Source organism: Amblyomma mixtum, chromosome 7 (assembly GCF_055824585.1).
Source record: "Amblyomma mixtum isolate Tamu chromosome 7, ASM5582458v1, whole genome shotgun sequence".
NCBI lineage: Eukaryota > Metazoa > Arthropoda > Arachnida > Ixodida > Ixodidae > Amblyomma > Amblyomma mixtum.
The window spans coordinates 102,215,609-102,359,787 of NC_143018.1; the positions used below are offsets into that span (position 1 = coordinate 102,215,609).

Below are 144,179 nucleotides of genomic sequence, written 5' to 3' on the forward strand. Positions count from 1 at the left end.
TTATCAGCCAGTCGTGAAGTTCACTGTGAAATCCAGAGTAATCTGCGCAGGACTTACGAAGGCTGCTGGCGGATGTATACTAGCTGTTTGCCCGCACACAGCCGCCCTGGCTTTGTCAGAGTGCTGCATGGGAAGCCAATATGGCGGTTGCCCGCAATTCCTCTTCATGCAGCCCCCGCCTTTCATGCACAAATTGCATGTTTTGGCACTGCGAAGCTCACGCTTAGCCCTTTTCTTTTCCTAGCCCTTTCAACGAAACCGTGCATGTGTTGACTATCGCACTTATGCGCACGCTGACCACCCCCCCCCCCGTTCCCCTACAAAATATCTGCTGGCGTACAACAGTCAATCTGCAGACCAAGCACCAAATCCGCCGCACAGATCGCTCTGAATACAGGCTGGTATGTCCGGTTTGAGCTCCGTACCGGACTAGTCTGACCGGTTCATACCGGACCGGTATGAACCGGTATGCGTTATTCCGTTTGCTTGTAGATACAGAAGAGAGACACGAGATTGGCTGGGAGCGCCAACACGTCATGTCCGGCGCTTTGCCGCGTTTGTCAAGAAAACTTGTGAATGTTGGGGATTTTTATTACAAGTTATGTTTCTTACATGATAAAAATATTTTCTTAGCAGTAGATGTTGCAACACAGCCCTCGTTGTCATGACAACAGTGATACGCCGCCGCGGGCGTCTGCTTGCAAATGGCGCCGCTCGGTTGCTTCCATCCATGGAGAAAGGAATGCTTTCAACCTTGTACACCTCGGTCTTTTTACGTCGCAAGCTCGGCAGACAAACGGTAAATGGAGTTCCATTCAATGCACACGTTCTGTGTGCTGTGTCCAGTGGCCTTGAAGAGTGTCTTGAAGTGTCTTGAGTGAAGAGAGCCATGCACAGCAAGGAATAGGGGCGCTGTCATAGGTTTAGCTGGATACGTTCGGCCGCACAGCTATTGTACGGCAGGCGCAGAAAAAGAAGATGCGATTGGGAGTGGCAGCTACTGCTAAAGAAAAAAAATCGTGCCTCGTCCCTCTTCAGCACTATGCAGAGTCTCGCTACTGCCCAATGTGTTGTTTGTGCTGCACATAAAGGACAATGATCACAGGTGTGCCCTTCAAAACGCTCTGCACATACACGACAATGATGACAGGTGTGCCCTTCAAAACGCGGCGTGGCGGCGTCCTCTTAGCGCGGTAGCGCCCAGAATAGGAAGAAAAATAAACCAAAAGCAGAAAAGTAAAAACAGGAGAGAACAAAACCAAAAGCAGAAAAGTAAAAACAGGAGAGAATATTGCAGGTTTGTGCAATCAACATTTAAACGAGTCCATTGCTGCCGTCCTTGACATTGATATATCTTAGAAAAAGACAGTAGAGTAGGTTCATTACTCTACTTTTACTTTTTTTTACTTTTTGTACTTTTTTTCTATTTTTTACTTATTTTTTTTTCTTTTAACCTTGGCGAGTGTATGTTTTCTTCGACAAATAACTGTTCATTACTGTCATATCATCCTACCTCACTGACTTCAGGCAGTATTTGAAATGCGCGTATTAACTTGTGTAAAACAGCTGCAGTAATATAGAACACTGAGATGAGGGGATGCATGATAATTCAAATAAAGTGCTTTTATGACTTGCCATGAGTTTGCGTAATATTTTGATCTGCACTGAAGCACTCTCTTCCATGAGTGCTTCAAACACGGCATTAGAAAATGACCCAACAAGCAATTGTTAGGTAACAGCTTACAAATCAGTAACGTCTTCTCACCTACCAATAATGGTTGGAAAGAATCGAGGCTTAAAAGGCCACCTGATGCAGTCATTATAGACTCCTGTAACCGACAGATTATGCTACCCAAAATGGACAATAAGTAAATCGCTCATGCCATTTTTTAGTTCTGGCACATGAAGCACATTGGACTGACCAACTGGACAGTTTTTTTTATGACTAGGATGCTCCCCTTGCATGCATTGTTGCCCAAAGAATTTTTTTAGTAAGTCTGATTGTGTTATTTTATCCAGCTGCTTTATTGCAACCCAAAATGGACAATAAGTAAATCGCTCATGCCATTTTTTAGTTCTGGCACATGAAGCACATTGGACTGACCAACTGGACAGTTTTTTTTATGACTAGGATGCTCCCCTTGCATGCATTGTTGCCCAAAGAATTTTTTTAGTAAGTCTGATTGTGTTATTTTATCCAGCTGCTTTATTGCAAGGCCTTATTATTATTTATTTATTAGGGCCTTATAAATTATTGCAAGGCCCTATTTGCAAGCACCTAAACATCGCAAGCACCTAAACCCGTCCGTGCTACAACCCCCGATTTCCTTTCAGCACCTTATCTTCAGACTCAAACCATACTACCTGCTTATAGCACACTGTTTCAACATATGCCAGTCCTGATAGCATTTGGGTATTTTTATTAGGTACTGTGCCCACGGGCTGATTTATAAGTCACTCTTGGAGGGGGCGGTCCCACTTGAACCATATCTGCGTTTCTCTTAAAGAAAAATGGGGTACAGCATTGTTTTCGAATCTGAAATTTCTTGCGGGGAGGGGGACTGCATAAATTCGCCCCAGCTCTGCATTTTCTTTGTATGTGTGCCACGCAGGAAGGGGATACAGACCAAGATGTTACTCGGCACCTTTGAAAGCCTTGGGAGTGCTCCACGGCAAAGTTAGAAGAGTTGCTCAGCAACCCATGCATTCCAGCACTACTGTAGAATTGAAAGAGCATTTATTCTGTCCAAAACTGCGAACCCATATTGTAGTGACGGAATCACTCTTGAAAGGTATATGTTTTCCACTTGATCTTGGCTGGAAAAGAAAGAACAGTGAGCTATAGTCAACAATCATCTACACCTTTGGATAATGCTTAACCAGAGTTCATCATGTAAGCTTTAGTACACCTTTAGTACTCCTTCGAAATGAATGTTTTGCTAATGAGGAACACCTATCCTGCAGCCAAAAGGACATGTCTATATGTTGCACTTGTGTGCACTGTTGCGGTGCCTGTTCAACTGCTCTTTTCAAATTCCCTGACTTTTGCATGTTTTCCCCACTGAAATTTCAGCTAAAATTCCCCGACCAATGAAAAGAATGAAAAACACAGTCACCTGTAAGATCATGGACAGTATTTTAATCCAGAAAGAAGAAAAAAAATAATTACCGGAACTGCAAACGCTGCAACGAAAAAGGATTTGGTCGCCCCTTTTGAGAAAGCGTTTCTTTTTTTCCCTGAATGAAGTCCAGCTTTAGGCAGCAATTTATGATGCGATCATAGCTTCTAAACCAGCCCTTTAGTATGGATGGCTAAAACCTTTCCTTCCAAGCAACTGTTGATTGCATGAAGTGTGTGCAAACCTTTTTTTTTAACAGTGGCTTCGTATAGAATCAAATGTTCTCGAATAGTTCAAATATTGAAACATAGTTTAAATCAAAAGACAAATGCATTTCAACATAGTGATGATAGAAACGAACCTTACACAAAAATATTTCACATCAAGGATTTCACAAGCAAGAATTCTAGAATGCAAGTGAGCTGAAGTAACCTAGCTATACGATATAAGCCCCATATCCGACTGCTAGCTTGATGTGTCTTCTTGCAGGGCTAAGAAGGTTGGAAAAGCTAAAGGCTGAAGCAGCAGGAACAAGCAAGAGGAGACAGATAGCTCTTAGATAGGGATCCTAGACAGCTAGGATGGCTATTTGCACTTGCGCTGTAGTCTGTAGTCTGCCATTTTCATGTGACCATGCATATATTTTAGACATAATTTATCTACAAGTAGGAGCCCATGTGTATTAGCGGACCATTTTTAGTTTTGCGTTATATGTAATCTGATTCCTGTGTACAGACAGCTCTCTTCTACAATAAAGTTCTAAAGCTGCGTGTCAGTGCTAGTCCTGTGTTGCCTTCTGTTTATATATTTGTCATTTTTTCATGCCATTTGCTTATCACAAGCTCTTCTGGACAAAAAAAATACCTCGCAGATGATATCATAGTCAGCCAGTACTTTATTAGAGTGACTAAGTAAGAGGCAAGGCATGGGAAAATGCAGGCAAATTTACCTAAGTGTCAGTGGAATGATAAGGTGAAGAAATTTTCTGGGACAGCCTGTTCATGGAAAGTGCAAGACAATGGTAACTGGTGATCACTGGAAAAAAGTTTTCCGTGCAATATAATTAAACACTCCTGCTCAACATCCCCAAATTGAAAGCCACATAAATTTTGCCACAAAAGTGCTTCACAGGAATTTCCCACACAAATTTTAGCTGCATACCTGATTTTCCCTCGTCCAGAAATGAATCTTAGAAATGCTAAGTTATGAATCCTCACAGAATTTTGCAAGTTATTTTTGTGCAAAGGAAAGCATTGACAGCATGCAGTGTGTGAAAGTAGCATGCAGGTTCGAATAGACATGATTAAAGTTCAGTGTCCTCTGGTATCTGAAACAATGTTCCACGTATGTTTTGAACTGTCAGATTCAAGACACCTGGTTAAGAAGTAAAGTAAGAAACAATCACTCTGTGGCATTAAGTTCACTAATGGTATGCATATGCTTCATTTGTGAGTATCCATTTCAAAATGCAGTATGCTTTCCGAGTTCAGTACACCTACTTTTCTGAAATTTTATCAAATATTACCACTGCAGGCACAAAACTAGCAGACACAAGACGTAACATCGCTTGGGCACAACTACTCGTCTTTCCGACGAAGCACCTCCATATTGTATGAAGGTGGATGTTACTATAGTCGGATACAATTCAAGAACGGAACTGCTTTTCCCTGTCAAAGGACCCCCTTCCAGACGATGGTGTTGTCTTATTCTCATGGCCCCATGCCACAACAGAGAGAGGGATCTATCCCCGACCATAGTGGGAAGGAATAATCCCCTTTCATCTACCGCCCCCTGCTTCGTGACACTAGCAGGGTCATGAGGATCAGCCAATGCAACTAGCTGTAAGAGGGATCGTTTGACAGGGAAAAGCCGCTGCATTCTTATGTCCGACTACATGCAGGTACATTTACGTGGGGCCAATAAATTCAATTTTAACATATCAGTCTGCAAAGTTGTGCATGCGATCTTCCCAACCCACACACATTTTTGTTTTTGCAGCTATGCTCATCTGGGCTATGAAATTGAACGAACCGGTGTGGACAGTGGTAGTCGTCGGTCTGGCGCACCCATATCCCACATGCGGCCGCGACAAAAAAAAAAATAGGCACTTGAGACATCTTTCAAAATTTCAGTCATTTTCCGGCCGCTGCAACAAGATGGCCGTATAACCTAGTAGGGTGGCTTCACCATACAGCATTAGTGTCGCGTGAAGAAGGCATACGCCAAGCCGAAGCTGAGTTTTTATTTTCACAACAAAATAGTTGTTAGGAAGTTGACGAAAAGACAATAACATACCTGACTAAGCGGCAACTTCCTATAACGCCACACAGAGCACGGCAAGAAAGATGCCACACAATATATATACAGGTTTATTGTCATACATGTCAATATCCTCCCTACCCACGCACTTATTTCTAGCTACGCTCAGACCTGCTATCCCATTTCGTTGTATTGCGCTACATTTTGCATAGCACAACCAGGAAGGTTAAGCCGTGCACCCGAGTGACCACACTGCCGAAGCCAGCGTGCATCCAAAACCAGCTTACGATGCATACATAGGCATATGGCACAATATATATAAAATAAATTAACCCACCTTAGTACTATGCTGCTGTATTGCGCACTTTACATAATCTTTGGATCAGGCCAGTTGTTCTCAGATGAAAACTCATCTCGGCGTGCTGAGCGACCGTGCTGCCTGCAGGCTGGGTTGGGCTCTCGATACTATCTCCTTGTGGCCTCTCGCGAAAGAAAAGGAGCGCGCATAGACTGGAACTCCACTTACCGTTTGTGACAGCGAGCGTGCGAAGTAAAAATGCCAATTACAAGGAAGGAAGCAGCCGAGCGGTGCTCGACAGCTCCACGCACAGCGGCGCCATTTGCAAGCAGGCGCTCGCGGCACGCGCGGTGTGTCCTGCTGTTGTCATGACAACGAGGGCTGTGTTGCAACATCTACTGCTAAGAAAATATTTTTATCATGTAAGAAACATAACTTGTAAAAACAATCCGCAACATTCACAAATTTTCTTGACAAACGCGGCAAAGCGCCGGACATGACGTGTTGGCACTCCCAGCCAATCCTGTGTCCCTCTTCTGTATCTACAAGCAAACGGAATAACGCAACCGGTATAGCCATCAAACCGGACGGGTCTCGCCGGTATGAGAGTGATACCGGACCAGTATGAAACCGATATGTTCCGGTAAAATCCGGTTTGCCGCGATACCGGATTTTTCAATAGGGTAATATACGGAAGAATGAGGTCCCAGTTCGTGTGGCTCGAACCAACGTACAGTGGTGAGCAGCCTTGTCTAGAGCGCTCGGGCGGTGCACTTCCTTGCAAACAAATCCAGATTTTGTGGCAGCCTCTAGGGTCCAGCTGCAACGCTTGCACGGAAGTAGCGCCAGATAGCCTCGTAAACAAAGCAGGCACGAAAACTTTGCCCTGTAATGAGGGGCTGCTCTCTAATTTCGATTTTTGTTACCAATTCCGCACTGCTCAAGCGCTCTAGACAAGGCTGCTCACCACTGTACATAGCCAGCATGTCCCCCAGAGTTCGGTTAAAGCGTTCAGTGAGGCCGTTTGTGTGAGGGTGGTAAGCGGTGCATGTCCGATGGATGACGCTGCACTCACGGAGAAGAGCTTTGATGACGTCAGATAGGAAGACGCGGCCCCTGTCGCTGAGTTCACGAGGGGCACCGTGCCGAAGGATGAATCGACGCAGAAGAAAGGATGCCACATCCTGTGCCGTGGCAGCAGAGAGCGCGGCGGTTTCAGCATACCTAGTGAGGTGATCGACGGCAACAATGACCCATCGTTTGCCAGAAGCTGTACACGGGAGGGGCCCGTATAAATCGATGCCAGCGCGGTCGAAAGGGCGAGGCGGACAAGACAGCGGCTGCAACTCGCCAGCAATACGGTTGGTGGGTTTCTTGTGGCGTTGGCACTCGAGACAGGAGCGTACGTATTTCAAAACGAAATTGTCATGCCACGCCAGTAGTAGCGGAGGCGGAGGCGCGTGTAAGTCTTGAGAAGGCCCGGGTGACCGCATTGCAAGTCAGCGTGAAAACATGGAGATATATGACCTGAGGTGGCGAGGTATGAAGAGGAGCCATTTTCGTCCATCAGAATGATAATTCCGGCGATCAAGCAGGTTATCTCTGATCTCAAAATGTGAAGCTTGACGGCGCAGGGCGCGGGATGCCACAACCGCCGATGGGTCGGAGAGAAAGTCGAGAAAAGCACCAATCCAGGGATCCTTGCGCTGCTGAGAAGGCAGGTCACTGATGGTGGGAGACGGAACAGGGGCGTCAATTTCTGAGGCATGTCAAGACGTGTTTCAGGCGACAAAGATGCGTTTCAAAGTCGGGCGAAAAGATAACTATATCGTCCAGGTAGCACAAGCATGTCTTCTACTTGAGACCACGCAAAAGGGTATCCATCATTCGCTCGAAAGTAGCAGGAGTGTTACACAGGCCAAAAGGCATGACGTTAAACTCGTAGAGGCCGTCAGGGCTCACAAACGCGGGTTTGGAACGATATGCAGCTGCCATTGGGACTTGCCAATAACCAGAGCGCAAATCAAAGGAAGAAAAGAGCTCCGCGCCTTGGAGACAGTCCAGAGCGTCATCAATACGGGACAAAGGGTAGACGTCTTTGCGTGTGATCTTATTAATGCGGTGGTAATCGACGCAAAATCGAACGGAGCCATCCTTCTCCTTGACGAGGACAACCGGTGAGGCCCAGGGGCTGGTGGAAGGCTGAATAACGCCGCTGTGATGCATGGTGTCTACCTGTTCTTCAATAACTCGTCGTTCAGCGGCGGAAACACGATATGGGCGCTGGCTCAGAGGAGCATGGGCGCCGGTGTGAATGCGGTGCTCCACAGTCGTTGTGCGTCCCAAAACACGTTGTTGGCAATCGAAGGAAGATCGAAACTCCTCAAGAAGCGCAAGAAGCTGGGTTCGCTGAGTTGGCGGAAGACTGGCGTCAATAGAGCGAAGAAATAGATCGGTCGACAACGTGGCGGGCGCAGGAGTAGGTGAGCTGAGGGCGTCCATGGCGACCGGCGGTGATTCTGCGGCAGCATTGGGGTGGTTGAAAACATAATCAAAGAGCTACACGGTTCCGACACACTCCCTGCGGCACAATGCGACGGGGCTGGAAAACGGGTTTAAGACCCACAGTGCGGTGAGGCCGGCAGATAAAGTGAGCAGGGCATAAGCAAGAGGCAGACAATGGCGGCGTAGAAAAGTAGGAGACGGCGTGAAGATGACGCTGGCATCGCGAACGCAGTCACAGTAGAGATGCACAATCACGGAAGAGCACGCAGGAATATCGGTACTGTCGGCGACAAAAGCTTTGGCAGAAACAGGGGCACCACAAATTTCAGTCTCTTGCACGGGATTCGGCAACGTAGAGAGCTCGACTTGAGCACGAGCACAGTCGATGACCGCGTCGTGGAGCGATAGGAAGTCCCACCCCAAGATGATCGGATGCGAACAGGACGGCAGAACAATGAACTCGACCAAATATAAAAAGTCTTCTATGACTACTCGAGCAGTACACGCTGCTAACGGCTGGTTGAGGTGCGCACTTGCAGTTCGTAACGACAGGCTAGAAAGGGGCGTCTTACATTCCTCAAAGAGCGGCAAAGCGCTGCATCCATGACAGAAACCGCAGCACCGGTGTCGACAAGCGCCATCACAGATACGCCCTCTATAAAAACTTCAATTAAATTAGCAGCAGACAAACGAGGCCTTTCAAATTTCGACAACTGCGCATTTCTCGCCTCAGGAACTGCGGCACCTAGTTTTCCTTTTGAGTGGTCGAGGGACGCCGTCGCATCGGAGAGATGGAGCGCCGACGTGCAGAAGGCGAACGGCGTCCAGAGACCTACCTATGCTCCGCCTCCTGGTCTTTTTCGAGAGCCTGCTGCTTTGATTCCTCCGCCTGGTCATCTGCAAACCTCCTGGGCGTGCTTTGTGCTGGGCGTGCTTTGTGCTGCGTTTCGTCTGCTTCATTTCTCTGACCCGTCACTCTTTGCCGCATCTCTTATCCAAGACGTTCTGATTGTGTAATATGTATCACTGCCGTTCATGTATCTTTCGCGCCATTTTTCTTTCTTTCTCTACATTCCAAAGTGCTGCGAAAGAAAGTGCTTGCTCTGCCTGAGTAAGGAAAGCTTTTCGAGGAACGTTCTCGAATCCTTTGTCAATCACTCACTTCTAGTCAATAAAAAAAAGGTGAAAACACACCAAGTGCCAGTTGTTAGATTGCACTGGAGAAATTTTATTGATCTAAAAAATCCATATGACGTGATTAATGGCTCTTAACGGAGGGCAAACTTTCAAACCTACCACGTAAGCTTGGCTTGCGTGTTCGTGTCAGGCTCCCTAAGGAGCCTAAGCCAGGCCTTCCGGGAGGGAGAATCATATGGGGCTATAAGGAACAATGTACCCCCAAAATACTTTCTACAGGCTTCCTCCGCGGGAGGCCTGGCTTAGCCTTCTTAGGGAGCCAGACACGAACACGCAAGCTTGACTTGCGTGTTCTTGCGAGGTAGAAGTGAGGTAGAAAGTCTTTTGGAACTGGATTTTCCTTACAGTCCTATAGGATGTGTTTATCTGTTGGTGCGTTACCACAATGTAAGCAGTTGGGATCGATAAGTTGTGTGGTAATTTTAGACAGAAAAATGGGGGTCATGCCTGTCCCAATTTGGGCTCTACGTGGGCTTCTGGCCTGTTGCCTGGGAAGGTCCGGGTGAGGTGCTGGGTAAAGTTTCCGCGCCTAAAGGAGTTGATTGGTCATTTCCCGGTAAGTGAAAGTTTCGTTTATGTGGGACCGCGAGACGCTCCCCGATCGCTTCCGGTTTGCTAGAAATCGAGCATATCGGTTCACGTTGCCCTTTCCCGCATGTCCCTTCTGTGTAGGGACCCAAATAACTTCTACGCGGCTTATTCTTTGGCTCTATTTGATTAGTCCGGTGGCTGAAGAGCACATCAGGGCTTTGTTATAATTTAGAGTCTTAAAGTCGCTAATTATTGCACCTAGGCCATCGTCCCCAAGAGCCAAGGCAATGGCTACTTTTCGGTTTCTGTCTTCTGAAGTTACTGTCACTACGGCAAAGAACTCGGGTTGGTCTTCTTCCATTTTCACCATGGTGGTGGAGTATTGGTCTTCCTTTGCTCTGGCAGCGTTGACATAGACTGCAGCTGGCTCCATGTTCTATTGTTCTTATATTATCTGAGCACGTTTCGCTCTCCCAGCTGCATGCCTTTCCACTGCCATGTTTTTGCGGAGAAGTAGGATTTTGATATGCTGTTTGACTGCGATCGACAGCATCTCCCTGCAGCTGGAGCCGTACACCGGCTCTATCCCTAGCCTGTGTAGTACCCTACGGCCTGCAGTGGAAGCTGTGAGCCTCAATATTTGTACTTCCTTTCGCGCCATCAGCTATTCCAGTGTATTGTATATGACTAGTTCGAGTAGGTTTTAGTTTTGGTGTATATGGGAAGCCCTTAACTGCTTTGTAGGCCGTTGGAATGGTCGCATTAATCGATTCTACTCATCTTGCCTTGAGGTTGCAGTAGGTTACAGAGTATATATTGCGGCTGATCATGAAGGCAAGCCCCATGCGGCAGTTATCTTGCTCCTTCATACCAGTCTGTTAGCTGCTCTTCTCATCAGTCCTAGTACTTGTTTAATTGTTGCCTGAATGGCCTTGAGGGTATCTTGACCTGCCCCATCTTTGTGGATGGTAAAGCCAAGGATCTTGAGGCTATCCACTTCGACGACATCGTTTCTAGCCAGTTTGATTTTTAAGAGTTTCCTCGCATGAATGGTTTTGCAATGATCGCATACAGCGCATGATGGGATCTCCACTGCAAGCACTTTGGATTTTGTTGGGGAGCATTTTAGCCCGATGCCGGTGGCATATGAGCTGACTGTGTCTGCAGCCTTCTGTAGCGCCTCTTTTGCCTGTTTCGTGGTCTCCATATTGGTCCAAATAGCAATATCACCGGCATACAGCGCGTGTTTGAGGTGTGGGTTTTTTTGCAGGAGCTTCGGGAGGCATCGCATGGCTACGTTAAAGAGGAACGGGGTGAGGACTGCCCTATGTGGTGTGTCATTCGAAGCCATTTGAATCACTGATCATTTATCTCCCAAAATTGAATTGAGGCTTCCCTGTTACAAAGGGAGTTTCTGATGTAATTATATGTCCTGGCCCCTACGTTAATCTCGGAGACACCCTTAAGAATCGATTTATGGGATACGTTATCGAAAGCCCTACACAGATATAAGCTGAGGATTGGAGGCAGTCGTTTATCCCTTATTGTTCGAGAAAAGACGTCGTTTTAAATTACCCAGAGTATGTCCTGAGTCGGGAGGCGAGGCCTGCGGCTAATTTGGTTACTAAAGAAGAATTTTTCCCTCTCGGTATAAGCGTTGAATTTGTTGAGAACAACGTGCTCCAGGACCTTGCCTAGGCTGGAAGTTAGCGAGATAGGCCCAAGATGTTGAAGATGAAATGAAATGAAATGAAATCTTTATTTGCCATCAAATACAGATGGGGGGTTGTGGAAAAAGATCTAGCTTCTTGCCCGCTGCGGGAATGAATATGACCTTAACATGCTTCCAGGAGTCTGGGATAGAACCGTTGTTGCAATACTAATTGAAGTATTTAGTAATTGCTGCGATTGACGATTCATCCAGGTTGCGGAGGGTCTTAATAGTGATCCCGTCTTCTGCCGCCGCCGAGGCGGTTTTGATGGTACTTAGCACAAGCCGGGCCTCCTGTTCTGTGATTTCCCCGTCTAGGTGTGGGTTATGCGCTCCAAGATAGTCCTCAGAAGGGAAAGCGCTTTCCTCTGTGGTAATGTATGTGCATTGGGGCTCTTGTAGAAGCTTGTCATTGCTGCCAAGGTAATCTTGTGCTATGCGGAGCAGATTTTTCTGCGCCGCTGATTTGGTACTATTTGGGTCTATAAGGTGTCTGAATAAATGCCAGATGTTTTTGCTTCCTAACTGCCTATTCATGAGGTCGCATGTGTTATTCCATTGTTCTCGGCTCAATTGGGCTGAGTGTTTTTCTATTTCGCGGTTAATTTTTGCAAGTTCTAATTGCCTGTTGTGCTTCTCTTTAAGCCATCCCTTAAGGAGACCTTAGTGCGCTGCACAGAGGTGTAAGAGGTGGGAGTCCGGCTTAGGCTTGCCCTCCTACCCCACCTCCTCCATAGCGTGGTTTGAGTTCGCGCATAGCTGCTTGGACCACTCCTCAATATTCGTAATTTCGCTAACTTTTTTCTTGTTAACTTAGATGCTCGGCATTATATTCCTTCTATCCCATAGATGGAGCGAGGAATCTGTGAATACATGACAGAGGAACACATTAAAGCAGCGTTAGGCATCCTGATTGGCTCAGATTGCCATAGTATTTAAAGTGCTGAAAATTACTTGCCAGATGAAGTATACCTGCCACTTTCTTTTGGCCTCCGGTAAAGACACGGTCGTATATTGTTATTTCCGCCAGTTATATGTTCGCTCATTCATACAGCCATTCACTTTTCCTGTCTTGTTTCCGTTATAATTTCTCAGCGCAGTTTTTCCAAGTTTAAAAATACGACAAGCACAATGTTTGGTGAGTCTTTATTAGAAGCTCCCCATTCAACACGCATATGTGACGCCTATTGAAAGTTTCTTTCTGATCAGAAATCCTTGAACCTTAATTTACGCAACTGAAACTGTTATATCCGCCTTCAATGGCCTAAACGAATACAGAACCTGGGATAACTCTTGAGCGCCGTTTGTAACAACTGGGAGCGGATATATGTCGAAGAATATGCGAGCGAGCGGCGACATGGTGAGTGCACTGCAGTTCTGCGACTGCCCAACATTAAATTTTCACGTATTTATATGGCCACTTTTCATGACGTGTTGGCATAGAGCGTTTCGGGTTTTGCTGCTGAGAATTTTGCGTTCCGGCTAGCTTCTGAACAAGTTATAAGGAGTAGTTTTTAATTTTCTACAATTCATCAAAATTTTAAAACCACGCCGATAACAGGGAGATTTCAAACGGCGCCTGCTTCGTTCTTCACGATGTGTGGTGATCCAGTCCCACACCCGTCTAAAAAAGTTAGGTTTGTGCGTTGAACGCAGAAAGTTTGAGAGTTTTATTGCGAAATAATGGCTCTCGTCAGGGGTGCAAGGTAGTCATTTATGAACGCTGCTAAACACGGTAAAAGGTTCAAAGCAGTTCACTGATCATATATGCGTCAGTGGTATAATATTGGCGACTTGTCATCAGATACCAGGTACGCAATGTTGTGCTAAATATCTACATCATGATTTCCTCACCGTAAAATTAACCTGGATAAGAAACACGAGCTAGGCACTCGTGCGTGAAGTTCTCATCGGATTGCGGCCATTCGGTTAAGTTGCTTCACTCGAAGACGCTGCGTGAAGACGATCTCGGGCAGCGTCATGAGGTCACACAAGTTGGCGCTCCTGTTCTTGACTTCATATGTCAGCACCTGCGATGAAGAGGTGGGGTATTGCTCTTTAGAGCAATCATTGGCCAATCTCCAAAAGCCACTGTAAGGGCGAGCTTTGTAGACATAGTCCTCCCTGAAGAAAGACGGAATCCTTGTGTATTGGCAAAACAGTTAACTTTTCCGGGGGTGCGCATTTACAGCGTTCCAGCCCTAATTACCGCCGCCATCTCGTGCCGTATCCAAAAAAAGAAAGAAATTAGTAATCCCGAGAACTAATTACAGAATGGAAAAATTGTCTTTCAAGCATCCTACATTGTTAAATCATTATTATAAGACTAATACCGACTTGCATAAAATGTTCAAACATGAAATACGACATCTTTACTCCTAAAGCTCTCTGTCATATGCTTGTCATATCGGTGAACTGTATATTTGTACGATAACTGCTGTCTGCATATAAATTGAATGGATTTTGTTTTTACATGTTTATATAAATACTACTATACTTGTGTGTTTCAACATGATGTTGTGAAGAAATGTATGCCTGGGTTTTTTTCTTCATTCGTGCTGTTCCCATGTGTAGAGAGGCTGCTGGAATATGTGAAGCTGCCGTTTCTCGAGCAGCCTCTGCCCTCAGGCACCTACATCATTCTGATGGAAATAAAAGAATAATATTTTGAATACATTTATTATTACATAAGCACGGGAATCACCTTAGAGTGGTAGATGTAGAATTTTCCGCTCTTGTCGGACTCGTTGTCCCGTGCCACACATTGGTGGTACCAGTACCGGGTCCTGTGTTCCAGTAGCCGCAATTCCCTCTGCATGCGCTGAGCACCGAAGGCCTGCGCCCGTTGCTCAAAACGCTTGGCGAAATGATCATACAGACGGGTGTCGACAGCGTTTAGCTTGCGAAGCTCAGACGACAGCCCTGCGTCAGGCGGACGCTGGAAGACAGTCTGCGAGCATGTTGTTGAGAAATTTGGCTGCACCAAGCTTTATTTATTATTTAGTCAATCGTCTGTATCAGTAACCGTTGAATGAAGGTACAGCAGCGATGTGAAATTCATGCACAATGATTACATGTCTCCGAACGACTGAATAATTGCCATCACATTATCACAAAGAAGTCCTTAGACATTTTTCAAATTCTTCTACACGTCTCTCCTCCCACAGCACTATTTAAAATGTCTTTATATATTTCATTATTATGAAAAATTGAGTATACCGGCTCAGAGCCTCACAATATATTGAATCACACTGCTGATCGTTGTGCATGAACGATACTACCGGACAACTGCTATGCACGGTGGTTTCGCATTTAATGTTCAATATTACAATTAAAAAAATTATATTAGCAATTTCGCTCAACTTTATCACTTATACGAGGTCTGTTAAAAAAGTATCCGACCTTATTTTTTTTTTCGAACACCTGATGAATATAAAACAAGCGCGCTTGCATCAGCTGACCTTGAATCTTTGTGCGCATGCACGAATTTTTTTCCGCCTGCCGATAGCGTCAGTCGCTGGGACGCAGCGTTTGAGTGAGGCAGTGCACAGTGCTCTCGTCGGTTTTTTATTGCAAGCAAAATGGCGGAGTGACAGGAGAAGCGCTACTGGATCATATTTTGCGAGAAACTGGGCGACAACCAAGTGGAAACCATTCGGGATATCCAGACGGCTTTTGGTGACGATGCTATGTGTAGCAGACCGATTAATCAGTGGCACAATTGGTTTAAAGAGTTCCGCACATCGGTGGAGAGTGAGGCACACTCCGGTCGGCCATCAACATGCCGAAGTGACTAGGCCATTGCAGAAGTGAACGCTGTGGTGATGCGGGACTGCTGTGTGACTATCCGAGAAGTTGCGGAAGAGGTGGACATCAGCACTTTTTCTGCACATTCCCATATCACCGAAGATTTGGCCATGAAGAGAGTTGCGGCGAAATTCGTGCCGAAGCTGCTCACGGTGGACAAAAGCAGCTTCGTGCTGAAGTCTCACAGGACATGTTAGATACCACAAACAGTGACCCTGACTTCGTCAACACCGTAATCACTGGTGACGAGTTGGGTGTACGAGTACGACATAGAAACCAAATCCCAGTCGTCACACTGAAAGCATTCCACCTCACTAAGACCAAAGAAGGCCTGCCAAATGCGCAGCAGCATTAAAGTGATGCTGACTGCTTCCTTTGACTTCCGCTGTGTTGCACACCCCGAGTACGCACCCCACAGGGTCAAACAATTACCAAAGAGTACTATAGGGATGTCCTCCGTCGCCTACGTGATGCTCTGTGGCGCAAGAGACCAGAGTTGAGGTCAATAGGAAATTGGCGCATCCATCAATACAATGCTCCTGCACATTCCTCGCACTTGATTCAGACTTTTTTGGCGAAAAACCAGACTCCTGTAGTTCAACAGGCTCCTAACTCTCCTGATATGACCCCCTGCAACTTCTGGCTGTTTCCCAAAATCAAGAGGCCATTGAAAGGAACGCGATTCGAGACAAGAGAGGACATTATGGCTGCAACGACAGCAGAGCTAAATTCCATTCCGAAAAGGGCCTTTTCGGAATACTTCCAACAATGGCAGCACCGCTGGGAGATGTATGTGGAGCCCCAAGGAGACTACTTTGAAGGTTATTAGGTTTCCAACACGCCAGTTATGCCAGTTTTTTTTCTTTGGCCAAATGTCGGATACTTTTCTAGCAGACCTCGTATATCACACAGCGAACAATTTATGCAGTGAAGTATTTCCATAAGATAAAGAGAAAAATATGGCGTAGAGGCAGTACATTCTTACTGCGGTTCACCATGGTGTAGCTAACGCTCAAGAGTAAATGCGTGTTTTTCGTGTTTATGTTTCTTCTAGGTCACCCCTCCGAAGAAGCAACAAGAATTCGCTGTAATAATGTACTTTCAAAAAATGTTTAGGAGCCAGTACACCTTGCTTTGTTTTCAAGAATATACCGCGCAACAAGACGGAGGTGTAGGATTAATAGACCCCATAACACTCATTCCAGCTGACCATTTCATTCCGAGGAGTAGGAATATGTACGCCATAAAAAAGTCGGCCGTGAACCACTCGCATTGTTCATGCCACTTTTTCTACCTGTAGGAGGTAGTTATATGACATCACGGAGGCCATTTTGGCTTCCAATGCCAAGCTTCAGCGGTGCTGGCTGGAGGAGGGGGGATAAGCCAATTATACACGAGCGGTAGCCTTTCGCTATGCTCCGAGGACGCCAAAATGGTGACCACTGTTTCTTGATTGCATACACCCTATATATTGCTACTCCAAGGCATAAAAGGACGATTTGCAATCAGTGGCGTGGAGCCTTTATATCCTATACCCATGTCTCGTTCTTTTTTTTTTCCTTTTAAAAGTGGATATTAGTTACCAGCAAGATATATGAGTCGCTCGTGCTACATTCCGTACAGTACTGACACGTTTCTCAGAGCTTTGCTAGTAAAAGTCTCGGCAGTCTATCTCGTTTTCTTTGGCAACGAGAAAAACGGTAGTGTGTTACAGCTGCGTTTCTGAGAAATAGTAACTTTTCATATTATTGGATGTTGGGAGCCCCTTCACTTCTTTATATTCTGCTACCGTGTAGAATTTAAAAACGAAGTTTGCTATGGTCTCCGTCGCGAGTGGCCTGCGTGGTAGCTGTTGAAAATCGACACCTTAACGTTCGTGTAATGCGGTCGAACCCTAAAAGCCAAAAGATACCTACATGTCAGGCGGTGTTCGAGCACCATTACGGTCTGACAGCTATATGCACGTTGTGGAACAGAAACTCAATCGTTAACCCGTCATCCAAGAGAAAAGTTAAAGTAGCAAATGGTTACGTGGAACACCTTCAGCCGAGCATGCGCATTACGGTAATAGAAATCATCATTAAAGTGGCTATGGAACACCTTTCAAGGAGAGCACATCGACTCGCTCAATAACCGCATTGTGTTGTAATGGACACGTGAGCAAAATAATATACTTCTAACGCGACAGAGAACTCGCCATCACGCGTGAAAATTGCCGAGCCCTTTCTGGCGACTTTTTCGTGCTCGACCGCTCCCGTGTTGCTCACACCTGCGTATACAAATTGAGACAACGCTATTGGTTTGATTCTTTCAGACTTTAGGCTGCTACCATGGCTGCTGCCAGAAAGCCAGAAACTTTAAGCGCGGAAAAGTGAAATAAAGAAAGGAAAAGACGCTAAGACGCTCATATTCAAATTTTGACTGCAGATAACTCAGTTCATACAAAACGAATTAAAAATATTCTGTTAGGAAAAATTACTGTTCGCACTTTGTTAGAGTCCCTTTAAGTATTTTTTTCAGTGAAAGCTGGATTAACTGCAACTGTGCAACATCACTATTCAGAAGGTGTACAATAATGGACTCACCCTTCGCCCATTAATTTTAAACAAGACCACATCATCCATTTCCCAACACAGAAGGTCTCGAAGGAGCACCAGAGATTCGTTTAAGCGCTCGACAACCATGACGAGGTCAAACATGGCGTCCATTCTCTCGAGGAAAGAATCTACGGCCCAGGAGTTGTTTTCCTGCGTGAGGTCAAAGCCGAGATTGAAGGCCATCTGGTTGAAACCTCGGTGGCCCCGACTGGGGCCTGGAAAGAAGGTCCGTAGAGGATGGTTCCGCGAAATGTGTCCCACGGCGCTCGGCAGGTGCTCGAGCTTGATGCCAAACTTTTTCTGTTGGAGAGAAACGCAAATATAGATTGAAAACCAAATGTTCAGCCCACTGCCCCTTCTCCCTCTTTTAAGAAAAACTAGGAACAAAACTAAGACTAAAACATCAATAATGTGGATGTGCTTAGAAGTGTGAATTGTCACGAGTGAGTGTGAGACGCCCCGTCAAGGAAGGAAACGTAGAAACTATGGCAATCAGCGGACGAAGCTGGCGTAGCCATTGGGAAGGAGCGAAGCGGGCGGTGCAAAGTGCGCGCGTCTGCGCGGAAGCAATAATTGCTTACAAGAAGAGAGAAGAAAACCTGACAGCGTGGGCACGCAGCTCCGAGGACCGCAATTTCGTGTGAACCTATGGCTATGAAGTTACATGGGCGCCAAGCACCCGCCGGGCGAGGAGGACGGTATGCAATGGCGTCCCATCTGTGTGGCCGCTCTGAGGGGGGACAAAGGGAATCGAGTTTTGACGTCGTTGGTTGAAACAACCACTGCGGCTGCTCTCTCAGGCCGACGCATCCCGGCAACGTACTGGACCGTCGAGACGCTCCTTCGACCACGCTCCGCAGGCCCCGGCAATGTCTCCTCTAGCGACAGTCCTCACCATCATCCACCTTAAGTACTGATTGAACTGCTTTCATTGTACTGTGCGATGTCAGTGCACGCTAAAGAACACCAGGTGGTAGAAATTTCCGGAGCTCTCCACTACGGCGTCCCTCATAGCCTGAGACACCTTGGGACGTTAAAGCCCTATAAACCAAAACTATTCTTCATACGATTTCCACATGGACTCAAAATACTCTAACTAGAGCTACTTGGCTTTATTCTTAACACCACCTTGGTGTTGGAACCCTGCCTTATTTTTGCATGCTTAGCGCTGTGACGTATATCTTTTTTATCGTTGTAGGTGTTGATTTATTTCAGTAAACATTGTTTTGGGAGTCGTACACATCTCTGGTTTTTTGACCCACGTCCTAGACAGCTAGTGATAGAAATTGCGTAAGGAACTTTGTGCACGCAAATTTTGTATATCAGAAAGATGAACCGTAAACTTGGTGAATTCACAGTGGCATAGAAATCTGGGCACACAGGACAAGCAAAGAGTACGTGTTTACGCGGCACGAAAGGGAAAAACAAAGTGCTTACAAATGACCGGCTTCCGCACCTGTGCGACCCCTTTCTTGTCGCTTCTGCAGCAGTCGCTCTAGTGCACCAGATGTTTAGCCCATTATTGTAGACCATACGAAGGGGCCCTGACTCTTATTAGGCAGAAATTGCTCTCCATAGGCCCACTGAAACTGATTTTGCTGGAAGTGAAGGCGATCGGAGCCCCAGGGAGAATTATTACTGCTTTTGACCCAGAGGTTCAAAGCCGACATGCGCCCAGTTGTAGGAATCACACTGATACCACAGGGGCTACCGGCTCCGGCCCGACAAGGGCACCCAATTCCTAGCCTACCTTGTGTTACACTAGTGTTCAAGTTCTTAAATAAGAACGAACGCTGGTACCCTTTGTCTGCCTAGACGCCTCTAAGATCTGTAAACATGAAGAAGGCTCTTTTATTCCAGCTGCGACATTCTTGTTGCCGAGTTCACTTCATATTTTATGGTTTTTAAGTTTCTTTCCAGGGAACAGTAACTTTCCACGGTCGTTCGCTTGTATTTCATTTTCGCCTGCCGTTCTAATTTCTAACTCTGTGAGTGCTGTCAAGTGAGTGCGGGAGTGCTGTAAACCAGGGGCGAAAGTGTGAATGTGAAAGTCGCGCATAAATTCCTCTTCTCGGTATAGAATTGAATGTTACCGACCGGGCAGGAATATCACATGTAACTTCATCAGAGAATTAAAATGTAGTCTGCGAGGAGGATCCTGGCTGCTTGCGGTGACAGCTGCCGATGGCCGCCGTTGGACTTGTTCCCTCGCGTTTTCAGCTTGCACCGCCAAACTTGGCACGTGCTCTACGTAAGTTCTTCAAAAAGGTGTGAGCTGGTTAGTACAAAATAGTCATATATTATAGTAAGGTAGGGATGTACAAAGCTCAGAGCACAAGCATAGAAAGCGCGATACCCGCAAGGGCTTGAAACACGCTATGGCTTCTCAGATCACTGTTGTACACGTGTTTTTTCTGGCGTTACTGAAAGCTAAAGCATTAACTTCTAGAGTCAAACAAAGTGCAAAGCTATAGAGCCAACTCTACCTATCGGGGACCAAATGGGCGCCAGAAGGAAATTGAGGTATGAAATGCGGCAGGGTGGCTGAGGCAGTACTTACATCGTAAGAGTAGTACGAATACATTGACTCGAACAGTGCAGCCGGCTCGCGTATGATGGTCACGAAAATCGGATCGGGCCGCAGCACGGCTCGCATTTCTGCCTCCTGGAAACGGGTGTGGTGGGCCAAGAAATCGAACGGCGGCTTTCCTACGGAGGCCATGGTCCGAACAAAGGGCCGCGGGTACCCCATAAGGTGACCCCGCGAAGGCAGTGCGAACGAGAGGTTGTGCACATCACCAAAACGCATCAGCAGGTTCTGCACTGAGGAACTGGCGCACTTGTGCATTTTCAGGAAGCATATGCTGCGGTTCGTGGCGGAACACGGCGGACGTTGAATGGACGCAGTGGGTTTTGGCCGCAACCTGCGTATACAAGGCAATTATTTCCCTGACTTGTGTGCCAGCGGCATCCTCTCGTAATGACAAAAGCTTTATAAAGCTAGTTTCCACCATCCTGAGCTCCTCATGGAGACTGAATTCCTGGAATTATCTGGTTTATTCATTCTTCTTAATGTTGCACGGTTCCCGATTAAGTTCTGTTCTCTTTTGAAAGAATACAATGGACATTGAGCTCTGCTGTGCTTTAATTCACTGATTTTATCATAAGTGCTAGTTTACTGTGCTGTTTAACAACATGCTGTTGTGCATTGAGCTGTCTAACAAAACGCATTTTTCTCCTGTAAGAAGGTGAGGCCGACTCAGCGCAGCAGCCGCGAGTCGTCCTCACCTTCTTCTTACAATATTTTCAAACTTTGTATTTCTTGTAGTTGAATAAATTATTTATTATAAGAATTCTTAGCGCAGCCGTTAGTCGGAAGATCCTTCTTTGGGACGTACATTTGCACCTTAGAATTGATGCTGTGCGGTGTCAGGAATTGCAAACTCCTCTCAAAAAATGTTCACCTAAAATTTTTGCCGGTAGATTCATACATGTCCAACTTTCTCGGCCAAAAATACTGAAATTTCTAAAATTTTAAGACACCGTTATAAAAATATTGAAGGTAATGGTACGTTATTCAAATATGTACCAAAATCTTCCTTTTAAAGTGTTTCCATCGATCGCATTGAACGGTTATGAGTGCGATGGAAAACCGATAGGAAACGCTTTTGACAATACCAAGAACATGAATAGCAAAAATACAACACTGCCGTCTGGTGATCTGCAGATATATTGATTGTTGTAGAGAAATATTACGTTATGTGAAAAATTGCGTTCATATAATGAGTTTCCAGCTCAAAAATGCTTTTGTCCAAAGTTTCTGGGTATGATTATCTGCGCACAACTGGCAGTCAAAAGAGGAACTGCTGGGAAGCAAAGTGATTGCTTAAATTGTCCCTCGACAACTGCGTCACCCCTGTTTTGAAGTCAGGTGTACGCGCCTGTACGCACAGCGATCCCTCTTATGCATGTTAAGCGCTATCGTATGCTACCCATAATTTCCTGTATACATGCGCACACATGTGCACTCACATAGACAGTCATAAACGTCAGCTCGAACCGACAGACACGGATTCAAGGTAGAAGTGAGGATGATGTTCTTGCCAGACTAGCGTAGCACACAGTGCTGTCGCACGCATTCACTTTAAAAGTCTTTTCTCTTAGGAAGCCTGAACGGTGAAAAATGGCTTGTCAGGGATGCTTTGCAACCTTTTACTTTTTGTCATGCTGGCTGTGCGAATACGTGAGCGGCATAAACAGTGTAATCTCTTCTAATGGCCTCACCCGTGTAGTGGCCGCAAACACTGTATTGGACTAGATAATTGACAAAAATATGCAATACTTTTTTTTAATTCGTGTATGGGCCGCACCTGCACAACTCTGACCTGAAAATTAAAAAATAGTGCGGCCCTGGCACGACCTCATACGGTAAGGCCAAGATTAACGTCAAATTAAAAAAAAGTGTTCCATTTCAAGCATCCCATAGCCAGCGGACAATGTCTGTCAGGTGGCCATGGACAATAAAGATGGCCAATTAAGCCAATAGCTGATAGCCTTCCAGAAGGCACCTCGTTCATGCCATCACCCTAACCAGAAAAAATAAACTCTTTACAATATATTGATAGTACACATATTGTGCATTAGTAGATAATCAAAATATTGCACACCATGTGCCTGAACATTTCATCACTCCATGGGAGGTATAAACGAAAGGGACAATCCTGAGCGAGAAATTGAGAATATCGCAAGTGTGCCAAGTATTGCATCTCCGCAGGGCAATTTTCGAGTTGCGACCTCTCCTGTGTGATGCGCTTCATTTACGCCACATGGGGTCTCAACCGTCCATTGCACCAGAAGACACAAAACATGCATTTTGGAGGTGCACCTGAAGGCGATGTCCAAAACTCCAATGAAGAGTAGGGTGGCACCCAGTAGCAGGCACGTGACGAACAGTGCGGCCAAGCCGGTGGGATGGCGTTTGCGAGAAGCACTGGACGACCGGAACAAAACCTGCGCAAGCACTAAGGCTGAAGATTTCACTAGTCTTGAGAGACGCGGTCAATGCTTCCCACAAACCAGACTTCTCCTAATAATATGCCCCCCCCCCCCCGATTCTAAAAAATCCTGCAAAATAAATGCAAAAAAATTGTCGCTGTGCTTGCTCTTCTTTCCGCCGATAACCATGTGTAACCTCTATGAGCGTGTATTCATAGTGCAGCATTTGCGCCAACATCGCTACGACCTTTTACACAAGGTCCTACCCAAGCTTCTTGTGTATTCCGAATGGTGTATCGCCGTTACTCGACTACCGTACTCTTCGCCATCCTCTCCTTACAATGTGGATATGGCTTAGTGTACAGGAGCTTGCATCACACGGCCTACCCCTACCACATGCACTATCTTCCCGGCCTCCCAAATAGATATTCGAACACTACTGCGCTGCAACATTCTGCCCATGCTTTGCGGGGAATTAGGATTTGCGCTTGGTTTCACTGCCTGCGCCTTGGAGTGTATCTGCAGCGTCCTGGATGCATCTGGATAGCAGGCGACAAGCTTCGAAGCTAGCCACCCCAGGGCACCTTAAACCAGTGCAGTGCTGTCCCCTGGCCATGCCTTCCGTCCAGGATGGAGGCGGCTCAATAAAGGAGACATCTCCATTTTTAGAACTATTGGGAGAAGAGGCATAGCATTCTCTCTCTGCACAATTCACCATCAACATCGTACATTAGACAGCTCCATCGAATTCAACTCATCATCCTGCTCACAACAGCTGGGGTGGTTTTCCTCAAATATCAAACTTCGTTTGCGTGTTAGAACTGGATTAAACCATACACCGATTGCATCCATTACCTCTAGAATCCTTCTACCACTGTCAATAGTGCGACACTGATGTATGTGTTGCTGGAAATGACACCGTTTATTCAATGACCTCTGACTTCCGACCGGCACAAACGAAGCAGGCTCATTACTGATCTCTACGAAAAGTGGCTGTAAGTCCTGATATCCATGAATGCCGAACCATAGCTCTCAGTGCCCTTTCTTTCGAGAGTCTTGCGGTGATTTCTAACGGGACTGATGTCCTAAAGATGATTAAAAAGATTTTCGACATAATGCGACCCGCAGAACCTTCTAAGAGATAAATTTTGTTTTCGGTAAACAACTACCAAAGCTAAAAGCGCTAAAACATTGGCGACTAACTCTAAATTCGCAGGCTGTGCAATGCACACTCACAAACACGGGAGGACTGGGAGACCTCACTAAGCTCCATGGACCGTGCAAGACAAGAGATCGTCGCCAGCCACGCTGCCAGCGTCATGGTCCTTTTAGGCATGAACGTTTGAGTGTGGTGGGGCCGTGCGGGGCCCCAGGGGTCTGGGACGCCCGATTCACTCTGCGCATTAAAGTTGCTCGCTCTCACACCACTTCTCCACGAACGCTGCACGCAAGGCAATGATCGGCTTTTGATCACTATCCTGTGCTTGCTTAACTCCTGGGCGATATTTCCATAAAGAAAAGGTGCAGGAAACCCCTTATACGGTCATCAAACGCTGGTTAAGGAATCCCTGGTGCACGATATTAACAAGCAGCACTTGGCTATGGCGTGCAACTTCAATGCTCTGTTGAGTTGGCAAGTACAATTTTGCTTCATTAAATGCAAACGTGCAGCACACTTTACCTGCTAGATTAGAACTTCCTTGGTTATGGATATTTTAGATGACGTCCATATCGTACACTGAACCCTTGTTACCCATTGTAAAAAAGTAATATAGGTGCACTTACTCAAGATGAATTTGTGAGCGGGTGCGAACATTTGTCCACCACGTTTATAGAAATAAAAGACACGTGGAAGAGAGCAGGTTAAGTTTTCATCTAACAATGAAGTGTTCATTAAGCAATACCAAAAGTTAGGTGCGTTGGTGTACGTTTATGGTAAAAAATAGCGCAAGGCGAACACGAGGGACTGACTGGACTATGCAGACAAGTGCTAACTCGTAAATGATGTTTATTACTGAATGCGCGCAGTTTATACAAGACACATTGAAAAATGTAAAACAAGCAGGCTCTCCTCACTAGCCGTCGTCGAAGGACGAAAAGCACTACAAGCAGCATGTGCCACTCACCGCTTAGGGAAGGAGGAAATTAGTATAAATATATCTTGATCGGTAACAGTGTGAGGCAGAGAGAAAGAAATTAAATTTACAATCCGCCATTTGCATAAGCTGTAGGCCTCCATGATTTCTCGGACTAGCTGGTCGCTGTGTAAAAAAAGGGCATTTGTTCTAGAAAATACAGATGTGCCGTTATTTTTTTTCTTCGACTTTTTCTTTGCATGAGCGGCAACCCTCAGGAACATTACCATAGTGGTTTTAGGGAATTTCGTCGTTAAAATAGCCTCACATTAAGGCAGCGCCCCGTGTGCATTATACCAGGTGGTTTTGGGCAGATTTCAGGTAATTTTCAAAACCAGGATTTTTGAGGTAATGATAGTATAGTATAGTATTACATAGTATTGCCAGGGTTGGCGGACACCAGGAAAACCAGTTAATTATCGTAACTAGCAAGCTGGTTAACTAATTTCTACTCCTTCCAATCTCCAATCTCAGTACTCCTTCCAGTGGGTACCGTTGAGAACTTCAATGCATTATGATCTGTTTGCTTATATGCAGCTATTGGGATGTTCGCTCTGCGCCCTGTAAATCGGAAATGTAAAAAAGTATTGAGAATTTTTTTAAAACAAAATCGTGGCAAGTTATTTAAAGTCAATATCTCGGCAAAGCGAAAAGGACGCTCTTCAGGTCTTTAAGACATGCTTGAGGAACCTCTCAAGGGGTCCATTTCATCACTGAAGTTTTAAAGAAAGCTTTTTTTTGGGGGGGACTAATGCAGCAGGCAATACTTCCACCTTTAAGTACACTTTTACCACTTGAACTAGCCACTTTAGGAGCGAAAGAGAAGGCTTTTTAAGCTGGAGCTATTAACGAAATGTTCACTAGTTGCCTGGCCCAAAGTTATGCGTTGTTATCCTTCAGCGCTTTTTGTTGTTATATTACTTTCGAAGTGCAAATGTGACACAGGAATGAACATTTTTTTTTTAAAGCAGGACTGTTTTCGAGAGGTAGCGTGCTGCGACATGGCCATCATTAAGTAGGAGCCCTTAAAATTTATAGCCAGCAAAATCAAACTTTTCGCCTACATAATCTTCGCGCATTTTTTGCTTTGATAAGATAATGGCCCCGGTTACTTCGAGCACCAAGGCATGTGCATTAATACAGGCCTCAAACCTCTACGCGAATTGCTAACTGCATATAGAACAAAGCTGGCAGTGGAACTCCACAGAAACGTGGGACCTCACTCAATATCTGACATGGGCTACGATATCAAAGAATCATAAGCTGTGTGGTTCCTAGGAATGTAATGCCTTGAACTCACCCGCATTGTTATCTTCCGGATATTGTTCGGGCTTTGTACTCCTTTTGATTGCTGATAGTATGAGAAATGGCCTGAAATCCAATCGAAATATATGACTGTACCTCCTCTGCTCTAACCACTCTGCAAATGCCGCGGCCTGGAAAGAGCAGACTGGTTGTGATAATCTAGAGAAGAAGCACCGGATGTATTGCACTAAGTGGAGCTTGCGCAGAGCGGTCGTCTAGCTTTGGAACAGCCATGGGTTGTCACTGTGTTAAGGTCTCAAGAGTGGGGCGCCTTTACAGCGGCACAGTTGCGCCTAGGTGCTGTATGCGCGGTGAACATTCGCAGCTTTAAAAGTTACGGCACACAGCCACACGCAAATGCGTACGCCGTGGAGAAAATTCGGTCAGGGCTTAAACAACCTGAGCTGTGCCGGTTGCTCAGTACACAATTTGCTTATGCTCAGCACTTCCCTCCATATTACTCATAAAAACCATCCGTTACTATTTCACTTCACAACGCAGTTGCATCGTCGGTATAAGCTCCCGTTTCTTGCATGGCCGGGAATTAGGGTAAAGTTGAAGGATGCAACAACCTTTTCTATGGCGCGCGCTCTTTTCTCCTGCTACAAAACTCCAGCTAAGAACTACGCATGCCGCCGCTGTATATTATGCTTAAAAACCCTTCGGTTTACGACAGAATTTGCCCTTTGGAGTCCACGGTTTTCACAAAATCGACACCGCCCAGCGGCCACACGGTAACCTACTCCAAGAAGTACGCGTTCGCGCGAAGACGCCTCATTTTCCTCTTTGAGGCATGCGAGAGATTTGGTGTAGAATATAATTTTGCAGGCCTGCTATATGGCTATTTAAACTAAGTGAAGACCGAAGAGCAGCTAGTCGCCTAGTAACACGGGCAGTCTAACTGCAGTTATCCTTAACCTTGGCTTCCAAACTTCACTGCAGTTATCTCGAATCAAGGTTCGCTGTGGTCACATGGCGCGCCACAGTTGTGAGTTACAATGAAACAAACGAAGTGACGCGGTGATTCGGAGCGAAGCGACTGTGGCTAATACACGACTAACGAGCTCATTCAAAGTGAGATGAGTATAGTGCTTTGCTGTCTTTATGATTTGAGACATTACTACCCCATGCGATATGGTCGTATGGCTCTTTGTCATCCGGGGAGGGGGACGCAGATATATAACGGTTTCATTTCAATCTAATTTTGTTTAACATCGTTTCACATTTCTAATGCCCCACATCCTTACTGCCGCTGGCGGCAGCTGGACAGGCGGATGAATGCCAATAATCGAACAGCATCACATGAAAGGAATTGCATCATCGCGGCATTAGTTTACTACGTGCTTTCCTCTACTCCATGCGAGGAAAGAAATCACTACGTGCGTTTATCGCTCTCAGAGGATAGCCCGCGGTAAAAAAGGGCTCGGTGTCCTCAAGTTCCAAAACCTGCTCACAGAAGTAGAAGTCTAACTTCGTCTTTAAAGTATCACAAGGCTAATAAAATCTTAGCTCAAAAAACGTGAAGGGGTGCTGCTTTATAAATTAAAATCATGCCAAAGTTACACGAAAACTTCTACCTTCTTTCGTACGAAGCACCTTCGAAATTTAACCATCACTTCACCTTCTTTACCTGTACTACGCTTTTCGTTTTTTCATTCTTCATGTGTGTTAGTCTTCATTTTCGAAGCCACTGGTTTTTTTTCTTTACAAATTGAGCCTACGCAGCCTGCCACTTTGCTATCACATCACTCGTATTCAAGGAGAAGCCAGCCGTTTTTTCCTTATCTCACATTTATTCCTACACACCCTAGAAACAAATCTGTATGGCAGACGTGCGTTCGCCACTGTCGACAAATAAGCACTTATTTACAATGAAACTTTGCAACAAACGCTACCCTATCCGCGCTCGACCCTCAAGGAGTCCTGTTTGCATCAGGTTTTTGGATATGTTCAGGAGTCTCCTCTAGGTCATGGTATATGTCAATACTTGTTTGACAGACGTACAGGTGTTGCTTCAGGAGTACCTCAGGGTTCGGTGCTGGGTCCACTGCTTTTCTTAATATATATTAATGACATCGTGTCGAACATAACATCAACAATACGATTATTTGCAGATGACTGTGTAATTTACCGAGTAATATCTAGCCCTCGCGACATCGTTGCTCTCCAGACTGATCTTGATGAGCTAACTAATTGGTGCGGCAGGTGGCAAATGGTAATTAACGCCGATAAAACTAAACACCTCAAGTTTACTTCCGTTGCCAACATGAGCCCTAATGCCTATTCAGTTAATAATACTACCATTGAAACTGCAGCGTCGGTAAAATACCTCGGTGTAAATTTTAACTCTAATTTATCCTGGAGCACTCATATTGAACAAATCACTAACAAAGCCTTAAAAAAACTTGGTCTTCTTAAACGCCGACTGCACCAAGCCAACCAGGACACAAAACTACACGCATTCAACATGCTGATCAGGCCTGCGATAGAATACGCGTCGGTGATCTGGAACCCTCATCACGTCTATCTCATTAACATGTTGGAATCTATTCAAAACAAAGCTGCTCGTTTCATCCTTTCCCGTTACTCTCGGTATCAAAGTGTAACAGCACTGAAACTATCGCTCCATCTCTCGCCTCTGGTCATGCGCAGAAAATTCAGCCGTTTATCCTTTTTCCATACTATCTACCACAGCAACACACCATTTCCAAGCTCTCATCTTCTCCCGGCACCGCACACATCGGCTCGTGTAGATCACAAGCAGAAGATTAAACCTATTTTCGCTCGGACAGAACGATACAAATACTCACCATTGGTCTTGTCTATCGAAGAGTGGAATTCGCTTCCTTCTAGCATTGCGACTATCGCTGAAACATCCTCATTTCAAACAGCTCTTTGGTCCTATTTAGAAAATTCTAACATATGTTGATGTGCGTTCTTTTTTTTGTTTCTTGTTTTTTTTCTTGGTTGCTCTAGTGTGTGTGTGTGCTGGCCGTAACGTTCCGCAAAATGTTAGATGCTGTGTTTAGTAACTTTCGAAGCCGGGATTTTTCTTGATTTTTTGCGCGGTTTGCTACATGTGAATTTTTTTCAAATACCTCATATTAGCCTTTTTTTTTGTTCCTCTTATTAACTTGTACCTGCCTTCTTAACTTGTTTACTTCTGTTTTCAGCCGTTTGTATTCTGTGTTTTATATCTGTTGTTTTCTTTGATGAATCCCCCCCTATGTAATGCCCGCATTGGGCCTTTAGGGTATTGAAATAAATAAATAAAATATGTATATAAAACATTTAAGCGCTGGAGACTGTGATTACTTGTGAACTATCAAGCCGGGCTGTATTCTGTAATGATCTATTCCATCTCCCATTTCATTTTGCCGTGACGTCAATGTGATCAAAGCAGCACCAGGCAGGCAAGAAACCGCTGATCACCGAAAGACGGTGTGGTCACTGCAATACCGCTAGCCAAGATCGTCTGCCGCTTCCAGTCCAGCTGACTCACACGGACCGTAGTGCAGTAATTTGTGGGACAAGCGACGCCCAGTTTCTTTGCTGAGGCGTGTTAAACGAGTGGTCGTTCTCCGCCATTCGCGGGTGTAGGCACCGGTCGGCCAATGAGACATGCCCTCAAGATGCCTTTATGAAAGCAGGTGGCTTCATGGGCACCATTCTCTCACGACCAGCGTGACGTCAGCTCACGCGCTCTACGGCAATGAGACCAGTGAGCAGTGTGGAAGATGGTCTTAACCGCGATACCTTTGTATGGTATCGCGGTTAAGACTTAGTATGGTGCTTTAAAGTACGCAGTCGCTTGCTTTCGCCACATCAAGGAAGCCGGCCTCTGTAAATACCCTTAAGAGTCGGAGATACGGTTATGACTTTTGCGAACTCAAACCGACTGAGGCCTGTTTTGTGCTTTCATAGCTATACAAAATCTAGACAATGAAGTTTTGAGGCTATTGGTCTCTTAGAGCCGAATTTGAAGTGATCACGTCCACGTTCCAAGAATTTTTCCACATAGCATCCGATGGAGGACTTTAAGGAGCGAAGTTTGTCGTCTTTCTGTCGGGGGTCAACACCTGCTCAACGCCTTCTACTTTGCATGGTGTTGAACACTTCTCCATCATCCTCACTTTGATGGACATTACCAGTAATTTGTGACTATTGCTTCTAGATTTCTTGGCAGCTACCACACGGTGCATGGCTTTGAATATTAGAAAATGGTACTTTCACATCACCCCTGGCGTATTTAAGTGGCTGCCATTAAGCGCTATAGGCCGCTATGGTTAGCGGCGCTGGCTGCGCGGTGTTTCGAATTATTAGTAATGTTAAGATTCATCCACAATTAGAGAGACGCTTTGCCCAGCATTTTGATGCTTATACGTTCGGAGACAGTTAATGTGGCAGGCTTCTTAGGCTGTGTGCAGTGAGTTAGACGCGAAGACAGCGTGCTTAATAAAAAGCACATTGCAGGAGGCGGCCAAAGCTCTATTCCCCACTTTCCATGCGGAAAGGTATATGAAAATTCCTCAGCCAAATTCGCACGGGCCGAGAGCAATAAAGAGCTTCACGGTGAGATTTACCACTAAAACATCCTACGACTCGACGGATTGGTGTCATAGGACAGGACAAGGTCAGGCTAGAACAAACAAAGGCCAATCCTTAACTCTCCAACTTTTGAATTGTGCAACCAATTGCCTCAGCCTGGAATTCTATGTGGGGTCTACAACAGTGAGTAAAGCAGGGGCCCGAAATAAAGCGATGTGTCAAGCACTTGAAACGGTTGGATTTAAATGTTTAGTAGTGCTTGTTTTACGTACATCTATTCTTTCCTCATGAGGTAGAACAAGTGCACCTGAATCACAGCAGAGAATGAGGATAAGGAGGCAGTTGTCACAAGCAGATCCCGAAACACGTCTAGCGATACTTCAACCACCGAGGCATGATTCTAGATGCGGCACATGTTTCGTTCGCATTGCTGCATCCTGAAGTCAGACTTAATACCTTCTGAAGAAAGACGGCTTGCATGCAAATAACGGTTCAAAATTCCCTGCGCAAAATATAACCCGGATTTTCCTACTGGAAAACGTCTGGTTTTCTTGCACGTACGGTATATTCTGAGCTGTACTACTCAGAAAGAGAGAGAGATTTTAATGAATACAGGGTCAGTGCGCCTGGTTGCGTAACCTGGCATGCTACTACTCGGAGGAGCAGCATTCGACACATAGATGGCGGGAATATGGTTTTTCTTCTAAGTTATGTTCAGTTCGGTCAATGTTTTGTTCGGTAATTCCAGCATAAGCTTACTTAATATTAAAGAGCAGGTTCCACGGACTTTACGTGTCCTGTATTCTGACAGTGAGCCACAATATGTGAAAAGCAAGTTCGCTACGAAAGCCGTTAAAACTTGAACGAAGTTCTCGATCCTGCCGGGAAGCACAACTGCGGACATGTGTGCACCACAACTCAGAGAAAAAACACAGAAAGGCTTGAAGGTGTCTTCATTCTTCTCCAATTCATTTTGAGACAAACCAGGAAGTCCTGCCCGATAACTAAAGATCAGTTATCTGAAAATGTGGCGCTTGACGTTTATATCCAGTGCGCTTGGACAAACATCAGTCTTCATGAAACGAAGACTTCTTGCCTATCAATCAGATGTTCAGGCAGCATCACTGATAGCGCTGGAACCGCAATCCATTACGCTCTAGGCGGCTCGTCAGGATTCTGCCGACGTTCTTCTTTTAGCAAACTGCGCTTAAATATGACAAGCCTGACATCTGCTTCGCGTTATAACAAAAGACTGCATACTCGGTGGCCGCGTAGTTATTTCCCGTGCACTGGAAGTAAGCGCGTACCAAGAACTCCTCTATTGAAGCCGTAAATGCTTGTCCCACATTTTTCCCTTTTGTGTGGCATCTCCGCACTCCTGCCTGGCCACCGTGAATAGACACCACTCCTGGAGCGATTATATCACACTTACTATAATAGAAAAAAGGGGTTGGGGGATCGAAAGGGGGACATTTAATTTGGGAACCGGACGGGTTAACTCGCCTATACTGCCGCTTATACCACAATCGCGTCTTCATACACATTACGGTCAGAACACCGTCAATGAATCCACCAGGAGTGACATAACTGACACACACACACACACACATATACGAGTTGTTTCAGGGAAGGCTAAGTAATTTTCACAAATAAGGTTTTTGGGGAAAGAATATGGCTTTTGCTGCATAGTATTATAGTATACGTATTTTTGGCGGACACCGGAAAGCTGTTGAGTAGTCTTAAGCAGTGAGCTGGTTAAATAATTTCTGATATTTGACTTTATATCTATGACAGTTAGGCAACAGCTAGGCAATCAGAGATCTGCAGCCGGTCGTTAGTAATCGCAGTATTAGTTTTTAGAATTTTGAAAACGCGCATATCCTCGGCGCTATGGGTCGACGAAAACATGGCTACATCGTGCCAAAATACTTTCGCTATCGACAATCATGCAGGCAAAGTTACCTTCCCAGCGCACGCAATTAATAAAAAAAAACAAATTTTGTCGAACCGCAGCGCCAAGGGCAATCGCGTTTCCAAATTATAAAAATTGACATAGCCGTAACTAACGACCGGCTACAAATTTCTTATTGCAAGCAGTTGGCTAGGAGTGAAAGGTAAAAAGTCAATTATCAGAAATTAGTTAACCAGTTTACTACTTAAGACAATTGACCGGCTTTCCGGTTTGCGCCAACGCTGGTAATACACTGCCGCAAAGCCAGATTTTTGGCGCAAAAACCTATTTTTGAACTTTGCTTAAAATCTTCCCCGAAGCACCTAGCATATACAGGCCGTTTCACCTTAAGCCTAACACAATTTTACAACGTAGGCTTTCTGAGTTACCAGGGGTTTTTCCGGCATAGCATCACAATACAGCTCATCGTGCTAACTATTAGGCTGTTTAAAAAATGCTGAATATTAACTTTCTAACTATTACTGTTAGGCTGCTTAATTATTCAGAGGTATGTAGCCCAGCGTAAGTAATATTGATGTCAATTTTTTTTTTAATTTCCAAAAAGTGGTTAGCCTCCTCGCTGTGTCCCAAGAAATTCTTATTGTTTCGACGAGATACGTGCACTTGATAATTTTGTTTGCCTAAAAAATTCTCGAAACGCCAGGCATTTCGGCGCAATGTAGTCATAATTTCTTTGGCCACCGCGCCGAGTGTAAGCGCGTTTTCAAAATTTAGAATTGTGATATGATATCGGTATCACTTGCGGAGGGCTACACGCCTCTTAGTAATTAAAGACCCTAACAATAATAGTTACAAAGTTAACCAATCACTATTAGTGAACCATCCTACTACACAACTGCGAATGCTATGTCGGAAAAAGTGCTCTTTTTAACTCAAAAAGACTATTTTCAAAATTTGTCTAACGTCTTAGGTGAGACCTCCTGTGTGTACATACCAACGAAGGAATCCAACAGTCAACGAAACCAAGGAAAACACAACACAATGTTTCTGTCTTTTATTCTTTCTTTAATTGGTGCTGTCAATCAATGGGAAATTGGTAGTGTAATTATTGTGTTCTTCAAAGATAATTGATTACAAAGAAGAAAAAAAACCACAAGCCGCCAGCGGCACCGTACCCACGACCTACGAATTTCTCTTATGGTGCTCTGCCAACTGAGAAAATGCAATACAGAAACCAATTCACGGAAGATCTCAGCCATGTGGAGAAATATAAGTAATGGAATATACGTTAGGGCAGGTGAAAGAGTAATTTCGTTGTTTTCGGTGCTCTTGCAGCATGCGACAGTTTCATGTGTTTGCAGCGACAGTTCTGTTATGCAATTTTTTTTGCTCTCAAAACTCGTTGTTTTTCATAATTTATTTCTTTTTTCATTGAATTTGTTGAATTTAAAGGATTTTTTGGAGGTTCATGCATATGCTCTGTATGCGCGAAATTAATTTTGTCGCTGGTGCGTTTCCTGCCTAAACATTTTCAATTAAAACATTATCTGAAAGTTCTAGACAACGCTAACATTCGACAGAACAAACCATTCGGTGAATTTTCGAGAGCGTGTTAAAAAAATAGTTTCTTTTTAAATACAAGTTCACCGTATTGATAAAGCCTGAACGGATTTTGTCGTGAAGTAAAACGATGCCGTGTAGAGTGTTACTCGATGAGGCTTGCATTAAACAAACAGCTTTTAACGAGGTCACACTGTTGGCGTAGGATGATCTGGCAGTTGCTGCTTTGTGGCCGCAAAACCTCTTCCTGACATGCATGACCGATTATTCGCTATAAAGCTAGAACTTTTCAGAGTTCGTGACAATGCGTCGTTCTTAATATACGTCCAATTAGTTCGGTGAACGAATTGCCACCTCCTGTGGCCGCCTGGACCTCTAAGTGTCGTTATTAGCGAAAAATGTTGGGACTTGATGGTGCTGCGTAACTGTCAGCTACATTGTAACCAGCACTAAAAAGAGCACAGAGGACAGCGGAGAGGAACCGACAGGACACACTAGATATAAACTCACTGAGTGGATATCTGGCGTGTGCCCTGTCTGTTCTTCTTCGCTGGCCGATGTGTTTTTCGTTCGCGCTAATTATAATGAGGCAACCAGCTCTAAGTGCCGCGTGTCGCTAGAGTCACACATCTGGTGGCGCATAGGTGCAGCTGCAGGTTCCGCGTTCGTAACATAAAAATGGCTTTAATGGGCCTTTGGCCGAAGCAAAGATGCCGTAAGAGCTACTCGTCGACTATGCCTTATAGAGCACTAATGAATCTCGTCAACACAGCGACGAATGTGGCCAGGCGAATGGCGAACTGTTGGGCGACCTCGCACATTTTCTCGATTGAAAGAACGCTTAGACGACGCAGTACCTAAAAGATGAACCAGAGGCGCAAAACGGCAGAGCCCTCTGCTCGGGAAGACACTTCAAAGTTGCAAACGGTTGCGCAAGTTGGCGGATGTTTTCGACTGAAAGAGAGCTAAGAAAGACGACGCGCAAGTGACTGTGTATCTTAGCGCTCTTTTGAATCGCGAACATTCACCGTACCATGCAGCACTGGGTCATTATGAAGTACTTTAATTTTATATTAGCCTCTCTTGAAACAAAGATAAACAAAGTTTAGAAATGGCTGAGTCGAGCAGGTTTTTCCAGAGTACCTTCGCTGTATGCTACGGCGCCTGCATGTGGGCTTTGCAAGCTACTAGAAATAGAGCGCCTGCAGGATGGTAGAGGATTTCCTGTTTAATTATAGTCATAACGAATTGGCAGTGTAGTTCAGGAAGTGTGGCCAGAATATAATAATATCAGGTGGTTCTTCGCGCTTGTGACTTTAAGAATGGAAGGGAGATAATAAAAGGAACAGTTCGAAAAAAGATCACGCTTCTAGGCAAGAACCAAACATACTTTGCTGTCTGCCCCGTCATATGCTGAAAATAGAAAGAACAACCACGATAGGCTCGACTAGTGAATTTTTGGAACGTCGTTTGCCTGTTCGCAATTATGGGTATAAATCATAGGGTGAACTGGGACCAACTTACCTGGATAAGTATATCTGATGTCGAGGTCATACAGATGTCTGCAGTTTAAAGGCACTTTCATACAAAAGCGAAACACCTTTTTGACGGTCGCGTGACACACTTCGATCGGTAAATGTCGCCGTCATAATAGCGTGTCATTAGCTGTGGCCACTTTTGTCTCTGGAGCGATGCAATTTAGCGATTAAGACATTGCCTTCCGTTGTGGTGCGGCTGCTGCCCAATCGTGAGATGTAGCATAAACACTATTCTTGACTCCTTACCCCGTAGGAGTATTTCTAGCACAAAAACACTTTGTCACATTGCAGAAATAAAAAATTAATCTTATACACACAAGAACATCACTATTGCCTACGAGTCAGTCAGTATTGCAGCACTCAGGAACAATTGCCGACATTCGACATTTTTACTCATTGGATAATACTAAATGTCTTACGTTCCGTCTCCTGAATAATGGACAATTTATAGATAACACCGTTATGTTAGACAGATCGGTTAAACCAGTATAAAGAGAATGAAACACTGTGAGCATGGTTGCACGTGCCACCATACCGTTCCAAGAGATTACGGACTTGACCCTATATATATTATCTTAATTCATAAGAAAGGAGACGTCAAGGACTTGAAGAATTACAGACCAATCAGCTTATTGTCCATTGCCTACAAGGTATTTACTAAGGTAATCGCTAATAGAGTCAGGACAACCTTGGACTTTAGTCAACCAAATGATGAGGCAGGCTTTCGTAAAGGATACTCGAAAATAGATCACATTCACGCTATCAATCAGGTGATAGAGAAATGCGCAGAATATAACCAACCCCTATATATAGCCTTCATTGATCACGAGAAAGCATTTGACTCAGTGGAAACCTCAGCTGTCATGCAGGCATTGCGGAAACAGGGTGTAGAAGAGTGCTATGTGAAAATATTGGAAGATATTTATAACGATTGCACAGCTACTATAGTTCTCCATAAAGTCAGCAATAAAATTCCAATACGGAAAGGTGTCAGGTGTCAGGCAGGGAGACACGATCTCGCCAATGCTCTTCACTGCCTGCTTACAGGAGGTATTCCGGGGACTGGAATGGGAACAGTTGGGGATAAGAGTTAATGGAGAATACCTGAGTAATTTGCGATTCGCTGATGACATTGCCTTGCTAAGCCACTCAGGACAAGAACTGCAAAGCATGATCAATCAGTTAGACAGGCAGAGCAGGACGGTGCGGCTAAGAATTAACATGCAGAAAACCAAAGTAATGTTCAACAGCCTAGCAAGGGAACAGCAGTTCGCCATTGGTAGCGAGGTACTGGAAGTAGTAAGAGAATATGTCTGCTTAGGGCAGGTAGTGACCGCAGATCCGGATCATGAGAGGGAAATAACTAGAAAAATAAGAATGGGATGGAGCGCATATGGCAGGTTCTCTCAGATCATGAATGGTAGCTTACCAATATCCCTGAAGAGAAAAGTATACAACAGCTGTATCCTACCGGTACTCACCTACGGGGCAGAAACGTGGAGGCTAACAAAGAGGGTTCAGCTTAGGTTAAGAACAACGCAGCGAGCTATGGAAAGGAAAATGATAGGTGTAACGTTAAGAGATCGAAAGCGGGCGGAGTGGGTGAGGGAACAAATGCGTGCTAATGACATCTTAGTTGAAATCAAGAGGAAGAAATGGACTTGGGCAGGGCATGTAATGCGAAGGCAAGATAACCGCTGGTACTTAAGGGTAACGGAGTGGATTCTAAGAGAAAGCAAACGTAGCAGGGGACGGCAGAAAGTTAGGTGGGCGGATGAGATTGATAGGTTTGCGGGGATACAGTGGCGGCAACTGACAAAGGACAGGGTTAATTGGAGAGACATGGGAGAGGCCTTTGCCCTGCAGTGGGTGTAGTCAGGCTGATGATGATGATGATTGCACACACACACACACGCGCGCGCACACACACACAACACACACAGCACACACAACAGACACATGCACACACACGCATGCACGCACACAACACACACACGCACACGCGCGCACACACACACACAACACGCACAACACACAACACACATACGCACACACGCACACGCACACACACGCACACGCACACACAACACTCAACACACACACAACACACATGCACACACACACACACATAATCATATGTACGCCCCGCCGCGGTGGCGCAGTGGTTACGGCGCTCGGCTGCTGACCCGAAAGACGCGGATTCGATCCCGGCCGCGGCGACCGAGTTTCGATGAAGGCGAAATTATAGAGGCCCGTGTACTGTGCGATTTCAGGGCACGTTAAAAAACCCCAGCTGGTCGAAATTTCCGGAGCCCTTCACTACGACGTCCCTCATAGCCTGAGTTGCTTTGGGACATTAAACCCCAATGAACCAACCTAAACCAACATACATACATACATGCATACATACATACATGCATACATTTATACATACATACATGCATACATACATGCATGCATACATGCATATACAGGGTGTTTCACCTAAGACTTTCTGCAATTTTTAAAAATAAGCTATTTGAATTAGATGCGCACTTTTTCTGGCATAGCATTGTCAGTGGTGTAGTACATCATAATGCAGCTAAGACGTGCTAACTATCAGGCTTGTTAACCAATATTTAATAGTTAACTTTTAGACTATTACCATTGGGCTCCTTAATTATTGAGAGGCATGCAGCCCACCGTAAGTAATGTCCATATCCGTTTTTAGAATTTCGAGAACGCGATTATCCTCGGCGCTGTGGCCCAACAAATTTCGCCTACATCGCGCCAAAATACATGCGGTTTGAGAAGCTTGCAGGCAAAGCAACCTCTCCAGTGAACCTAACTCGTCGAAATAGCCAAAATTTGTTGGGCCACAGCGCCGAGGATAATCGCGTTCTCGAAATTCTAAAAACGGATATGGACATTACTTACGGTGCGCTACATGCCTCTCAATAATTAAGGAGCCCAACGGTAATAGTTTAAAAGTTAACTATTAAATATTGGTTAACAAGCCTGCTAGTTAGCACGTCTTAGCTGCATTATCATGTACTACACCACTGACAATGCTATGCCAGAAAAAGCGCGCATCTAATTCAAAAAGCTTATTTTTAAAAATTGCACGAAGTCTTAGGTGAAACACCCTGTATACATGCATGCATACATGCACACATGCATACAAACATACATACATACAAGTCCCGTGACGTGAGGACTGGCGTTCAACACCAGAAAAAGCGAATTTGCTGAGCTCCGTCACTAAACACTGAAGTCATAGGGCGTCCTAATGCAACGACTGGCGGTCCTTTAGACGTATGTTGGCATTTTTGTTACCTAGTACAATCGAGAAGTAGCCAAAAATCTGCATATCATTTTGCAACAGTTACGCATACTCTCCAACGTTTCAGCAATTTGTTGGCGCGTATAAGTTCCAGTTGTAAATAAGCTCATTCGATGTTCCTTCCTCACAGTATCTTTTTCACGCACATTTTTTTCGACATTAAAAAAGATATAGTTCATGCCGTAGTGGCTGTGCCAGAACCAGAGATTCTGGACAAGCGCACTTTTCTAGGCGAAGTTGTTTGTGAACGTATTTTTTTCATATATTGTAACCTTCCACCATAACAGTCAATACAACCTCTAATCTCCCCTCGGAAGGTTTTCATTTTTTTTGCTGTCATCGAAAATGTTCCCCTTTTGCTTCCTGAAGCAGTCTTCGATGCGAGTGATGGACCAACTTTAAAATCTCACACACTGGAAGAAGGGTTGAGTACCCTGAATATTTCTACAAATTAAATACAAAGAGTTCTGCATAAGCACATCATTACTAGGATTTTTGTTATGCTCATCGAAGGGTACTGCTCTTCTAAGGAATTATAGAGCTGTGCTCCAGTTGAAAAGAATCACTCCCGATTTTCGGTCAGGTGTCATGCATCGAAATTAATTATATAATGCGTCACAACATCGTGAGATGAAAATAAAAGATAGCGTCAATCCTGTGGAGCGGAGTTACTGTCCACGAAAGGGCAGATTTGATAGCCTATTTGCACATGGCGTATCCAATAGGAAAGGCCTTGCCTAGATGCACGTTGTTGCATTGACCAATAAAACCAAGATACCCCAGTCAACGACGGCACGCTGCGAGCTGGCGTAGGAAGAACACTCCGTTAGAAGTACGGAGGAAATCTAACGAAAAATCAACGCTTTCAAGCATTGCATGCCGCTAGAATTCACAGGAACGCTTTTGGTGCACTCACTAACCGGAGAGCCTTGCCTTACAAGTCAGCGTTGAGAACATCCAGAAAATTGCCGTTCAGAGGAAGGTTGACAACCACACCACAGGATAGTAAAGACCGCGTCACAGCAGGACAAACGCCAGTCTAAGCAGTCATACGATGCACGCAAAGGCAACGGCTCAAACAACCTCCCGCAAGTGCACTACAGCCACTTCGTTCTGCCACTACGGCTAAAGGAAATACGTGCTAATTTATTCAATGCTGTTGACGTCGTGCTTGTGCGTGTTAAAAGTTTACAGGAGAGTTGAAATCTGGGTTAGTTGGTATATAGTTATCAAAAACCAGCCCAAAAAACAGGGACAAAGGACAGACGATGCACACACAACGACTGGACTAGCAACTGTGATTTATTAAAAAACAGTCAGTCTCTCAGGAAACCTAACAGAGCATGCGCAGCTCAACAGCAACGCAAACGACACTGCTGCCTTGACTATCTCGCAAGCATCGCGGTCTTTTTTGCAGCGTTTGCGTTGCCGTTGAGCTGCGCATGCTCTGTTAGGTTTCCTGGGGGACTTATTGTTTTTCAATAAATCACAGTTGCTAGTCCAGTCGTTGTGTGTGCCTCGTCTCTCCTTAGTCCCCGTCTCTTTGGCTGTTTTTTTTTTACGTTTACCTCAGCAGCGGCGGAAGCTGACAAGGGAATGCGAGAAATAAGGCATTCGACGGGCACATCCGCACTTGGAAGGTAAAACCAAAGACTGCTTTGCCTCCACCAGAGTGACGCAAATGTTTCACCCTGTACAGATAAGCGCCTAGTACCATTTTCCGGGCGACAGTGCTCAATCCTGGAGGCTATCTTCATTCTCGCATGCAGGAAGGATACGTACTTGCAGTGAGCAGCCGTGCGCTCGTGCTTGGATTTGAGATGCCGCTGCTGCCTAAGAACCTCGCAATAAAGCTTCTATTAATAAGAGAGCGTTAAAGGCCCCCTTCTGAAAATTCCGTGTCGGCGTCTTAGGGGTCGGCGTTAAGAGCGAGAAATCTCGTGCATGGCTTTACTAGGTGGTCCTGAGAAAGCGACCTAGGATGCGTGTAAGCCACTTAGGTCACGTGACCTTGCAGCGTCATCACAACCTGTTCACCGGACCGTGAGAAAACTGTCCAGCTAAATTAATGATTGGCAGCTAAATTAATGATTAATCACTCGGAATAAGCAACCTGGATGTCACAAGGTACGCCGCTGGGAGCAACTTTCATCGCAGGGTAGTGCCGCAACAGATGCACCACTGCGCCCGGAGGGGTAGTAGGACTCTCATAGATCTTATTAATGTAAAGTAGAGAATGACCTTCTGCATATATGGAAATTGTCTCATTACGATATATTTCGTCATACCCTCGAAGGGGCAATGAACTAGAATATGAACTCGTCTTTTTGTCGCGGGAACTCGATCTACACGTTCAAAGCATTCTTAGAAACTTCGAAGTATTGCCCTGTGCAGCCGATTTCGCTATTTTAAATCGGATTAACCTCCGGCTCCAGCCTTGTCTATTGAATTCCCACCAGCCGACCTCTCCACCTTTCCATCATTAAAATTCCTTTTCTTCTTCTTCCCCACAGACGGTGCAAGGAGTCGACCAATGCATGGAGTACCTGTCAGGCAGTCACGTGGGGGCTTTTCTTTCACTTTTATTTTATTCTTTAGGTTTCCGTGATTACACAGGTCTAGTCAGAGACTACATAGCTGCAAATCAGGCCCACAGAAATAAAAATGCGTGTTGACTCTTTGTTTTCTTCGATCATTACGTATTACTCCGCCGATGGCAGAGCGGCAAGCCGCCACGGGACTGGATGAAAGGTTGGCCGACTGCTCCCACCGTGTGCGGGGTATTAAAATAAAAGAAAGGCGGGAACCGAGACGTTTAATCGGATTTAAATTAGGTAAATTGGCCGCACAGGGCAATAATTCGAAGTTTCTAAGGATGCTTTGAACGTGTAGATCTAATTCCCGCAGTGAAAATGCGAGTTCAGGTTCCTCTTCAGTGCACCTTCAAGACGGAGCTTAAGTTTACCCCCCATTTTTTTTCGATCTCTTTTTCATTATACTGTATTATTACTTGCTCGTGTTGCATGGTAAACAGTGCTCTACGCGAGGAGAAGAGAAGTATTGGGGTTTAGGAAAAAGCCCTGATTTTTCTCCTACTGTTAAGATTGCGTAGTTGTTTATACACGAATATAACTTTATGCTTACTACAGTTTGTGGCCTGTTCCTCCACACGCGAGACCACGGCTCACGGATTCCAATAGTTTGATAGCGTGGCCCCTATTAGCCCAGACGGGTAGTCTTGAGCGCACATAAACAGATGCTTGATTTCCTTCAGCAACGATGTCAATTGCCGTTTTTCAAGTTTTATTCCTTTTCTGCTTTTTGAGCAGAACCGTGTATGCGTTAATTGCACTGTTTTGTGCAATATAGCTCTATGATAGTACAGAGAAGGTTGTGAGGTGACGTCGTTAGATTTTAGGCTGGCAAATATACAAACATCTCTCGAAGAGCGGTAGTAGTTCGCTCTGTATGGATCCGGAGTCTGCGCAGGTCAGACGTAATCTTTTATTGAGGCTGCGGCGGAGGGCAGTTATGAAGCTAACGGAACCCTATAGCATCTGCGATGTTCATCACTAAGTATGCAATTTTCAATGAACAGAACTCCCATCCTGTTTCCGCCACGCTTTTCTTGTTGCGGACTGCTACTGCAACTACCGTCATTGCCAGTGCCACCACCATGTATGCTGTTATCTGCCAGGGACCAAAGAACCTGAAAAAAAAAATATTTGTCAGTCAAAAATCGGCCAACTGCAAGAGAATTCGGTAGAGCAAACGTCTAATTGTACATCCTCCAGGCAGTGTCGCGTTTCTACTGCAGCTGACAATCTCTTGTTAAAGCATATGCTAAGGGGCAGTATTTCAAAAGAACATATCGAGCATGCTGAAAAAATTAAATAAAGTTTATTCAATTGCTAAGAAGTACTTGCAGCTGGGTTTGTTGGTGCATATTAGTGAAAGATATGAGAGCGCAAAACGGCAACACAGACGAGTAAGGGACTTGTAAGCAGCGCTCGTCCTGTTCTCTTACTCGTCCGTGTTGCCATTTTTGCGTTCTCATGTCTTTGAGGATTATTCGATTGCACTAGTTAGCATTTGGCATGGCTATCTTTGCCTGCAACTGTGCGTTTGCATCCCCGTACCTTGTAAGAGAGACAGCGGTACAGCTGGAGCCCCAACACCAAGGAGTGCTTTCAGGCGTAGCATTTTGAAATTGGTTATAATAACTAGCAGTGCATACAGCACCTTTATAAACCTTCTCCACGGCAACGTCAACGGGCACTCCAAAAACCAAACCTCCTCAACAAATATATAACTTGCATCCCACCGCTCCATCATTCCTCCAGCGCATCCATCATCATCATCATCAGCCTGACTACACCCACTGCAGGGCAAAGACCTCTCCCATGTCTCTCCAATTAACCCTGTCCTTTGTCAGTTGCCGCCACTGTATCCCCGCAAACTTCTTAATCTCATCCGCCCACCTAACGTTCTGCCGTCCCCTGCTACGTTTGCTTTCTCTTCGAATCCACTCCTTTACCCTTAAGGACCAGCGGTTATCTTGCCTTCGCATTACTTGCCCTGCCCGAGCCCATTTCTTCCTCTTGATTTCAACTAAGATGTCATTAACCCGCGTTTGTTCCCTCACCCACTCCGCCCTCTTCCGATCTCTTAACGTTACACCTATCATTTTCCTTTCCATAGCTCGCTACGTTGTTCTTAACTTAAGCTGAACCCTCTTTGTTAGCCTCCACGTTCCTGCCCCATAGGTGAGTACCGGTAGGATACAGCTGTTGTATACGTTTCTCTTCAGGGATATTGGTAAGCGACCATTCATGATCTGAGAGAACCTGCCATATGCGCTCCACCCCATTCTTATTCTTGTAGTTATTTCCCTCATGATCCGGATCTGCGGTCACTACCTGCCTAAGTAGACATATTCTCTTACTACTTCCAGCCCCTCCCTACCAATTACGAACTGCTGTTCCCTTGCTAGGCTGTTGAACATTACTTTGGTTTTCTGCATGTTAATTCTTAGCCCCACCGTTCTGCTCTGCCTGTCTAACTGATTGATCATGCTCGCATCCGATGTACTCCAACAGGCCCTACTGCCCTTAACTATTCGTAAACCTTGAGCACTGCTTTTAGATATGCCCTGTCGCCATCCACTCTATTCCTATTTCAAGTATCCGCCCCCATGCTCTTGGAATGACTGATAACCTCCGACCAGTTGAAGAACCCAAGGATCCTGTTGAAACAAATGCGGTTCCGTCTCTGCAGTTAACCCTGTTTTGATGAATGCAGTGCTCCCTTGAATAATACTATGTTGTTTTCTACAGAGACCATTAGGAGGCTTCCCGCACGCTTCTCCATCATTTATACGCGACGACGTACGCCGCAGCGCTGCCACACTGATCGTACCTCTAGAATACCAAGTGATTTTTTAAAAGTTGACAGACTTTTCTTTAACAACCTGTGAGAGAAATTGAAACCTGTGAGAGATACGTCGGTTTGGTCGGGGCTGGTGAGCTGTACATGATGTCCGTGAGACAGCACGATGAGCGGAAGAATAGTTACAAAAATTAATTGACGAAGTTTACATCTCAGATTTTAAGGGGCAATAATATGTTGCCATATCGAAGGCCGTCATCATTAACGCTCAGACTAATTTTGAAATGCTTATTAACCGCCAATGTAGTACAAAATGTCGAAAGCCGAAAGCACGCACTGAAAGCACTTTGAATGGGTTTTCATTCCTTTCGTATTGAGAAATAGGCATCGGTGCATGTGCTATTCTCACAAAAATATGTTAACACATTCTATACCATCAAATACAAAACATTGTGAGTGCTAATTCGATAAAAAATGCGAGCGACAATATTTTCTAAATTAGATAACAGGGGAAGCCAACTCAACGAACTTTGATATCCCTATATTTCGAACCACATTCTCAACTAAAAAACTATAAAAAGGAGGCTAACGTATGGTGCTGATGGCCTTCGATTTTACATTGATATTTCCCCTAGAAAATCAAAACTAAAAATTTGCTATCTTACTTGCAGCTAACTTATTGCCTAATCATTACGCTCTATTACGCCCATGATGACCACATTGCTGCACTACCCACCTTGCACAGAGCGCGCATCCGTATCGCCCATAGGTTTTAATGTACAAATCTCTAAACGTCAAAAAAACTCCCCCGTGTACGAGTAGCACCGAAAGCTGCAGCGCCTGGGGATAATATGTTTAATACGTCTCACTTAGCGGCAGTTTGAGCAGCAGATATCTCACTTGCATGGCTTGTTTGCCCTTCAAACGCGCATTAGCTTAACTGATAATTTATCAGCGGTAAAAGCTCTCGGCGTGGAATTCACAGAGAGAACGAATGGAATCCACAGAGGAGTATTCTATAGTGTCCGACTCTCGGGCTTTTCTAATTCACCGCGCTCAATCCTCACCCATCTCCGCAGCGAAGGATATGCAGATGTCACTCAAGATGCCCTGTGGTCTAGCAGAGCCATCTAACTCCACCACTTAGTACCAGCGCGGTCCAATACCACGGCTACATTGTCCTACCCACGGCGCCTTATATATATATATATATATATATATATATATATATATATATATATATATATATATATATATATATATATATATATATATATATATATATATATATATATATATGAAAGAAGCCAACAGCCACAGACACCAAGGGGCAAAGGGGATATTTAATCGATTTATTTATTTTGTGGTGTTTATCAATTGAGAATATTAGTGAATATGTTATCGCTTAAAGCTAATTGATTAGAAAAGCAGAAGAAAAAACAACCACTGCCGCCGGTGGGATCCGAACCCACGACCTCCGAATTACGCGTCCGGTGCTCTACCTCTGAGCTACGGCGACGGCTGTCAAATCTTCTGCTTTCGGGGGTATTTATGTTTACAAGTAACCTAACCTTGAGAGTATTCATCAGCGCCACCCACGTTCATAAGCGGCGGACGTAGAACGTCCTGAGTTACCGCAGCTCTGACGTAGAACGCCATCGAACGGAGAGGGTGGAAGCTGTGTGAGAACCCTCTTATGCTTCCTATGGCATCAAGGCTGCCAGAACCGAGGCCCTCGCTAAGCAATTAAGCAAACAAGGGAAGGGGAATGAGGGGCTCGTTATAAACATGAAAGAAGCCAACAGCCACAGACACCAAGGGGCACAGGGGATATTTGATCGAATTATTTATTTTGTGGTGTTTATCAATTGAGGATATTAGTGAATATGTTATCGCTTAAAGCTAATTGATTAGAAAAGCAGAAGAAAAACAACCACTGCCGCCGGTGGGATCCGAACCCACGACCTATATATATATATATATATATATATATATATATATATATATATATATATATATATATATACACCCGGGCAGGGCTACTCATTACTGTGGTTTAATTCTGCGGGCTATAAAGATGCACAGCAATAAAACCGACCTGGACTAAGCGCTTCAGAAACAGCAGCAAGATTAAGCGCCCTATACCAGTCCCATATGCCCTATATCTGTAGCCATCCTCCCATACTAAAGCTAAGCTCAGCGAATTGTTCGAAGGCGTAGACGTCAATACGCTAAGAGGCCATATTGCGACGCATGCCAAACTCAGTTAGGAATTACGGCCGAACTTTCTAAATGCCAAGCACCAGCGTACTAACTGTAACTGCAAAAGGGAAGCGGCACAACTCATTTTCTCGCCGGCGCAGCTGGGATAGCTTCGACACGTTGAAATTGACGGTAGCCTTCATTAGGAGTAGATGATCAGTTTGAGCCTGCGCTTGCTGATAGAAGACTAAGAAAAAGACTCACCCTACCATGGTTACTTATGTACCCTGGACGAGCCGCAATAAAAATTGCTCAGTCCAGTATTACTAAAGATGCCGCCTCGAGAATTGTTCTTACCTGCTTCTTCTGGACTTCTTTTTGTCACCGCTGCTTGGAGCCGTTTCGTCTGCTGGGCATATATGACCTGCGAATTCCGCATCATTTTCAACGTGCACTGTCCCTCATTACCAAGATATACATGCCTTAAGCACAGAAGCAGCTCCTCAACAAATCGTATTTAAAAGGAAAAGCAGCTTAATTGCAAAGCTAAGGTTCCGAACAAGTTCTGTGAAAAGACTCGGGGCTTCAGAAGAATAGTTGCACTTGCGTGTCGGAATTTCATTCAGAACCTATTTCAATGTCGAATAAGTATTTTTTGTCGAACTGCGGCATTCTTTCTGACACTCAGCAAAAGGAGTAATATTCTGTATTAATTCAGAGAAAAGTAGTTTCATGTCTTGCCACTTTGTGCCCCTCTCGTGGTGTTCCTCTAGCCTCGTAGATATAGGAGGGTTAGTTCAACAATTTCGGTTACCGAACCTATCTTTACAGCGCTGGCGACGTCAAACATAGCCTGCTGTGCGGCTCAGAAGCAATTGTTATTTGCTCAATTATATTTTTGAAACAAGTTTTCCTAACGCTCAATATGTCAAATTTTCTATCTTGATAAAGATATGTAATGAAAAGTTACCACTTTATAAGTTAACTGCAGCGCTGTCGCGAGTTGGATGCTTCTGATAGTAGAGTTGAGAATTATCGAGGCCATCTTGCCACTGTAAACCTCTTAATCTTATCCGCCAACGATACTTTCTGCGGCAACTGTTGCGCTTGCCTTCTCTTGGAAACTAGTCCATTACCCTTAGCGACCTGGTAGGTATCATGCATTCGCATTAGATGCCTGCCTAAGCCCCTGTCTGCTAGATTTCGACTAGGATGTCATCGACTCTCGTTTGATAGCTGACTCACTCTGCCCAATTTCTGTCTCCTAACGTTACCCCTTTCATTGTCTTGTCCTCAGCTCATGGTATTGACCTGAATTTAAACTGATGGCCTTTATAACTATAATTAGGTATAAGGCTTGTAACTCTTGTTACTCGTAATTACTATAAATGCCACCTTCTCGTTAACGTTTTAAAGTCCCCCTATGTTACCAGTTATAACTTTGTTGACGGGAAATCTTGCACGTAGTGCTGTCCTACCCGTTGAACCACGATAGAAGTACATGTAAAACCTTGCTTCTGCACTGTGTGTCCTTCATTTGCCCGCCTAACCTCATCCTTTGACATCTAGTTAATGCCTGCTAGTTAGTTCTTCGAACTCGACAACTAAACTAGCCTAACTGGATTTCGTTGTAAAGCTAATCGTTGCCGGATCTTTTTTCCGAAAACGCCATGTCTTGATTCTTAGCGCACGGATTCTTAGCGCTCTCTGCTGCTACACCCGTCTGCTACACCCGCTGCTACACCCGCTGCTACACCCGCTGCTACACCCGCTGCTACACCCGCCTTGGTCCGTTCTTTCGCAGTCGCCGGGACTGAGGGCCGCGTTTAACTGGTACATTCATACGGAAGATAATGGCCGATCACTACACCAGGGTGGTATAATCCTGCTCTGGGAGGGAATGCGTTGTCGGCTGTGGTCACCAAGATACCTCCCCACACTAGGGTTAGTAGTGTTATTCCAATAATGCGCGGACTTTTTTTCGGTTCTGTAGAGAATTTCGAGGAACCGGGATTTGACCCGTGGTTCCTTTTCACGCGAGGAGCATGTTCTACTTTTGCACCTTTGCTAGTTTCGCTCTTCCCAGTGTGTTATGCTTACAAAGTGTCCAGTGCTAAAAGAAATGTGTTGAAATTCGCAATCTTACCACTGAATTTTGTCAGTAGAATTGAAGTCATCGCGGGTTTCACTCCCCGAGCGTGCAGGCAGGCGTGATCTAGTCTGCCTAGTTCGCTGACGGACTTGATGCCAGCGTCATCCAGGGAAGCCATCACGGCATCAATCTCTTCCTTCGTGTAGCTGCCATACTCCACCAGCGCTGTGTTAACCGCTTCCCTCAGCTCTCTGGAAGAGATGCAGACAAAAGCAAAAAGGAATGAAAGGAGATCAAATTCCATGCAGGAACTAGTTTTCTTAACAGGTTGGATGGCAGGTGCCAGGAACTAATTAATGTAGTGATTTCTGAGTTGCTAAGTCACTGTACACTGCACTGCCATCAGGTGTAGAATGTAGTGCAAACAGAATGCGAACAACGAAAAAAAATTCCTAAGCTTACGGGAAAAAAAAATGATCTATGGTTTATAGTGAAGGCTTTACCCAAAGAACGTAGAACTGCAGCCCTGTGCTTTGGGGAGGAAGATGTGGCATTCTTCAGTTCTCAGCGTTTGTGCCATCCTCACTGTTCACATCTGAGCCATGTCTTCTAAGCTCTGTTTGCAAGTGAGACGCGGAAAGCATTTCCAATGGTGGTTCAACAGCGCGAACACACACAGACCAAGAAACAGACAAGACAAACAAAACTGCGCTCTAAAAGCAGTGTTTCAGCGCTTTTCGCAGTTTCTCTGTTTCAATACAGCGCTTTCTTGGTCTGTTTGTGTGTGCGATGTTGAATCACCATTATGAATCAACTCAAACTAGCCCAATCTGCAGTTCTTCTACGCAAACATTTCGTTCTTTCCGTCTAGGAGCAACGAAATGTATTTGGATAAGAGAGCAATAAGTAGAGGTTAGGTGTAGAGGTAGAGGTTACGACCTTACCTTTGCTGGGCTTCGGAATCCTCTCTGTTCGACATACTTTTCAGCAGCGGTTGTTTTTTCACCATGCACTCTTGTCCCCGCTGTTAGACAGTGGCGTCTGTTGACCTGTTAAGCCAAAAAGAGAATAAACTAGTATCGAAAAATACTGACAGAATAACCGCGTGTTTCTCATAGAATTTGCAACAGTAACATTTAGGAAAACGACGCAGAAAAGACGCCGACTGATTAGCACAGTGTATCTTCATCACTTTGCGTTCACAACAAAGAGCGATGATTTCTTAGCCCCCATTCCTGCTATCTTTTGATGGATAACGTATACTTCTCCAGTCTTAACTGGAATAATCTTTTGCTTGCACTCGTTCTTGCATCAGCTTCGTGCATTCAATACAGAGACACCACCGTGCGTTCGCTGCGTATGTGGCGGACAGCACTGCCAGTGAATGGCGTCTCACGTCTCCTTCAGGCCCGGTTACAACATAATCTGAACGAACAAACGTAGCGTTGAAACAGGACACAGAAAGATGAGGACAGGACGGGACAGATGAGGCAGACGTCCTGTTCTCATCTTTCTGTGTCCTGTTTCAACGCTACGTTTGTTCGTTCAGATTATGTATGACCAACTGGCCTCACAGTGTACTCTGTTAAACCGGTTACAACAGCCCGTTTGCCGCTCGAAGAGGTTGCGAAGGTGCTGCAGAAACACTGCTCCCCGAAGTGGCCGTTCTAGCCAGAGTAAGAAGATGGCCACCAGGATAGCAGTAAACGGCTTGTTACTCAGCACTCTTCCGAAAGGGTGGTTCACGAACTCCCCAGAAACGAGGTACTTGTCCCATTATGTATGAAGGGGTGTTTAAGGAGTTTTAGAAGTAGTTACGCGTTACCACCCACTAAACAGTAAATATTCAAAGAGTTAGCATAGAAACTAACGCAAGTATTGTATGCTCTTTGCAGTAGATTTTATAGTGCATTTCGCCATGTGTATGTTATATTTAAGTACGTTCTGCACGGAATTTTTAGATTAATTTTTCCTTATGAAGCCTGACATTTATGATGTTTCGAGGAGTATATTTGACTTGGTGAGTAAGCAATATTATAATGCAGTACTACCATGGAAGCCTCATTTTAGAGCTCGGTTCTCCGGAGTGAGCGCTTCAATAAAATTACAGGTACTGATTTGAAGACGGATATCTCTTCTTTGGTACGAAAGCCTCGACCAAAGTGTCCGGCAGCTTACCATAGATGCTTACAAAAGCCCAACTCTTTGAACCCTGCAGTAAATAAGAGAAGCGATTTCATCCGCGCGCTCTTTGAGTAATCATTTTGAAATACAATAGAAAATTAAAATAGATATGCCATCCTTCTAAGTACGCAAGACACATTGAAACACATTGCCTGCAGTCATACAGGCATCTGTTGCAATCGATGGCTACAAGGCACGACGTCAAAGGAGGCTCCTTTCGCAAGAAAGATTAGAAACAAAAAATCAGATGAAAACCATCTCATCTTTAAGCTTAAAGTATTCGGGGCTTCAACTGTACTTTGACTCAAGTTCACGACATAATTCAAAATTCGTTTTCAACGAAATAAGCATCAAGTAAAAACGTTCTCCGCAGTAAAAGATTATTTAGTAGTACGTAGTAGTACATATCTCTGCTACTAGGTAGTCTACTGGCTCATGCATGTCTGTACCCATTCGGCTTAGAGCAGCTCAACGTGGTTTCCAGGGTAGTAGAAGCTGAAGAGATATTGTGGCGTAGCCCTTCATGCGTTACGGCAAATGGAAAGCAGCGTCGATCTGGAGCGTTTCTCTATACGGCATAAACTGCAAAACAAAAGGGACGTTTCCAAGGAACTTCTGCATCAGCACTGCCTTCGGCTGCTTTGATCCATTAAAAGAGGCAATGCGACTTTATTTGTTTTCCACTGTTTAAAAGGTTGCTAACGCTTTCCAATCAGTTCACAAAAAATAATTGAAAATAGACACTGAAATGGACATTGGAAACTGCACAGTTCTTAAGCTTTTGAATTCGTAAAGTGTGCAAGCACTTTCCTGTCCTTTCTCGGTATCTCTCCCCTCTATCCTTTTCATTCTTTCCCCGTCCCTGTTACTTCCGGCGGTCGCAGCTCCGGTATTTAAGACACCGGATAGCAATGGCCGTTACCGGCACGACTGTTTCCTTCTCCATGTATTTTTCTTTCAATAAATCTCTACAGATAAACGACACGCACATGCACTGGAAGCTTCCATTCGTTTCCCTAGCACAGGATATTCACCGCCGCGCATTTGGACGGCGTCGTTAATATGCGCGCACGTCTTAGGCACGGCAAGGGTCGCTCAATACAGTAAGGGGAACCGACCCTTCCTTCCAATCACTTTGGCATTGTCATGATTACAAAGCACCACTGGCCCCCACCACCTACCTCCCATGCTTCTTTCCCACACCAACCAGGAAAAAAACAAAAGAAACAAGGGTGGGTTTTAAATAAATGAAGTCTTGACCATTCTAATTAATGCGAGGCAGAAGCGATGATGCGGCCCCAGCTTCCAAGAAATACGTACTATCAGGGACAAAAGTGGTATGCTCCACGCGACGGGAGCCGGAGCAACGGAAAACTGCGGCATTTTGGCCAGCTAAAGCACGAAATATTGAAACGAGCCAGGCGACATGCCTGCGGATAATAAGGATCACGCATTGGCTGTCTCGTCCCAGATGGCGCCTGTAGATGGCGTTGCAACGCAGTTTTCCGTTGCTCCAGCTTCCGCCGCGTGGAGTATGCCACTTTTGTCCCCGGTAATAGATCATGACAGGTTGTTCGGGCTGTCCTCTGTTCTGCTTTTGCCTTTACTTTCTTTGCAAAGGTACGTCAAGCAGCGTTTAACGTGATAGCGTTAAACGCTTCGCTACGCAAAAAAAATCACGTATCAGCGTTGTCGGCGCGGGTGTTGCTAGCCAAAAAAAAACACGAGCATCACTCGGGCAGGTTGTTCCCAGAGAGTAACCCAGAAAGAATGGGGGGGGGGGGGAGGGGGAGGTACTTAGATCACGTCACCTCGCGCCTAGATCCCAACCTGCCCAAAGTACAGCGATCAAACTGCCCACCGTGGCAGGTGGCATTTCCATCAATGATTGATTGCTCCGGAAGAGCAACATAGCCTGCTCAAAGTCCATCGCTAGAGGGCCTGCCATCGCAGGGCAGTGTAGCATCGTTAACCGCTGCACCAGTGCTCCAGAAGGGGTAAGAGCACTCCCAGAAGCCGATGAATGTAAAGTAGCGAAAGCCTTCTCCATGCATGAGAATTAACCCATCGCGCCGTCCGTCATACCTTTAAGGCGGTCCTTGAGTGTTCCTTCCATTTTTTTCTTTCTGCCTTGTCGGTAAAGGCAGTTTCAATAGAACTCTTGCCTCCACGATAGTTTGGCGCAAATGAAACGTGTGTGGATGCCAGAAACAAAGCAGACGCTGCTTCTTTTCATAATTTTCCTTAATGTCAAGAAGTTACACCATTTCAAGATAAGGCATTTTGGAACTGGTGCCACAAAGAAACTGAAATGCAATGGTCAGTCTGCTTGCCCCTCATGTCCGCTTCCGAAAATCGATGCTACGTTTCAACGCCATCAAAGCGTAATGAAGATTTCTGCAGCCGACTGAGATATAAAATAAAATATTCAGTGATCTCGTTGGGAGCTGAGTTATCACCATGACCCATGCTATGAACACACAGAATAAAAAAAAAACATTTGTAAGCAGCGTCCTTTTCAAACTGACGACAAGGTTTTGTTCGAATCGTAGTTCATAATAACTTGCGAAGAATACATTGGCCCAAGCGGGGTCCGTGCATTTTTACCCTCCTCATTGCCTCTGAGACAGTTTCCATATTCACGGGACCTAAATATATTCAGAAAGCTTGAACTCCAGAGAAATTATCCGTACTTCAGTCGTACATATTAACGCAACGAGTCACGGCTCTACTACCATCCTCTTCTTTCATCCGCATCAAACAACATGCTTTTACGTACTAAATTCAGTGGCCGCTTTCTTAACTGGCTCCTTGGGGCGACGATAGAAGCCATTCGTCTCCGAACATCCAATTTCCTCGGAGATTTCGCTGCACACTGAAGAATGACGTGCGTTTAGTGTACGCGCGTCCGTGGCTTCAAAAACCATTTTATGTTCCTTACCGCTGTGCACGACGGATGTAATACGGTCTTCCGTATCACAACAGGTGCAAATCAACAACGAACCATAGAATGGTCGCTGGCGCTCAGCAGACTGATGTTTCATAGACGCACCACTGCACAGTCAAACAGCAGCTTCCAATCTTTGTCTACAGCACGGACTGTGCATGGGCAGTATTTGCATGAGCACGCTTTCGAGGTTTGATTGGGACGTTGACAGCAGGATGTTGCTACCCAGGTCGATGATGTCGAATCCCTTGCATCAGGGCAAAATCGCGTAAAGAAGCGGGCAGTGAGCTTGCGGCCGCATGGAGGGCGATGCGTCACACACACCGCCTTGTTGGCCCGGCGAAGCTAGACACCTCGCAATATAGCGGCGCCGACGAAGCAACAACACCCGTTCCCTGGGGCGCGATTACGAGTCGCTCGAAATCGTCTCAATCGGAAAGTGTCTCAAAAAGTGTCTCATTTGCCCCGTTCCTAATGGTCGGTCGTGACCAGCGGCCATATTGGTTTCTTGCGTCACCGGCCGACGTCATAAACGTGCAGAAGTGTTGACGTTGCTTACCTAATTATGCGAGCCGATTGAGACGATTTTTCAGGATTGGAACGAGTGGTCTCAAACCGCTTGAGACAGAAAATGGCGGTTGTTTACATGGCCGGTGGCCGCGCGAGCAACGGTGTAAGAGGGTGCATGAAGACAGTTTTGACGTGCCGGACGAGTTGTTTCGACGTTTTGACATAGGAAGGAGTATAATGGCTGTGCGACGAACTCGCCGTTGCGTTGATCTTGGAGGTGTGCGGGTGAGTGCGCGGTCAGTGGAGCGGCAAGTGCCTGTGCGCGCCTTCGCCGCCGGTGGGTTTCAAGACACCGTAGGAAATGAAGTAAACGTCGGCGTAGCCCAACCGTCTGTGAGCAAGTGTTTGCGGTGAGTTGCGGAGACCGCTGTCAAAGTTAAGTCGCAGAAGGTGCGCGCTTTCCGGCGAGACCCCGAATACAAGGCGGCGGCGAAGGAGGACTTCCTTCGCATAAACTTTCGCCACCGCAGTATCCCCGGCGGCGTCATCCGAGCATCATAGGAACGGAACGTCAACAACACCAACACGAATATCAAGTGCTTAACCCGAAGCGGGCGGCATGAGTTGGTTACGAGGCGGCATGAGTGATTGTTGGCGCAGTGACCGGGCGTGCCGGCTCTTAATTCCCGCAGTGAGATTGCAAGCTCCCAGCAGGTGAACCGGTCTGCTTCCGTATGTCGGCAGTTGCTGCAGTGTGATTATTCATGGTCGCCGGGTATTTTCTGAACAAAAATAAATAGAATCACGCATCGTCCTTGGAGTATATTTGCCATCGATAGCAGGCTAGGTGAGTTCACACTGGCGAGTCGCGGAGATCGCGCGACAGGCTTAAATCGATTTGTTACGCTCCCTCCCCGCTTTACATGTGCTTCGCAAACCGTAACTAATTGACCGAAATCGGTCGCCTAGAATACTACCACGACGTTTGCAACTCGCCAGTGTGAACTTGACTTAAAGCTGCTTCGCCGGTTTTCGAGCCAAGCGCTCCTTGCAAATTGATCTCGGCAGACCCGTAGCAATCACTGCCTTTAAGTAGATTTTTCCGGGCACTTAAGACGTCCGCACAGTACCTTGATTCTACGTAGTGTGTAAAAAAGAAATGACAGCCGTCGAATCAGCTGATATTTTTTTCTGGCTGCCATGTTTACGATGGCTGAATATGTGCGTGGAGGGATGAGGCTGAATCCTTTGAATCAGGGGGCAGCTGACGCCACCTAGCCGACGCTACCGACGCTTTTCCAGCGTCAGCGCACCCTCGCGGCAGCAAAAGTGACTGAAGAGCAAACTTAATTGCAAAACTGTGAACGCTTCTTCTTTTGCTTCATGTCGTTGAGTTTGAAACATAGTTTGTTAGCGAAATAAAACATTCATCAAATTATTAACGGCGTGTTTACAGCAAAACTTTAGCATACGGTTCATTATTGCGCAACTAAATGCTTCCTGGGTGGAACCCTACTATTAGACACCACAACCTCGCTGCTAATTGGTAGATTCCGCGGTCAACGACTCACGGTGTCGTCATTTTGACGTCAGAGTCTCAAAATTGAGACAAAAACTCGTAATCGCGCCCCTGAACTCTCTGGCGGCTTCAGAGACGCAGTCTGTGAAGCGTAGTGCTGCGCAAGGTGGCAGTTATCCTATGTTTTTATCACGCAAACATGCGTGAACGAGCAGAAGCAGAGCCGAGAAACGAGCCAGTAGTGGCGAGGAAACCACCGCAGTCACATGTTTTCGCGGCGAATCAGTAGCTGCCGGTAGGTGGCGGCCAGACTGTCAGAAAGAGCGTTCACTCACAGTGGCAGAAAAGAACTAGAAAACTAGCCAGTAAGTATGCCGGACACGAGGACGAAGAAAGAATGAGCATTAAACGACAGGTTAAAAACGCGGAAGTCAAAAACTGGATTAATTCAATGAAAAGAAGCATAGTGTAGAACTATATCGTTATTGAAAAAGGCAGATCAGGAAGGAATTCTTCTATGATAGCTCTAGAGGCAGTGCTCTACTCTTTGAAGCCAGGTCACTGTGTCTTAAAACGAGCTGCTACAATAAAATGTTAATCAATGCGACACAAGTGCTCTTTGTGGTAGATCTTAATTTAACACCTCATACTCAAATGGGAAGGTATCCATCCGGATGTCTATGCAGGCAGAGTCACTCTTCGTGAGGCCTTACGGTTTATAGATAACAATGGTCATGTAAATAAATAGCAGTGGAAGTTAGCAAAATGCGATTGGAAGATTGGTCGCTGAACAGCGTGGACGTGCCATAAGGTTAGAAGTGTAGGAAACCGTAGTGGAAGAAAATGGCAAATTTCAATCACAATTCAGAACACTGTCAAATAAAAAGAAAGGATAAAAAGCCGAGCATGGTGGCAATTGCTACCACCCCGTTTCAAAGGAAATCATCCTATCTTCCATCCATTGAATTCATCCAACCATTAGATTTCAAAATTTTTTTTGGGTCCGGAGAAGTAATCACGCGATGTACCTCTGTTTGAAGAACTACTAAAATACTACTATAAAAAAAGATGGTAGTAAACAAGGGGATTTCCCCCTTTTCACCTGTTATTGGTAGCTTTAGGTTTTTAATTATAAAGAACCTAAAAGAGGACGTCGGCAATTTGTGCTTTATGTAGGCAGTGTACGATCACTGCATTCACATACGCTAACCACTGTGCCGTCTCTTGGTCAGACAGACCCGGTCTTGAAAGTTGCTATAAACACATTGCTATCTCTCTGCTACCAGCTTAAGAATGAAGTACCAATATTGGCGGTGTTGTGTCAAAATAAAGACGTTCTTAAAAACAGCGAAGAGAACGAGCAGATTCTATGTTAGCCGCCTGTCATTCGTGAATAACCCCCACTTTATAAGCTTATGACAATAAAGATCCGATAATGAGTGTTTTTGAGCTCATTTTATTACGCGTCCTTAGCTGCGTCTCTAGGTGTGTCATAGCACTCATTAAGACAATTTATTTGCGCAAATTACCTAACCTTCGAAAATGATATTACTGAATATCCCGTCTCATAACAGAGCGACAGGAATCAAATGAGGTGCGGAAGCTTAATCAGCACGTTACTTCTAGTGTACATAGTAAATTTTTGCCGAAGACTCTCCCTCGATATGCTTAATAAAAACAGGTAGCTGTTTGTGAATGTAGTGAACAAAACAGGACCTCGTATTGTTGAGAGAGAAACTGTTTTTATATAGATTATGTGGTCATCTGCAAATTGTATTTCAGATTACGCTCAATAAAACAAATTTGCGGATTACTCGCAGATTCATGGCTGTATCTGCTTGGCGAAAGCACTAATCTGCAGGTTCAGCGCCTAACCAAATCGCCTCTTGCCTACTAAATGTCTGAGAATCGCGAGCGGTCCGTAACGCGACACTTCCCACTCATCGTCGTCGTCTAGGTAGCAGAGATACGTGCTTTCGCACTGCTCCGAATGTTGTAAACATCCTTTGTCAATTTTGTAACTCTAGAATGTTTCTGGCAGCTTTCTATGAAGAGAACAAATAAAAGGTGGCGCTTGTGGCACTTTCGCCCATCTTGCATCAGTAAAAAGAAGCAAGCGAAGAAATAGGTGTGGAAAATTTTTCGGCTAGGAAAATAATCAGCACTTATAAATAAAAACGGTCTTTAATCACTGAATATAGTTTGCACCTGTATGGCGGTGCGAAAGGTTGTTTTTATTTCTGGGGCGCAAAGTGCCACCTAAAGCACTCCGTTTTAGAGGAATGCAGCTGTGGAATGAATTGCAGTGTGTTTGTTTTGGAGAGCAACCTTGTCTTATCAGTATGAAAAGCTGTCAGAAGTACATGTTCTGCTGGTATGCTCTGTAACCTAAACTGAAAGACGAAGAATGGAGAGGGGCCCCTTAAGAAAGAGACTGGTTTTAAGTGTCGTATCCACTTTGAAAACAAGAACACTTACCTGTAAAGGATAGGCGAAACAACGCGCACACAGCTCCTTTGTGCCGTTTTGGAACAGAGCGGCGCACAGAATGACGCCCAGCGCTTATTTCTCGGTGCGCTATCAGGGACTGATAAGCCCTTGCTGTTGATGCAGCGAATGGCGAGCGGGCGTCGCACAGATACGAGGAGACTAGATAAGCGGTACTTGAAACGGAGCAGAGGTATAGGTATCCATGACGCCCAATATCAATAGATTTATTGCATGATGGATTTTTTATTCAGGTTTTTTTTTGTTGATGCAGGTGTGGTACATTAGACGCAAAAGAAAACTCAATAAACAATTGGAGAAAGCGATCCTCTGTGTGGCCACGGATCCAACAATGCCAATTACAACCATCGCGTTTGTTGTAGCAGCGTAGTGAACAAGAACGGTAGTGTTCCACCAAATAACAGGTCCCTATGCCAGCTTCTACGCGACAGCGGGTGCAGAGTTGCTGAGGGCATGGCGGGAGGGTATTTTTCACCGTCAGTTTTTCGCTCAGCGGCGTGGCTGGCGGTGCGTTACACGGTGGGGTGGTTCAGCACATTCGGATCCGGTATGACATGCGAAGGGTTCGCACTAATCGCGTTCGGCGGGTTGTAGGGTATAAACATGGTAAAGCAGGATTTAACCGACCAGGTTATTTCCAGACCGTAGTCACAGACGAGCCCTCAGCGAACAGTTAAAGCGATGACGATGGATATACACAGGTGGGGATGATGTCGTGTACAGATGGGCGAAAAGGATAAAGCCGCACACAGAGATGACAGCAACCTGAGGACATCATAATCATCAACTATTCGCGTGGTCAGAAGCAGCCAGCCTGGCCGCGATTATTCCGGTGGAGTGTGCCAAAGGAAAGCTTTAGGCTGGAAACATGGGCAATTTCAGTGCCGCGGTAACGGTGATCCGTAGGCTGACCAAATATAGTGACGTGGTAGTTAACTGAAACTTTGATTGAGCCCCAAGTACGGACCAAACAAACCACGCTGAAACTTGACGCAAATACCAGGCGTGCTCGAAGGCCTCCAAAGTGGGGCCTCATCTCCTGGGCGGAACGAGGCAACACGTCTCGTCGCAACGACCCTTGCGATCTTCCTGGCAGGCTTGGGAGTTCTTCAATAAAAGGCTTCAGTGTTCAGGCGAACAAGATAGTGGCATCGGGCCATTCGAATGAGGAGCTGGTCGTGAACACAGGGGAAGGAGCTCGCAGTCACTCAGAAGACAGAAGCGTCGAGAGGGGTAGTGTTAGAACGGCCATTAAAAAGGAAAAAGCGGAAGTAACCAGTGGTTAGTTGCAGCGCTGAATTGCAGAGAAAAGTGACGGAAGGAACGACGGTGACCCGATTTCGGTTGTCAGGTTCGACGTACATGGAAATCATATTTGAGACGGTGTGATGAAAGTGCTAAATCAGGGCGTTTTTCCGAGCTGAGGGGGGTGGGAGGGGAGGTGATCTTGTGAATTGTAGAGCAAGCTTGCAAATATTCGGCAAATGCTATCGGCAGGAACGTCCGCTGCAGTCACTGAGAAGCACCTGAAAGGTGCCCTGGTGCAGTAAGATTAACTCCAATAGTAAGGTGGCAACTTTCGGCGCCGAGCAATCAGGCAAGGCTTCTGTCTCTGCGTAGCGTGCCAGATGGTTGATGCCAGTGACTGTCCAACGATAATAGAGCGCAGAGAGAGAAAGCAGGCGATACAAGTCGGTGCTGATGGCGGCAAACGGCGTGGCAGGGCCTGTTAGAGGCTGCAGATGTCCGGCGGGAGGTGAAGTCGGCCTTTACCGACGTGGTTAAAGCGGACAAGATGCGACGTATGTAACCACGCTTTAGAAAGGGCTATGCCAGAAGTAAAGGCTTTTCACGCGGTCATGGGTTTTGGGAAAATTAAGTGACCGGCCTCAACGGGCCTCCAAAATATGGGAGCGTAGCGTACGTGGCACCGATAGAAACCAGCGCGTACTGTCAGGCCACCGAACATGAAACCAGCGGGTGCCCTCAGGGCAGTGAACACAACGAAGGGTGCTCCTGATTCCAACTTTGAACTGGTGATGCTGCCTACGCAGCCGAGCGTTAGGAGGGTCAGCAGCCCCTCTGAGGCGGTGGATCATTGCGCAACAATATGTATTTGCGTGTTTATGTGATAGAACGGCGTTGAAATCATCAGAAGTGACATAGGCGAATACATCGAGCTACAGAACAGCTGACGACGATGCGGCGTCATGTTCGCACGAAGCAATTGGCTATGAAGAACGACACGAAGACTGCAGAACCGGGCAACGCGATAAACCATCGGTGTCTTTTTGCGTGCGACGCGACTTGTAAACGACGTCGAAATCGTATTCTTGCAGAGGAAGGACCCAGCGTCCAAGACATCCAAGGTTTTAAGGCTGGACGACCAGCATGAAGCGTGGTGGTCTGAGGCGAATATGAGGTATCGGCCGTAAAGGTAGGGACGGGATTTATGTGCTGCCCAAACGACGGTAAGACATTCTTGCTCAGTGGTGGTGTAGTTATGTTCGGCAGGTGTAAAAAGTGCGGCATGCGAACGCAATTACTTTCTCGCCGAAACTGCTCTCACGCTGCAAGAAGGACAGCGCCGAGGTCGTGGCCCTAGCGTCAGTGTGTAGAATGGTGGAAGCGGCACCATCGAAGTAGTCAAGGACAGGGTGTGAGTTGCGAGCTCGCTTGAGGGTTTGAAAAGCACTATCGCACAGCACAGACCAAAGGAGAGCACTGCAAGCGGTGAGAAGCGGTCAGTTTCCCGGCAGTGCTAGCGAAAACTTTGCTAAACCTATTGAAATAGGAGAACAGCCCAAAGAAACTGCGCAATTTGCGAGCTCGTTGACGCAGTGTTTAGGACAGTGGGAAGTTTGTCAGGATCGGATCGAATGCCGTCTTGGCTGACGAGGTGGCCCAGGATCGTTACTGCTTTCCTGGCGAAATTGCAATTTTATGTTTTGTGTTGAAGGCCAGCAGAAGCAAGGCACATGAGCTATTCATCGAGGCAGCGTAAGTAATGACGAAAAGTTGAAAAGCAAATAACAATGTCGTCAACGTAGTATAAGCAGATTTTGCATTTCACGGTGCCGAGGACTGTTTTAATCCCGCTTTGAAAAGTAGCCGAAGCATTATTAAAGGCCAAACTGGACATAAAGCCAGCCTATAGTAGCAAACACGGTTTTTTTTCTTCTTCTGCTTCATGCATGGGAATCTGCCAGTAACCGGGACGAAGATCTAGGTGGAGGAGGGTTGTTGTTGCAAGATACTGATGAATTTAGACTTGCAGATTCCGCCGGCAATTGCTCTACCGTAGCTATGCTTAAATGCTAAATAAGGCTCACAGGTGAGGCAAATCTCAGGCCTGAATGATCTATATAGCTCAAAACTTGATCACCTATAATAGTCAACAGTCAACTCCTGCTGTCACCATTTGGTTTCCAAAATCGTATCCGGGAGGAACCTTAAAATAAGACTCAAGATGTTGAGAGCGGTACTTGATTATTGACTACTATATGTTATTGTGTTTACAGCTGCATTGATCAGTGAGGTCTCTGGTATGTCCTGAGTATGCAGCTCCCTGGAGGGAGTCGAGCCAGTCAACTGTCGTGGTCATAGGGTAAAAGTCTTTGCGAGCGATTTTGTTGAGGGCGCGCTAATAAGCACAAAATAGCGCTGCCTATCCTTCTTTACCATGACCACCAGGAAAGACTGACGGGCTGAAGGGCGAATAATGTCTCGGCAGAGCATACGACTCATAATGTCCTCTATGACTTTCTCTTCGGATAAAGAAACGTGGTAGGGGCGGCGGATAACAACAGGGGTACGTTCCCTAAAGGTGCGGTGCTCGGCAACATAAGTCCTTCGCAAGGTGGCAGGAGTCAAATCAAAAGAGCCTAGGTGATGTCGAAGGAAGTCCGCGAGCTCTAGGCGTTGCGACGCAGGGAGGTCCGGATTAATAATGGCGGAGAGGACAGTGAGAGAAACGTCGGCTGAAGGTGGCGGCTGGGTCGTCTGCGGATGTATGTAGCACACAGGCAGCGACCGGAACGCAACTCCAGGGATAAGCAGGAAAATAGCAAAAGGAGGGATCAAGGCACCCATCCACGACGTCTATGGTGCAACTTCATCGACCAGGTATTTTTCCAACCGGCAGCCAGGGACCTGCCCCGAGCGAAAAGCTCAAGCGATGACGGTGAGTATAAACAGGTGAGAAGGATGAAGTACAATATAAATAGGTGAAAAAGACAAATTCGCGCACTGTGCTCCCACTGTTTTTAAGGCAACATATGTACAGCACCCGTCAAAACTATACAGCCGAAGGACACTAAGATGAAAGCGGAAGTATTGCGCAAAACGCAGGCCTGAACCTATACAAGTTTTGAAGATTTCAAGCTATATACCTATCTTCTTTGTCTGTCAAAATGACTAAACGTGTGTCTTGCTTTCATGCTTTTGAAATACTGGTTTTTCATGTTGTCATTTCCGCCCTAAAAACAATTTTGCAGTACCCTTTCTTCCACGCATGGTGGCGTATTAGAAAGAAGTTGATTCGGCTCTTGTACAAGAGAGGAACGGGTATGAAAGATCAACAGGTGAGCGATTTTATATCCTTTGCAGCATAATCTCGTGCGTTATTTTTCGCATTGATTTTTCACTCTAAGTTGTTTTTACATACAACCGTTTTTTGTATTTCTTTATTAGTAGTTCTAGCGCGTTTTATTTTTCGCCATGTAGGCTGTGGCAGTGGTGGGAGTTTCATCTGTTGCCTTGACTTAATAAAAGAACTGCATTAGCTGGCTCCGTTCGTGCTCTTTCCTAAGGGGTGCTTCGTGTGTGGTCTAATGCCCGCTATTTCATTCACAGCACATCTGTCAACCGAAGAAAAAGGCGATGGAGGCAATGTGGGCGGGACAGTGAAAAAAAAACTCGATAAGTTGCTCATAGTGTGATTATTTCTTCGCTTAGAGACAACTGATCAGAAAAAAAAAAACGACTAGTAGGTTTCAGTTATACATGGCTTAGGTTGCAAACTCTGCAGTTGATGGTGACCGCTACTTTTTGTTCTTCTCGATATACCCGTCAAAGGTTGCAGTAAAAGATTCCCAGCGTAGAAGGAAGTCCCTGAAAGTGAAATGTTTCAAAAGTCAATTCATTACTTACGTATATCACCATCCTTGCCTGATTCATTTCATGCTTTAAATAGGTGTCTGCATAGAGGAGTAAACACCAGGAAAGCTATGTTTTCTGAGGCGGCCAACACACAGCAACAGTTCGCCATCTGAATAGCTTTCTTGTTTCTCTACTTCAAGCTTACCTCTTGTCTACTTCTTGGCTTCAGCACCACTGTCTCCGGTACGAGATCGACTGGATTTGGCCATTTTCGCTATTTCTAATACCATCATCACCGTTGAGGTGACAGCCTGCAGTGCTTTGAACCCCGTCTCAGCCCATCTGAAATCCCCGACAAAAATGCTTAATCAAACATGACTTGTTCTCCGATAACAGACGAAGTCGTGACGTCTTTTTGGCTATTTTAAGCATTTCCTCATAAAGACTGAGGTATATACAAGCCCAACCGAGTTCGTCAGAAAAGTTGTGGTGTAACGTGTTCTGCACCCGGAATACCCCAGAGCAAGAATTGAAGACCGCTGCGCCGTGTTCTGTTGACATGCATAACGACAAAGCTTTGTTAGAGAGCACATGTTGATTTCCTGGTTTCGTGTTGTCGTAAGTACTCTCAAACAAAACGGCAAATAAAGCCTTGAAAAGTTTAAGTATGACACGAGTCCATGGTAATCAGATGGCTCTTGATAATCGCAAAGTGAACGAGGGAAGCAAAACACCAGGGTGTTTGCCAACGTTTCGACGTAGTGACTTGTCTTCATCTGAGCAAACCATTCATCATTGGAGAGTTTTAAATATTGTTATCCTTCTAAGGAAGGGGCCTGATGAAGGGTAGGAGGTTGTGCAGTTGGAATGGCGCTAGGTTGGGGAGGGTGAATCTTGTCCAGAGAAGTGATTAACCGGCATAGCTGCAAGGTTATGAAAAGAAAAAGGGCAGCTCAGCGTCCCACGAGAAAAAGCCGATGCCAAGTGTGCAAACACATGAAAATCACGGCACTGGCTAAAAGCACCCATTCAAATTTCAAGCATTCTATCCGGGAAGACCTAAATTGCGACTCCAGCAACATGGCTTACATGCTCGAGTGTTGCGACTGTCGAATGCAATACATAGGCCAAGCAGACAATTCCTTCCGATCCAGATTTCACAAACACCGCTCACATACCCAATCCCTCCCCAACCTACCTCTTTCGAAACACCTCCGCGAGAAAGGCCACTAGTTTGACAAACTTAAAGTAACAATACTACAGACTGTTTTCAAAAACACTCATGAGCGCAAGCAACGAGAATCATATTTTATTTTTAAATTTAACACACTGCAAAATGGTATTAATGAAACTTACGGCACCCTCACCTCTCTTCCCAAGTCAGAGGCCTACGAAATTAAACAAAGCACCACTGACCCTATCGTCTGAGGTCATACCCCTTTCTGCAGGACACATTTGTGCCGTTCCTCCCCCCCCGCCCCCCCCCCCCCCCCGGGTCTGCTCACGCTGTGGTCCCGCGAACGGCACATTCTTTTTTCTTTTTCTTTTTTTGTTTTTAATTTTACTATGTAAGCTTACATTTTTTGCATTCGTTCCGATACTTCCGCTGAACTGGGGTTTTGTGCGTTATTGCTGGGTGCCAAGAAAAAGCACCGCTTTAAAGTTTTTTTTTCTTTTTTTTCTTCCGAGGTTTCTTCCCTGCCCTTTTCGTTTTCTCGTTTTCTTTTTTTCTCTTGCCTGCTCTCTCAGTTGGCGGGTCAGATTTTTCTTTTCTTTTTTTTCCTGTCCTCGCAGCCAGGAGAAGGAACAACTTCCCGCATTTTTCTACGAAAGTTGCTGCACGGCCACGCACCCTGTCTAGCATCTCGGAGCTCGACACACCTGTTAATAAGCAAGCCTGTGGTGCTTAACAAAGTAGAGGCCGCATCTGGACGTTGTATTTTCTTAATGATTACCTGTTCCTGGCACTCTCTCTTATTTTTTCGTGTCGGTCGCCGTCCCTCTAATAATTTTTTATGTGTATTTTTCTGCTATGTGCTTTTGTGTTTCTCACTCCTGAATAAGATCGGTCTTTCAATCGAAACGTAGAGTCGAATAAATATGTTTCCTTTAACGAAGGGTATATTTCGCTATATACTCTTTTAAGCAGGGATGTACTTCATGCTCTCGCAACCTATATATATATATATATATATATATATATATATATATATATATATATATATATATATATATATATATATATATATATATATATATATATATATATATATATATATATATATATATATATATATATATATATATATATAGAAATCACTCCTGAAGAAGATCGGTCTTTCAATCGAAACGTCGAGTCGAATAAGTATGTTTCCTTTAACGAAGGGTATATTTCGCTATATACTCTTTTAAGCAGGGAAGTACTTCATGCTCTCGCAACCTATATATATATATATATATATATATATATATATATATATATATATATATATATATATATATATATATATATATAGTCCATGTTTGTTGCGTGCGCCAAATTTCCATCCACTACGGGTGAAGCCACTTCACTGCTTGAGGGGAAGAAGACAGCAAAGAAATGAAAAATGATCTTACGCATGATAGTCAGTTGGCTCGGGAGGTTCACGGACTGAAATCGGCAAAAATAATGTTGATTATTGAAGGCCCCCGATAGAATTGGCACGAGACGCTTCGAACGTGACGTAGGGACGTATTTTTTTTTAGTTTTAGTGTTATTCACCTCCTAAAATGCAGCTTAAAAGATACGAAACTACGAATTGCACCCAAATATATTTTTTCTGGCGAGATAGGCAATGCAGTAGTCTTCGTTTGAGTATTTTGCCTAACCAGTTACACCTCTTAAAATCTAGATGGAGCACAAAAGATATTAGATTTCCGGGCTCTCAATTATTACAGCGCAAATCTAGGTACAGTATCACAAATACAATGCCAAAGTTCTCACCAAATGCCTTTCTCAGAATCCCGTAAACTACTGTTTTCATTCCCCTGTTTTCCATGTCTTTGCGCTGAACGAATACAAAAGCCTCTGGACTCTTCACGCCGACATCGTCGAGGATTTGCATGATCTCCTCAATCTCTTGGTCATCATACGATCCAAAACAGTTCAGTGCTTCCATGACGGCATTTTTCAGGTTCCTGGAATAAGCAGGGCAGCAGCGTACATAAAATTAAGCACGCTACAGATTATGGTCTTAATACGTATCTTAGGAAAAGAACATATGGCCCATTCCTTTGAAGGAAAGTTATTCAGAACAATATATCGCACCTCTTTTGTAGGCAGGGTTGCAGAGCATTAGTTACCAAAATAGATGAAACAGAAAACAGATTGTTTCCTACATCAACTAATTGATTACAAGTAGCACACATCGACCTCTATGTCCCCTTACGTCTTTAAGCAGGCATTTATGGCGCTAGGGCTACTCGGGCTGAAGCACTTCACACGCTCGCCAATCTGGACGCTGGTCAACCTTCAGGTCAACCTCTAGCGCACTGTCAGTCCCGCCCTTTGCCGTACAGACTGGTTCCCGACCATCTCGTCAATGATTCCTGGGAGACTTTTAAAGCCTGCTGCCCCTGTCATCACCGTCCCCTATCCGCACCCCTCGCCCGTTGCGAAGCAGCCAGGTTCGACCGCCCAAGCTTGTTCTCCCGCCCGACGCCCTTCCAGGACTACCACATTACCTGCCTTTACTTCCCAGTTTTACTCGTCATTCTCACTGGGCGGGGGCTTCTGTATCGCCACCGTTTCAGCACGCGCAGAGAAGACGAAGCGATGGGCACGCGCAAAAAAGAACACACTGGACATTGTGGGTATGTGCAATTTTTTTCAGGCCAACCAACAAACCAACCAACCTCGGCCTCGTACGGACGGTGCCGCCGCTGCTCTCCCGCAATCTCTCCTCCGGCAGCTCTCTAATAGTCTGGCCGCGGTTACCTTCTAGGCGACCTCCCGGGCCCTTGACATAGTATCCCTCAAAACGCCAAATACCAAGCTCTTTGTTTCTTCATCTCCCAGTTATAAGTCATAACGGTACGCAAAATAGCTTTCAAGGTTCCAAATCAACAGCCTCCGTCGTAAATTTGCAAACGAGACTACACTAAGTTCTCAGGGTGTTAGTGGCTTCGACACCGCGATGTAGACCACCCCCTCAAGTTAACCATAACCGCGCCGAAAAGGGTGGCGTTAAGGTCATAAGGAGTAGCCACTGGAAAAGCGAACCGTAAAGGAAGCACTTCCAGCATCAACGCGATGACATTGGTGACAAGAAAAGTTGAAAATTGTTGGACAACGGTTCTGCTCACGACCAGCTTTAGAGGCTTAGGCGAGCACTGCCTTGCTGGCTGTCGTTCACGGCACTGCAATCACGGAGTCGCTAGAGATCGTTGGTAACTACTTCACCAGGTTGAAAAAGGACAAATCAAGAAATAGCTGCTATGCGTTGAGCTGACAGTGGGGGGAGTTAGCAGGCTGCTGTGCGCTCCGGTGCCATACCCGTCTCCCTAAATGCCTTTGCGAAATCCGAGATGAAGCTGGCGAACACCGGGCCTGCATACATGCATCAGAGCGATCTCCTTAGGATCACTCGAACATTCTGCGCCATACGGATGGCCTCGTAATTTCATGCAACTGGTGGTGGCTGTAGGTTCCATTTCGATGGCCGCTCTACTGGCACATATCTATATAACGGACCGAAAGTAAACTTATACACCGAGGCTTTAACGCTTACTGTTGCTATGTAATATAGCAATTTGACCCTCATTGCATTCGGACGCGTCCGTGAGAAATGTAAGTAGTAAGAGCTAAAGCACTTAAAATTCTCTGAAAAGATTAGCACAGTGTAGTTAAAATGCAGACTAAGTTGGGCTGATTGATTCACGAACGCAGCGCTCGGGAAGCACCTCTTCGAACTAAAGGCCCTGAAGGCCAGGCTGCCATTATTGACTTCACTTTTAGTCTCACGTCCAAGGCTCCTTGGCTGTCCCCTTTCACAATAGTATGTACAACTGAAAAATGGCGAGGCGATCAACATTTCTTCAATGTCGACCGTAAATTTCACAGGTTCTTCAGTCTTCCTTGCACCAGGGGTGCTCCGCCAGAGACGGTTTGTTCCAACTGGAAGACTGAAGCTCTTCGCACCAGGGGTGCCCCGTCAGAGACGGTCTTGTGTTCAGTTGAGACGCAGGGGTAAGGCGAACACTTCAAATTTTATGTACAGCAATTTACAATAGATACAAGTTCAGGCACTCGAGACAAATTAACGGCACAAAGATACAACACAACAAAAAGGCGGAACTGGCTAATACTAGGGGAGGCCCCTACTCGGCGTTGCCGAAGATGCGTAGCATCTCACCTTAGCCCAGAACCCCGCTTCCGGCTCCGGGGCCCAGTTTTAAAGACTTAAAGGCCCGGCCCACATTTGGTGGCTTCCAATCATGTTACAATGTTCACATGATTGGTTTATCGAGAGCCTGGCCAGCCCTCCAGCTTCCGTAGGGCAAAACGCCCTTTCCACAAACCCAAACGCACGGTCGTGTCAAATGAAAATAAACACAAATATACATTCGTGCTCGGTACCGCGTGTCGGGTGGACACCCGTACTTCCCGGCGCGTCCGCGAGCGGCCGCGTTCCAAGAAAGGAGACGCTCCGCTTTGAGTGCCCCCAGCCGCGTTCCGATGACCCCCGCGAACGCTACCGATACCTTACACGCCCTTCCCAAGATTCTACAAAGGGCTCAAATGGCACTTTTAGAATTACAAACAAAAGGAATCGGTTTCTGACACGAAACTACCCTTCGGGTGACATAACATAAACAAAACGTACACATTCAAATGAGCGTTTCACACCTGTAAAACCAGCACATTCACCGAAGTCCAAGCTGTCGCGCTGCGACCAGTTGCACCAACAAAACCAAAAACAACACTGTACACGGGCACCAACACAACATTACTCAAAATGCACACTTAAATACACCCAGTGGCATGCCTGCCGTGCGCCGTAACACAACGTCCAAGTTGGTGGGTTGCACCCAGTTCACCACCACCAAGTAGACACCCTCGTCCTGCTCGCGAACGAGCACACGCACACACACAGACACTCGCAACTTGAGCGTTCAGTAGCACTCGCACGACGTCCGTAAGTGGCCACGTGAGCCTCCTTAGTCGCACCGAGCGTCCTTGTGTGCGTTCGAGCCACTACGCGTCTCAACACAATTAACGCCTAACTGCCACTCGGCTCATTAGGCTGGTGCCACAGCAGGGCAAGAATTCAAAAATTGCTGCCCTCCAGGATCGAAAACAACATCCTGATCCTCGATGGGTCCAAATCTCTGACCACACGACGCACCTGAGGGCCTGCTCTCTCTGGCGCGCCGGTACCAACTGCGTGCTGGGTAAGGAGCATAGCCCTTGCCCCGTCTAACCATACCAATGCGGCCAGTCCCGCTACGCTTGATTTGGCGACCTGCACCGCGGAACGCAATGTTCCACGTACCGACTTTCAACATGAAAGCCGCGCACCTGCCTCCTGGCACTTCGCCTCGCTTAAAGCCATTTGCCTCGTTCCTGCTCGGGCAAACACTGATGTTGCCGTTCCCTGCTTGATAGGCATTTGCCGGCTTCGTGGCATCGTCTAACTCCGAGGCTCCATGAGCTCCCTGACAGTCACTTGACCCGAGCTTGCCTTGCGGCAAGTCGCCACTCATTTCCGGGTCCTCGACTGACCTGGCCGGGCACACACCGGGTGCGTTCGACAACTGCGCGGCGCTCTGCACGGTCGGCCCAGCGGGCCCACCTCCGCTCTCTGCCTCGGATGTAGAGCTGTTGTCACCAGGAACGCTACGGGGCACTTCATGCCCTATGGCCGACACAGTGTGTGTTTGCAGCAACGCCAGATTTTCACCGGTTACTAGCTCCGTGTCGGAGGTCACAATCTTAGTCATAGAGCCTGCAGGAATTAGATCACTCTCCTGCTTGGTTTCGGAAAATTTGATCTCGACTGGCCCTAGACCATCAGAATTGGGCTGCTCTTTTTCTTTGCTAGCCGCCTGCAGTGGCGAAGCTGTGATCCCTTCAGAAATCTCGTTTTCGCTCTCTGCGGCATTTCCCAACAAAGAGGCTTCCGCGCATATCGGCTGATTACCTACAGCGACCTGGCTGCTCTTTCCTCCACCTGTGCTTGAGCAGCATAAGTCTTTGTCTTCCAGCACAGGCGGCCTCATCTCTCGGGACTCGGAGCAGTTCTCCGTGGCTGATTGACTGGCTTTTCTACTCTCCTTGATCTGAGAGATCTCGAGCTCCACCTGCTGGCGTCTTGCTTCTATAACCTTCAAGACATACTTAACATCCTGAGGTTCTTCCTCGCGAAGCAGCGCCTTTCCGCCATTTACTTTCGCAAGTTGAGCCTGAAGGTCCGCTAAGCGCGCCTTCGCTAACTCAACCTGGTACCTCACATCCAGTGAGGGCCGGCATGGATAACTCTCCATACCGCCGTCTGTATCCCTCAACTGTCCTACCAGCTCGAATACATGCACAGGGACGCTAACAACGCGACGAAGGAAACTCACAGTTTCGATGCGTCGATCCGCATTGCCAGCTCCTTGGCGTCGCAGTCCACCGCCACTTTCACCGGACGCTGCGATGAACTGCCGTACGCCGCTGGTCCTCTGCCCACTGTCGTCACTTGCTGCGACCCGCCGGTGACCGTCGAGTTGTCGACGCGTTTTTATCCTTGACCGGACGCAGTCTCGCGTCGGTGGACTACTGCCGTGGTCCTTGCGTCCTTGCCGCCGTCTCTCCGCAGGTCCTTTCTCGAACGCTGCTGTCGCCTGACCGTCGCCTTTCTCCCTGCCCTCAGTCTTCCTCCTGCGCCGTCTTCCGATGGCCGCAGGATCCTGTCGACTGCACCAGTAAAGATAAGGTTCTTCTACTCTCCTTGCACCAGGGGTGCCCCGTCGGAGACGGTTGGTTCCAACTGGAAGACTGAAGCTCTTTGCACCAGGGGTGCCCCGTCAGAGACGGTCTTGTGTTCAGTGGAGATGCAGGGATGAAAAAGGCAATAACTGAAGATTTATATACAAATATTTAGAGAATATACAAGTTAGATACAACGGCAAAAAGATATACACAACAAAGAAGGTGGATCTGGCTAATACTAGGGGAGGCCCCTACTCGGCGTTGCCGAAGATGCGTAGCATCTCACCTTAGCCCAGAACCCCGCTTCCGGCTCCGGGGCCCAGTTTTAAAGACTTAAAGGCCCGGCCCACATTTGGTGGCTTCCAATCATGTTACGATGTTCACATGATTGGTTTATCGAGAGCCTGGCCAGCCCTCCAGCTTCCGTAGGGCAAAACGCCCTTTCCACAAACCCAAACGCACGGTCGTGTCAAATGAAAATAAACACAAATATACATTCGTGCTCGGTACCGCGTGTCGGGTGGACACCCGTACTTCCCGGCGCGTTCGCGAGCGGCCGCGTTCCAAGAAAGGAGACGCTCCGCTTTGAGTGCCCCCAGCCGCGTTCCGATGACCCCCGCGAACGCTACCGATACCTTACATCGACTACACGCAAAAACGCTTATGGGCCTTAGCAACCATCAATCACGCCCCTTCACAATGATTTAGCGTTATGTTCCGAAATAACGATGATGGAAATATTTCATTACAATCAAGTTTAAAAATATAACCAACTGGCAGACCCTTAAAGAGGTAAACGTTCATCTTTGCATATGCTTACTCACATGGACTGCTGATTCTTTTCTACTTGCATTTTCCTTTTTTCTTTCCTTGTAGATTCTTTGCAATGTCACGTGTACTTTAGAAAGGTGGAAAAAGAAACATAACATTAAATTGTATGAACGCTCGTACACATTTTTGCTCAACAGAATCATTAAGCAAGGAAACCTCCATGCAAGTGGAACTCATGAATTTTCTTTTTGATAATACCAGTCTCTAGAAACACAGTAACACCACTTTCAATAATGGTTAACAGAGCCTGTACAAGCCTACTCAAAATCAACGTTTAAAAAAAAAAGTGTAACTGGCACTGCTCATTCACTTGAAAAGTGAGTGAATATATAGGCAAAAAGGCACGAGCAGAGAGGAGGACCCGCACAAGTAGAATCAAAGACAGATAACAAATGGCTGCAGAAAAAAAAAACGTGTCTCAACAAATATCTAAAAGGACACCTTTTCTGTAAATTGTAAGTGAGGGTGTGCTTACACAATAACTTCCACCTTTGTTGCGGAACGCCTGTATAATTTCACGGGAAGTGGTATCTTTGCCCCTGCTTAGGATTTTTGTTTCCTTCAACTTCGCCTGGCATTTTCTTTTTCTTTTTCCCCGGACACTTTACATGGATGTGTTAAGAGAGTACCCGTGCCGTTCTTTAACACGGTATAATGATTAGCAAGGTAACCATTAATACATCAGCCCGTTTTGCCAATGTAAGAATTCCCATGTATCACGAGATATGACATACTACACGCACTGTACATTTTACAAACGGCGTTGTATGCTTTTACTTGCATTCTGTTTTTTGCGGCTTGTTGGGACCCGTTTTTCTACAACGGAGGACAGTGTTTTTTGGGCGGAAAAAACTACAAGAACCTTAAGCTGTGCCCTATCATGTTTCAGATTGTGTGCTACATTATGAGTATTTGCATTTATGAAGGGTATAGATTTTTTTCGGTGTTATTACACCTTTTTTGTCTCATCTTTTTCATTAACGCTTCAGCAACTGAGCGTATCAGCAAAGTAGGATAGCCAGCTTTTTGCAGCCCTTCGAAGCTTTCCTGTGCTTTGGGGCAGCAAGATATTTTCAGGGAACCTTGAAGGCACATTGGAGCGTTGGCTCGTTTAACTGTCGTACAGTGGGCTGAGTCGAATGGCAACAGTTTCCTTGCGTGCCCGTGGGCAATACTTCCAGAGAACGCTTGCTGCATTAAGGGTTTTGTTAAGGTCCAAAAACCAGCTTCTGGTTTTAGGGAAGCTTATAAATGCAGTGTAAACAATTCCCTTCTACTTTAAAGCTACGTAACCTCTCTTGCACTACTGACATGTAGTTCGAGGCTCTCTACTTATTTGAAACACTTAAAAATGCGTCAGCATATCTACAACACTTTAGGACTACTCTATCAAAACCCGCTAGGAAAATGTTGCTTAATACGGTGGCCACACAACACCCAATACAATATGCTTCTTTTTGTGCTCAAGAAGCTAGTCTTAGAAGGAGACAATAGTGGAAGATTGGTAAAACTCTAAAAGCCAGACGAAATTTCTTACTGAAACACCGGCAGTCTTCTGGAAAGAGGCACTACCATATTTTCATTCAATTCCAAACTCAGCTGCAATCAACAACTCTGTATGGGGGATTGAATAAAACAGATCAACAATAACAATAGAATCATATACATCATATAGCGTACGGACTTTTTTTCCGTAAAAATTCCCAAATTCAAGATAATTTTTAGAGAAAATTGGTCGCCAGTATTCAAAGATCTTAGTTGTCTCAGCAGGTACTGGCTTGTCTCTGCCATACATCTCTTTCCGTAACAGTACATCTATATCGAATCCTTATCATGTGGGTTTTTGCAATGAAAACCACATTTACACCTTTGTCTCTGCAGTCACAGATACCCACAGTTAGCCTTCCTAACGCAATTTTTTACGGAGACAAATGGCTGTAGATTTTACCTTTGCTAATTTGACCTTTGTCATCCGAAAATTCTTTTCCACAGCCTCTAGCGCATTTTTGTTGAATATGGCCGACGGCATGGCCAGAAAGGCTCTCTCCTTATCGGCCTGGATCAGTGAAATGTTGTTTCCACCAAAAAAAAAAAATTCAGGGGGGCACTTTGTTCACCCAATGTGCGATGAGGCGAACGCCTTAAGCACAGTGTTGCTGCTTTTGGCACATATGTGTGGTTGAGATGTTAAGCTTCGCCTCTGAGAGTGGAACGCGACAGCGTCTTGCAACGCTGCCAGGGAGTCCACAGAACGCCATCGCCTGCTCGGCTCTATGCCTCACCCCTCCCTAGATAACAGACACGCAACACTCTGGCGCAGATTAGAAACACATACTCTCCCCTCGCCCCTTACCCTAACCCACTATCATCCCTCCTTCCCCACTCCTGCTTGCGCCCTATGCCCAGAACCCTTCGCTTCTTCCCTCCACATCCTTTCCCTCTGCCCGGCGGACCCTCCCCCGCGGGACCTAGAGAACCTCAAGACCTGGGAGGACTGGGAGACCCTGCTGCATTCGGAGGACCCGGCCGTGCAGACCATCGCCACCGGCCGTGCTGCCAGTGTTATGGACCTCAGGAACATAAACACTTGAGTGCAGTGGGGTCGTGCGGGGACCCTAGGGCGTGCCCCGAATTCCTTTGTAAATAAAGTTTTCTCTCTCTCTCTCTCTCTCTCTCTATGCCTTGCTCGACGGTAAATTGGTTTTTGAGGAAAGGAAATGTATCTCTCTCGCATATCTCGGTGGACACCTCAACCTCGCCGTAAGAGAAGGGAGGAGGATGGAAGTGCCGGAGGTGCCGTATCAGCTAGACGCGCCTTTGTTGATTCCAAACCATCGGGCTGGCATGGCGGACCGGTTAGCGTGCTCGTCTCGCACTCCTGAGACCCTGGTTCGATTCCACAACTCGACCAATTTCCTACTCTGTTTTATTTATTAAGGCGGAAGCCTTTAATGTCTCATCGTTGTAAGCAGGAGTTTTTAGGTGATCTGACTGGAAAGGTTAATTAGGCTAATTGGTCTTTACGATTGTTCTAATGCCATCCATCATGTCCTATCACTCACCTGTCAAGTGATAGAACTCTCTAGACTAGAACGTTCGACACAATGTCTACGAAACATCTAGAAAGGTGTAACCATTTATGATGTTTAATGATGGTTAAGCATGACTTGCAGATTTCGTGATACTAGTTAGTTTATGGTTATAGTTAACGTGACCTTAACTAGTACACTTATTAATTAATGTTACTTCAGGTACAGGGGCAGTACACAGTCCCACATGCCACTTCTTAACTACTGCTAATTACCAATTACTTATTTAGTCATTAAGTACAATGACATAATCATGAAATCGCTTTATATCATGTTCCGACGTCTTTGACTGCACCCGATTAAGTATCGAGTGGCTACTGATTGGCATATCGCCATATAAGGCATGCATCCGAAACGCGGTACCATTTGCTAACTCGTCTTGGTCACGACAGTATGAGACATTAACGGCTTTCGCCTTAAAACTTGATCTCTTGGAGTGGGATCGAAACTGGACTCCTTTGGCAGTCCGGATGAGGCTGTCAACGTCGTCCAGCCGACACCTTTCTTTATTCTCTGCATCAGCCTTGTTGGCGATCCTTCGATTTATAGAAAGGAGTTCATGCCCTGGGATTCTTGGCTCAACGCTAAACTTCGGGCCCTTTTTTATGAAATTGGAAAACTCTCGGCGCATCTGCCTTTTCCTGATGCAGTAGGCTGATTAAGGCAACGTGACTGATTAACACAGAAGCATGTAGTGGTCTTACAGGAAAAAAAGTCCGCAGGCTATATGTTTTCTATTGATGCTGTTGATCCGCTTTATTCAACGCCGCAGAGCGAGTTGTTGATTGCTTTTGAATCCTGTAGTAAAAAAATGCCACTGTTTCTTTCCAGGACGAATCTGGTAATTCAGTAGGGAACTTCCTGGGGCTTTTAGGGTTTACCTGTCTGCCACTACTGTCTCCTTTCAATCCCAGCTTTTAGTGCAAAAATGAGCGATTTCTGTTGGGTCTTGCATGGCCCCTGTATTATGCCATATTTTCCTAGCAGGTCTTGACAGACCTCTACCAGACGTTTTCAGGGAATATATAGTCCTTAAGTGTTTTAGATATGGTGACGCTTTTTTAATTGCTCTAAAGAAGCAGACAAACTCCAAATGCATGCACACAGTGGAGGAGGGGTTACCTAGCTTCAAAGCACATGGGAATTGTTTACGCTTCACCTACGAGCTTCCCGAAAACCACAAGCTAGTTTTTGGACATTAACAAAAGCCTCAACGACGACAGCGTTTTCTGGAAGTATTACCCGCAGGCGCGGAAGGATCTGGTGATATTTGACTCAGCCGACTCTAAGACAGTTATCGAGCCAATGCTGTAATATTGTGTCCTCAAGCTTCCCTGAATATATTGTCACGTGACATCTGGTCACGGGCCAGACAGAGCACAGTCATAGACGTAGAGGGGGACCGCAGAACGGCCGAGGTCTTTAATCGCCCAGAACAGAGCCAGCTCGAGCGAGCCTCACGCGAACGCGACCACTTCGTCCTCGTCACGGCTTAGTGCGCAGGTAGCTCGAGCCAGGCCCGTGGCAATATCTTGCTGCCAAAAAGTCCAGGAAAGCTTCGAAGGGCTGCAACAAGCTGGCTATCCTACTCTGCTTATAAGCCCAGTTGCTGAAGCGTTAATGAAAAAGGTGAGAAAATAAAAGGTGTAATAACACCGAAAAAAAAACCATGTTATCAAACAGAAAAGTAAACCCTCCATAACTGCATATACTCATAATGTAGCACATAATCTGAAATGCCAGAAAAAGCGTGTGACGTCGTTTGTAAGATGTGCAGTGGGCGTAGTAGATCAGATCCCATTGACGTGTGGGAAACCTTACATTGGCCAAACAGGCCACCAGGCCGCCGTATTGATGATCGCCGTGCTGATCATAAACGCCCGTTAAGGCGATTATAATCGCCTTAACGGCGACATAAAGAGCGAAAAGAGCGAAAGAAATACCACGCGAAGCTGAAGGAAACGAAAATCCTGAGCAGGGGCAAAGATATTACAGCCCGTGAAATTAGTGATGCGTTCCGCATCAACAAAGGCGGATTTTTTTTATTTATTTATTTACAAATACTGCTAATCCGAATTGGGATTGTGGCAGGAGGGCTTAGCAAGTTTAACAGAACGCGGTCAAGCATAATCGGAACATTCAACTGGTCAGCATGTTAAGAAAAACAACAAACGGTAAAACGAAAATACAACCGAGCTGTGACGAAAACAATCAAATAACACATAAAATAAGGCTAATGTCGGTAGTATTATACAAAGAATAACAAAATGTTGAAACAATGCTAGTTGTTATGATACGCAGACAATAAGTAAACAGTAAATATTATAAGCGTACACTGCAAAGGCACTAACATAGTATAGGTGTTTAGTTTATGTAACGCTGCATAGTTTGACAAAAAAAAGCTTACACATAAAAAAAACAAATAACCATGGGTATAATAATAACACAACGCAAGCAACCAGGAATGAATAACTAATAACATGACATACTCTCAACTGCAATATTAAATTTTGTCAATGACGAACACTTAGTAATGGATGGATCAAGGCTGTTCCATTCTCGAATTGCCAGTGGGAAAAAGGAATTTTTAAAGCAGTTAGTATGGGAATGATACTCACTTAATGTATGCGAATGGTTATGACGCGTTGATCTTGCTTCGGAAAGGGATTTGATTGTGATTGTGATTCGGATTTGATTGTGTAAGCAGCTACTAGCTTATAATTTACAAAGAAAGAATATGCCTTTTAAGATATGTGCTGAGACATTTTTTGCTAGCGCTATTTTTGATCTTGTTTCTACTCGTGCTGATGAGTGGTTCCTCTTTTCTGCTCTTGCCTTTTTGCCTATATATTCACTCACTCACTCACTCACCAAGTGAATAAACAGTGTCAAGTTGCGCTTGTTTAATCTGTCTTCCTAATATGTTGCCTGTTTTTCGGATCTTCTTTTTTGAAAGCCATGCATCTGCTAGCCCCCAGTTTTTTACTCTCTTCAACACTGTCGGTCAAAAGTTTGGAAAATTTGAAAACTGCAAGACACCGTTATGATAATATCGACGCCAACTGTGCATGCTTCTGGTACGTAGGAAAAGGTTCCTTTTAAAGCGTTTCCAACGATTGCACCGAGAAGTTAAAGCTTCCATAGAACGCAATGGTGAACGCTTCTGACGAAAAAAAAAAGCGGTAATAGAAAAAAATTCAAGACTGCCGTCGGGTGTCCGGCGGATATAGTTATTTTTACATTTATACAAATACCTCAAAGGTTTCACACTTGGAACATTGTGTGAGGAAAGGGGTACAATACTGAGCAGAGAAAAGATGGTACAAAGTGGAAAAGCATAATAGTAAACAATAATAAATACATTGGTCTACAAACAATTATTAAAACGTACTTGAAGGAAAAACGTATCATATTGACCCAGAAGAAAAAACAGGAAACGAAAAGCGGCACTGCATGGATTCAACTACACATGCGAACACAATTTATGTACTATATCATGGATGTATAAAGGTGGTCAATTCGTTTTTGAACATTAATGGGACACGTATGGTAGCAATGCAATGCGTAAGGCCATTCTAACACTTGTTAGCACGTGGCAAAGCACAAGAATTAAACGCGATTGTTCGGCCGAATAGACGTTGGAAGCTAAGATTGTTATGTAGGCGACGTGGACTGCGCACTGGGCGTGTAAGTGGCAGTGTGGACGCGTGGCGACTGTGTATTAGTTTCTGTAGTAAGCAAAGTGCGATATTTCTACGTGTCTGTAAACTTGTTAGCGATAAAGACAACTTGATGCTTGTTACACTGGAATGACGGTTGTAGTCGTGAGAAATAAAACGCGCCGCACAGTTCTGAATTGTTTCGACGGAATGAAATAAATAAGCCTGATGTGGTGACCAGATAGCTAATGCATGTTCTAGTTAGGGACGAACAAATGTTAAGTATGCTAGCTTGCGGGTAGAAAAAGGTGCAGTTATGTTGGCAGTTATGTTTTGAATACGTTCCACCCAAGATAGATTTGAAGCCAGATAAACGCCAAGGTATCTATAGGAAGACGTGCTGGATAGTGTGACAGAGTTAAGGGAATAAGTGAATAGCGAGTTTGAATGCTTCCAGCTAACTGTCATTGTTTACATTCGTCAGTATTAAGCGTCATTTGCCGTAGTGTGCACCAGTTAGTTACGCATTCAAGGTCCTGCTGAAGAACTGCATGGTCAGTGGCTGAGCCGATTTGACGATAAATTATACAGTCATCGGTGAACAGTAGGACTGAGGATGTAAGATGCGATGGCAGGTCGTTTATGTAAATTTAAAATCATAAGGGACCGAGAACACTTCCCTGAGGGACGCCAGAAGTGAAGTCACTAAGGGGTGATGAAAAGTTCTTTATTACCGTGCACTGCTTTCGAAAAGATATGAAGTTCCGAATTCAGGAGACAGTTAGCGAGTCTAAATTAAGCGACGATATTTATGCTATAAGGCGACAATGGGCAACACGGTCAAACTCTATGGAAAAGTCAATGAATATGCAGTCAGTCTGGTAGTTTTCATCCATGTTCTTGAATAAATCACTAGTAAGTTAAATTAGTTGTGTATCGCAGGAAAGCCCTTTTCTGAATCCGATCTTCCAACCATAAGGAATTTGGCCAGTTGCTAAAGATTGCTTGAAAATATGACAGATAATGATGCTAGAGGCATGTACGCTGCTTTTGAGAATTTTTGTTTTTATTCCGTCTACCCCTGAGGAAGTTGATACCTTAAAACTGTTAATTAGAGATATATATCTATATCTATATATATCTATATAAATATCTGTTGTAGACATGAGTGGGTAATTGAGTTCTTGTGTTTGAGGTAGGTTGGAATAGTCTTCGGTAGTGAAATTTCATGTGAAGCAGTCATTAAACGTAGATGGACAGTTCTCTTGAGGTATTGGACATTTGTTTTGATCAAGCAATAAAATGGTGTCCGACGTGCGTGGCGGGGAAACTGTTTTGCAAAATTTCGCGGGTTATTTTTTATGGGCGATTGAAGATCTTGTGATGAAATTTTGTTTGCCCTTCCGGATGGCATGACAGGATGATATTTCACACAGTCCGTGCTCAGCATGCGCAGAATCAGTGCGGAATCGCTTCGAGGCTCTCAAAAGACGTTTTTTCTTGTTTTGTAATGCTCGTAAGGAATTTTTATACCAAGGTTTGGTTTGGTTTGGTTGGTTTATGGGGTTTAACGTCCCAAAGCGACTCAGGCTATGAGAGACGCCGTAGTGGAGGGCTCCGGAAATTTCGACCACCTGGGGTTATTTAACGTGCACTGACATCACAAAGTACACGGGCCCCTAGAATTTCGCCTCCGCCAAAATTCGAACGCCGCGGCCGGGATCATACCCGCATCTTTCTGGTCAGCAGCCGAGCACCATAACCACTGAGCCACCGCGGCTGCTAATACGAAGGTTTAGATATGTTGACCCGTAATGTTATTTGCGGAATGTGTTTGCGCACCAGTTTCGCTATTTTTTCTTTGTACAAAGTCCAGTTTTCGTTAACACACCGGAATGAAAAATCACGAAAGAAAAATTCGGATCAATGCTCGAGACAACGATTAATAGCGTCATAGTCAGCCTTCGTATAATTTAGCATCTGTTTTGATTGGGCATGGCATGAGTAATAAGGGGCATTAATCGATAACTGAAGGAGCTCATGGTCACTGAACCCGTCATTATAAGATATATGGCTAACCCTCTCTGGAGAAGATGATAGAAAAAGGTATAAAATATTAGCATCGCGTGTTGGAGCGTTGACTAGTTGGACAAAAGAGTTGAATGTTAGCTGCATGAAATCATTGGAGGCAGATGAATGTTAAGATAAGTTCAGCCAATCAGTGTCTGCGTAGTTAAGATGGCCGAACAACAAAATGTCAGATATTGGAAATGTAGTCCGAATGGGCGTGATATTGTCGTGTAGGTGAGCGACAAACGTGGCAGGGGAGTCCGGGGGCCTGTACCAGCTGTCTAAGAAAGTGTTACCGAGGGGAGATCTTATTATTACCCATATGATTTCAAGTTCGCATGGGATATCCACAAGTTCTCATGGTGTATCCAACAAACAAATGTTATTTGAAGCCTTACATATATGAAAAAATTGCGTTTATCATGGCCAGAAAACTGATTGAAGCGTTCTATATCAGTAATAAAGGCAGTGCGTGTGTTAGCGAAACTTCTGTATCTCTCTACCAGGCGGTAAAAAAGTTTTTTGAGCATTCGTTATCACATTGACATCGTTATCTTTGCGCAGGGGCTGGTTATGTGTATATATGCATCTGGGTTCTGCAAAATAAACTAGTTGTGTGTGGTGCTCTGTCCCTTTCTCTCCTCTTGTGTGTGTGTGTGGTTTTTGCCGCCTTTACTTTACAATGAATTACCAACTAGCCCGGCATGAAGTTCTCTTAAGTGTTTTTAAAGGATTTAGAGCTCAAAAATGCTTTTGTTGAGAAGCATTGGGTATATGTGTGATTTGAAAATTCTTCAACAGAACTAATTTTAGGAGACAATTTCGAGATTATGAGCACTTATTTAGGTTTTAACCGCTATATATGAGCAGTACAAACGCTGTTTTTTCATGGTGACGTATACAGTTTAGAAATTTTCTTGTATTGAAGTGGAAGAGAACAGAATTAATTTTAAGCTTTCGAGGCACTTTTGGCGATCACTTACTCATCCCTTAGAAACAAATCGCAGCTTTTCTGAGCCGCTAATTTTAGCAGTAGTTTTACCTGTGTAGATGTTGATATTCCATAAGGTTATATTATTAGCCCTTGCTTTTTGACATCCTTGTTTAACACACTTGTTAATTATCTAGTTCACTCTGTATTTGGTCGTTTATTTCCCGTAGAAAGCACTTCTCTGCTGCTTTTAACGATCTTTAAAGTACTGGACTGCTAAATCGTGGACTGCTTTGCACATGGTTTTACCAGCAATTACATATACTGCGCTCAGCTTATACGCTTCTGCAACATATTAAAGAACTTGGCGCTTAACCATTCTATACCTTTACATACTGTGTCCTTGCTCCTGTGATCCACTGGTTTATGCCTCCTTTGTAAAATATTTTTGTCTGCCATCTCATGGTCATTTATCTTGATTTTGTCACCTTAGTGATGTCTGTTAGATATTAGGAACTGTTTATATTTCCTGTCTGTTCTTCACTATTCAGTACTAAAGGCGATTTTATGTTGCGAAAGCAATCTTACCTATAAAACGCTATATTTGTAGCGTTTTAGGATATGATATACCAGTATGCTGGGTAGTGTGCGCTTCGTTGCTAAAAAAAGGCTGTTTAAAATTCCTATCCAGTGTTTTTCCGTCAAAAACAAATCCATCTTGCACTCAAAAATAAAAACAGCGCTCCTGATTCACAACTTTCAAAAGAATATGGTTTTTAGTTTTCCAAAGCTTTAACTCTGTTCTATTTGACAGAGTTGTGCTAAAATATTTTTAGCCAAATGCGTACAGATTCCAGCATATTCTGAGTAGATGTCTCATGCCGACAGATGGATAAAACATACCGCCCTATTTCACTCGCCATGGTAGAATAATCCGTGTATTCATTGTGTCGTCATTCCTAAATGCGTTGCCGTGAAACAGATCCTATCTAAATGCAAATTATGAAATAAAAAATTGTGGTATTCGTCTGTTTTCATCTCAGATTTTATTTTATGCTCTAATTTCTACTACGCAGTAATTTTGCGCATTTCTCGTCTCGTCAGCTCTTTCACGCTCATATTACCTCTCTTTTTAGTCGTCTGTAATTGCTTAGATGTTGTTGGTGTTGATGTGCTTTGATGCATTCTGCTCTCTTTCTCATTAACGGTGAGCATTCATGAGTTCAATTTTGTTGGTTTTGTCCTACTTCTATGTTTGTCTTTTGATATTTAGCTGCTTACGTTTTTGTGCAGGTTAAGTATGGCACGCGACTTTTCGCATGCTGGCAGCGGCTACCATACAAGCCCAATCAGGCAATGCAGGGTTCAACTTGCAAAGTGTTCCTCAGCGCGAAATTTGCTGATTGATTGAAACTGATTGATTTAGAAAACGAGAAGCAAGCATTCCTAGCGACGGGAATAAAACTAAGGCCTTGTTAACAGCGGCTATTATGTTAAGATTATGTATTTAGGTCCTGGAATGCGGTGAGAGCCGGCACCCATAACAAGAAAAAAGTGCTCACGTACCTAGGATTTGTTTCGATTAATTAGGGTACAACAATGTGCACTGGGCGTACTGTAATTGCTGAGTATTTTGTCGAAGTGTAGGAACGGTTAAAAAGACAACAGCTTTGTTTTAAGGTGCGAAAACAGGCCTTTAGCGTGAACTGTTAATATCTGATGGCAACTGACGTGCCTACAAAATAAATAATGCACATTTCATGCCGAAGTGAACATTACTGAGCAATAAATATTGGAGACAGGTACCGTTAGGAGTTCTCCGTTGGCTAACACCTAATTGAACGTAATGGCCGTCATTTCGTATTTCTATAGAAATAATAATAATAATATCACTATTAATAAAAATTGATGTCAGCCAGAGCTGCTGATTGCACCTCAGAGAAGAAGGAACGAACAGATAACCAATATGTGCCGCATTTTCCAAGCAGATCCCTTTTCACTTCCTTAGTCATCGTCGTGATTTCATGTGCAGAACTCTCAAGGATAGAACTGTGCAATAAAGTTCTCAGTTTCGTTAATATTTTTGGACAGAACTTCCGCATTTTACAAAAAAAAAAGCAGCATTCATCATTAGTGCAGAGGTGCGCTTGTAGTTTGGCCTAGATAAGGGTGCCTGAATAGCATTGCAGGACAAAATGAACAGCAGATCAGGCCGTAATAAAATGGCTAACTTCCAAATCAATTCCTTTCTTCACCCCGACATCCGTAATCAGAGAGATGTTCTCCAGCTGGATAATATCAGGCATAGCAATGTGAAAAAACTTTACTGACGCTTACAGTATTCCCTTACGTGTAATTTAGGCGCAGCTTAATTTTGCGACATATTTAGGTTTGCACCTTAGACAACGTTTCAACTAGCCTGTAGAGAAACCTCCAATTTGAAGGAGGCTGTCAGGTATTTGCATGAACAAATAAATAGTCAAATAGGGAGCCTCACCTGGTGTGAAGAAGTCGCCGCCGTGCGAGGAAACAGGAGAGCTGTTATGCCAGTCACCGACGTTACCACGTAGTGAAGATCTTTGCAAACGTGAACAAAAAAGCTTATTAATGCATTACTAAAATGAAAGCCGTGCAGGTTCTAACGGCTCTCACAGCTTGCCGCTCGAAAAGCTCTTTTAGTGATGCTATTGACGGTCGCCATTTTTATTTTCAGCGATAACGTGGCTCGCCAACGTGGCGTTGTCGAGGTGGTCACTATCAGTTCCTAGATAATTCTTGCTTCCGTCTGTGGCAATCAGTATGGCGTCTGCTGTGGCAGTTCCTTCTTCTACAGCTGCAGACTGCGAATGTTCAACAGGTCAGTGCTAGGGCTGGGCCATGTGATCTAATGTGCACTCAAGATAACCGATTTCGGGTTTGTTTATTAGAAATATTTCAGGGCTACTAAACGACACGAACTAACTACTTTTCGAAAAAATAAAAACAACCAAAAACAACGAGATGTGCTCAAAGCGTCAATTAGGGCCTTGCTTTCTTTAGGTCAACTTTCTGCATTCCGGTATGGGATCATATTTCCAGTATTTGAAGCTCCTGTGCTGCCAGAGGCTGTTTTACAATTGACACACCAGAGCGGGCTTTTCGGCGTTGACCAATCATTTCCACAGAAGTAAAAAATATCCTTAAAAACAGCACATAGGGGACAGCGAGTACAAACAATTGCGGTGCTCCCTAATGTGAAACTTTAGCGCCGCTGGGCTTTGAGATACAGTCGGGACCACTTAAAACAGTCGTAGTTATAATGAACGCACGCGTGTTACGACCGATGGCGGTCTTACTGTCAAAATATTTATTAGCAAAATAGCATTGCGTCTCAGATGCTACGAACACCTATCCCTGCGCTACTCGGTTGGGGTGAAAGAGGAGGCGCTCCCAGCTCAGCTCGGCCGCCAAAAAACCACCGCTTTTGCAGGAGAAGAGAGCGAGGAGCGTCTGCTAGGCTCCGTGTCACCACCTTCGTCCTTCGTACGGAAACAAGGCGGGAACCAAAAAATCAAACACACTAGAAATAACTAACAAATGATAAAACATATGGAATGCCAACAAAACGTTGTATCAGATGTGGCCGTCCAACACGCATGCCTTCAAAGCGACGCCTAGCGCTGGTGCAAGGTGCAGTATGCTTCGCGTTAGGACCTTTATATTGTCACTTAGTGGTGACAGCAATCCGGAGAGCGGGAAGACGCCGAAAATTTCTTCTAAACAAAATTCTTTATTTGGGCTGACCTGTGCTCACAAACAACTGAAGGAGAGCAAGGAATTTTAATGAGTGGAAAAAGAGGAGAGGTCGGCCTGTGTTAACGTGGCCCTGGCATGCTACTCCACATTGGGGAAAGGGAAGGGAAGGAAACGAAAATTGGGAATGAAGGTTGATGATGGGATAATACAAAGAGTTTCATGGGTGATGCCCACACACACACACACACACACACACACACACACACACACACACACACACACACACACACACACACACACACACACACACACACACACACACACACACACACACACACACACACACACACACACACACACACACACACACACACACACACACACAAACACACACACACTGTCTGCCATTTGAATCGCGGCTAGTAGACGCACCTGATATTCATGTCTTAACATTGCTCGAAGCCTTTTTAGGTGCCCTTTAAAGTTCGAGGCGATATACCAGACAAATTTACATTCATTACTCGCTTAGACGTCGTTGGTGCTGAACAGAGACCAAATGGAATCCCCTTCAACTCGAAGAGGCCATCCGAAGAGATTAATGCGGTCTTCTTGCGATCTCTTTCATAGACCTCAGTTTGCCAATAGCCGCTCCTGAGGTCCATCGATGAGACATGCTTAGCGTTGCAGAGCCGATCCAGTGTGTCACCGATGCGAGGAAGGGGGGCAGACGTCATTCTTTGTTATGTTGTTCAAGCGGACCTATTCAACGCACAATCGAAGTACGCCGTCTTTCTCGCTGGAACAACCGGTGCTGCCCAGGGGCTCTTTGAAGGCTGGGTGACGTCGTAGCGAGACATTTCTTCATTTGGTTCACGATGGCTTGTCATTCTAGCTGTGACACACGACACACGATAGAGGCTTTGGCGGAGAAGTCAGATGTGCTGGTCGGTTACAGTGCGATGCTTGGCGAACGGCCATTGTCGTACCTTCGGTGATGACGAGAAACATTCGCTTTAGTTTCGAAGCAGATTGCCGGATGTACTCTTGAGTGCTCCGGAGCAGTGCTGCGTTGATGGCAAAAGTGGGCATGTTCTCTTGGTCTGGCGAATCTTCAGCGAATTGGTTGGAGAGGCCGAAGGAGTCTCGTACGTCGGATAATTCGTCGAAGAAAGTAATCTTTATTCGTGTGTTAACGTGTCTGGTATTATTCCTTTAAGTTAGTGAGCAGTACTTCGGTTTGGACTTCGCGGAAATGCGCGATGTCTCTTACGATGCCGATTACTCGGTCGGGAAGCAATTGTATGTTCCCCTCGATGATGGTTTCGGTGTTATTCGCTTCGGTGGCGCATGTGGTGACGATGACGCTTGAGCGCGGTGGGACACTCATTTTTTCCTCCAGGATACTAAGCGGAATGTGATGTTCCGGAGTTCTCATCGAAAGGACGGCCTCGCCCGTCGAAAGCACGATCAGCTTGGATCGCGGGTCGATGATCGCCTGATGCTCACTAAAGAAATCCATGCCTAAGATCACTTCGCGGGAGCATTGCCGTAGTACAACGGAGGTCGCAGAATAGGTATGTCCTTTCACACGCACTCGCGTTGTGCATCGTCTTGATGGCGTAATGAGGTGGCCTTTTGCGGTGTGAATTTTAAGCCGTCTCAAACGGTTGTTACTTTCCTGAGCTGCGCAGCGAATGCTTCATTCATCACCGAATAATCGGGTCCTGTGTGCACTAGAGCGGTAACTTTCCGGCCATCTATAACCACTTCAAAGTCGGATGTCCTGGCTCTGGCGTTGCACGTCGTCCTCGGCGTCGGGTCACGGCTTTGGCGGGTATGTGAATCGTGCGTGGGGCGTGAAGTCGGAGCTTTTCGGGATGGCGGCGTCGCTTTGAAGGCATTTCGCGTCGTGGTCGAGGTTTTAATTGTATGTGGCGTCGGCGTAGTGTGCGCGGCGTCTTCATACGGCGTGGTAGCTGGAAGATCTTCGTTGCTTCCTCGGCAAGCAACCTGACCTCCACAGGTTGCTTTGTTTAGTTTCGCCTGTGGTGGCTAGTGGACCTCCCTCGGACAGCCGGGGTATAGCTGATGTCCGGGGATGAAAAACGTGTGGTGGACGGTGACAGGGAGCGGGAAACACGGCTTGACGACACGTACTGTCCTCTGCGCAGGTAGTCGTCGATTTCCCGTGGTGGCTGGCCGGGGAGCCGTCGTGGGGCGTCGATGGCGAAACCTCGCAGGCCGATGCGTCTATATGGGCAGTGGCGAAGTATGTGCCCGGCGTGGCCACAATGGAAACACAGTGGGCGGTTGTCGGGAGTCCGCCACTCGTCGCATTTCCTAAAGCTGTTGCGTTGCTCGTAATGTGGGCGTGCGGTAGGTAGGGGCCGCCGTTCTTGTATAGCTGGTGCCCGTCAGAGAGGGCTTGGGGGTCTAACTGAGATGGAGGACTGCGTAGTGCGGCAGCGTAGGTCATGGAAGCGAGTCCAATATAATTTATTGCTCAATGCGCGCTCGCTGTTGTATTTTAAAACCGAACAAAGACTCAAGGAAGAATTTTCTTGTCAGCGTCCGACCGTACTGGTGTTTCGTATAACCCACATGAAGAGTCTGACCAAGAAGGCTGCCCTGTAGAACATTAAGTGAACTGACCACTTGCTGACGCAGTTGTTTTATGCCTTTATAATTAAGAAGGGTTCTTATATCTTCCTCTCATTTCTAGCATGGGCTCGACAACACGATTGAATTCTTGCATTGCTTGCAGCGTGTTCTTGCATGCCCTTATGCTGCGATGTCTCCGACAGCTGTTAGGTGCTCGCTGAGCAAGCAGTGCCTACTGACTTCAGGGCAGGATTTCTTGAAAGCAACGTCAAACACTTTTCTCAGAAACCCCTGCACAATTGCGAAGTATGCTGGCCAGCTATGGACGGCATTGAGTCTATCTATTGCACTTAGTACGATAACACCGAGATAAAACGAGCGGCACCTAGAGTTCCGGCTTTGAATGTTACTAGTACAATGCGCAATGAAAGCAAGGTAGCCAGGCCCCCCGTTTATTTCGACGCGATGGCTCTGGGGCAGAAAGTACTTCCTCAATTCTTTACGTGCTCTTGACTCCAAAGCTCCCAACAGCCTTCATTCTGATATTGTTTCAGTGTGCTATAGCGCTGACGCAAAACAGAGCTTCAAGAGGAAGCAGCGCTCAGTCACAGGAAACCGGCCACCTACAAATGACCCTGAACATAGCGCGAAGAACAAATACTCAAGAGTCGAACTCAGCGGTTGCCTTATAACGTGAGCATACGCCTCGTACATGGGAGGTGCGGAGTTCGATCCTCAGTGACTCCGTGTAGCGACCGGTTACAATACGAGTAAATGCTTTCCACAGGTGCCAGATCATATTTCCTGGCCCCACAACAGCCACCTGTTTTCAGACGGCTACAAATATGCGCAAACAATTCTGACATTATTGGCACACCACAATGGAGGGGACATCGAAGAACACCAAACGTCGGGCGGCAGCTGAAAGTTATCATTATTGCTATTATTATTATTATTACTTATGTGCAATGCTGTTTAGCCATTGTGGACTGTTACAGAGCAGGAAATAAACACTTCACACATATAACTTGATCCGTTTCCAACCTCCGTTGAAAAGTTTCAGATGATTGGCCCCACGTGAACACCCGCGCATCAAGACTTCTATTTTAGAATACATGGAAGAAGAGATAAAAATTTCAACGTGCCAGTTCTTTCAGAAAAAGTCTGAATTGCATAGAGAGGATTTCCACAGACTGATGTTCGTGATAGCCGTAAATGCAGTTCGGAATCCAACGTTCAATTTTTATTATAAAGCTCTTAAAATACTTTACATCTCTTGTTTTTGTTCGTTTGGATAAGGGTTCTTGACCTTCCCTGTCGAGCACTGTCATCGATTATGTTCTTTCATAATAGGGAAACCTAAACCTCCCTTCAAGCCTCTGGAAGATTTCTAACTTTTTAAGCATAGTTTGACTTTGAGGCTGCTTGACACTGTTTGCATATTCCGACGTTTCCCTAATGATTGTTTTATGTGGTGTAAGCTTTACATCAAAAGTAGAATTTTCTAGCTCTCTCTTAACCAAACCAAGATGGTGGTTAGCCAGCCACAGATATTTCCAATATGAGTTTTCCAGAATCATTATCGATAATAGGGGATATTCAAAGTTCTGCAAGTGCGCTTTCCCACATAACTATGTTGCCCCAAACAAGATGGCCGACTTCGCTATAAAGGAACTACGTGGGCTATAGGACAGGCGCTAAAGGTGCGGATAGAATGTAAGAAACGTATTTTGGAAGAATCGAACAAAAAACCAGCCTTTCTTGCTTTGTTTCAGCTCGAAACGCATGGTCAGCCATCTTGTTTGGGACAACATTGTTATGCGGGAAAGCGCACTTGTGGAATTTTGAATATCCCCTATTGTGACGCTGAAATATTTTAAGAGAGGAATAAGCCGGGCTAGTTGGTACATCATTTGAATAGAAACAGCGCAGACAAAGGTTCTTAAACGCTAGAAGAACCAGCTTGAACGTGAAATATTTGAAGCGTATGTCATTCATAAACGAAGAGAGAAATGCGTCAGCACTCCTTCCATTAACTTGAAAAGAAAAGAAATCAGATTTCTCTATGGCTGATTGCGATGAAACTTGTAACCTAGTTTTAATGTTTTCACGTTTTTTATCATGTGGGAGGGATGGGCACTACATATTTTCCGTTGCTGCAATAAACTTTTTTCAGTTGACAGTCAGCGCTTGTGTCTGTGTGTTCTCTCTTCTTGGTCCCGTCTGCTGCGCTGTTTCTATTAAAGAAAAGAAGAAATATTTTAGTTTACTGGAGCCCTTGACTTCTTATTGTGCACTACGTAGACAAATTCTAATAGCAATTTTGATTTGTTACATTGACACAAATGCGAATATTTATTTGCTCAATTGAAACAGATAGTGTTCGCAAAGTTAACTTTTATATACCAATTTGTACATCAGTCATGAATTCCTTTCAAAGTCTCGTTCAATAGCCTTTGGTCACTGACACTTTCTACCCATCAGACCGAGTGACAACCACCTGCGAACAATATCTCACGTCAACCGGGGGACGAACAGCCGTTGAAATATCATTATATCATTGAATCATTAATACGCAGTAGAAATGAGCCAGGTCATGCAGCCAATCCTGCATCATTTCAGACGACACGGGCGGTGTAGATGAGTTGCTTCGCGATATTTCAACAAACGTTGATTTTATTCCCAGAACAAAAATAACAAGAAGCAAAAAGAGCGCAGGATCACATATTGAAAATAAAATGGTAAAATATAAAAAAGAAGGAAAGCGCACATTAACAATCGTGTCGAGTACAATAAAACGCTTACGACGTCGCTTCCTACGTCGCTACGAGTCCAGATACCACTCCTGGCTCAGTGGTGCTCAGAAAGGAGGTTTCAGCAGCTGCCAGAAAATCGCCCAACACTTCAAATTAGTTAAGCTAAGCTAGCCATTGCAAGCCTAATCTGGCTTGAAATGGCTACAAATAGCCGCTAGTACAGCAACTAGCACCATTCCTATTCCTGTGGTGCAGCGGTCACGCGATACGCCGCTAGTTGCTGCCATCTGTTTGGCTCGTGAGACCCAGAGTGCTCTTTCTGAACTCCCGTGAGACTCATTTCTGCGAAGTCGATTCCTTTTAAGGTTATCTATAGACTAATGAACTGATGCGCTGTGTGATGGTGTACAGCTTGGAGTTGCATTCAGTTTAACTTAATATTTTCGTGACATGAATGCGCGGACCACTGCTGTTCTCTTGAACGGCACATCAGTGCTGTGGCACTATTATGCTTTCTCGAAGTAACCAATCTGCAAACCACTAGTGAGACGAAAACGGCTAGAAGGGCAACTCCTGTGTTTTTTTTTAACGAATCCTGTATGAAACATGTCAGTTTCGGGAAAACTGGCATGCCTCAGAACAGACAGAATAGTTAACTATCAACAAAAATTCTGATTTTTTTCCTTGCCTACGAAGAGAAAGAACGGGCTTTGGTGTCGCCGGTTCCACCACGATGTGTTTGATAGGGACACAGAAAAAAAGCCCCCATCGCTCTTGTATGCCTCGAGGAGTTGTAATTCACATCTTCCACATTTTGTAGATAATGGAATAAGGCTGCAAGGTTTGATTTGCATAACGCGCTGCAAGTCATGGCTTCTGCTCATTAAGGCGCTCAACGCCCCCTAGAACGCTGACATTACAGCCACTACTTTGGGGATAAATCTGCTTTTAGAAATGGCCTGCTCTGCTGTAGTTCGATGAATCCAGCATCGTGTACTTCCCTGTGCCACTCCTGTACTTGCAAAGTGCGCTGACTTGATCAGATGTTGCTTGTTCGCGCAACGGCAGCTGGAGCTATGAAACGGAGGTAGGGCGAGCTCCTCGCTGATATCTTCATAAGCTTCCGTCTATTGTTTAAAGGAAAAAGTAAAAAAAAATGGTGCAAACGTTCCTTGCTTTGACGACAATGGTTTTGGCTCGGCAGTCCTTAAGATATTAGTGGCGTGGCCTTACCACGGCATAGTTCTGAATGACTACACTCAGCTATTATGGCAAGAGGCGGTGAATTTGTGTGTTAGGCAGGCCGCGCAAAACACGGCTTCCAGTGGGATACTGGAGCGCACCGATTCACTCGGTCCACTTCACGGCCGCATTTAGGTCCATGCTAAGGCTATCCAAATCTCATTATCTCTCTGCATATCACAGCAGCACGTTGAACCAAGGATAAATAGAGCAGGATGACTCGCATCTAAAATAAATTCGTTTCGCTTTGTTGTTCTGCTCATATTGCTCGTCATTAGAAAATCATTTTCTGTGAGAAAAATAAAAATACTTCAATGATGCACTTCGCATTAGAAGAACTTTTTTAATACCACACAGGAATTATCGGAGTATCTCCAAACACAATAACTACATTGCATTTTCAAGGATGTTGCACGTAATTTCAACTAAAGATTATAAAAAGCGATGTTCCGGAGTGGCTTCCGACTATTACATATTATTTCCCTTCGTGTGGCGCTCCTCAAAGTATTTTTAAAATTATTCTGAATTAAAAATTAGCTGAGAATAAGTACGCACCAATTTGATATTGATTTTAGGGTAACGAGCATTTCGTTAAGTTTTAGACGGGGGCTACAAAACAAAAGATAAAGTTTCTAGTAGCAAATATATCGTACGTGTGAGTTTTTTTCATAATTCAAAAAGAGCCAGCGAAATATATATAAAAACACGGAATTTCATCCGCGCAGCAGCGTACTGTAGCACTGCAAAATCCGTTCTTAGAGTAAAAAGCGTTGCGCTCACCGTCTCGAAGTTGCCGGTGTCTCTGTGAGCCTATAGGCTTGAAAGTGCGCCAGCAATTCTGCGAGAACATGAAAAGTGGGCGGAAACATGCTCGGTGCCATCTTGACTGGGTGCACTCCTCACTCTGTCCTGTTTACAATTCTCCGCCCTTACGCTCGTGCCCACGGCCAGCGCGATAGCGGAACGTTCGCTTTGAATTATGCAGTATCTTTCGCCCTTTTACATGCGTCATTTTGTTACGGTGGATGATTGCGTTCACGGGGTTACTGCTTGGCTGCACATTGCAAAATGTATTGCTATACTTACATCCTGTACATCGTAGTCTCACGATCATCCCAGGGCTACAAGGTTACTTTCAAGAGATGAGGTGAAGCGCAAAAATTTTTATTTCTGCGATATTGCTTACAAAGCACAGCTGCTGCAAAAATATAGGAGATGAAAAAGTGAATCAAATCTAGCACAGGCTTTGAAGAACATCCTTATTTGGGTTCTGTCTTTTTTTTCTGATCTATACTCTTACACATTTTACCGCTGAAATAAAACTTTGCAGGTTCCGCTGCGCCGTGTATCACCTTTTATTGTTTTCGCGTGTGTCTTGGATCGCACTGTATATTTCATGACGCTTGGCAACCAACTATATCGTCTTTTATCAGTGTGAAGTGCTACTTTTAAAATTCAACTTCCTGAAAAGTCGTCGTACGTGGTTACTTTCAAAACTTTCTGTGACGATCTTGCGGGCGTGGGTCTTACATTTAATTGGCCATCTGCACACTATTGTACTTTGATACCATAGTGATTTTTCTGTGGACAGCTGCGTATGTGCTCATTAAGTTGTGTAATAAATATTTCTTTGCGTTAATGAAGTTAGGACTTTGTTGAAAAGATCACTGAACATGATTTCTGATGTCCGGTTCTTTGCATGCTTCTGGACTTGTAAAACTGGCTCACATAATTGCCAGACTTTAATTAATAATACTCTGCGATGGATAGCACAACCCTATCGGCTGTATGCGGAAAAAGTATGCATGTGTTTGCATATGGATCAGTAGTGAACAGTCGTGCCATGCACGGTCACACCCTAGCTTAGTGTTCAACCTGCCTTTTAATCCTCCTGTTCATGCGGGATGTTGCAATCTGCCCTCATTGCGGATGTTTGGGCAACCGGCAGCACCAGCAGTGCCTTGTGCTGCAAAAGTGCGGCAAAAATCCGGAAGTGTCCAGTTTGCCCTATAGTACTGTATTTATATTCTTGGCATGTTTTCGCGCGGCTGGCCGTGCCAGCAAATGTTCCTGATACAGCTGTGAGGATAAGAAACTATTCTAAGAAGTTTAATTCTTGACCCGGATTGCGAAATTTAGGCTAAAAACATGAGATCAAAATGGTCGCCGTGCCAGCAATGATTCTTGATTCACAAATTCAGGAGCTATATTTAGGCGCGACAGAAACGCAGAGGGCCAGTAGTGTCAATTCTTGCTAGGCAAGGTAGGATTCATGGGAAAGGAGTCGTCCAGCTACCCCAAAGCCTGAAATTTTACATAGGAAAAAAAGTACTGAACAAGCTTTCTTAACTAAAAAAATTCAAAAGATGGATGTTTCAATTGGGCCCCCCACCCCCCCTCCAAGAGTGACCCATAAATCCGCCCTTGTTGCATCGCAACATAGCATGCTTCCCATTAGCATATCTAGTTTCGTGCATTTTTCCATTACCATAGCTTTTCACAGTGCTTTCCAATGCTTAGGAGTACTGATTTTCTGCAGTATAAGTTTCACGCTGTTGTGTATTATTTCGATGCTGTGTTTCATGTTTAATGTGCAAAGCTGCAGCTGCACGCACCGAGTTTTTGTAGCTGTGAAACAATACGTTCTAATGTCACCGCATAGTGGCACGCTTTGCTTACGATCCACAGAGCCAATCCAAAAGCCAATTCATTATGCCTAATGAACACCTTAAATTATTTTTCAAAATCCCCCAGGCACTTCTCAAATTCAATGCAAATGTGCATTTTCATTCCGGTCAGTACTTTTTACCGCAAATAATGCCATCAAAGAGCATGGTAGATACTTTTAAAAAGAAGTCTTCAAATGCAGTTCAAAGTCTTCTTAGGCTATTATAGCACAGGGCAATGACGTTCATACAATGTATGAAGATTGGCAAAAAACTCCAGAATATATTTGGCCAGCTGAAATAAATATGCTTCGATAAACCGCAAAAATGCTTCGCCTTTTTGCACTTCTTCGCCATGACAACAACCAGAAACGCAACTGAAAAAGTTCTTACAAGAAACAGGCCTAAAAATAGAGCGGGGAAAAAATACAGCCGCGCCCCAAATATGAACGAATAGTCTTGAGCCCGGCACCTCCCAGAAGCAAACAGCTCCCTAGAGGCTTTTAACATTAAACGCACGCTTCTCACAGGCATGCTCCAGTAAAGATATGTTCGATATACTGAGAACAAAGAAAACGTGGCTGGTTTTTTTACAACACAGCTTTCTGCCCATGTAACTTCCCCGTGGTTCACACTGCCGCAATAGCCGAAAAACAAAAAAATGCAACTACATTATTCTGAACAAACGCCGCGGTTATAACTGGAGCGTTGCAAGAACACGCATATTAGCAACGAAGTTTCACTGAAAACAGGAACGAGAGCGCGAGTGGCCCTCGCACACGCACATTGAACGCACAAGACCAAACAAAATGCTTTGCTTTCGCTTTTACTCTGTTTTTTTTTTTAGGTTTAAAGTAATAAATAGTTCAGTTGCGGACAACTTAGTCGCAAATCAGGCACATGGAAATTAAATGTGTCTGCACTTTTTGCTTTCGCGGATAACTCCGCGTATTACTACGTATAACTCCGTCAGTAGCAGAGCGGCAAGCGGCCACGCGACTGGCTGAAAAGCAATCCATGCGTTGGTTGACTCCTCCTCCTCTCGGAGCTCAGTTCGGAAAAAAAAAAAAGTCGGGTCGTTTAATCACATTTATCAGAGAAATCGGGCGCAAAGGACAGTAATTCAAAGTTTCTAAGAATTCTTGGAGCGAGTAGATCGAGCTCCTGCGGTAAACAGACCAGCTCAGACTCCTCTTTATTGCATTTTTGACACGTAGCTTAAGCGTCCTCCTGATTTTTCTGCATTCTGCCGTTAATCTCCTTGGATGTACAGCCGCACCGTTATAAATGATTTGTTCAGACCTAATGATTAATGCTCTCTACATTTAGTCTCAAAAAGACCTGGCGGTCCTGAAAACTCATTTCTTCTTGGAAAGTGCTAGGCCCTCTAGCCGTTTTCAACCAAAATCGTCGACAGCGTTTCCCGCCGTCCACGGAAGCGGAGGAGGAAGCACACACAGAGGGCGCCTTATACTCACACTTACACTTGCACTTACATCACAGAATATTACCACACACAAATAAGAACGCTGCCAACACCGCACCCAACACTCACCGAGGCCGAAGCTGTAGCGTGGCGCCAACTTCAGGCTCACAAATATCCTAACCTGTATCAGAAACAGTTGTTCTTAAATGCCCTAGATGCCAAAAACACCCACCTACACTGCACCATTCCGATTGGAGCTGCGAAACACCACCTGACAGCGTCCCACCTATAAGCCTCCCCGCCGTTCCTATCGGCACGGTCCCGTGCCAAGGGCGGAGCCCCAATGAGCAGCGCGGGCTCATCGAGCATGCCGAGAAGAATGCGGTGACAAATGGCGTCATGGACTGAGCGCCCTTCTTGGGACCGCTCCAACCGGTACGAACCCGCAAGACGAGCGACAGCTGCTCTGCTCAAGAAGACAACCGCAGTAATAGTTTTTGATAAAACCTTTTCTTCCCCCTCCTCCTATTCCTCCCCCAGGGCTGCTTAGGTATTTCAGACGGTGAAGCGCGAAGCAAAAAACTGTGAAGAGACTAACGGGCTGTATAGTTATAAGTCGTACTTAACGTCTGCAAACCATACTTGGACAATGAGCTGCGCCGTAGTGGAGGGTCCGGAACTATTTCGACCACCTGCGCTTCATCTACGTGAGGTGACATCTCACAGCTCACGGGAGCCTTTTGCACTTGACCTCCATCAGATTACGAGAACCGTCAACTGGATTCTATCTCATGACCACTGTATCAGCAGCCGAACGCCGTAGGCACCGAGCTAGTGCGGTGGGAGGAAAACAGCATCAAATATATTAGGAAATTTAGCACAGATGTGATTACCACATAATGATATGCTATTACGGCAACGCCCGCAATTTGAAAACTTTCGCCATTATTTTAAATAGTGGGTTGCGAGCTTTGCTAAGATTGTCAGCCCAATGCGACATGTAACGTGGCCATTGAGTGTTATCATTTTTTTTAACTCGTGTAGTAATACTTTTCTCCTTTATCCCAGTGACTGAAAACCAGAAACATATTGCCGCAGGTGGCGATGCCATGCTTATATTTGAAACGAAATATCCAAATATGCAATGAAAAGGTGTACTGCTGCCATTCTTTGATTTCCTATTTTTCATTGCGTATTTTTTATATGTGGCACTTCACTTTCATTTTCGTCTATTGAGATTTATGAATTCTAACCTTTATTTTACTGTCTTTGTTTTCCCCTGAATTTTATCTTTTCGAATTTAGACCTTTTTAATATCCTTCTTGCAACGCTGCCAGGGAGTCCACAGAACGCCACCGCCCGTTCGGCTCTACGCCTTGCTCTTCGGTAATATTGTTTTTGGTAATATGGTAATACGAAGGAGGAAGTAAAGAAAGCCTTAGGAGCAATGCAAAGAGGGAAAGCAGCTGGTGAGGATCAGGTAAAAGAAGATTTGTTGAAGGACGGAGCAGAGATTGTGCTACAAAAACTAGCCACCCTGTTTACGCAATGCCTTGTGACCTCGACAGTACCAGAAGCTTGGAAGAACGCTAACATTATCTTAATTCATAAGAAAGGAGACGTAAAGGACTTGAAGAATTACAGACCAATCAGCTTATTGTCCGTTGTCTACAAGGTATATACTAAGGTAATCGCTAATAGAGTCAGGAGAACTTTTGATCAGGACAACTTTGGACTTTAGTCAACCAAATGATCAGGCAGGCTTTCGTAAAGGATACTCGACAATAGACCACATTCACACTATCAATCAGGTTATAGAGAAATGCGCAGAATATAACCAACCCCTATATATAGCCTTCATTGATTACGAGAAAGCATTTGACTCGGTAGAAACCTCAGCTGTCATGCAGGCATTGCGGAATCAGGGTGTAGTAGAGTGTTATGTGAAAATATTGGAAGATATTTATAACGATTGCACAGCTACTTTAGTTCTCCATAAAGTCAGCAATAAAATTCCAATACGGAAAGGTGTCAGGCAGGGAGACACGATCTCGCCAATGCTCTTCACTGCCTGCTTACAGGAGGTATTCCGGGGACTGTAATGGGAACAGTTGGGGATAAGAGTTAAAGGAGAATACCTGAGTAATATGCGATTCGCTGATGACATTGCCTTGCTAAGCCACTCAGGACAAGAACTGCAAAGCATGTTCTATCAGTTAGACAGGCAGAGCAGAACGGTGGGGCTAAGAATTAACATGCCGAAAACCAAAGTAATGTTCAACAGCCTAGCAAAGGAACAGCAGTTCGCAATTGGTAGCGAGGTGCTGGAAGTAGCAAGAGAATATATCTACTTAGGGCAGGTAGTGACCGCAGATCCTGATCATGAGAGGGAAATAACTAGAAGAATAAGAATGGGGTGGAGCGCATATGGCAGGTTCTCTCAGATCATGAATGGTAGCTTACCAATATCCCTGAAGAGAAAACTATACAACAGCTGTATCCTACCGGTACTCACCTATGGGGAAGAAACGTGGAGGCTAACAAAGAGGGTTCAGCTTAAGTTAAGAACAACGCAGCGAGCTATGGAAAGGAAAATGATAGGTGTAACGTTAAGAGATCGGAAGAGGGCGGAGTGTGTGAGGGAACAAACGCAGGTGAATGACATCTTAGTTGAAATCAAGAGGAAGAAATGGGCTTGGGCAGGGCATGTAATGCGAAGGCAAGATAACCGCTGGTCCTTAAGGGTAACGGAGTGAATTCCAAGAGAAAGCAAACGTAGCAGGGGACGGCAGAAAGTTAGGTGGGCGAATGAGATTAAGAAGTTTGCGGGGATACAGTGGCGGCAACTGACAAAGGACAGGGTCAATTGGAGAGACATGGGAGAGGCCTTTCCCCTGCAGTGGGTGTAGTTAGGCTAATGATGATGATGATGATGACGAATATGGTTTTTGAGGAAAGCAAATGTATCTGTCTCGCACATCTCAGTGGACACCTGAACCTCGACGTAACGGAAAGGGAGGAAGATGGGAGTGAACTAAGACACCGTATTCACTAGATGCGCCTTTGCTCATTCCAAACCATCGAGCTGGCATGCTGGCATTGCGGAGTGGTTAGCGTGGTGGTCTCGCACCCTTAAGACCCTGGTTCGATTTCCTATCAATTTTCTACTCAGATTTATTCATTTATCTGGTCTGAGTAGAAATAATAATTAGGCTAATTGTTTAATTAAGAAATTAACTAAACTCAGCCCCACTTGAAGCATCACTATACGATACCTTTAATTGGTTGCATGGTTAATAGCTAAAGTACAACTGGCACCGTTAGAAATCCCTGCACTGCGACGTCACGATCATATCGACCAAATGAAACAAGGTAAGCGTAGCTTAGGCGGCCGCCCGAGGTATCGCTATGGCTGTCGGAGCGTTTCTATCGCAACAAAAAATAAAAATATTCAATGGCCACATTGCCTATCGCAATGAACTGATAATGTTACAGAGCTCACATCTCACTCTATAATATGATGGTGAAAATTTTCAAATGGCGGGCGTTGCCTTAATAGCATCTCATTATGTGGTAATAATATCTGTGCTAAATTTCCTGATATATTTGATGTTGTTTTCCTGATACCGTGGTCGCGAGATAAAATCCCGGAGACGGTTCTCGTAATTTTATGGACGTGAAATGCAAAAGGCACCCGTAAGTTGTGAGGTGTCACCTCACGTAGATGAAACGCAAGTGGTCGACATTTTTCCGGATTCAGCCCCCCCCCCTCCCCCCCTACGGCGTACCTCATTGCTCAAGTACGGTTTGGAGACGTTAAATACGACTTATAACTATACAGCCCGTTAGTCTCTTCACAGTTTGTTGCTTTGCGCTTCACCGTCTGAAATACCTAAGCAGCCCTGGAGGAGGAATAGGAGGAGGGGGAAGAAAAGGTTTTATCAAAAACTATTACTGCGGTTGTCTTCTTGAGCAGAGCAGCTGTCGCTCGTCTTGCGGGTTCGTACCGGTTGGAGCGGTCCCAAGAAGGGCGCTCAGTCCATGACGCCATTTGTCACCGCATTCTTCTCGGCATGCTCGATGAGCCCGCGCTGCTCATTGGGGCTCCGCCCTTGGCACGGCGCCGTGCCAATAGGAACGGCGGGGAGGCTTATGGGTGGGACGCTGTCAGGTGGTGTTGCGGAGCTGCAATCGGAATGGTGCAGTGTAGGTGGGTGTTTTTGGCATCTAGGGCATTTAAGAACAACTGTTTCTGATACAGGTTAGGATATTTGTGAGCCTGAAGTTGGCGCCACGCTACAGCTTCGGCCTCGGTGAGTGTTGGGTGCGGTGTTGGCAGCGTTCTTATTTGTGTGTGGTAATATTCTGTGATGTAAGTGCAAGTGTAAGTGTGAGTATAAGGCGCCCTCTGTGTGTGCTTCCTCCTCCGCTTCCGTGGACGGCGGGAAACGCTGTCGACGATTTTGGTTGAAAACGGCTAGAGGGCCTTGCACTTTCCAAGAAGAAATGAGTTTTCAGGACCGCCAGCCCTTTTCGAGACTAAATGTAGATAGGATTAGTCAATACGTCGGAACAAATCACCTATAACGGTGCGGCTGTTCATCCAAGGAGATTAACGGCAGAATGTAGAAAAGATCAGGAGGACGCTTAAGCTACGTGTCAACGGTGCAATAAAGAGGAGTCTGAGCTGGTCTGTTTACCGCAGGAACTCGATCTACTCGCTCCAAGAATTCTTAGAAACTTTGAATCACTGTCCTTCGCGGCCGGTTTCTCTACTAAATGTGATTAAACGTAGCGACTTTTTTTTTCGAACTGGCCTCTGAGGGGAGGAGGAGTCAACCAACGCATGGATTGCGTTTCAGCTGGTCGCGTGGCGGCTTGCCGCTCTGCTATCGACGGAGTTATACGTAGTAATACGCGGAGTTATCTGCGAAAGCAAAGTGTGCATACGCATTTTAATATCCGTGTGCCTGATTTGCGACTATCTTGTCTGCATCTGAAACTATTTATTAATGTAAACCTTGGTCTTGTGCGTTCAGTGTGCGCGTACGAGAGCCACTCGCGCTTCCGTTCCCGTTTTCAGTGAATCTTCGTTGCTAATAAGCGTGTTCTTGCAACGTTCCAGTTACTATCGCAGCGTTTGTTCAGTATAATGTAGTTTCATTTTTTTTTCGGCGATTGCGCCAGTGTGAACCACAGGGGAAGTTGCATAGACAGAAAGCAGTGTTGTAAAAAAAGCAGCCACGCTCTCTTTGTTCTCAGTATATAAAACATATCTTTACTGGAGCATGCCTGTATGAAGCGTGCGTTGAATGTTAAAAGCCACTAGCGAGCTGTTTGCATCTGTGACGTGCCGGGCTCAAGACTATTCGTTCATATTTTTTTCACCAGCTACAAACAGTTGATGCGTACAGCTGCAGCTTTGCACGTTAAGCACGAAACACAGCATCGAAATAACGCACAACAGTGTGAAACTTATACTGCAGCCTATGAGTACTCCCAAACATTTAAAAGCACTATGGAAAGCTGTTGAAATACATGCATGCACCAAAGTATATATGTGGACGGGAAACATGCTATGCTGGAATGCAACAAGGGTGGATTTATGGGTGACTCTTGAGGAGGGGGAGGAGGAGGATTTGAAACATGCTTCTGTTGAACTTTTTTAGGGTAGACTACGGAGTTCAGCAGTTTTTTCCAATGAAAAATTTCAGGCGTTGGGGTAGCTGGACGATTCCTCTCCATGAATCCTACCTTGACTAGCAAGTGTTGGCACTGTTGGACGCCCGTTTCTGTCGCGTCTAAAAGTGGCTCTTGGACTTGTGAATCAAAGTTCATTGTTGCCACGGTGGCCATTATGATCCTATGTTATGAGGCTAAATTTGGCATTCCGGGTCAAAAACTCAACCTTCTTAGAATACTTTCTGACTCTCACAGCTGTGTCACGAGAAGTTCCTGGCATGGCCAGCCGCGCGAAAGCAAAATATGAAGGTAAATACAGCATTAAATGGCAAAAACTGGACACTGCAGGATTTTTCCTTCCCCCACTGCTGCCGCAGAAGAGACTTTTGGCACTGCCAGTAGCCCAAGCACCCGCAATGAAGGCATTTTGCAACATTCAGCATCACCAGCCGCATTAAAAGGCAGGTTGAACACTAGGCTAGGGTGTGACCATGCGTGACAGGATTGTTAACGACTCATTCATATGCAGACACATCCACAATTTTTCAGTATAAATCTGATTGTGTTATCCTATCCATCGTAGAGTGTTATTCAAGTCTGTAAATTATGTGAGCCCCTTTTACCACTGCAAATCCACGTAAAGAACCCGACATCAGAATCCTTTTTCAGTGATCTCATGCAGGAAGCGCTAAAATCATTTTCTAAATATCTTTTTATTTTACAACTTCATGAGCACATATTCAACTCTCCACTGGAAAATCACTATGGTATCAAAGTACAAAGCGCTGCATAGGGCCAATTAAATATAAGACTCGTGCCCGCAAGCTCTTCATAGAGAACTTTTCAGGAATTTTAAGTTTAGAAGCAGCACTTTACACTGAATAAAAGCGACATAATTGGGTCACAAGCATCATGACCTATACAGTGCAATCCAGGACACACGTGAAAAAACAAAACAAAAGGTGAAACACGGCGCAGCGGAAGAGTGAAGTTCTGTTTAAGTGGTAGCATGTGTAACAGTCTATATTAGAAAAAAAGGCAGAACCTGAATTGCGATGCCCTTCAAAGTATACGCTATATTTAATTCATTTTTCTTTCTGCTATATTTTGGCAGCTGCTCTGCCTTTATACGCAAAATCGCAGAAATAAACCTTTTTGCGCTTCATATCATCTGGTGAAAGTAGCCGTCAAGTCGTGGGATGAACGTGAAACTACGATGTACAGGATGTAAGTATAGCGGTACATTTTGCAATGTGCAGCCAAGCAGTAACCTCATGAACGCAATCCTCCACCGTTACAAAATGACGCATGCAAAAGGGCGAAAGATACTGCATAATTCAAAGCGAAGGTTCCGCAATCGCGCCCGCCGTGGGAACGAGCGGAACGGCGGAGAAATGTAACAGGAAAGAGTGAGAAGCTCACCCAGTGAAGATGGCACCATGATTGTTTCCGCCCACTTTTCATGTTCTCGCAGAATTCCTGACTCACTTTCAAGCCTATAGGCTCACAGAGACGCCCGAAACTTCGAGACGGTGAGCACGCCTGCTTTGTACGCTAAGAACACAATTGAAAGTGCTACAGTACGCTGGCGCAGGCATGAAATTCCGTTTTTTCACATATTTCGCGGGCTTTCTTTAAATTAAGGAAAAAATGCCCACTTAGGATATACGTGGCTACTAGAAAATGTATCGGTTGTTTTGTAGCCCCCGCCTACAACTTATCGAAATGTTCGTGAGCCTAAAATTAATATAAAACTGTTGCATATTTATTCTCAGCTAAATATTGATTAAGAAGAATTTTAAAAAAGTACTCTGAGAAGCGCCACACGAAGGGATACAATAAGTAATGGTTTGAACCCACTCCTGAACCTCGCTTTTTATAATTTTTAGTTCAAATTACGTGCAACATTCTTAATAATGTAATACAGTCATTGTGAATACAAGGGGGCTACTGCGCACAAAAAGACAAGGACAAGAAGATAACACAACAAGCGTACCCCCCTTGTATTCACCATGATTGACCGACGAGCCCAACAACGTACGCTCTTAAACAGTCATTGTGTTTACAGACACTGCGCACCCAGTGATGCCCGTAGGGCCATTTAGCTGTGACAGTTTGTAATTCTAGATTAGGTGAGAGATTTATTTCATAATGCAAGAGCCTTATAGCAACAAAACCCGTCGGCGTCAGTGTCCAGGGAAATGGTCCACAAAATCCCCAGTGATGTCAGAAGGAAACAAAAATCTCTTCCGAAGGTGCACAAAGTTGAACCAACGACCTTCAGACACCGAGCTGAACGGGTAACGGATAGGGCACAGACCCATGTGGTTTGATGGTGAATACAGGCGAACCTAGTGTATGCGTTGCCTTACGACTTCATGCTAATCAGTATGTGTTAGTAGCACGGAAGCACGACAATGCATATGAAGAAATCAATGCTTTAGCCTTCAAAGCATGTCATTAGGAGGTAATGTAGTTCCTCTTAACTGCCCTCTCATGTCTTACAGTAGGTCGAACTCCGATATTCCCTGTGTTGTATTAAAAAAAGGTCTTTTGTTCAAGAGTGCTTTATTGCGGTATTTTTATTTTTTTGACCCAAAAGCAGTTTCTAATGACAAGCAATGTGAGCAGAACAACGAAGCGAAACGCTTTCATTTCAAATGCCAGTCATACTGGTCTCTTTATTCTTGTTTCAACGTGCGCCTGCGATACGCAGAGCTATATGAAAGTTGCATAGCTTTAGTTTAGAACTAAATGCAACTGTGAAGTGGACCAAGTAAATCTGTGCGCTCAAGTATCCCCCTGGAAGCCCTGTTTTCCACGACCTGCCTAACACATCAATCCACCGCCTCATGCCGTAATAGCTCAGGGGAGTCATTCAGAAATATGTGGTGCCAAGACAAGGAAACTAATAGCATAACCACTGTCGAGCCAGGGACCGTTGTCGTGGAAACAAGGAAAGTTTGCAGCATATTTTTGCGTTTTCCTTCGCACAATAGCCGGAACCATGTAAAGACCTCAGCGAGGAGTTCGCTCTTTCTGCGTTTCATTGTTCCAGCTGCCGTTGCGCGACCAAAAAAAATCTTATCAGGTCAGCGCACTTTGCAAGTGCAGGAGGGGCTCAGGGAAGTGCACGATGTTGAATTCATCGAACTACATCAGTGCAGGCTCGAAAGCTCTCTATTACGTGAAGGAGAGGATGCCTCATTGGAGTGGCTGATATATGTCAACGTTCTATAGAGGGCCTTGATCACCTTAGTCAGCAGGTGCCACAACCTGCAGCGCGTTAGGCAGATTAAAGCCTGCTGCTCCGTTATTCTGTTATTCATCAAACGTGGGAGATGTGATTCGCTCGTCCTCGAGGCCTACAAGAGCGATGGGGGCTTTTTTTGTCCGCCCATATCAAACGTATCGCGGAGTAGCCCGCGACACCATAGCCCTTCACTTTCTCTGCGCAGAATGGGAAGCAAATCTGAATTGAGTTGATAATTAAGTATTTCGTCTATTCTGCTGCTTGCCAGTTTGTTCTAAACTGAGATGTAAATAGGTTTCGTTGAAAAAAAAGATTAGCTGGCCTGCCAGCTTTTTTCTTCTCAACAATGGTTTGCAGATTGGCTACTTCTACAAATCATATTAAGGCGGCAGCATTGAGATGCCGTTCACGAGAACAGCCGGTGTCCACCTATGCATGTCATGAAAAAGAGGGAATCTGGCACCATGGCACGTCAAAATACAATTAATGCAAACAAACTGAATGCGATTCTCACCTTTACACCATCGTATTGAGCATCATTTTAAAAGGATATACCATATTGTAACGCTAATGACAAAACTGTATTCGTGCATCAAAGAGAGTGCTTAAAATTTGATTGTTATGTAAGCGGCGTTGTCTTAGATATGCCTGAGAAAGAGGAGAGATTTCCGGGTGTTTTCTGTACTCCCTTTTCTGCAGCAATGCAAAAGGCGCGACCTGCCTTTGTGAACTTACAATGCAGTGTACAGACACGTCGTGACGTTAGTCACAATATATCGCGGCTTTATAATCGGTGACCGTGAAAAGTAGGGCACTTTACTGGGTAGATCCGAGCGATGTGATAAAGTGCGCATAATGAATGATCAATGATGCGCGTTCAGGTCTGAGGATAAACGAATGAATGGCATACTAACTTCCTTCCCAGAGGTTAAGTATCATATAGCTTAGTGTACGCAGACCATTTTCAGTCATTTTAGCAATGTCGTTTGACCAGCATAACTCGGGCAAAAGATGAACGATTATTTTTACCAAGAGGCACCTTGATGGGCTCCGCAAGTACGTATACGAAGGATTTGGTCCTTAGTGAGGACAAGCAATGAGTTAGCATTAATTAGTACTGGCGGTCAACTGCCAAGATCAGCAACTGTTTGTAACGCAGGATAGGTCGACTGAGATGGTGTAATGGTCGGTAAGTATGCACATTTTAAGCATGAAATGCTTTTAGCTCCCGTTGTCGGCAGTGTGGTGACGTCACGCCGAGACCGAGAGCCATCATCCGGCCACTGAAATCCACTCATCCGGGCACTGAAATCCACTCATCCGGGCACTGAAATCCACTCATCCGGGCACTGAATTCCAGTCATCCGGGCTCTGAAACGAGAACATCCGGGCACCGTACGAGAATTAACGAGATTTAACGAGACTCTCTAAGCCCTCCTACGCGACCGGCATGCAAGCGCCGGTTGGTCTCCAAACGAGACAAAAAATAACTGCTGCCAGTGCCTTCTCAATGTTTATCAAGATATCAGTGGAGCTGTGGGTTTGATAATGCACGGAATTATAATTTTCGATTTCTAATAACGCGTGCAAAAAGCACATAAATAATGACACGTTACACTTCGTTGTCATACGTGATCCGGGGGAGAAGCGCTGCGTTCAAAGGGCAAGGCATCGCGCCGAACGGGTGGTGGCGTTCCTCCCTTCCATTACGGTGCGGTTCGGGTGTCCACCGAGATGGCAGAGAATTACTGCGCCATTTCCTTTCCTCAAAAAACCTTGCATTCAAATGGCAAGGCATCGCGCTGAACGGGTGGTGGCGTTCCTCCCTTCCTGTATGGTGCGGTTCGGGTGTCCACCGAGATGACATTAGGCCCGTAAACATTTCATGCTTACTCTACTCTCGGTTACGGGAGAGGCAGAGAATTTTAGATTATAATATGCAATCATTGGAGAAGAGGCGAATTCTTGAGGGGATCGCCGAAGGCTGGTCATGAATAAAAACATTAAGTAATGACAGTCCTCGAAAACTGCCGCTGGAAAAATACTAGCTGTGCAATAATAATAAAAAGATTAGTAATTGCCAGTCCCGTGAAATCTTTACGAAATGATCAATTTCGAATCGTAAAATTTTTAGAGAAGATAGATGGGAAGCTGGCTGCTTTACCATTAGTCAGAAGTTTAGAATGCAGTGGAAGGAGTTTTAGAAATTCAGTAAAATAAAAATTACTTCATGGTTAAAATACTTATCTTAACCTTTCTTCTTTTTTTTCCAATGTTCTTCTGAATTTGATGAGTTGTTTCACGTAAAATGTCTTTATAAAGTGTTGTTAATAAGGGGGAATAAAGCAATTTATTTCAAGGTATGATGCATTGCTGCATATTATATGTCCAAGTATCTGACATTGATGCCGGTGAATAAGTTATCATTATGTTATATTTGTCGCCGCCATTGACATTTCGCATAAAGTTACAGATAATGTGGTCCTGAAGTATTTCAACACACTATGAAAAGTGTTGAACAATGCGATAAGTTACCACGCTTGAAAGAGTGGCAGTAACTTAAACGCGAACTGCAACGAAATTATACTTTAAGTAGAAGGACTATTACTATCTTGGGCACGTTGCAAGCCCAGCCGTGACAATGTTTTACTCGTATTTGGGAGCCAGCTCTTCTTTTATAAGCATCTAAAAAGCTTCATAGAGTGTGCACGGGCACCAGGTGGCGTATTAAACCTGGCGGCGTATTCCGCAGCTACGGAATTTACCGGACTTGACGTACGCATTGAGCACCGAGAATTTTCTTATGACGCATCCACTGAGATTTAACGGATTACGGATAGCGTGTATTTATAGGCTGGTCACTAAAATGAGGTGTGTCTGGCCTACTGTGGAATTCTGGAAAAGTGTTTAAAAATTTTTAGTGAGATTATGAAGCCGAGCCGCTGAGTAGGCGCTCAGGGTATGAATTTCAATGCTGGAGATGAACTCGCACGCGCTTTTGCGTTTCCGAAGTACGAAAAAGGGAGGACTTTGAGCGGGAAAGGACGATCTCTTTTTTTCACATGGGATTCCGAGGTTTGGAAGGGTCCTTGCCTGTTCGGATAAGAATTAATCGCATCAGCCACGGCTATTCTCTACAAAAGAAAAAGGAGCTTCCGGAAAACCACTACTAGCAGTGAAATATCTCATCGTTGACCGAAGGAGGACAGCAGACGCTGCAAAACAAAATATTGTCTTGGCAGGCGGGCATTCGTTCACAGCACTTTAAATTCATGCGATCAGCATTAGGCTCACTCAAAATACAGTACTGCAACCCTTGCTCGCCCTGCTGCGGTCACTATGGGGTAGAGCGAGCCGCCTAAACACCACTACTGCAGCGCCTTAGTGATGCCGTGTGTGCCTGTTTTCACATCATTTTTGGGCTACTGGTAATGACCGCAAGGTTTCCACTTCCGATTTGAATACAAACAGTTTTTAGGCGTGAAGCGTTATAAGGTCTGTGGCCGGAAATCGTTTCCTTGAAATAATGCATGGAAGGGATGAAAGCGCAAGAACAATACAAAGAGCGAACACGACACATGATAAGGGGAGAGTGTGCAATCGTGCGCACGCTCTGGAAGCGGCCAATGATAGGACTCACGCGTGCCCCGAAAGCAGCCAATGAGAAGGCGTGCGCCGGAGGACTCATAAGCGGAGAAAGGGGAGATAATGAGAGATATGCGGCTATCTTGGACACTTGACGCTGTATCCTGTAACAACGCATTTCCCTTGCATTCCATTTCGTCCTCTCTCAATGGTCGCTGCTCTAATGCCGTAGGGCGTAAGAGCATAGATCACGCTACAGTAGTGACAGAAATATGCCCATCATGCCACCTACTTTCATAAACAAGTCTCCAGCCTGTATCGCACTGGCCAATTGGAGTCCACGTTAATGTGTGACGGGTCACGAAAAAGGGTTTCAGTGGCTTTACGAGATTTTTTGCCGCTAACAGATGATATGCTAAACTGCTTGGAAGACTGGAAAAACCTCGTCCGTAGCTTCAGGTTGATGTCTTGGTTAAGTAGAGCATGCGCGTCATCTACTGCACTTGAGACAACGTTTTCTGTGGCTATGCAGTGGGAACTCCGAGCGCGCGCCGCCAGTTTAATCGCCTCTCTCCTTTGTGAGCCGATGATGACAGCGGGCTTGTGAAAGCCCTGCGCCTCGCCCTCGTAGCTTCCACCGCGTAGCCACAGAAGGCTTCCCTCGTGTATAGCGGGATCTCTGGATATCGGTGAAGCTTCAATGAATATTCTCGAAAAGATTGAAAACTCTAAGCTACAGCCGCTCCGCCTCTTATACCTTAGACAATTTACCAAGTTTATCTCTTGCTTCCTCGATTGGTCTTCGCACTAATACTTCTACCACGTAATCTCCTTCTCTTGCAGTTTAGTGCAAAAGATGGCAAGAATCGGCACCAGGAAGTGCCGTTATCGTTTTAATTACGCGCATTTAGGCATTGGTTTAATCGTTGCGCACTATCAATGCTGGTTCATTTTCATGCAAGGGAAAATTCCCCTGGTGGGGCAGCGAGCGGTTATTTTGCCTGGCATGCACGGATGCGTCACCTGGAAGAACTCCTATGGCATTCCAAACTTTCATGTGATAGTACCTGCATGCACACTAGTTTAATTATACACTACACATGGCCAGCTGTGTCGTGCCGTCCTTTTGACTATAATGCGCATTTGCGCTTTTCAACATCACCGTTACGGAGCCCGGCACAGGTCAAAGCGTTGATTTCGCCTGTCATAACTTATAGCTTCGCAGTTTAAGCCAGGCGATAGTCGTGTTTCGAAGATATTGCACTGTTAAAAGTCCATACTAAAAACTGAAAAAGAAGCGTATATTTTTTTTAATATTGCAAGCAAAGACGCAGATGAAGCAATAATTGCCTGCTGTCCTGAAAAGTGCGTTTGACAGCAAAGTGCGTCAATTCTTTGAACTTTTATCTTGTCGATGTCGATTGTAGTAAGCTTGAAGGAATAAACCATTCGCACATAAACTTTTATACATCGCGTATATAGCATCACAAAGTCGCATTAACGCGCGTAACACGAGGGGGTTAACATTAGCTGAATGCAGTGCGTGACCCCATGTGAAATATGGCAGGTCAAAAGTGTTTTGCTGTTTTGCTAAAATAACAACACTGAAAAAACTCAGGAACTGAACGCGTGAACTCAGCTATAATCTGATTCAGTTCAGCTTAGTTTTATGACACACCGAAAACTGAGTATGGCATGCCCTAAACAAAAGATTAGAAATTCACTATAATTTTTCTGGTTTATACTTTAACACGTTTGCATCTTTTAAAAACCCTAAAATACAGGGCAAATCAAAAAGGCCACTTTAGCGTAAGAGCAATGCTGAATGGAGCGGTCCGGGTTCACAGTAAAACACAGCAAAATGTTTTTTTCTTTATTCTTTTCTCTTTCAACATGAAAATAAAACATTATGTAATGTTAGCTCAGCTATTCATGATACACATAGCGCCTTGTCTTCCTTTGCCAGTATAAAGTGATGAGTAAATGTCTGTGCCCTATACAAAATCGGCTGAGAATCACTTCCTTGAAATATTCATTGTCTGTGCAAGACTCCCATTCACATAAAACTGGCTTCACCAAGTGCACTTTGTTATTTACTCCGTTATTCCAAGTGGACTGTCATTTTTTTCCTTATTTATCGTGCACTAAGTTCATGCAATCTTTAAAGAGTGCACGTACTTTTTTTGTTTGTCATGAGGTTGAGCGGCGCACGAATCTTCTGTCTAGTTGGTTTTTTTTTCCGACGTGACTAGGGGTCCGCCGGAGTTTTATGTTTTCCCATTAAGCTTTGGCTGTTCTTATACTGTTTATGCCACCATTTGTGGAGTGATTGCGTTTTTAGACTGAACCCCTGTGAGTACGCTTAGCTTGTGTGTAAATGATACTGTTTCCAAGGTTGTCGGTTACGATTTTTATACGTTCACATAGGCAGTCTAACATTCATTCGGCATTGAAGATGGATGCACACTGTGCACGTGTTACTGTTTCTTTAGATTTCCCTCATACCAGTGCGTGTTTAAAATCAACAACCGTTTTAAGACCACCACAATAAAGCTCCTTGAAGCTACCTTATTTTTTCTCGAGTCCCAAAAATTCTTGTGAGATATGTTGTTACGGAGTTTTTTTTAAGAACTGTTTAATAGTGAAATCGCAGGTTCAGGGAAAGTTTTGCCAGGAGGGTGGTGCATCTCGTCACAGGGAAAGGTAAATTTTTCCACTGCGCCGAGGTTTTCACACATCTCATTATACCGCAGGCCAATGGCGACGCAGCTTGGGGGTTGTTGCTTAATATAATTCTATTAAGACATTTAGTTACAACTGCATAGCGGCAATGTTTTGGTAGACACCTCACCTTTAGGATATTAGCGCAAATTAAAGCGGTTGGTTTCGTTTCAAGAGTGGTTCATTTCTCTCTACACAGAAGGTGAGTGTAGGAGATGTTCTGTATGCACCGCAAGAGAGGCGCAGGCCTGATTCAAGTAGTGGATCTTAATTTTGTTAGCCATGACGGTCCTAATGAACCGTGCACAATCCACCCACAATATAAGGAGGAACGTACCAAAGGGCGAGCCATCGTCGAAGGTAAGTTTTATCAGACCCTCTACACGTCCTTGAGAGAAATTTTAGCGTGCTACAGATTCAGAGACTCGTTTTTAATGCGTTTATGTGTGACAACAATGTGAATTTCTTGTGAAATGGCATTTCTAAAAATGTATGTTCTTGAACACCGATGATTGGGTCAGTTGATATTCTTCCACCATGAAACACGTTCACAGCACGAAAAAAAAAACGAGGACAAAAAATCACACGCGACAGAATGAATGCTGTACTTCCAACTATATTTTTATTTAGATAAACTAAGTTTCAGTGCAGTGTTATTACAACCTCGTGGCAGTCAACCGTGTTCGTCAAAAAGGCCACTTCATTGTCATGAAGAAACAAGAACGGGTGCTTGCACATGGACCACCCACTTTTCGGATGTGATACGCCTCAATATTCCCTATTAATCTGACTCATTCCGGTCCTAGACACTTAAATGTCGGAAAAACGCTAATCTTCTGTGCTCTCTTCTTAAATTTAGTTTTGGTGAAATTTCGATTAACAGCTTGGATGGCTTTCCATTCAAACGTTCGTTTGGTAGCACCACAAAACCACCCTCTTTGTCTTACTGGACTCTTCTTAGTCCGTGCTGTTTTAAGTAGCTTACCACCTTATTCTCCGTAGGCATGCGCATAGATCTGTTGCACACGTCGTTTATCACAGCTTCAGCTCCATCCAAAAGAGCTCTTTCGTTGTCGCGCTGTTTTGCTCTTCCTGCTATACCTCCCGCCAAGGCCAGTATTTCCGGCTTCCCTGCAGCGACCCCAACTACTAGCTATGAAAATTAGTCGCCTTTTTATAGCTATAAAAAGCTATGAAAAAGTGCAACCACCGCCGACGGCATAAAATATCAGTCACTGCGTGTGTGCGTGCCTCCTGGAAAGGCGTATGAAGTTACCGCCAGAGCACCGTAGAATCGGAACAGAGGTAGCTTTGAAAGAAAGACTACTGCACGCTGCTCGCAACCAACCACTGGTGGGAGTTTGAGAAGCTTGGACGTCGGTCACGTGGTGTTCGTCGGCTGCCCGTCGGTTATCCATATTCTTGCTCTGCTGCCACGTGCAGGCAGCGCACAGAAAGCACACCGTACATTTTGCATGCACGTGTGTACCACGGCGCGGTGGTGGCGGTGTAGAACAGTCTTACGTTAAAATACTGGAAGATATGTGTAACGACTGCACAGCTACCATAGTCCTCCATAAAGTCAGCAATAAAATTCCAATCAGGAAAGGGATCAGACAAGGAGACACGATCTAGCCAGCGCTATTCACCACCTATTTACAGGAGGTGTTCCGAGGCCTGGATTGAAAACAGTTTGGGGTAAGAGTTAATAGAAGACACATAAGTAATTTGCAATTCGCTGATGACATTGCCTTGTTAAGTAACTCTTAAGATGAGCTGCAAAGCATGGTTAATCAGTTAGAGACGCAGAGCAGAAGGTAGCTAAAATTAACATGCAAAAATCCAAAGTAATGTTCAAAAGTCTCGCAAGAGAACCGCAGTTCACAATTGGTAGTGAGTTGATGGATGTGATAAGAAAATACCTCTACTTAGAGAAGCTAGCGGTCGCTCATCCGGATAATGAGAGGCAAAAAATATTCGCTGTGGCTTACCTTGGTTAAGCCCGGTAATTGCGAAAGCAATATACGTACCTACGCCATGGTTCAGCTGGTAGTGTAGCTGGTGGTGGTGCTTGTGGTTAGACTTGTGGCGATGCATCTGTTATACAATCCAATCCAATCCCATGCAATCCAATCTAATCTAATGTAATCTAATGTAATCTAATCTAATCTATTCTAATCCAATCCAATCCAGTCCAGTACAATCCAGTCCAGTCAGGCCGCCGTTCAGTGCACCGCCGTCGCACATGGACGGCGCGAGATCGCGAAGCAGTGTTAAGCCGCTGGTGGTTGGCACAGCTACTGCTTTCTAGCGACGTGAGTCGAGTCTAATCTCTTCAGCATAACGCCACAATCGCGCTCCTAGCGTAGAGCGCAGGAGTCAGGCGCCGGTGGTGGCACCGCCGCGGCTTGCGGCGGCGCGAGTCGGTCGCCCATGGAGGAAGGAAAGAACTAAGGAGAGGCCCTGACGTCACTTTTTGTGAAGCCGCCCTGCAACCGGAAGTTGGCTCGGCTCTCCTCACTATCTTTCTTCTCCACCGGACTACGGGGCGGGGATCGCGCGCGGCTCGCAAGCGCTTCGTAAAAGAAAGGTATCAAAAAAACCGCGCCACTCGCCGCTACACTCCTACACCTCCCTCCCCGCAAGCACGCACCTAGACACAAACCGGCGCACAGGTGCGGTGAACCTTTTCCGACGCCAGGCGAAGAAAGACCATCCTCCTCGGGCTACCGTACAGCCGCCGTGTGGCCTTCGAAACGCAGCTCAGCATCTCCGAGAGCGGCTTCATGTTTCTGTCCTGTTTCGCTGTGATCAGCGAAAGTTCGCTGATCAAAACAATCAACGCTTCTTCGCGTGTCGAAGAGCGGTTCCGGAGTGTCACCTTTTCGCGAGATTCATTTCAATGCATCAATCGCTCCGCGTAACGACACCAAGTTTGACGAACAGAATATCAAAAGAGCGGTTATTTGCCGCATTTAAAAGCAATCCTAGATGCGTGCGTAACGTCACGACGCCAGGCATGTAGGCTTTAACACGCAAGGCCGAACACACCGTGCCGAAAGCCCGTCCACCGCCACCGAGAAACGCTCGGGCCCCTAGCAACAACGACGCTAACGACGCCGTACGCCGTTGCTAGTGGCCCGAGTTTTCTTAGCAACAACGACAACGTTGCTAGTGGCCCGACTTTTTAAGCCTAAATTTTGACGTCACTTCCGCCACAATCTCGCCAATGCATTGGGAATACGAAGGGCCTCTCCTTAGTTTTCCTTCCTCCATGCGGTCGCCCTTCTCTTCGGCGTGACTTCACAAAGCACCTGTTGCGCTCCTAGCGGAGAGCGCAGGAGGTAGGTGCCGGTGGTGGCACCGCCGCGGCTTGCGACGGAGGGAGTCGGTCGCCCTTCTCTTCGGCGTTATGTCACACATGACGTCACACAGAGGTCAATGCTGGCACCGCCGCGCCACGGCAAAGGCTGAAAGTGCAAGCAGTAAAGCTTTCGCTTTAAAAAACAACGAGTATAAGAATGGGGTGGAGCGCATATGGCAGGTTCTTTCAGATCATGAATGGCTGTTTACCAAAATCAAGAGAAAAGTACCCAGCAGCTGTATCTTACGGGTACTCACCTATGGGTCAGAAACGTGCAGGCTAGCGAAGAGGATTCAGCTTAAGTTACGGACAACGCAGTGAGCTATGGAAAGAATAATGATAGGTGCAAATTTAAGAGATCGGAAGCGGGCGGAATGGGTGAGGGAACAAACGCGCGTTAATGACGTCCTGGCAGAAATCAAGAGGAAGGATTGGGCTCGGGCAGGGCATGTAATGCGAAGGCAAGATAGGCCGTGGTCATTAAGGGTAACGGAGAGGATTCCCAGAGAAGGAAAGTGTCGCAGGGGCAACAGAAATTTGGGTGTGCGGATGAGATTCAGAAGTTTGCGGGGATACGGTGTCCGCAGTTGCCAAAGGACAGGGTTAATTGGAGACACATGGAAGAGGCCTTTGGCCTGCAGTGGTTGTAGTCAGGCTGATGATGGTGGAGATGATGATGGTGTGCTAATTAGGTGTGCCTACCCTTCCAGCTATATCGAGTTTCAGAGTCAAGCAGACCGGCGTACCACATTTGGGCGCAAAGATTTTAACCGCGATCAGGTCTCATCGGCATCAATGTCTTCGCCGAGAAGCGCAAGACTGTTCTCAAGACCTTGGGAAACGCAATGATAAGAACCCCTCTCTGCATCTATAATGAATTTGTTCAGAAAATGAGCGCCACTTTTGCCTGACTTTTTATTCTTGGCAATTGCATGAGAAGCGTGCTGAATAGGAATATCTGACTCAACGATCTTAATCTCTATTGTCAGGTTCGTTACAAGTAGACTTACTGGCGTTTCAAGTAAATTAAGCCAAGGCCTGTAAATACGACGAGCTATGCAGAAGCGTACAGCCAGTGACACAATGTTTACTGTTGCGTTGCTGAACTCTCGTTTTTTTTTTTAAATATAGATTGATATTTTAATTTGATAAGAATAACGATGCACATTTTTTTTAATTTTCCATTGTAGGCCTAAGCACGTTGCATTAATTTTGTAGAGGATATTCAGAAATAGCTGATGTAGTTTTCTTTCTGTAGAGCCTCATCTCCTTCATAGTCTTTTTTTTCAGCATTTGAGATAAGCTCGCGAATTATGAAACAAAAAAATTGTGACTGCGCTCTTGCGCTGTCGCATTGTTTCGCCCTCAACCAAGTTTTCAACAAACGAAGCGTGCATGCTGGCCGTTTTTAGGCCAGCATCAAAGTGTGATGATAATATAGAGAGCCAAGAATAACAATCCAAATACATGAATGACCTAGTGGCTATCCTTGAATTTCGCCTCCCTCCCGCTCCGCGCATCCCTCGCTTACCCAAGGTGTGTTAAGCAGCTCAAAATGGTAAAGCCGTAATCGGGCGGTGCGGCCGTACGCGTATTAGAGAGTTATAGCGTATGGTTTTCATGTTTACATTATCATTTGCCGTGTTACCGGACGCCGGACTTTCCGGTTAGCGCTCGGCACGCTATAAGACATTTTAGCCAGTGGGGTAAAGCTGAGCTAGCAAAGCGGTCCACGGATACAAGTCGCCATCTTCGACGCCATCTTACAACACACACTGTGGGGAGCACAGTTTTTTTTCTCGCAAAGTATGGATGAAGTTTGAACGTGAATTCGGAAAACTACTGCAGAGAAAATTTTTATATGTCACTCTTACGCGTATTTTCAATGTTTCAAGCAAATTTTGTAATTTTTACCAAATTGAGATTGATCATTTTTTTTGACATCGAGCGGTTGTGAACATGTTTACGAGAAAACTGCGTCAACGCTCTCAGAGTTTCGGTTTTAAAATTATGCTTTCGAACCTGATTTCAGGTTGCTTAAGCTATGCAATCAAGGCACTTAATGCCAGAAGCTGCATACCACAATGAGTCACTCGCGCTTTCGTGCACCGCGATGCCACTTTCGTGCGTTGATGCATGGCAAAAGCTCCAAAATTATCGGGCATTTCGCATCATTTGTGAGTAAACGTGGGAAGTGATACATATGCACATGGATTCCACTTTCACCTGCCCCTGACCTATTCCAGTTCCTCGCCCGCCCCTGGATTTATTCTCCATCGCTTCAGGAAGGCTTCCGAAGCACGTGGAAACCATCGGCATCACGGCTCGCTGCCGAGCTGGCCCTCCAAGCGCCTCCAAAGCTCTGAAGCTGCGCTGCGCCTCGCTAACCCTAACGCGCCGCGCGTGCACCTCTGCAATGCAGTGCCTGACCAAGCCCCTGCAGCCATGACCCACCGATGCCTCGCCGGCCTCAGCTTCTTCCGACGCCGCCGCCGCAGGGCCTACTCGAACCACGCCGTCAGCCGTGTCTCAACCGGCGACGTTAAACGCCGCCCACGCCACCGCGCACAATCCTGTCGCAACAAACGCTGTGAGCGACGCTGGGAGCTCCGGATCGACGACCCCGGCGCAGCCGGCAGCGTTCGTCCTCGTTGCAGCGTCCCATCCTAGCCAACTCCACGCTCTAATGGACGCCAAGAGCTTCGGGGCCATAGACGCGTCGCAGCTGGCTGCGTTCGTCGCCGCCGCCGCACCTTCTCCTGTCACGTTATCCGCTGACGCCAAGACCTGCAGCCGGCACCCGCGTCGCAGATTGCGTCTCAGGCTGACGACTCAGACATGGAGCTTACGGCGTCCCCGGTAGATGACACTACAGCCCCGGAAATCGGCTCGAGCACCACCGGTGCCAGCCATATGCCTGCTTCCGCCACCCCACCCCGCGCCGAGCTCATCACTGTGGGCATCCAACTTCACCCTAGTATCTTCACTTTTAAGCTGCCTCTATACGACGTGCTCGCCGCAGTCATCACCGCTGCACAACTCTCCTCCAAGACCAATGCAGACATCACCCTTCAGGCCAAGCCAGCCCAAAGCCTCGTGTTTTTCAAGTCATTCTCCTCTCGCCGCCCACCTCCTACTTTGTATCATATATCTTCAACTTCACGGCAAGCCTATCAGCCTCACAACATATGCCCCCCATCCTTCAATCACATGCTTCGACGTCATCCATAACGTCGGTGGCCACTCCACCGCTGATTACCTCGTGCATCATCTCGATTCTTTCAAAACAGATATTCTTGCTGCTCGCATGATGGGCACCACTCAATCGCTGCTCATAACTTTCGCTGGTACCGTCATCGCTCACTTTGTACATTTTAAACGCGTTGCCTTTCGGTGCCGTCCTCACAAACCTAAGCTTCCGGCCTTGCACCCGCTGTCTCACTCTAGGACAACACTCCCACCAATGCCTCTAGCACAGCGTTCCGGCCAAGTGCCGTCGCTGTGCTGCTCCTCTACCCGCCGACCCTTGCGCTCATGTATGTACTGAGCCCGGGCGCGTTCATTGCCAGGTAAACAACCACCCCTCCCTCGACCCCACTTGCCCCAACCTCCTCGCTAAACAACGCGAGTGCGCCAAAGCTGCATACCTCCGACGCCTAGCTTTGCGCCGGGCCACTCAACCTACCACCACCCCCTCCTATAATAATTTCTAATCCTCTAATCATGAACCTCCATCAGCTCCAGTCACGTCACCACCAGGCTTATACGCCACGAAAGTTAAGGATCCCCGGTGCCATCGTCCCTCTCTTCCAATACACTACCCTCTCCATCCTTGACTGACGACATCTGCTCCTTAGACCTCCGGCTCGCAATGCTGGAACGCCAGCAGCGAGAGCAGGAGCGCATTTCTCACGATCTACAACAGCAGATCCATGCCTTGACTCAAACCCTCCAGGCAACCACCTCCTCTGTTACCTCTCAACTTACCAAGCTAAATGAGCACCTTGCCACGTTGACCACTCCCTCCTCCATCGCCCAGGTCGCCCCTTTGGCTGATCTTGTCGAAACCACAACACAGGCACACCACACTCGCATGGTTCAGCTAGAGACTTCGGTTCTCCAGATTCTTACCACCCTCCAAGCACAATCCAAGCAATTGGAAACCTTCACTTCTATGCTCCAGTCAGTGCATGACTCACTGCCCCCGTCTAAAAAGAAAGAACCCGTAACCTCACGAGCCTCTATCTCTCCACTATCATAATGGCATTTGGCGAGGACCTCCAGATTGTGCAGTGGAACTGGCGAAATCTTTTTCATAATAAGACCCCCCTCAACCAGTTTCTACTCACTCGCCCCTCCCTCTCTCACTTTCTCCCTCTCCAGGAGTCTCGGGTGGCCCGCACTGTCAAAGGCCTACCATGCCACTACGGCCACACCACTTTCGTCTATTTATGTACGCAGCGACGTGCTCGTTGAGCAGCTTTATATCCCCTCCACCCTCCTTAAATATTTAGATGGTCTGGTCTATTACCACCCTTCTCCCCGCATCTCACTCGCCCCTTTGTTTTTCGACAATCCCCCTGTCACTTCCTCTTTATAATCTGCTCTGAGCAAGTTCCTTCACTCTCTTCCTCCTACCTCCCACCTCCTCTTCGGTGGTGACTGTAATTCCCCACACACACTCTGGGGCTACCCCCAAACCCTCAAACCAGGCCGCCTCCTCCATTGTCTTGTCCAGGAACGCCCCCCCTCATCCTTCTTAATACTCCTGGCTCCCCTACTCGAGGGGCGCTCCCTCACAGCGCCCCTCGATACCAGACCTGACTTTCTCTCGGGGTTCACTTTCCTTTCAATGGCTGGTGTCAGCCGAAACTCCTCTCTGGGACCACTTTCCCATCCATATTCACACCTCTCTTTCCCACATCCCTCGATGTTATTTGGTTATTCACACTGACTGACAAGCCTTTCGCACTAACCTCGCCTCCGACTCCTTTCAATCCTACGACGACTGGACGTCGCTCATCTCTGCAGCGCTCACGTCCAGTAGCTGTCGCGTTCGCTCTCGTCGCCCAATCCCAGACCCAGATCCTCACATTCTTTGTTTATGGCATCGCGTAAGTGTCTTCAACTCTCCTTTCGCTCCCAACCCCACAATGCCCAACTTTTTTCCCGGATCACTGCTCTGCTGGCCGAGATTGTAGCCCACTGCGCCTCCCTCGAGCACTCTCATTGGAGAGATGGCCGTGACTGTGCATTGCACTCGTGATCCGCATGGTCTCTTTAAATCCTTCCTTGGCACTAAGCCTGCCCTTGCTCCCACTCTAACTAAAGCCCTCACTCAGGGGTCTCCCTCCTATGTTTTTGATCAGCTCGCCTCTGTCTACCTCCCGTCCCCTCTGGCACCCTCCTACCCGATGTACTCGGACGGACCTAACCCCGATCTGGACCACCCCTTCACTCTCCGCGAGCTCGAATCGGCTCGGGCTGCTAATGCTACACGCTAGGCTCTCAGTGAGGATTATATTACATACACTACACTTCGTCGTAACCTTCCTGATTGCGCCAAAGAATTCCTCCTTCAAACCTACAATGAGGCCTCCGACAGCGGCGGCCTGCCGAGCTCCTGGAACTCCTCCCTCATTTCTATGATTCCAATGCCGGGCAAACCTCCCCCTCTCTCTAACCTCCACCCAATCTCCCTGACATCGTGTGTTGGTAAGACCATTGAGCGAATGGCCCTGACTCGCCTCTCTAATTTTCTCGAGGCAAGGGAGTTCTTCCCCCATTTTCTCATCGGCTTGCGATGCCGCGTCGGTGCACAGGATATGTTTCTGATTCTCCACCACACCGTTCTGTCACCTTCCCCCACTCAAATTCACGCACTTGTGACTGTCGATGTTCTAAGGGCCTCCGACGGTGTTTGCGACGACCACATTCTTTTTCAACTCGCTTCCCTAGACTGTTGCTCCCGCACGTACTCTTATATCCGCTCATTCCTCTCTTAACGTGTCGCTCGGTTTCGAGTAGACACCCATCTGTCCGACCCCCACCACCTCACCCGTGGCACTCCTCAAGGTGCTGTTCTCTCTTCTACCCTTTTCAATCTTGCTATGGTCCCTCTCGCCTCCCAGCTAGCTGAAATTCCCGACCTGCATCATATATTTTACGCCGATGACATCACTCTCTGGTGTTCGTCTGGCTGTCCCGGTCGCGTTCCGAACACCCTCCAACGTGGCCTAGATCTCCTCGACTCCTTTCTTACCACTGCTGGCATCTCTGCTGCTCTTGCAAAATCCGAGCTTCTCCTTCTTAACCATTCCTCCTACCAGTGCTAGGAAAACCATTTCATCTCCCGCCCTTTCTGGCTCTCCCATTCCGGTCGTCACGCAGTGCAAAGTTCTTGGCTTCCCTTTGCATGCGGCCAAGAATGTGAAAGCCCTCCACCCCGCTGTCACCCCCTGCCACTCGGTAACTCTCCTCCTGCAGCGCGTGGGCACTCGACGCTGAGATCTCAACGAGGCTCCTACTTGCCGAGTTGCTCACGCGCTGGCCCTCGACAAGGTCTTGTACTTTGCACCCTGCACTTCCTTGACTCAGACTTAACGCTCTCGACACCGCCCTTGTGGACCTCAACAAGGAAGCTCTCAACCTCCCTATCACTACCTCTACTGCAAAGATCTTTGCCACAGGCCTTTTTTATCCTCTCCGTTCTCTGCTCTCTCTCCATCATGACTCGCAGATTGCCCGGCTTTCCCTTATCCGTCAGGGTCAGTGGTTATTGACTCAAGCAGGTATTTCGCCCATTCCAATCTCCCCGTTCACCTCTCCTATTTCTACCCCGGCTCCCAATCTTCGTATCACCCCATCCCGACCAACATGTCCCCCGTTCTGCACGCCGGCCGTCGTCATGCTGCCGCGCACCCACCATTCCCCTCTCTTTGATACCGAGGGCGCAGCCTACACGGATGCCTCCTTCGTGCTCGTGGCTCCTCGAGGTTTCTGCTGGTACGCCCATTCCCACCTCCCCGCTCGTGAAACCACCGCCAGCGAGCCGTATCTACGCCCTCCGGACGCATTGTCCCTCGAGGTCCTCGCCATTGCGTGTGCCGTCCAGTCAATTGCCCTCCTTCCCTCTCTCCAAGAGTACACAGTCTAATCAGACTCACACTCCGCTTTACACCGCATACAGAAATGCACCGTAACCCCTTCTCTCGAGCGGTCTCCGCACTGCGGCCTTCCATCGTATTCCTCCGCTGTGCCCCTGGGCATTCTGGCATTGACGGCAATGAGCTGGCCCATCAGCTCGCCCGCGACACCCTTTTCCGGGCACCGTTCATCCCCAGGCCCAAGCACTCGGAGGTCGGTGGGAGACTCACCCTTCGCCGCACCATAAAGGAAGTCTACCTCGAGCTCCGCCTCGGAAAACGCCTTTACCCTCCCCGTTATCCACCACACATGGTGCCGGAGGCTCGTCTTCTTCGGCACATCCAGATGAATGCAGTCATCACGCCGCCCCGCCCGTTTCTCTATCACTATCGATCGTATCCTTCCTGTCCCAACTGCTCCTGTATCTATGTGGACCTGGTCCATCGCCTTTTATATTGCCCGGCTGCCCAGCAGTCGGGTTCCTACCCCCCACCCTTTCTATCCATCACCACCTGGCTCGCCTGGCTTGGCACTGAACGGAAGGAAGAACCGCGACTAGTGGTCGCCCGGGCGGTCGACATGCTCGGCCGGTAAATTAAGGTCGAATAACGGTCTTCTACTACTACTACTACTACTACTACTGCTACTGCTCGTTTCGCGACAAATGTGTACTGCAAAGCGTGGGAATGAGAATCTCCCGCTCTCGGAACTCTTTTTAAAGGCGGACGACACCAAGCGAATGAAACTTGCTGCCGTTTACTTTTCCACGGCATTCGTCTTTCTTAACGCCATCGCCTCCATCTGCTTGACAGAGTACACATTGGTGCAACTTATAAAGGGTGTAGGTGTTCTTGCTTAAAAGCGCTTTTATTACGTTTTTCAGCACTAATGCATGCGGTAACTAAAGGTAACACTGGTGGAATGAACACAGCCGCAGAACGACATCGGCACAAAAACAAGGACAACACATGCGCACTCTACCAAATGTTTATTAGACGGAAAAGAGGCACACTTATGATCCGCATCTCAAACATGTGACTGCGCATTATCGCTCCGAACTCAGCGAGTGACAGGAAATCGGCATGAAAACGAGGCAGCATACATGTAATCGCAGAACCCTTGTTATCCCGTGAGTATAAAGTACTAGCGGCACTAGCTTCTCATAAATTGCTCTTGAATCGAAATAGAGGAATGAAAAAAAAACGCGAAAAACCAGTGTCATACATTAGAAGCAAAAGAACTCAGAAACCTAAAAAAACCAACCCAAGCGCAAATAAAAACAAAAACTCACCACAAAGACCAACCAAGCACCCACAATTTAGTGCGCACAATGCTGGACATGAAATTAAAGTTTCTCGAGTGGTACATGCTGTTTCATGCATTTTCGCCTCCACTTTGTTTCAGTTGTTCGTGATTAAGTGTTGCTGAGTACAAAAAATTCCATTGTGAGCTCGTCCCGCGCCAGAAAAGACACGACACCGTCTTTCTCGCGAAGGAGAAAGATAAAAAAAATGCGAGAGGCCAGCGTTAGTTTAAGAAACCTTCGACATTTAATAGAACAATACGCTGAACATTCAAAAGAAACCAGGCAGAGAAGTTGCTCCATTTACCTTAGGCATTCGTTTCCTTTGTGAATTGTGTTCGTCCTTTTGTGGCGAAAGCAAATTTCTGACGTGTATTTGACTCAGCAAAACAAGACATGCAAAATCCCGCGTGCTCTACCGACGAAATGCACTCCAAGCGCGTCACAGTCGCGGTATTTGCCTTCAAATAACAATTCACAGGACACAAGCCACCTATATGAAGTTACAGTCGGTATGCGACACTGCATAGCATTGGAAATGATCCAAACGCGACGATTTTCTGTTGTTTGCAGCAGTCGAGAGCAACTCTGCATACCGCCATCTTCCCACGGATTACATTGCCAGGTTCTAACTCCGTTCTTTGTCCAGATTTAGCAAGTGTCTAAACAGCTGGCAAGACGCACAAACCGTTGGATCATGGCTGCATGGGCTCAATGGGCAGCTTTCCCTCTAGAGTTGGTTATATTAACTGAATGGTTTTAGCTTACCGTCTCTCCCGTAACAAGTTACCGCAAGGCGAAAACGAATGATGAAGATGGCAGATGCCCCAGCATTGCTTGCAAACAAAAGCGCATGCTTTGCAAGCATTTCTTTGCAGTGAGATGTTAGCTGCTCTTTCATCTTTTTCTCTCCATATGAAGACGTGCACACTAATTTCGTGCAAATGGCATGCTCGACGGCTTTGAAAGTACCCTGACCAGTAGAGAAGTTTACTACACAGAACGCACGAGCCTTGTGTACGCTGCGCTTACTGCATTGCGAACGCTGTAAAAAAAAATTCAGGGGCACTTTGACTGTCTAAAGTGCGCAGAGGCGAAAGCGTTTTCCGCACCAATTCGCCTGCCTCAGAGTCTCTCGTGACGTCACCACTGGATGACGTCACAAATAATTAATGACTATTTACAAACTGATGAATTACTAATTAATGGCTAATTACTGGTTAACAACAATACTAATTAACTGCAAATTAATGGCGCTTAAGCTGCGTCTTTAGGAGTGGAATGCGACTGCGTGTTGTAGAGCTGCCAGGGAGCCCACGGAATACTACAAACCGTTCGAGAGAGAGAGAGACTCTTTAATGAAGAGCAGAGAATTTAGCCGGCGTTTAAAGATCGCTGGCATGCTACTCTGCGTAGGGAGGGGAATTTGGGAGATAAAGACAGGAGAGCAGAGTGGAAGAGGTAAAAAAAAAACGAAGATAAAATGCGGCCATGAAATGGGTACTAAGGATGCAATGGCGAGCATTGATGTAACCTATGGAGTGATCGAGTGCATAGTCCGTCAAATGGGCTGACGAAGTTCACTGCATGAAGAATGCATGAAGGTGACGTGCAAGTGAATTTAAAGCATATCGAGAAGTCCAATGTCTTTTAAATATGTGAATAGAAAAGTCATTGCAAGTCTCTGTTGCCTAAAGCAGGCTAAGGGACCTAAAACTTTGTCCATTGTAAGGGGCACAGAGCAGAGCTTCTGCATGCAATGTTCATAGTACGCACGCTCGTTAGCATATGCAGGGCACTCAAGCAAGATATGCTCCAGTTTCTATCGCGGCACAGTTGTCACAGTGCGGACTGTCCATTTGTCTAAAACGGTATCGTAAGCCGTTTGTATATACAGCATTAAGACGAAGTCGATGATAAAGTGTTTCCAGATGTCGAGGAATTCTGGGCGAGAGTCTTGATCTAAGATGTGGGTCGATTGAGTGAAGAAAGTGGTACTGATATGTCGGCAAACTCCAAAGCCGATACATTTCTTCGGAAGCAAAACTTTTGGCCACCTGAGACGCATCAGATTTCGTAAAATAAGTTCTAATGTATCTCCGATGTTGATGGCCCTTACGGGCCGCTTCATCTGCTTTTTCATTAGCCTGAATGCCACAGTGAGCAGGCACCCACTGAAATGTTATGCAGTGGCCTGCGGCAATAGCTAAATGATGTAGATATCCGATGTCCAGGGAAACTGGCTGGTGATTCGTTTTCTTTAGCAGGTTGGCCAGGATCTGGAGAGATGCTTTCGAATCGGTGAAGATAACCCAACGGTCGGCGGTTCGGCGCAGGATGTAAGAAACAGCTTCCTTAATGCCGTGAAGCTCAGCTGTCGTAGAAGATGTCCTCCGCTGAAGCCGGTAAGAAAGGGCATGGCCTGTTGAGGGCACATAAAGGCCACATGAAGAGGTTTCTTTAGTAGTTGAACCATCGGCGAAGATATGGGTGTGCTGCCTATATTCCTCCGTTAAGTAGGCGAGAGTAGTTTGCAGAAGCGCTGCCTGTGGCATGCGGCTCTTTGCGTTCACACCTGGAACAAACTTCTTCACCTTTAGAGGAGACAGTGTCCATGGAGGAAAGGCCAGAGGTAGTGGTTTCTGTGGCTGATTAATAGTAGGGATGGGCAGGAGCTGCACTGCCTGGCCAAAGCTAGAGTTGCTGTGAGTTAGGTGGACACGTTGCAGGAAGTGCTTCTTCCCTTGAAGAACATGGCGCAGATCGGTACGCATAGTTTCCTGGGCGGCAATCACCTCTAGTGGGAGGCATCCTGCCTCCGCTACTGTTCCTGATGCAGAGGAACCCTTTGGGAGGCCAAGGCATATTCGCAGGCAGTTGTTCCGTGCGGCAACGAGAGACTTACTGCTTGATGTAGATAATCTTTGAAACACTTCGGCGCGATGCCTTACCCTTTGAACGCAACGCTTTTCGAGGAAAACAAATGGCGCAGTAATTCTCTGTCATCTCGAATTCCTTCTTTTGAGCGATGGGAGGCCGTGCTGGTCAGCTCGGAGCCGGGCATTCAAGCCTTGGCCACCGAGTGGGCCGCTCAGGTCGCCGCCAGCCATGGTTTGGTGGCCATCTAGCGCGGACCGTCTGCATCTGCATTTTTGACAGAATAAATGTTTTCCAATCCAAAATCTGTCATGTCGGTGGACACCTGAACCGCACCGTAGAGTAAGGGAAGAAGTGGGAGGAAAAGAGGAAAGAGAAAGAGGGCCGTAATGAAGAAAATGAAAATTGTATTTTAGTAAAGAAAATTGCGCAGTAGTCTCGCATATCTGGGTGTTCCCTGTCATCATTTTTCTGATGAAGGGAGAAAGCGGGAGTGAAAGAAGAACGAGGAAGAGGGGCCGTAATGAAGAAAAAGAAAATTGTATTTGAGGAAAGGAAATTAAGCAGTAACTGTCTCACATATCTCGGTGGACACCCGTCAAAAGCGTGACACCTCTGCTGACTACCTTCTGCTGACAGCCTTTTGTCGGCAACGATGAGGCATTAAAGGCTTTAGCCTTAAAAATGCAGCTGGACCGTGCGTCACCACCTTCTGTTTGCCGCGCGTATGGAGGAAGAAAAATTTTCCCTCCTCCATGGCCGCACGCAGCGTCGCTTCTTTGGATGTTTGGATGCATGATTTCAATGTAAACATAGTGGCGCCACGTGGTGAAAGTAAGTCAAAGCGCTTGAACTCTGGACTGGAGAAACTTTTTATCTTAATTTAGGGCTGAGGATGACGAGCATTCTCAGAACGTTTTCGTTTTTCAAGGAAGAAAACTGAAAATACAGGAAAATGTTAAAGCTGGCACAAAAGCTACCGTGTCTTCGTTGCTACTTTGACTATGGACGCAGATAGTTAGGCTTAACTGCTCGAAAATTGCTGAATGATCTCAAGAACATTGGCTAGTTGTCCCTTAAACGTTGACGTATGAGGAAGAGTGTGCGAATTAACAGCGAATGTCTTAATTTAGAGCGAAAATGGCGCAGAATATTGGGGCGGCGATGCTGTATTTGGTCCGAAGCGGCCGTGCAGGGCGCCGCCATATTCGTTCAACAGGAGATATAAGCGGGCGAGTTGGTGAATACACAGGACCAGCGCTTGTTCCTGTGTATTCTTCGTCTAGTCCCCGTTTGTTCACGCAGTTTTTTTTTGCGATAGTTCCCGAGAGAACGCGAACTCTCTCCGCACTGCTAAAAGAGAATACCTAAAGTGCTAGTGGTCCGGTAACGGGCGCGCATGCGCACATGTCTCTAGCCCTGTCCGGTAAACGATAACGTAAACACGGTAACGATATGCTATAACTGTCTATTGTTCTTTCTCATTCTCTTCTACTTTTTAAACAGCAGTTGGTTCTTGTCGTTAAGTAGGCATGGAAAATTTCTTATGTAGAAGAGTATCCCTATCGAAAAATCTCATATGAATTCATATGTGTCTCGTATCATTCCATATGTGTTACATACGAGCTATATGTGTCAGATATGTGTCTCGTATGAACTCGTATGCAGCCCATATGAGTTATATGTGCTAGTATATGTGCCTCATATGAACTCGTATGCAGCCCATATGAGTTATATGTGCCAGTATATGTGCCTCATATGAACTCGTATGCAGCCCATATGAGTTATGTGTGTCAGTATATGTGCCTCATATGAACTCGTATGCAGCCCATATGAGTTATATGTGTCAGTATATGTGCCTCATATGAACACATATAGGCTTCATACGAGTTCATATGTGCCACATATCTGCCTCGTATGGACTCATATGGGCATCATATGAGCCATATGTGTCGACAAATGCGCCTCGTATCAGCCCGTATGCTTCATACGAGTTCATATGTGTTACGTACGAGCTCATACGCGTCACAAATGTCACAGATGAACACATGTGCTGCACGTATAGTAGTTCACGCGCTACGGAAGTGTGACTTGTATGCACTTATTACATATGTCGCATACCTCAACTGACACGCGACACTCGTGCGTACACAAGAGCTCCGATATGCGTCGTTTCAGCTTACATCAATCTCGTGCGAAACAGATAGCCGCTGATGAGTGCCTCTTATAGAGTGGGCCTTGCTGTTTGAAACACGCGGAAAAGAAGGGAGGAACAAGCGATTAGCAAGTGCCCAACCAACGCATAAAAAAAACTCTTGGCCTGTTTCAAATATTTTTCTCCCTGATTCTCTGCTTGTGTCCTCTTGTTGTAAACAGCGCCTATCCAAACAGTATGACGTTAGGCGTTTCCAATGTGCTTCGACAAACGTTCAGCTAGAAGGCAAATATTGCCTTCTGCGCTTAGTTGAGCTGTTGAGCGAATAACGCCAGGTATTTTCATGCAAGAGCTCCGACTGTAGTTAACAATAGGTGCGCAATGAGAGTACTACCATGAATGGTGCAGGCGCTGTGAAAATTAAAATACATACAAATATCAGATCTTTCAGTGCTTATCACAGAGCACATCAAGATTCACAATATCAGTGGAAGTGCAATCGGCTGTAGTTCAGCTCTTTAAACATTAATAAACATTTGACCTCGCACCTAACCGTCGAATTCTAAAGTAGTGAGAAGCATAGCGTAAGTCTTGTCATCCAAATATAACGCAGTAGTTATCCGTGTCAGCCGTGATGTAGTGGTTAGTGTAGTCAGCTGTTGATCTCAAGGTCAGCGGTTCGAATCTGGACCCACCCGTAATTTTTTTTTTCGCGTGCGAAATTTTTTTTTACTTTCTTTAGTTCACTAACTTCAATGGAAGCTATTTTATTGTTAATTGCCTTATAATTCCACCCCAGCCCTTCCCTTTCCTTTCTCAATAATTTTAAAACAGACACATATGACACATATGACACATATCACACATATGCCACATATCACATATATGACACATATTCCATAATCTCGTATGAACCAGACACATATGACACATATATATGAGATTTTTAGATAGGGATAAGCGGTTATCTTGCCTGCACATGGCGTAGCACTGGCGCTTAACCGCCCAGCCTTCGCTATCTGCCACAGTAGAAGAAGGAACTGCCACAGCGCACTCCATGTTGATTGCCGCAGGCGGCTGCAAGAGGAATCCTTGAACTGATAGTGACCAACTCGAGAACAACAGGTTGATGGGCCACGTTATCGTTATAAAGTTCGCGACCGTCGAGAGCACCGCTACAAGTTCTTTTCGAGTAGCAAGCTGCCAGCGCCCTTAGCAACTTCACGAGCCTAATTTCAGTAACAGGTTATCCATACTGTTCCTTTCAGATTTGCAAATATCTTCTGTACGTCGCAAACTCGGTGATCATCGTAGCGTCATAACTCTCCCGTTTCTTGAACAGCGACCTTTTCGCATTGGGTGAGTTACGGCATTTTACTATTTCTTTCCTCATACTAGTACGTCACCGTCTCAGCTGTAAATTTGCAGGACGAGCGCTGGGTCAGGGGTAGGGCAAAGGTAGACCATGAATGAAACCATTAATTATGTATTAGTGAAACTTTGCCGCAGAATAAATTGATGAACCAGTAGCCATTTTAAGAGAGGTTATAATAAATGTTATTTATAGTGATCGTTATGCAATTAACGTAAGTAAAGAGAAAGGCTACGTGTCGAACATTAAGCAAATACATCCTTGATTTATTTTCTAAAAGTGACGCTGTCGCAAATATTGTTGAAATGAGAGTTTTTCATAAATATTTTGTGACATTTCCTAGTTCCTTTCAGCATATCGGATTTTTGTTCGTTCCTTTTTATCGGAAGTCTCATCTGTAAGCTTTATTCGCACGCGTGTGGTGTATGTGTGTGCTGTTGTGTGTGTTCGAAATCTTCCAACACGTGACTGCGAGGTCCGCCGAAGCGCAACGCCCTCACTTTGCAGCCACGTGTGTGGAATAGACATCGCGAGAAGCTGCGATAGTGTCGCTCACCACCAGCTTCTTGAAGAGGCGCAAGTAGCTCTTGCTACATAGACGCCTCATCACTTTATCGTTGTTGGGGTCCGAAGAGCCGAGCGCTCCAACAAAGATTGCCTCGATGCTTACCCGATCGAATTTTCGCATCAGGTACTGGCGAACTGGTTCGGACTTGGCGACCTATACTCTCCCCCGCCGCATCGAAAGCAGTTTTGCGATTGTCAAAGAGGCAAGTGACGTCAGTGACAACCACCGACTCTTCTAGCGCCAGAACGAGGTCTGGCTTGAGGTTAGTCGTTCTCATGGATTGGGTCTCCTGGGTGATGGTGAATCGCTTCTTCGCAGCTGTTTTCAGCCGGTTTACAATTTTATTGCGCCGACAGATAACGTGGGGGAGGGTTTCCTTAGCCAAAAGGCCGACAAGCGATATTGAAGTGGCAACCATTCCAATAAGTGATAGCAAGTGGGAACTCTAATGAGAGGAATGCATTGGTCCACCCTGAATAGTGCTTAAAACATTGTTATACAGACGCGGTTACCTTGTAATCGCGTGTCAAAGATGCCACATTGCCGGATGTTAGCTGCACTGCTTTTATCGGCAAGATAAGGAGCGCAACCTACCTTTGTAAACTTTAAATGCTGTGTACAGACACTTGCTCATGTTAGTTACAATATATCATGGCTTTACAGTCGGTAAAAATGAGCTTTTGAAGAGCCCATGACGCAGTGATCAATGATGCCAATTAGTTACAGGGTGAATGACTGTCATGCTTACTTCCTTCCTCTATATTATGTTTCAGACAGCCGAGCGTAACCAGATCCTTTTAAATAGCTTTCTTTATGTAGTTTGACCAGCATTCGTCAGGTAGAAGATGAGAGCGAGATATTTTAATGTGAAGGCATTTTGTTTCTCTTGAGTGGCGTGTGGAGGACCTGTCGGCAGATCGTGTCATCAGAGTGTGTCCGCACTTAAATGACCAATCGAAAGAAGAAATTCGCCGGCACTGTGGTTTGAAACCAGGCCCTCTGGGGGTCAAGCGGGCATGGCATGCACACGCCACGAAAGGTCGTTAGTTCAAGCGAGTTGGAGGGACACAAAGTGAACGCGTTGTGGAGTGTACGACGGTAAAGTGGCTGGAGGTGTGCAGCTATGTTATACGACCATCGCTTGCGAAAAAGTTGCTGACGTCGTCCAAGGGTCCCGAAAGGTGATAAGTGTCACGTGATAACTATGAGGCAAAAAAATTTCCTGATGATCAAACACAAATACTTTCGCAACTCTCTAATGCAGCAGACTGCAGTGCTGTCCAATTTTTAACCAAGAGGCACCACTGACGGGCTAGGCAAGTACGTGTACGTAGCATTTGATCGTTTACGGCAACAAGCCATGAGTTGTCATTCATTGGCATGGAACGTGATTGGCCAAGATGAGCACTTGTTAGTAATACGACAGTAGTCTAGCGAGGAGTGAATGGTAGATGATTATACATATTTTAGGCTAGAATATGTAGCGATTGGAGAGGAGCAAAATTTTCTAGGTGATTGCACAGTGCATGTACTTAATACAAACGTAAAGTAATAAGAGGCCTAGAACAGTACCTTTGCGAAAACTGCAGACATTACACTGATAATAGAAAATAGCAAATTACCAATCCCGTGAAACGTGTTTGAAATTATGACTTTCCAATGCTACAAGTTGCCACAGAAGCTATACGGGAAGAGGAGAGCGTCACTGTTTGCTTCACTTCATACGTTACTTCACTTCACAAAATCAATAAAATAAGGATTACACCATGGTTATAATTTTTTTTCTAAATGTATGGTTGATAAATTTGATCAGTTATGTTTCACGCGAACACTCCAAACTCTTTTTCTGATACGTTGTTGACGTGGATAAAAAAAAAGCCATTTCTTTCAGCGAATGGTGCACTGCTGTAAATAGAATAATAGCGACGCCTTTTACAGGCCTCACGAGCTTTTTAGCCGTTGAGAGATGATATTAGAAACTGCATGGAGGGTTGAAAACGCCGCGGTTGCCGTCTTGGTTCAGTACAGCACGTTCGACATTTACTTTACTGGGGGACACCTTTATGTGTCGATGCAGTGGGAGCTGCAAGTCCTCTCTCCCAAACTAATCTGGTTTTGGTGGCATTCACCAGCTAATGCTGAACTTCTGTTTTATTGTCTCGAAACCGTTCTCATTGTCGCTGTGATCTTTTTGTAATTTCATTTTTGCTTGAGGCCTCCAGTTTGCTCTGTAGGAAAAGTGATCACGCGCCGCAGCTTCGACGATATATGGCACCATTCCCCCCAAACGTGTTTTTTTTTCTGAATCAAATGTTATTTTTTTCTTAAGGTGCTCGCCCTGATATGTAGCTAACAGGCCTTTTTAAACCCAGAAAACAACAATCAAGTGGGCAATAAAGTTTGCTGAGCAGATTCATCGTTGAGACCGGTAAGATATGTTAGCTGCTCCAATCACAGCTAGCAGAGCAGCGCGCGCTTCATCTCCCAACCTCTGTCGCTGAACTGTGCGCTCGACAAGGTGGTTAAAAATTCGGCGGACAATAAAGCTCTGCGTTAACAGTATGCCTTAATGGCGTTAATTGGTCTCTTCAGCGGCCTGCGGTTGTCTTGCCATACTGCCCGCAGCCACGTACACTGTTCTTCATGTCATTTTCATATATATTGTACGCTATATCCAGTTAATTGTTTATTTAATTCCTTTACATACAAGACAGGCAAGGCGTACTTATAAAATATTGAACATATTCAGTGGTCAAGTGTTATCATGCCCACCTGACGGCCCAAGGTCCAGTGGGTGGACTCCCGGCTCTACCATTTTCTTTTCCAGTGCAATTGCTCTCCACAGGCCCTGCGTACTGGTGGTGGAATGACTTCATGACCCTGTAGACCAATGAAGCAATGTGTTGTGACGTCAATAGTGCTGTTTTTGCGAGACTATAGCATGCGTTTTAAATTACCAGCGCGAAGTGATGTGGTTGAGACGTAGCAACCCTCTGACTAATCTGACCTCTCGACCAGTCGAGCAATCCAGCCTCGTCTTGGGCTCATCTCTTCTCCTGTGCTGTGTTTTCCGGCTGGTTTTAAGGTGAAAGAGCACCGACTCACCCAGTCGTCCGCATTGATGACAAGCTGAATATTCCCGACACTTCGCCAACAAGGGGCTGGCTGCTAATCGGGTCCCTAAACCTGCCCCCCTAGGAAAACGCAGCTCCTCATCCCTGGCACTGCATAGAACCAGCCTGTTCGCCACAAGGGGGGGAGAGGGTGAATATACAGCTGCGAGCACGACAGGACTTGAATGCGCACAGCAAGGTCTCGAGACCAGCTCTGCAGTTTCAGATGGTGCGGCGATGCAGTTGAGGTTGAATGTCATGTGCTCAGCGTTACACAGTCGACGGTTTTACATCAGTACAAAACACGGCTTGGTCTGCTTTTGAACTCTCTCTACAAATAAGCCGAGGCTGCGGTCAAACTAAAGCTCACCTGTATTGATGGCCGCGGCATTAGGATGGCACAGATACCCCTCGAAAATATAAACCAGGTTTCATAAGCGAGAAAATGCCAAAACAGCGACATACAGATGCTGCGTGCTTCGACCCTTCATTTTATCAGCAAATCCCAGATTATGATCATGATGATTACAGGTTTTTATGGCGCAAGTGCAGCGTAGGCCAAGAAGCGCCATGTTCCGATATTTACAACCTGGCGCTAAACACGCATTTTTCAAGCAGTTCACACCAGATAACCTGAGCACCAGGCCGGGGTAAACATGTACTCATTGTATCCCTGGTGGGCACCCGGCAGCACAGGGGATCGAACCCCGTACCTCCCGCATGCCAGGCGGCATGGCAGTGTGGCCTCAGAGACTACGGTACATCGCCGTTCATTTGAAAGCGACAGGAAGCAATCCTTCCGGTCTGTACGTTACAAGTTTAAATCCAGTTCTAGGAAAATTTTTACATTCAACTTTCTGCACCGCATATTGCTTTTTTTCCTGCCAGACAAACGGTACCTACACAGAGAGAGCTCGATGGCTAATTTTTACAGACAACAGTATTTGGATAAAGTTGTCGCAGTACCTCTTTAAAAAAGCGCACATGGGACTAAGACGATAGAATGACAAGCTGTCTACTATTAGTATTACTTAATTATTTAATTAATTAGGCGGAGTCGAAATAATATCTGGAGTTTCATCGTACGATAGCAAGCATTGTATACCCAGTGATTTTGGGCGAAATCGTTTTTCAGCGGGAAACCGCTTATGAACGAAGTTCTTTCATGTAAGATTTTACTATAACATTCTATATATCCGGAGATCACCCGAGGGCATTCTTCCCATCTTTTTTCTATTAAAGAATTGGATATCGTCATATGCCTTCCCTTCCCTATTGGTTTTCACTCGCAGTCTTCACTGTTCGACGGAATCGATAGAAACACTTTAAAACAAAGATTTTGTATTACAGAAGAATGGACCATTACCTTCAAAACTGCTATAAGCGAGTCATACAGTTTTACAGGTTTCAAAAATATTTGTCATAGAATGTTGGGCATGGTAGTTTTTAATGTCTTGGCTGAAGTTTAATGAAACGTGTGAGTAAACTTTCTTCGGCTAAATGAATGAAATTCCCCTTACAGGTTGCTACTGCTGGTGTTTTGGGAAACATTTTTGGCTCCCAGAGCATTTTTTGAACATTCCGCTTTAGCCACTTTGCAGGGGCTCATGAACATGTACAATTAAGTTTACCGGCTGTTTTCTACTGGCGTCTTGGAGTTTATGTAAAGGTTGTAGAATTAAACACAGACCAGGCAGCAGCCATGCTAATCTTTCCATGTAGCCCAATGAAGTGCGTTCCAGTTGGATGACAGCTAAGAGCCGTGGAAGCACTAACGTGGGGTTTTCGGAGTGAGGCTGGCAGCTGAGAACACCGAAGTATTTGCTTCTTCTGCAGTTAACTATCTTCAGCATGAGTGTTTTGGTATCTCAGTGTTTTTTTCTTTTAACCTAGGCGAATAGAATGGCACTTTATGTTTTCAATTTTATTTTGCTTCCGCTGCCTAGGTAACGCATTCTGAAACAAGACCTCCGAACTGAAGTGTGCCCTTGAAAAAGTGCTGGTCACGTTTTTCCCGAGCTTCAAGGTGTGAGAAAAAGGGGGCGACCACGTAACAAGATGTCCGACTCCATCCGATATTCCAACCTCTGCGACGTCTACCTCTGCGCCACGCCCATACAGCAGCCAGGATCGAGGCTGCTCTCTTTCATTGCCTCATCTTCGCGGTCAGTGAGCGGAAATTGCTGGGAAAAACACTGGCTGGTGGTTTTCGACTACGGCGGCGATGAGGTGCTGGTTTGCGATGCAGACATGGACCACAAAGGAGACCTGACCGGACGCAGCACCTGGAAGCGGAGGACCGCCTTGGAGGACGTGTACACATACCAGGTTAGGATATAAATATGTCTCAGGAACTAGAACGGGCTTTGGAAATGCTACGGCCAATAATGCTTGCGGCATTGTTTTAGTGCAGATTGCCTAACCTGTATGACAGCCTATCGTTCAAGCCTATCGAGAACTGTATTAGATGTAGCGATTCGACTAAACTTCTACGCAGACAATCTGTCGCTGGGTTCTCCGCGCCATAACGCTCACCTGATTAATAGCCATATCGGCTTATGATTTTCCACGCTCTCAAGCGCAGCTTTTAAGCAGAACCTCTAAAACATTTAAAATGCCATACCTTCTCAACTTCAAGTGAAGGTCGGTATATTCCAGAGTAAGGGTTAGCTGACAAATTTAAATTTGGTTTACATAAATAGATGATACCTGAAAGACTGCCTTTATACACATGTATAATCATTAGAACAACAGCCCTTATTGTCATCTATAGCCGTACTTCTTATGATGGGGCAACACCAACACCATACGTATGAAGTATGTCCAGCGTTGTCAACGCATGCTGACTTTTTTGTTTTTTTCTCCAACTATACTAACAAAATTTCCATATTCCTTTCAGCAAAAGCTAACTACAGTTACCTGCTGTGCTGTTAAGTAGGATGTTCTTTATTCCTTCAGTCCATTTCATGTAAGCGATAAGTAAGTTCGTTTCTCAAATAATTGCATTCCTGTTCCAGAACCTTTTAAAAAACAGGATGTTTATGTGTGCACCGCCTGTGCCAAATGAAAGTTACGAAGATTTTTAATACAAGCTGTAATATGCTCGAGTGTCGAAACCAATTTAGTGGTGTTGAGATTAGATGACCTAGTCAGCAGAGATTTTTATTCTGAGAAGTTAACAAATGCAATACCGAATTAAGAAATCGACATGGTTTTCTTTTTATTTCGCCGGAGAATAGCGAGTCATCGGGATTCGAGCTCCTGTCCTTTTGCATGAGGGGCGGGTTCTCTACCTCTAACCAACGCTGCACTCTTCTAATTTGCATATTTTAGGGCAGTTCAAGCGCTTCATGGAAAACTTCAGCTCTCTCTTCGCTTCCAGAGGCACCTCGGTAAGCACGAAATCTCCAAGGGTGGCATCGAGACGGTGATGAGGAAGATGAGTGACTCTGGCATTTACCATCTGATCAAGAACAACTGCCAGAAATGGGCCGTGCGCTTTCTACAGGCTCTGGGCATCCAGGTCGCCCTTTGTGAGCCTGAAGCCGAGCAGGTAGTCGAGGAGGTCATCAAGCCAGCAGCAAAGGCCACAGCTGCAGCAATTGGCATTGCAGCTCTTATAGTGGTTATCACGGAGGGAAAGCGCCAACGTAACAACGACTCCGAGCAGTGATTACGTCGCGGATAGTTTACGAAGATAACCTAAGTGAAATAAAGTGAAGATTACCAACCTGGCGCTTTGTCTCCTAAAAACAGATAACCAGTTGCCCTTCCCGCAGAAGTGTGCGTTAAAATGGAATGAATATAAATGCTCAGGAACGCTGGAAGAAAGAGTGCGTTGAATGATTACATGTGATATTTTCGATTACACTCTCTTAGATATTTCACACACGAGCGGAATGAATAGTTCAGCTTTACAAAAGCTTAGCGTGATTACTAGTTAATTTGGCGGGGATGAGGAGTGTTATGAGAAGCTTTTACTGGTTACTGAGATGTTACTGAGTTGCTGAAAAGTTAATGAGTTCTTTCATTTGTAAGAGGGTTTATTCGCAAACGAAACGGGGATAGATTTTTTGAAACCTGAACGGCGGACAACGTAAAAGACAGCCAGTATAACCAATGAAGGGATACTTAGCAGCGCAGAGACACGTCGTCTTTCTCGTTGTCATCTGCCTGAGCGGCATCAGGTGCGGCCGTTATGGTTCACTATAATTCCCCCGACAGCGAAGAGGAGCCACCCTGACTATCTACGGCAAGGGCAAGAGGAGCGGATTGTACTAGATTTTTAGACGGTTGACGCGGACCGTTTCTCGACCACGATGCCGCAAATCCGAAAAGAAGGTAAGCGGCTTCACGATGTAAATTAGACGGGGTATGTTTGCTGGGCGATGCGATAAGGGCCGTCGTATTCGATGAGAAATTTGGAAGACAATCCCCGTGGCGTGCATGCAACCCAGAGTCAAATGAGAGATTCAGTGGTAAAAACATATGGCGTCTGATCTTTATCGTGGCGGTGCTTTTGGTGGCCTTGGGATTCGGGAGGGAAAAAACGGGTCAACTGTCGACATTCCTCCACATGCTTTTCAACTTGTGAAATGGCGTTCACTCATAGGTATGGGAAGTATAGCGTAAGGTGACGTCTATCGTGACAATTACTCACGCTCACAGAGCACGAAGAAAGAAGTAAAGTCGGTGGTAGCCTGTCTGATGGCGTTGTACGCGTACGTCACGAAAGGAAGGGAAGCGTCTCAATTGCTGCGGCCTTCTGCAACGTATAGTCTCAGTCAAAAGAACACAGCCCAAAGACTTTCGTTCTGAGCTGTTTATTGCGGCGTCTAAGCACATTTAGCAGTGCAAAGCTTGAGAGGATGAAGGACGTTAAGCCATTCCTCTTTCGGGAGATTACAACTGGAGAAAAACAGCGCTTGCAGACAAAGGACCAGAACGAGAAGGACACACAACTGCGCACACAGCGCAGTTGTGTGTCCTTCTTGTTGTGTCCTTTGACTGGAAGCGCTGTTTTTCTCAAGATGTACCCCAACCAACTCGCCCAGCTACACACCTTGCTCAGATTACAACTGCTGAGAATGCCTAACGACGCACGCTGCAGGTCCGACAATCAAACCCCTTGGGCTGTACACATTTCTCGGGAGGGAGGGGGGGGGGGGGGAGACATCGTGACCACGACTCCGAGGGTAAAATTAACGCAATGTCAGCCGGTTACTTTGGGGGTGGTAGGCAGTAGTGGTCCGAAGTACGATGCGACATTCGAGGTGCAGAGCTTCTACATCGTGGGAATGGAAGACGCGGCCTCTGTCATTTAGCAGCTGACGTGGCACGCCGTGGCAAAGAACAAAATGATGCAGCAGGAGCCGAGCAACATCGCAGGCACAAGCGGCGAGCAGCGCAGAGCGCCTGTCTAGGCATACCGCTTGAGGTGGTTGACGCCGACGATAATCCAATGGTTCTCAGAGACCGTGCAGAGAAGCGGTCCGCAGAGGTGAACGCCAGCATGATCCAAAGGGCGTGCCGGGCATGGGAGGGGTCACAAGGGGCTAGTCGCAAAGGGCGCCGATGACTTGAGCTGCTGACAGGCGATACAGGAGCGGACGTGTACGTACCGCGCAAGTAGCAACATTGAGAATTTTGTTAAAGGTTTTCAGCAAACCAGTGGGGGCACACTGACGGTGGACGTAAAAAGAGGCGCAAATGCCAAATCTTAAATGGCGGGGAATCGCGAGAAGCCACCGCCGACCATCAGGCATGTAGTTGCGGTGGTAGAGCAGGTCGTCCCGGAGGGCAAAATGCGCTGCTTGATGGTTTAAATGTCGAGAAAGAGTAACGTTTGAAGATGTGGAGATTACGTCGATCGGGGACGCAACCCTTAGCAAAAAAAAGCTGTGATAAAATGCATTTCGAACATATTGTATTCGTTTCAAATTAATTTTGTTTTTTTTTGTCCCTATGATTGAATAGCAATACACGAATGCTTGCTAAGTGTGCTGGGAGTAATGTTATGAACATTCTTATATAAACGTCAAGGATACAACTTTTGCCCGTTTAGTATATTTATTGTATATAAAAAGCATACTGCAGATAAACAATACGTAAATTACAATACATTAAAATATACATCCAATACGTTAAAAATGTATTCACTTCGGCTTAAAAAAGCCTACTAGACCTCTTTAACGGATGACACCGATTAATGTTGTCAGGAGTGGAACTAATGACTGACCCGGTAGTCAGCGATAAGCATACCGAACCCATCCTTGAGAAGACGCGGAGTTGTCATCAGTCAAAAGGTTTATGACATTGCAAGGTCACGTGACAGAACTTGTAGGGGAAAGATGTCGTCACACAGCAAAAGCCTACAGAAAGTAACGTCAGCAAACAGGAACTGCTCCGAAAGCGTGATGCCTGGCTTGAGTTATGCATTTAGGGAGTCCACACATTATATTGGCCGGTGAGGCATTTTTACACAATGACTGCGGGCCTCCAAATTTTCGAACAAGTGCCGGACTGGTAGTGTTCGAACCTGGGAATGATCTAGAATCGAATTGCTAGTTGAAACTTCCGTCAGGCATCCGTCAGACCAGCAAATACACAGCCTTCTATGGGAGCCGTTCGGAATTACCTGTCTGGGTTTTTTTTTTCTCTAGCATATTTGAGACCGGAGGTGCCCAAGGCGCTCTTGTCGGTACAGTGCTATCACATTCTCTACACGTGGTCTAAATGAGTGGTGATTGCCTTCCTGCTAGAAGTTAACATAAACGATGAGAGGTAAGGGAGAGTTTTCATTGTTCCCAGAAGCATGACTTCAAGCACTAGATTGTTCCAGGTCAGCTTGAAGTGAGTTGCAGTTATGTTTACGTGGACTGCCCATTTGTTAGAACTAAAGAATCCTTTTGAAGAATTAATTTCGTGTTCATGAAAGTACATTTAAATACACTCTCAACATGCAAACGCAATTTCTAGAAACGCGATTTCGAGCACTAGGTTGTTCGACGACAGATTGAAGTGTGCAGCCAATACGTTTACGTAGACTGCCCATTTGTTAGAATTGCAGTACTTTTAGCAAGTACACTTTGTCGTGATTTTGATCACTTGATTGTTCTATGGAAGCTAGAAATGTGTTAAAATATTTTTATGAAGACAGCTGGTTTGTTATAATTGAAGCATACTTCGGAAGAATTAGTTTCTTGTTTACGAAGGTACACATTTAATAGATTCAGAGGATGCTAAAACAGCAAAAAATTTTTTCACGTATTTGAAACGCGCTAGAAGCATGCTTCAGCGCATTTCAGAGCAAGCTTAATATTTCGAGAACCTATTTCCTCCATATTTTTAGTGCATTCATGAATACAAAATGTGTTTCAAATAGTATATAAACATCCCGCCGTATGTTCGAAACGTATTAGATTTACCTACGGGAAGCCATAAGTCTTTCCGCTGCTCCGAAGGCATGTCAGGATGGTAAGTAGTGTGAGGACGGGATCTGCCACCGTGGAGCAAGTAGCGTCGTTGGAAAGAGGAGAACGATACATAGCATCGGCGTCCATGTGCTTGCGACCAGATGGGCAGATGACGCGGATGTCAGGACAGCCAGCAGAGCGCATGGTGATTCGTGACGACGTCAAACAGGCGAACGTGCAGATAGAGCGGTAATGTAGTTAGTGCCCATTCAATGGCAAAAAACTCCTTCTCCGCAACTAGTAGTTTATTTCAGCCTTCGTGAGCACGATACTCGCATCCGCAACGAAGTAGTTTTCGAAGCTGTCTTTTGCTGAGCCAAGACAGCGTTGAAGCAAGCGCCGCTCGCATCCGTATGGATCTCGGTAGGTGCTTTTGACCCGTAGTTACAACGAACTGGTGGCGAAGACGGAAGATGGCGCAGTGTAGTGAGCGTTTCGTCGCACTCGGCCGACTAGCCAGATATGTCGATGTTTCCTCCCAACAACTTCTTCAAGGGCCCAATGATGGACACGAAACAGCGTACGAAGCACCGAAAATAAGAACACAGGCTTGTGAAGCTTCGAAGTTGCTTGAGCGAGACTGGTTTAGGAAACAGCTCCATAGTGCGCAGGTTGGCCAAGTCAGGCCAAACGCCTCCCTTAGAGATGATGTGACTCAAAATAGTCAACTTCCGGGCTCTGAAATGGCACTTCTTGAGATTCAGCTGTAGGCCGGCGTCAGTGAGGAAAGTCAAAATTTGCTGTAAGCTTTCGAGAAGAGCGGCGAAACTAGTAGAAAAAGACTAACATGTGACCCAGGTAGCAGAGGCAGATCTGCTACTTTAACTTCTGCAATATGTTATTCATCATCCTTTCGCGTGTGCGGGCTCATTGCACAGGGCTAATGGCCTCACGTTGAATTGATAGAGGCCATAGGGCTTGACAAATGCTTTCTTCTCTTTTCGGAGACGGCCATCGGCACTAGCCAGTAGCCGAAATGCGTCAAGGACAAAAAGCACTCGGCGCTTTCGACGACTCTAGAGCTTCGTCAATGCGGGAAAGAAGGTAATTTTTAGTAATTTTGTTGTGGCTGCTTCTGTACGAATACAACCGGCGGAGACCAAGGGCTGAGAGACGGGCTGATAACACCAATTTGCAGCATGCCCTCCACTTGTTTGCTGATGACGCGACGCTCTGCCGAAAGGGCGGATGAGAACCCGTCTCCATCCGGTGAGCGACGGTGTGCGTCGCGCTTAGAGGAATATGGATGGCGTTGAGAACGGACCGAAAGGTATGTAGAAGGGCCGAGAGCTGCGTCGGGTGGGTGGAATAAAGAGCGTCGTTGATGGCGGCCCGCAAGAAGGCGTCAGATAACAAATTAGGCGCCGAATTTGAATGCAGACTTTTGATACAGGAACTGCGAGAGGTCTCAGGAGCATCCAGGTCAGAGCGAAGATGGGCAAATTGAATGAAATTATGAAACTCACAACGTAGCAGGGTAAGCAGGCACGAAGATGGATTGTAGATGAGCATCTTCGTGATTCTACCGTGAACAGCGTGAACGGCAGGCGGCAAGCGTTTTTCGGTGGACAAAGGAAGGAGAAGGCATACATAAAGCGGTGACGGCGGAGGTAGCAGAACATGCAAGACACAAGGGCGGAGGCAACCGGTGCAATGTTGGCCATTTTAGTGACGATGAACTTTTGCGGACACACGGTATACGTCTCGTCAGCCATTTCATCGCACAGTGCAAAAAATTACACTTCAGTGCGGCCGCAATTAACCAAGGCTTATTTTTCGACAAGAAATCCCACCCGAGGATCACCTCGTGAGAACAAAAAGACAACTAAGAACCCTACGCTGTATTATCTGCAATGTGGACCCACGCTCTACAGTTCCTGCCTAGGGAAATGTGAAAGTTACTTTTCCTCGTCATCGGATACAGGGTGACGGTGCATTCGTGACAGTGAACGGTGACGTGGAAAGACACAACGACGGGTCTTATATGGGCGCTGGTCGTTGCTGCACGCATTGGCAGAGGGAGCAAGAACGAACCAGCATAGCTGAGCAGGCAGAACACGCAGCCACGGGAATGGCGACCCTGCGACGACGGCAGGGGCGGAGAACATGTCCGGGGTAACCATTGGAGTAGCATTAGGTAGATTGTCCGGTGTGCGCCAAGTGTTGTAATTTTGCGGTCGGGGAGGATCGAACGGAGCTGCTCGATGAGGCGATGTCTAGCTCAGGACAGGCGGACTGTGTAGCAACGCAAGAGGCCTACTCCGCGTGGGTCCCAGGCAGCGCAACTGGAGTAGGTAGGATTTACCGTGCCATTGCTCCGACGTACGTCAATGTAGCCAATGAAGTAACTTCAGCAAGCGTCTATGACTTAATCGCGGAGGACCTGCTGCAACGTCGGCAGCAGAGGGGAGGCAGCGTCGGGAATCCAATGGACAAGAGAGAGTCGACACGTATATTCTTCCCGGACAAACTGCTTGATCTGTGGCAGCAGTGGCGGCTCTTCCGAGTGAAATGTGAAAGCCGTTAGAGGCACCGGGTATGAGAGCGGAGAACGAACGCGAATGCGGGATTTACGTAATTCGTCCCAGCTCAGGCATTCGGTAATGACGTCTAAGACGATTGACGTATTTTTGGACAGACGCATCCGGATTGAGTCGTCGTTAAGCCCCTTCAGAATGTGGTGGGTTTTTCCGCGCTCTTCCATTGCAGCATTCACGCGCTTGCACAGGTCCACCGTATATTCAATATAACTGGACAGATTCTCACCAGGCAGCTGTACCGGCCATGCAGGCGTTGCTCAGCGCGCATCAAGGGCA

General features: G+C 45.7%; 4 protein-coding genes across 8 annotated transcripts; 1 reads left to right on the forward strand and 3 right to left on the reverse strand.

Moving 5' to 3' along the window:
* Nucleotides 1–13,527: 13,527 nt before the first annotated feature.
* On the reverse strand, nt 13,528–20,995 carry LOC149337034 (galactosylceramide sulfotransferase-like). Its single transcript, XM_089554308.1, has 5 exons — nt 20,979–20,995; nt 20,585–20,888; nt 18,013–18,324; nt 14,325–14,570; nt 13,528–13,650 (listed from the first exon to the last, which is right to left on the reverse strand). Exons 1-5 carry the CDS (start codon nt 20,993–20,995, stop codon nt 13,528–13,530), a joined length of 1,002 nt encoding a protein of 333 aa, XP_089410434.1.
* Nucleotides 20,996–42,752: 21,757 nt separating this feature from the next.
* On the reverse strand, nt 42,753–114,358 carry LOC149337035 (uncharacterized). Of its 2 annotated transcripts, none has more exons than XM_089553281.1 (5): nt 114,021–114,358; nt 49,966–50,070; nt 49,076–49,272; nt 47,287–47,353; nt 42,753–43,048 (listed from the first exon to the last, which is right to left on the reverse strand). In XM_089553281.1, exons 2-5 carry the CDS (start codon nt 50,028–50,030, stop codon nt 42,877–42,879), a joined length of 501 nt encoding a protein of 166 aa, XP_089409407.1. In that variant the 5' UTR covers nt 50,031–50,070; nt 114,021–114,358; the 3' UTR covers nt 42,753–42,876. The 2 variants fall into 2 exon arrangements, with proteins under 2 accessions (XP_089409407.1, XP_089409406.1); XM_089553280.1 differs by lacking the exon at nt 114,021–114,358 and adding an exon at nt 58,660–58,724.
* Nucleotides 63,615–84,998, reverse strand: LOC149337036 (uncharacterized). Of its 2 annotated transcripts, XM_089553282.1 has the most exons (6): nt 84,821–84,998; nt 72,568–72,641; nt 66,773–66,966; nt 66,406–66,439; nt 63,995–64,131; nt 63,615–63,801 (listed from the first exon to the last, which is right to left on the reverse strand). In XM_089553282.1, the coding sequence occupies exons 2-5, from the start codon at nt 72,594–72,596 to the stop codon at nt 64,002–64,004; spliced, it is 387 nt and encodes a 128-aa protein (XP_089409408.1). In that variant the 5' UTR covers nt 72,597–72,641; nt 84,821–84,998; the 3' UTR covers nt 63,615–63,801; nt 63,995–64,001. The 2 variants fall into 2 exon arrangements, with proteins under 2 accessions (XP_089409408.1, XP_089409409.1); XM_089553283.1 differs by lacking the exons at nt 72,568–72,641; nt 84,821–84,998 and adding an exon at nt 71,395–72,378.
* Nucleotides 114,359–129,995: 15,637 nt separating the features above from the next.
* Nucleotides 129,996–137,599, forward strand: LOC149337037 (uncharacterized). Of its 3 annotated transcripts, XM_089554802.1 has the most exons (4): nt 129,996–130,194; nt 130,899–131,037; nt 135,835–136,216; nt 137,271–137,599. In XM_089554802.1, the coding sequence occupies exons 3-4, from the start codon at nt 135,947–135,949 to the stop codon at nt 137,559–137,561; spliced, it is 561 nt and encodes a 186-aa protein (XP_089410928.1). In that variant the 5' UTR covers nt 129,996–130,194; nt 130,899–131,037; nt 135,835–135,946; the 3' UTR covers nt 137,562–137,599. The 3 variants fall into 3 exon arrangements, with proteins under 3 accessions (XP_089410928.1, XP_089410929.1, XP_089410930.1); XM_089554803.1 differs by lacking the exons at nt 129,996–130,194; nt 130,899–131,037 and adding an exon at nt 132,061–132,095; XM_089554804.1 differs by lacking the exons at nt 129,996–130,194; nt 130,899–131,037 and adding an exon at nt 133,157–133,203.
* The last annotated feature ends 6,580 nt before the right edge of the window (nt 137,600–144,179 follow it).

Bases quoted from the DNA above. Each gene is read 5' to 3' on its own strand.
- LOC149337034 (XM_089554308.1), bottom strand. The intron at 18,325-20,584 runs GTAAGTACTGCC...TCTCTCCAACAG, and splicing joins ATTCGTACTACTCTTACGAT to AAAAAGTTTGGCATCAAGCT. The intron at 13,651-14,324 runs GTGATTCCCGTG...TCTTCATCGCAG, and splicing joins TCTACATCTACCACTCTAAG to GTGCTGACATATGAAGTCAA.
- LOC149337035 (XM_089553281.1), bottom strand. From the start codon at position 50,030: ATGGTGAAAAAACAACCGCTGCTGAAAAGTATGTCGAACAGAGAGGAT. The intron at 47,354-49,075 runs GTAAGATTGCGA...CGGAATTCGCAG, and splicing joins TCTACTGACAAAATTCAGTG to GTCATATATGCCCAGCAGAC. The intron at 43,049-47,286 runs GTAAGAACAATT...TTTTTTTTTCAG, and splicing joins AAGAAGTCCAGAAGAAGCAG to GTTCTTTGGTCCCTGGCAGA.
- LOC149337036 (XM_089553282.1), bottom strand. From the start codon at position 72,596: ATGCAAGTAGAAAAGAATCAGCAGTCCAT. The intron at 66,967-72,567 runs GTGAGTAAGCAT...TGCTTATTCCAG, and splicing joins GAAAAGAATCAGCAGTCCAT to GAACCTGAAAAATGCCGTCA. The intron at 66,440-66,772 runs GTGAGAACTTTG...TGCCGATTTCAG, and splicing joins GATTCTGAGAAAGGCATTTG to TCCGTGAACCTCCCGAGCCA.
- LOC149337037 (XM_089554802.1), top strand. From the start codon at position 135,947: ATGTCCGACTCCATCCGATATTCCAACCTCTGCGACGTCTACCTCTGC. The intron at 136,217-137,270 runs GTTAGGATATAA...CTTCGCTTCCAG, and splicing joins AGGACGTGTACACATACCAG to AGGCACCTCGGTAAGCACGA.